This window comes from Microtus oregoni, unplaced genomic scaffold (genome assembly GCF_018167655.1).
Source record: "Microtus oregoni isolate MIOR12 unplaced genomic scaffold, Mior012 000050F_012, whole genome shotgun sequence".
NCBI classification, from domain to species: domain Eukaryota; kingdom Metazoa; phylum Chordata; class Mammalia; order Rodentia; family Cricetidae; genus Microtus; species Microtus oregoni.
In genome coordinates this window covers 50,866-174,217 of record NW_024543236.1, presented here as the reverse complement: position 1 = coordinate 174,217, position 123,352 = coordinate 50,866, and the positions used below count along the sequence as shown (strand labels likewise).

Below are 123,352 nucleotides of genomic sequence, written 5' to 3'. Positions count from 1 at the left end.
AGACCTGTTCTTGCCCTAATACCACACATAAAAAGAGGAAAACTTGTTAATTGTTAATAAAATATTCTTAGGGTCCTGAAATGGATATCTCCTGTGGCCTAACCGTGACACTTAGACCTCTGCTGTGAACCTATTCCTCATAGCTGACAGACCTTTCAGGCTTCTGTAGTTGGTTCTCTTATTGAGAGGGAAGAGCTGGACAAGGTCACAGTCAGATGACTTGTGTGGGACAGTGGGAGTCTGTGAGTCCTGTGTGTACACAGGAAGGGTCTCAGGCTGGCCTCGGACTACCACCCCAATACTGTGGACACCCAATGGATTGTATGAGAAAGTAACTTCTAGCCCACATGGCCTGGAGTGGGGGCGGGAGTAGTGGGAGGGGGTGTGGCTGAGGCGTTGGGGGAAGCCTGAGTGAGAATGTGAGCATGGGGGCTCACACAAGTGCCTCGGTTTAGTTAACTTTCATGATAGCAATGCTCTGTGTATTTTTATACTGCCCCTAAGTGATCACTTTTAGGATTTTGGAATATACAGTCTTTTCTAACTTATTTTCTATTATACTGTTTTACTTAAGAACTCCAAGTGAATGAATAAACAAATATCTTTATCAACATTCCTAGTGAGTGTATAATATTCTATAATATTATGAATGTTTTTGTATTTGATATAAGCATAAAAACAAAAATAAATTTGGGGAAATGTGCTAAAAATTAGCATAAAATCCTTTAAGGGATTTTTTGCTATAACATTAGCAAAATACAGTTGTGTGAATTGTAGCAATGATCTGGGAAAAGATTATTGTTTTTGCCTTTGAATTGAGCAAAGACAATTGTCCAGGAATCAGTCTTAAAATTATCAATGAATCTATTGTTTAGTATAAGAAACACTGATCATAGTCAATATTCTGTCAAACAATTTTTCAGCTTTTATCCTGTCCTTTTGTATCAGACAGGCTACTGTTTTAAATTAAGAGTTTAATATCTTAACTGGCAAAACTGGGAAGGTTTAGCCACAAACAGCATTTTTTTATAAAACTGTTGTAGAATAAGTTTGTACTTAATATACACACTTGCCATAGCTGAATTATAATTAATATACTGTATTTGTTGATTATTGCATACTTTACCTTTTGATTTATATTTTACCTGCTTGAGTATCTGTTAGGCAGCTTGCTTAAGCTTTCTATTGAAAACTGTTTTTTTTGTAAGAATTTTATCTATTGGCTCAAGGTCCCTCATAAGACTATTATAACTAGAGCTTTAACCATTGGACATCCAACCAAAAGTTTGCAAGCTATCCTCCTCTTAAGTTTTAAGTCTGCCTTACAGATAGGAAAATGGAAAAAGGAAGCATTTTAACTAATAATGCTGGCCTCATTAGACACCAACATGTAGAAGAATGAAAATAGATCCATATTCATCTCCATGTACAAAACTTAAGTTTAAATGAGCCAAAGGCCTCAGCATATAAAAATTATGTTGAACCTCACAGAGAAAAAATTTTTTGAAGTACACTTTGCCACATCTCAAACACAGCCTCAGTGGCACAAACATTGTGAGAAACCATAAACTAGATCTCTTGAATTGAGAAACTTTTGTATAACAAGGCTATAGAGTGGGAAAAGATCTTTACTTACCATAAATCCCTTTCAAAAATATATGAAGAACTCAGGAAATTAGTTATTAAAAATTAATCCAATAAGAATATTTGTTACAGACCTAATCTGAAAACTCTCAGACGAACTTAAAAATGAGAGACACCTAAAAAATGTTTAAGCAGAACATCCTTTAGCCCTCAGAGAAATGCAAACCAAAACTCTGAGATTTTATTTTTATCCTTGCAAAAATGACCAAGATTAAAAAATTACTGCTAACAATTTATGCTTAAGAAAATGTGGGTAGGGAAAAAAACTCCATTGCTGGAAGTGCAAACTGACAGTCACCTTTGGATCACACATAGTATTGAAAAACCTGGATAAACCAGACTCCCTCATCAGGAAGAGAAGGATCAAAAATCCAGGACTAGCCTGTTCAGCGACCCTGTACCAGGAACTGTCTGAAGACAAAGCCAGACCTTTACCTCGAAAAACGGGTTTTCCAGCTGCAATTATCACAGTACTGTTTTAGGAACTAGCGGATTATGACCCTGGGAGTGGTCCCAAGGCAGGCAGCTGTCCTCCTGCGACCACCACTGTATTTTTGGAATTTATGACCCTCCTGGACCACTGGGCTGTGGCCCCTTTTTAAAAATTTTCTCTTTAGGTCACTAGAGGCTGAACTCCTCCCCCCACCCCCCCCCAACTAAAGCCACGTGCACTACCTCAGCAAGGATGGCCTCCAGCGAGCCATGGGAGACCTGAGTGAGAGTCTCCCCAGCACTGGGGGACCCCCATTATGTCTATTTTTTTAAAATTAGGCAAATATTTACCTCAAAACTTAGCAATAACCCTTTTGGGCCTAAATACAAAGTTGTTTAAACCATAAGACCATGGGCTCAGACTTGCTTACAGCAGAGTTACTTATCATAGCCAGAATCTGAAAATAACCCAAATTGTACCTCTTTTACACCTAGGATAAATGAGACATCATCCTTTTAAGTATCCATGAATACCACAAAATATCTTGGAATAACTTTAAGCAAGCAGGACAGAAGTTTGAGTCCCGTAATCTCTGCGTGTGAAGGCAGAAATGTTTTTTATTTTTAACCATTATCACTTGGTAGAGTATAACTCCTGCCCTTGATAAATTTAGTGAGAGGCTGGAGTCTCAGCAGTTTAGCCTGAAGCAACACCTGTCAGCAGGAAAGAACCTCAAGCTGAAACAATACGACTCCCACCCAAGAGCGGGCCATACAAATGGAAAAACTTGTATGAGAATTTTAAATCTTGAGAGATCCCCTACTTTCTTGGGAAAGCAGAAGAAACACAGCAAAAATGACAATTTTACTGAAAGCAATCTACAGATTCAGTGTAAATGTCCATTAAAAATTATAGCAACGGGCTGGAGAGATGGCTCAGTGGTTAAGAGCACCGGCTGCTCTCCCAGAGGTCATGAGTTCAATTCCCAGCAACCACATGGTGGCTCACAACCAATCTGTAATGAGATCTGGTGCCCTCTTCTAGTGTGTGGGCATACATGGAGGCAGAATGTTGTATACACAATAAATAAATAAATTAAAAAAAATTATAGCAACATTTTTCACAGAACTCACATACAGATTTTAATGTAAATGTTCATTAAAATTATAGCAAAACTTTTCACGGAACTCGAAAGAACAAACCTCAACTTTATGAGAAAGAAATGAAAACTCAGGATAGCCTAAACAATTTTAAAAATTTTCTGAATGTATTACAATCTTTGATTTTAAAACTTTTTTACAGAAACACAGTACTGAAATTAATCTACCTTAGATATAAACTTAGACACCTACAAACTAAAGATTTTTGACCAAGAAACAAGATTTTTAAAAATGGAAAAGAAGCATATTTACTGTCCTAAATGAAGCTGCAGCTTTTTGAGTCTAGATTCCTTTATAGCAAACCTGCCTGTCAGCTTTTGCTCCATATGGCAGGGGGTTAAAGACATAGGCTCTCTAGCCCTAGCAGCCAGCCTGCTTGGCAGGCATAGCTGTGTGGATTGTACCCTAACTTCTCGCACCTCGAGGGACTCCCTTTTGAGTCCGCAAGCAAACACATAAAGCAAACACATAAATCTCTCTTTTTGACTCTTACTCCTCTCTCCCTGATTGATTGATTTTTTTTTTTTTTGAGACAGGGTTTCTCTGTGGCTTTGGAGCCTGTCCTGGAACTCGCTCTGTAGACCAGGCTGGTCTCGAACTCACAGAGATCCGCCTGCCTCTGCCTCCCGAGTGCTGGGATTAAAGGCGTGCGCCAATTCCTGTATGAATTTCTCTTCCTTTGAAAGTCCCATATCTTTTTGGACGACAGTGATCCTGCGCCTACCTCATTCTGCAGATGTGTCTGAGTTCTACAGCCACAGAATCTTCTTTTTTCTTCTTGTTGTTGTCCCGGGACAGCGCATCTTCATCCAATAGTTGGCCGTGCTCCGAGTCACTGGTTCGGGCGCCACTGTAAACCGCTTTGGGTGGGTTACTCAGTCTAGGGTCTGTAACCCACCTGGCAGTTCAGCTATTCCAGGGTCCCGGAGAGGCACTATCTGGAAGATATGGGGGGAAAGAGGAAGAAGGCTAGGTAGATTTGTCGAAGCCTGCGCTTATTAGAGACAGGTTTACAGTTTATATAGGGTAAGGAATTGGGGGGGGGGGGGCACAGGGGCCTGGACTCTTGTCGCATGGTTCACGTAGTTCACGTTGGTCACTAGGCCAGGAGGTTACATTCGGTCAGATCACATAGGCGGGGAACTCACAACTAGGAGTTGACACACCTAGTTCTCTAGATAGTTTGGAATGTGGGGCGGGTTCCACTAACAGATAGCTCTCCATTAACAGCCAATTTGGGTATGGGGTAGGCTCTGTCAATAGAACGATTCCTAACACAATTAGGGGTGTGGGGTTCTCTGCAGACTCCCCAGGGTGATGGTTCCTGTAATGACTTCAGGAGGAAACAGCTCCTGACACCCTATCTTCAGACTCTAGTTTATTTGTTGTTATTTTTAAACATTATTTGGGATGTCTTTAGGAATAGTTGCATCATATCTGCAGGTAATTTTGGCTCTATCAGTTGGCTTGAGGTTTCTTGAATGTCAGAAAAATGTAAAAATGATTACAGGGTGAGGGGCTGTGTGTTCCCTCTCATATCCCCTTCAATGCCCTGTCTTTCTGTCTTATTTTGGGACAAGCAGACCTCCCCATGCACAAATATAAATATAGACAAACGTATATCGCAGGATACAAAAGTCAATCGAGAATGAACAAATGATCTACACAGGACTAGAGAGACATCTCAGAAGTTAAGAGTGCCTTTTGCTATTGCAGAGGACCTGACTTCAGTTTCCAGCACCCATATGGTGGGTGACAGATGTCTGTAACTCCAGATCCAGGGGAACTGACAGTCTCTTCTGGTCTCAGTGGGCATCTGCACTCAAACGTGTATATGGCACACACAGACATACAGGCAGACCCTCAGTAAATAGGGAAAATAAACCTAAAAGAAGTCCAAATTACAACCTAAACATGAATCTTGTAGCAGAATACAATTGGATGTTCAGGTTCATGAATTACAAACAAACTTCTTAGATACGGCAAACCCCCTTTCATTAAATGAAGAACAGGAGTGTTAAGAATTCCATAAAGTGAGAAAATGTCTATTCTTCCAAATATATGATAGAAACATATTTTTCTTACCTGGGAAAATGAATGTGGGAAATTGTATATCAGATGACAGTCTTCTTGTATCCAGAATACAGAAAGCTTCTAAAGGAGACACTAAGAAAATAAACAATTCAGGAAATAAAACTTGACCAGAAGGGTGAGTAGATGCTCCACTAAGAGAAACATACAGCAGCAACATGCTTAACACTTAGGGAAGAGAGACAGGTGATTCTGATGGGACTCTCGACACCCATATAAAATACTCAGAAATAAAGACTTGTCATACAAAGACCTGGCAAGTTTGTGGAGGATGACTCTCAAATACCCACTGCTGGTGGCCATGGAAAACAGGATGATAACTTGGAAAAATCTTTTTCTGTTTCTTCATATGTTAATTGTCATCTGGCCATCACAACCCAAATATATAACCTGGAGAAAGAGGACATATTTTCTTTTAAAGACTTATTTATTTCAGTTCACAACAGCTTTATATACAAGACACTGAAATTGAAAACAACCTCAGCAACAGGCAACAGGCAAAGACTCATTTCCCAAAACCAGCACGGCAGTTTTCAACTGTTAACTCCAGTGCCAAGGGATTCAATGTCCACTCTTGGCTTCCATGAGCAACAGGCATGCATGAGCTCTTCATACCTATATGTAGGCAAGCATATATACACATGAAATAAACTAAATTATAAAACTTGCCGTGTAGCTATACATTGCTACACTATTTCATATTAAGAATGAACAATTATCATGGGCAACAAAAGAGATAAATTTAAACATATATTCAAGATGAATGAAGGCCAGATGTCTCTAAACTCTGGTTTTATCCTAATACATTCCAGCATATATAAATTTGTCTATAATATCAGATTGTTGTATTTTTCTGCAGACAGGGTTGGGCAGTGGTTGGGTATGAGAACCTAAGTAACATAAAGAAACTTTATGGATTGGTAAATAATAATGAAACTTATACCTACCTGAGTATAAGAAGATGTCTATTGTCATTATGGGGAAAAGTGGAAAAATACAAATTACGTTTTATATTTGGTGACTTGGACTTCAGAGATTGCCCCATGGTTAACAGGACTTGCTGCTCTTACAGAAGACCTGGGCTGGGTTCTCAGCACTCACTTGCTGGCCCACAATGGACTGCATATCTGTTTCTAGGGGAAACAACACCCCTTTCTGTCCAAAGCAGCACACCCTGATCCTGAAACCAGAGCAAAAGAAACATACACTGACCCTGAGACTAGAATCAATTCACTGGCCCTGAAACCAGAGCCCAACGTTTTAAAAAGGCCAGTGAAATAAACACACTTTGTCCCTGAAACCAAAGCCACAGAAACACACTCTTCCACTTACCAATTCAGCGAAACAAACTAACCAATCTCTCAGCATAAAAGGAACCAATCCCAGAGCAGGAAAACAAGCTAATCACTGAGCATGAAACCACCCTGTACCTGTTCAGTTGGGAGCTGCCTTTCCCACTCTTGCAGGGTCAGCCACCTCCTGGACTCTTCCCTCCCAGTGAATCTCTTAAATGAGGCTTGGGTGAGACCTTCTTTGCCTAAGAAGAACAGAGAAGCAATGACTTCAACTGGAGCCAAGCAGAGGTGAGGGGAGCAGAACTGGAAAAGTTTCTCCTAGCAGAGCAGAGTTGTTACTCTTCTGAGGATCTAAGGAGAGCTGTAACAACCTGGCTGGGGTAACCCTCCCCTACCAGAGCAGAGCTGTTAATTTGGGGCAAACTTTCCCTGAAGCAGGGCTGTGAGCTCCTAAGCTTAAGGTGAATTTGTGATATTCATTGATGCCATCTTAAAAGGATTCCTCTAGCCAATACTGGGACAAATGGAGCATGGAAATAGAGAACGGCAATAGAGAGGAAAACAGTTTAGGAAAATGGGTGTTGAGCCATACTGATAAAAGTCAGCACATGAGTAAAGAACTATGGAGATAAGTAAGCAGTGTACTACACACCAGGTCATCATTGAAGAGGACCAGGAGAATTATAACACATAACCTATCACAGCAGTAAGTGATTAACTAACTTTCACACATATATATCCAGGGACATATCTGCACAAGCATGAGCATATACACAACACACACTAACAATTGTCAATGTAAACACACAGCTCTCACCTCGAAGGAAGAAGAGAGTTCATTCTGGAGTCAAATATCTGTGAGTAAACATGAGTGAGACAGGTTTATGTTAGTACAAATTACATGTCACAATGTGGAAACAATTTCATGAAGTTTTTATAATAACAGAATGAAGAAACTGTAGACTCTCCTTCAGTGCATTGGAGATAATATTAAGTAGACTATTATGGTAAAGCAGAGAAACCTCAGCTACTAGCTGCTATGTGATGACACACAGTACTTTGACTCGCAGAAACTTAGAGCTTTGTTAAGGAGACATATTCTGATATTTTAAATGTCAGGTCCAACGTCATCTGTTAGTGACAAGGTGTTAGGTAAGTCCAACACAGGGGGCCCAAGGATTGGCTACTCATGGGCTCAAGAGAACACAAAGGAAATTGTAATTAGGCCCTGGGACTGCGACTTCCACCATCTCCATATCACTGCAGGTCTAAGAGTCAATCAATCAGGCTTTGCAGACCAGCCTCTGCCAAGGAATTCCTGTACAAACACACACACACACACACACACACACACACACACACACGACACACACACACACGACACCTCTCATTCTCACTCTCCTAGCTCCCTGGTGTTTACTGAGAGCTCAAGGGGTACAATCACGTTACAACAGATTCGTCTCTGACCACACACAGGATGGTGAGAGCTCCTAAATTATGTGGTCTGAATGAGATTCCTGTGACGATGGCCATGGACTTGTCTCTGGGACATTTCTCTCATTTGTTTCAGACTGTCAATAATAACCTGTAAATGCCGATAAGAAAATAGCGACAAACTGCATTACACATCAAATAACGTTTTCATCATGGGGTAATCCATGCTTTCAACAAAATATATCCTTTGTAAGTTTCATTGACACTTGTTTCCTGACAGTTTACAGAAGATTTAATAATTTGTTCACAGAAAAAACAATACGTATCTATTTGTTTAAAAAATAATAGCAGTTATAGATGAATCAAAAAGTACAAATATTTGTGCATTATCCCGACAGATAGATCCATAGTGCTGATAGGCCGAGAGATTTCCAAACATTGCTGAATTGGAGACAACCTGTCTTAATGAAGGACAACTATGTTCACGGCTCAAACAATTCATTATTAGTAAGATGTCTGTTGATTCAAAACTGAGCTACAGATTCGATGCACTAACAATAAAATAGCACTTACTCTTTTTAAAAATTCTCGAAAAACCAAAAAAAAAAAAATTGAGTGGAAGCCGGGCGGTGGTGGCACAAGCCTTTAATCCCAGCACTCGGGAGGCAGAGGCAGGCGGATCTCTGTGAGTTCGAGACCAGCCTGGTCTACAAGAGCTAGTTCAAGGACAGGCTCCAAAACCACAGAGAAACCCTGTCTCGAAAAACCAAAAAAATATAAATAAATAAATAAATAAATAAATATAAAAATTGAGTGGATAAATCTAAACATTGTAGACTAAATATATAGCTTGTGTAAACCTTAGAAACAGACAAATGTTAGAGAACAGCATTGCCTGATAGGAGACCTCTGTTTGAACCTACAGTAATTGGACCAGCATGCTTTTGAATCAAAGTTGGCAAGAAAAAGTCCAAAACCAACATTCCACGCTCACATCCACACATTTACAGACCACTGCCTATATCGAGTCAACATTTTTCCTGTGTCTGATGCTGGCATCAAGCTTGTGTGTAGTGCGTGTAGTGTGTGCTGAGAAGAACTGACCATACTCCTGCTGCAGCCTCCCAGGCACTGGGATTACTGGCATATGTACCATGATTGGATAATTGGAGAACTGATGTTTCACAAATAAACAAGGCAATTTGATGCATAAAGATGGCCTTTCAGGAAGCAATACTGAGGCAAGTGTATATCCAAACCCACAAATATAAACTAGGACCTACATCGTATCATATGTGAAGACCATTCAAAATAAATTACAGATGTAAAAATATAAAAATCAGCCTATAAATGTCAAACAGAACACAAGAAGAAAATCCCTGTCACTGAGTGCCAGGCAAAGATTTCGCAGACAAGACACCGAATAAAAACCGTAATTGAAGAACTAGAGAAGGTGGGATCTTACAATTTAAAATCTCCTGCTCTTCCAAAGACATGGATGAGAATTGAGATGATAAGTCTGAGGCTAGGAGAAAAGTTAGAAATACATATATCTGATAAAACATTTCTAACATTTCTATGAAACATACGGAAAACCTCAAATGTCAGCGAGCAATCTCACGCACAGAGTGGGAAGTCGGGATCACAGAGTGCTCATTTGGCCTCATTTCCCTCCTGCTCACTCTACGACAACTCCCCTCCTGGACAATGGCTCCAGCACAGCCCTGTACAGAACAGCACAGGAGGAGGCAGAATGGTCCCAAGTCTCTCTCCTTCCGGAGAAACACAGGCTGCAAGCACGAGGTAGGAGTGGTTCAACTTGGGTCTGGAATCCCTGCATCTGCCTCCCAACCCTCAGAAAGATTCTGGTGCTCACCTCCGGGAATCCATAAGCTCAACTCAGTCCAAACACCAGGAACTGAATGCTCCTTTCCAGGACATCGTCCGGTCGCCATTTGAAAAGAGTCGCCATAATGACCCCGGTTTCTATGAAAACCGCAATGCTGCCTCCCCCTTAGTAACCAGGAATGGCTCCGCCCAGCCCTCCCTTACTTCCTCTCAAAGGAAGAACTCTTCACCCTTGTTTTCACCCAAGAAAGCATACCCATTAGAGAAACTGTCCCCACTACGAATGCAGAGCTTTTCTTTTTTTTCCGCTCTGTGAACAAAGCATATCCCTAAAAGCCCGACCACATTGTACTCACCAGACCATGGTGGTATCTATGGAAATGTCGTCACAAAGATGAACATTGCTGTCACGGTGACAAATGAGCAATTTTATCCAATAATTAGCTATGCATATATAACCTCATCATGGGACTTTAAATTCTGGGACACCTTGTACAGAAACATCCTGAAAAAAGAAAATCAAAGGTTAAAAGTATTGTTTTGGAGATGCCGGGGCTCGAACCCGGGGCCTAATATAGGCAAAACATGGGCTCTACCTCTGAGCTACATCCCCACACCTGGTAACAGCTTCATCAAAGCCCTTGTGAAGTCAGAGGAACCGCGCCAAAGTACAGAGTCTCTGCAAGGGTCTGCATCAGGTCCTTTGAGCATACTGGATTCCAGGTTGAGTTTAGTGCTTTGATAGGATTCTTGGGACATTTGTTGCATGAGAAAACAATCTATTTTCAATCAAAGGAAAAATAATAACAATAAAAATAATAACAACAACAATTATAAGAACAAACCTTATATTCTTTGAAGCATGGTAAGCTAACAATGAATGATACTTTGAATTACTCAGTCCCATCAATTTTACTTCAACTTTACCTGCAGGTGGTTCAACATGCCAGTATCATGGGGAATTAATAATAATATGTTGCTGATATGCGGTCATGTTTGAGAGTATGAGTAGCTTCCTGAAACCCTCTCTAGCATACCTCCTTTCTCTTTTAAAAGACGCCTTAGTTTCCGGGCTTGAAAGGCAGTTTTTATAATCTTGGTCAGGCTGCTCATTTTGTTTCTTAACGTTGCCAATACTGTCCATCACTCCATTTACGGCAATAACTAAATGTGCGGTAGCTATTGGTTCACAAAACCCTAAGGTGCTGTCACTTTCTGCATGTTTATGTATCTCACCGCATGCTTTGTAAGTTTCAAAAATGAGAGGTTTTCTGAAATATGTCCTCTTTTCATACATCACCTAGTATATGTCTCAATATACAAAATCATTAAATAAATATTTCATGTATGTTCAGATGAGTTAGAAAAGTGAGTATTTTTAAAAAGAAAACAATCATTTTTTTTCATTTACATACCATCCAAGTTTCTATTCCCTCTCCTCAGCCCATTCCCTCTTCTTACCCGTCCCCCCAACCTTCATCTACTCCTCAGAGAAGGCAAGGCACATTGCCCAGAGGAATTAATACCTGGGGCTTTAATTTAATTCATTGGTCCATGTGTCTGCTTTTATGCCAATACCAAACTGTTTTTATCACTACAGCGCTATGGTGAAGTTTTAATTCAGGGATGGTGATGCCTCTGGAAGTTCCTTTATTGTACAGGATTGTTTTAACTATTGTAATTTTTTTTTCACATGAAGTTGAATATTGTTCTATTAGTCTGTGAGCAATTGTGTTTGGATTTTGATGGGCATTTCTTTGAATCTCTAGAATGTTTTTGGTAAGATTGCCATTTATATTATGTTGGTCCTACCTATGCAAGAGCATCCATGAGCGTGGGAGATCTTTCCATTTTCTGATATCTTCTTCAGTTTCTTTCTTTAGAGACTTAAAGTTCTTGTCATATAGGTGTTTCAGTTGTTTAGTTATAGCTACCCCAAGATAATTTATATTTGTGGCTCTTGCAAACAGGGATGTTTCTCTGAGTTCTTTCTCTTTATTTTATCATTTCTATATAGGAGGGCTACTGATTGTTTTGTGTTGATCTTGTATCCTGCCACATTACTGAAGGTGTTTATCTGCTGTAGGAGTTCTCTGGTAGAGTTTTTGTGGTCACTTATATGTACTATCATATCATCTGCAAATAATGAAAGTTTGACTTTTGTTCCTTTCCAATTTGTATCCCTTGATCTCCTTTTGTTGTCTTATTGCTCTAGCTAGGTCAACTAATACTATATTGAAAAGATACGGAGAGAGTGGACATCCTTGTATTCTTCCTAATTTTAGTGGAATCACTTTGAGTTTCTCTCCGTGTAATTTGATGCTGGTTGTTGGCTTGCTGTAAATTGTTTTTATTGTGTTTAGATAGGTTCCTTGTATCCTGATCTCTTCAATACTTGTACTCCAGATGGGACTCAAACTACCTCATATTCCACATATAGCACTTGGGGCATATACCCCAAGGACACTTCAACCTACCAGAAGGTCACTAGCTATTCCATGTTCATTTCCACTCTATTCCCAATAGCCCAAAATTAGAAACAACCTAGATGTCTCACAATATAATAATGGATAAAGAAAATGCTGTACACTTCTATAATAGAGTATTATTCTTATTTCAGAAAAAAGACATCATGATATTTGCAGGTTAAATGATGGAACTAGAAAAAAATTTCTGAGTGAGGTAACCCAGACTCAGAAAGACAAACATAGTATGTACTCACTTCTAAGTGTATATTAGATGTAAAGCAAAGGGTAACCAGGCTGCCATCCTGAGCTCCAGAGAAGCTAGGTAACAAGGAAGCCCCAAGGAGGGATGCATGGATCGCCCTGGGAAGGGGAATTAGATGAAATCCCCTGGGTAAACTGGGGGTGAGGCCGTGGTGAAGGAGAGGCAATGGTGAAGGAGAACATGAGGGAACAGGATGGTCATAGAGAATGGAGTGGGAAAGCAATGTAAGAGGGAACTTGATAGAGAGAGTCACTATGGTTTTAGGGAGAAACCTGGTGCTAGGGAAATTCCCAAGAATCCACAAGGATGATCCCGGCTAAGATTCCTAGCAGTAGTGGAAAGGGTTCCTGAACCAGCCTTCCCCTATTATCAGATTGGTGACTACCCCAACTATCATTATAGAGGCTTCTCCAGTAATTGATGGACTCAGATGGGCCTTCTGTATGTGGAGAGATAGTTGTGAAGTTTGGACTATCTGAGGGGGCCCCCAGCAGTGGGATCAGGATCTATCCTTGGTGCTCAGCCTTGTTTGTTGGTGCCCATTCTCTGTGTTGAGATGTGATGCTATCCTTAATGCAGGAAAGAGGGACTTGGTCCTGCCCCAAATTAATGTGCCCTTACCCCTCGGGAGGAGTAGAGAAGGTGTGGGCTGCTGTGGGGATGCATGGGGAGTGTGAGCAGAGGGAGAACTGTGGTTGGAATGTAAAATGAAATTTAAAAAACAAATTGATGAATTTAAAAAACAATAGAACCCACCCCCCAAATCCTCTTAGCCAAGACTGGTGGTTCATGCCTACAATCTCAGCACTTAGCACGTGGAGAAAATAGAATGCAAGATACAATAATAAACATTATTCTTTATTTTTGTTTTATTATATTTTATTTTGTTGTGGTTTGTTGTTATATCTTAGAAGCCTTTTTTTTTTTTAAATGAGAGACAGAAAGGAAGTGGACCTGGATGAAAGAGACTGGGTGGAGCTGGGAGGAGTAGAGAAAGGGAGTCAGGAGAAATTGTATTCAGATTATAGTGAAATTGAAAAGAATCTGTTTTCAATACAGGGGGTGGAGAAAAGTTTTAAAAAGAGAAGATCATTGTAGGACTTCAAATTAGAGGAAACTTATTTAAGTTTCTGTGCCAAATGATAAAGTGCATATAAATATATATCTATATCTCATGCAACATGTGGAATATATCATACCTGAAAATACGGTTGCTATTTATCTGACAGTGCTGGTGAACATGGTGCATCTCACTGTGCACTTCTAATTTCTAGGTTTCATGCTGAATGTGAAGAGACAAAGAGAAGACCGATATGTATAGCTGAGTCCCAAACTTTGCCTCATCCATACCCTCCTGAGCCCATACAAGCATGCACAGAGGCAGAACCTTTCCCTGCCCCTCTAACAACAGCTAAGGCAAAGAACAGAGGCTGCTTTGTAATAAGGCATTTACTTTTGATGCTTTCCTCCCTTTAGCAGGGCAGGGTTCTGGGAAGATAGCAAAGGAGGGAAAGAGGAGAAGGGGGAAGGGAGGGAGAAAGAGAGAGAAGGGGTGTGGAGAGGGAGACAGTGGGAAGAGTCAGGCTTCCAGCTAGAGTCAATTTACCACACCAAACAGCCTGGGAACCCTTTGGGACTAAGAGGTTATCTGGGTTGTTGGTGCATATTTTGAGTGTATTCACTCTTGATTTTAGCTCCATTGTAGCCAGGCCTACATTTTCCTCTAGCTTCATGCGCAGAGATTTCCAGGGCCAGTCCTTTTCCATTAGCTGAACTCAGTTTGCCCATCTGTATACTGGGACTCTGCCTTCTAATCTTAGCTCTCAGTGCCCTTTTCAGCAGGCTATGCTTTTGTTTATGAGTAGGTTATTCTTCTACCCCGATATGTCTGCTCATGCTAGATATGGGCCATGTTGTATCTGCTCCTGTACTCAGCCTCATGGTTCTTTTGTGAGGCCCTCCATTTGCGCTCCTTAGACTGGGGAGGGGAGTCCCTGCTAAGTCTTTATTCTTACTAAGTGCCTGTTGTATGCCAGGTGCTGTCTTCCATGTTACCAACTCCTCTTGGCCGCACTTGTTATAGATCTGCTTGGATTAAATGCCCCTTCTCCACCGAGTTTTCTGTGGCAGGAGTGGCACCTTTCTCTTGGTGTTCTTTCTCCTCTACCTAACCTCAACAGAGCAATGTGCTGCTAATCCCCTTCTCAATTGTCTGTAACTAGGTCTCTGACGTCAACATTCAAGTCTGCATCATTTCCAGAACATGGGAGACATACCTCCTCTTGGTACCATGCAGACTTAGGCCTGTAGTGAGGCTTTCCCTTCCAAACCTTTCCTGCCCTTTCTGGAGACTAGGACAATACTCCGTGCTTTCCACTGCCCTCCACTCTGCCTCAGCCAATGGATCCTGAATAAATAGCTGCGGTGGATTTAGGAGGTTGCCGGGGCAGTGGGCCTCTGCCTGTGTTTAACAGTACCTGAACACACTTTAAAAAAAAAAAAATGGAGAGCTCACCATCAGATTCAGACTCCTTCCCTTCTATTGGGAAATCCTTCTTTGAAAGGAGCTGAAGTCTATCTCTGAGACCTGGAGCCATATGTAGTCAGCTAAAGAAAGCTCCTGGACACCAGGCAAGGCACCCACCCCCTCAGCTATAGAAATTGTATCCAGAGTCAGAAGATCAGCTCCAAGCGATATAGAAATTAAATAGAGGGTTGGAGCCTCTGATTTGACTCAAGAGTCCTGGTCATTGCCTATGGACCTTCCCGACCTTAGACTCAGGAATGTGGTGGCTGAGGCCATGACCCAAGTCTTCCCTATGCTGACCACCTATCTGCAGACTGTTCATGGCTAGTTTCTGGAACAGAAATATCTGACCCTGAAACTTTGGTGTTTAGCTCCACTACCACTATGCCTTCATTCCACGTCCCCTCATTCCTCCCTGTTCTGATTGGTGTGAAAGGAAAGGCAGATGACATTAATGCCCACTATGTGACAGATACTTTCTTACATGCTAGCTACTATGTCTCATAATGCTGTGCAAGCATGTAGCATTGTTATTCACATATGATGAACACAGTAACTGAGACCTGAAGCAGTGGAGGTATAATTTTAGTTTTGCATTGCTCTGGTTATAGTAGCAAGTTTAAAAGGGCAGGTTTTAAAGCCAGATTTCATGAATTTGAATCTCAGCCCTTCCACTTCACAGCAGTGTGACTGTGAGCAAGTTACTCAACCTCTCTGAATCTCCGTGTTCTTACTTCTAAAATGGTAGTAATTATGCTAACAATTTAAGAAACATTGTGATGACTGACTATATATAACACCAAAGGCCCAAGTTGTTAACATTGAATATCATATCAAGGATTTCTTATAACTATTATTGTGTTAATTTTTCTTGCTAGAATTTATTGAACCCCCATTAAAGACTGGGTATGCTAGGCATTCTGCATTTAAGATGGTCCCTGACCTTAAACCAAGTGTGGTGGCTCATGTTTGTAATATCAGCCTATGGGAGGATGAGGCAGAAAGATTGCCACTGTCTCAGCGGAATCAGGTGTAGAGTGATAGATCAGAGCACCCAGCCTCCTTTTCCGGTCTCTGTGCAAGAAGGGTACACCACATGTATGCACACATGTATGCATAGAACACACACACGTGTATGCACAGAACACACACACTCATGTATGCACAGAACATACAAATACACGTGTATGCACAGAACACACATATACATGTGTATTCACAGAACACAAAATACACACACATGTATGCACAGAACACACAATACACACGTGTATTCACAGAACACACACATACACGTGTATGCTCAGAACACACACATACACACACATGTATGCACAGAACACACAATACACACGTGTATTCACAGAACACACACATACACGTGTATGCTCAGAACACACACATACACACACATGTATGCACAGAACACACACATATCCACGGTTTAATTTATTCAGTTGTATTATTTCTTAATATATAAGGAACAGTATTGGGTAGATTTTATTGATTTTTTTGGAGCATAGATTAGTGTTACAGTTTTACTCTAACCCGAATATTTCAGGCTTTGCAAACCTTGTTATAATAGCGACTTAAGAAACACAGGGTTTGGGGTGAAGAATTTGCTTAGTGGTTAAAAGCTCATCTTCTCTTGTAGAGGACACAAATTTGATTCTCACCAACCAAAACCCATAGCTTCCAACCACTTGTAACTCTAGCTGCAAGGATCTGATACCAATTTCTGGACTTTAGTAGGAGTTACACTCATACACACACACACACACACACACACACACACACACACACAGAGAGAGAGAGAGAGAGAGAGAGAGAGAGAGAGAGAGAGAGAGAGAGAGAGAGAGAGAGAATTACAAATAGAACAAAACCTTAAAAAATAAAATAACATGTTTTAATATTGAGTTGAGGAGAGGGTTCCTTGGCTAAAGGGCTTGTTGCCTAAGAATGAGGACCTAGATTTTATTACCCAGCACCCAATTAAAAGTCAGATCTGGTATATGTCGATAACCACAGTGTTGCAGGGGACAGAGGCAGGTGAATCCCAATGTATCACTTGTCAGAGAATATAATCAACAGTTCTCATCAACAATAGAAATTAGTATCAGCAGACCAAAGCAGTATAAATAAAATGAGGCAATTTTGTGGTAACATTCTTGAGTTATGGCATGAGGACACACAGAGTGAGGGCAGAGGATTGTAATTTTGAGACTAGTCTGAACTTCATGATACTGTCTTAAAAACGAAAACAATCAAACAAAACCCAGCCAGGCATGGTGGTTTATATTAATCCCAGGACTTAGGAAATAGGTAAGTGGATTTGTGGAAATTAGAGGCCAGCTTCTATGTGATGAGTTTCAGTACTGACAAAGTGACATAGTGAAATACTGGCTCAATTTTTTTTTTTTTAACTGGAGTGGTGGTGGCGGCACACGCATTTAATCCCAGCACTTGGGAGGCAGAGGTAGTCGGATCTCTGTGAGTTCGAGGCCAGCCTGGACCACAGAGCAGGTTTCAGGACAGGCTCCAAAGCTACACAGAGAAACCCTAAGGAAAAAAAAAAACTTTAAAAAGGCAAAATATTAGTGTCCAGGTAAAATCTCAGTTTCCCTCTCCCTCTTTATGTCTGTACACGAGGGTGTATATGTGTGTGTGTTCTGGGCATACACGTGTCTGTATGTGTGTGTTCTGTGCATACACGTGTGTATGTGTGTTCTGTGAAGACACGTGTGTGTATTGTGTGTTCTGTGCATACACGTGTGTATGTGTGCTCTGTGAATACACGTGTTTGTATGTGTGTTCTGGGCATACACGTGTCTGTATGTGTGTGTTCTGTGCATACACGTGTTTGTATGTGTGTTCTGGGCATACACGTGTCTGTATGTGTGTGTTCTGTGCATACACGTGTGTGTATGTGTATTCTGTGAATACACGTGTTTGTATGTGTGTTCTGTGAATACACGTGTGTGTTGTGTGTTCTGTGAATACACGTGTTTGTATGTGTGTTCTGTGAATACATGTGTGTGTGTTGTGTGCATACATGTGGTGTACCCTTCATGCACAGAGACCGGAAGAGGAGGCGGGGTGCTCTGATCTATCACTCTACACCTGATTCCGCTGAGACAGCATCTTTCACTGAACCTGGAGCTAGGCTGGCCATCTGCAGGCCCCAGAGATTTTGGGGTCTCCACTCTCTTCAGATTCAACAGTCCAGGGGTTACAGGAACCTGCATGGCCACAATCAACTTCTTACAAGGATTCCAGTGTCTTTTGTGTCTGAATGGCAAGGACACTTAACCAACGAGTACTCTCTCCAGCTCCCAATTAAGAAATTTCTTTTGTTATTTTTTTGTGTTTTTTTAATTTAAATTTCCATTCTAAAATTACACTTCTTCCGCACCTCCCATTCCCCTCCCGCCTCCCCCACACCTTCCTCCCTCCCCTCCCTCCTTAAGAGAGGGCAGGGTACCCTGACCTGTGGAAAGTCCAAGGCCCTCCCCTTTCCATCCTGGCCTAGGAAGGTGTGCATCCAAGTAGCCGAGAGTACCAAAAAGCTAGCACATGCAGTAGAAATAGGTCCCAGTGCTATTTCTCAGTCAGCCCCCATTGTCAGCCACATTCAGAGAGTCTGATTTGATCACAGGCTCATTCAGGTCTGGTCCATCTGGCTTTGGCGAGCTCCCAATAGATCAGGCACACTGTCTCAGTGGCTGGACCAACCCCTCACAGTCCTGACTTCCTTGCTCATCTTTTCCCTCCTTCTGTTCTTCAACTAGACCTTGGGAGCTCAGTCCGTTGCTCTGATGAGGGTCTCTGTCTCCATCTCCATCCTTCGTCTAATGAAGATTCTATGGTGATACTCGAGATAATCGTTAGTGTGATAGTGGGGCAAGGCCAGTTCAGGCACTCTCTCCTCTGCTGCCCAAGGACCTAGCTGGGGACATCTCGTGGACACCTTGGATCATCTCTAGAGGCAAGCCTCTTGCCAACCCTAAAATGGGCCCCTTAATGTAGATATCTTCTTCCCTGCTCCTATATCAGCCCTTCCTCCATCTTCACCTCCCCACTCTTCCAAACTCTCCCCAGTTTTACCTTCTCCCTTCTCTCTCTCCTTCTCCCCTTCCCCCATCCATCCCCCACCCCTACATTTACCCCCATGTTCCCAACATGGCAATCTTGTTTGCATTCAATTTCCAGGAGAATCTCTCTATATATATTTCTTTGGGTTCACCTTGTTATTTGGCTTCTCTAGGCTTGTGAACTCTAGACTCAATGTCTTTGGTTTATGGCTAAAGTCCACTACTGAGTGACTACATAGCATATTCATCTTTTTGAATCTGGGTTATCTCACTTAGATAATGTTTTCTATTTCCCTCCATTTGCATGCAAAATTCAAGATGTCTTTGTTTTTTACCGCTGAGTAGCACTCTAATGTGTATATATTCCATACTTTCTTCATCCATTCTTCCATTGAAGGGCATCAGGGTTGTTTCCAGGTTCTGGCTATTACAAATAATGCTGCTAAGAACATAGTTGAACAAATGCTTTTGTAGTATGATTGGGCATCTCTTGGGTATATTCCTAAGAGTGGTATTGCTGGATCCTGAGGTAGGGTGATTCCCAATATCCCGAGAAACTGCCACACTGATTTCCAAAGTGGTTACATAAGTTTGCATTCCCTCCAGAAATGGATCAGTGTTTGCCTTACTCCACATCCTCACCAGCATAGGCTATCATTGGTGTTTTTGATATTAGCCATTCTGACAGGTGTAACATGGTATCTCAAAGTTGTTTTGATTTGAATTTCCCTGATTGCTAAGGAAGTTGAACATGACCTTAAGTGTCTTTTGGCCATTTGAACTTCTTCTGTTGAGAATTCTCTGTTCAGTTCAGTACCCCATTTTTAATTGGATTAATTAGAATTTTAATGTCTAGTTTATTGAGTCCTTTATATATTTTGGAGATTAGACCGGCCAGTCGAGCGGGCACACACATACCCCTATGAATGGATCTCCTCCATACAGGAGCAGGGCATCATTATATTCAAAATATTATACAACTGTCAGAGTTATCAAAGTCCAGAACATTTCCCACATCTTAAAGAGAAAATGAAGAACAAACATAACTCCTTATCTTTCAGCAGTCACTCCTGTATTTCGATTTCTAGATGCTATAGTAACCACTAATCTGCTTCAGTGGGTCTGTCTTCTTATTCGAGACAGTCTCATGTATCCCAGGCTGTTCTTGAACTCACTATGTAGACTACAATGACCGTGTTAAGCTCCTGTCCCTCCTGTCTCTGCTTACCAAGCACTGCAATTCTATACATACATTTCAAAGGTGAGGTCTATCTGACTATTTATTCATTTTTTTTTTGAGACACAGTCTCACTTTGTAGTCCTGTTGGGCCTAGAACTCCCTATATAGACACGACTGACTTTGAACTCAGATCCACTTGTTTTTGCCTCCCAAGTGCTAGGCTTAAAAGCATGCAGCACTACACCCAACCTACATTTTCTTGATTGATGATTGATGTATGTGAAGGTCTGTCCTCACTGTGGATGGGACAATTACCCCAGCTTTGAGATCTGCAATGTTCACCTGGCAAAGGAGGCCTTAGGATACCCATGACTGAAAGGATTTGAGACATGGAAGCTGGGGCTGGGGTGGGGTAGAGGGCTCTGTAGTCTACCCTGGTCAGTAGATTGTGTCCTAGCCCTGTTAAGATAAAGCCAGGCCCTGGCTGAAGAGCTCTGCCTTCTTATTTTGGAACTAGGACTCAGCTGTATTTGGTATTCCTCATTCTACTAAAGCTTTTGAGTCTTGATCATAAATAGTGACTTTTCTTTTTTCTTTTATACACTCTCCAAGGTTACAAGAAGGTACTTTGAGACATGTAATTGGCAATGACTAGGTTAAACCCTTCCCTGTCTTATTGCAGTGTTCTAATACACTGACTTTGGACATTCAATAGAAATTAGTACAGTGTTGTGTGCCTCTCTTTTAGCGTGTGATGCTCACCATCATTCCCAAATCCCCTAAAAGTAGCTGACTGGAAAGTGAATATGCTCATAGTCTCATTTTACCTTTGCCGGGATTTTAAAAGTCAGGCTTTTATTTTCCCCTGGGTTTCTAGAGTATCTTAGTTTCTGGAGCATCTTCATCTGCTGTCATTTGCTGCCACCAGAAAAGGACTAAATCTTTGCAATCAGAGTACCCTACGAAAGCATGACTTTCTAAGACCGGCTGTTTCCTTGTTGAAAACCAACATACAATGTATTCATTGATATTTTGAATTTGTATGAAGTTTTGTTATTCCTAATCTGATCATAGTTCTATCAGGTAACATTTTTTGTTGTTCTTCTTTCACTCAAATGGCTGACAAAACTTGACATATCGGAAATTGAAAAGTTTGAGAGATCAAAACTGGAAAAAATTACTACCGCAGAACAAAATATGTTTCCATCGAAGGAAAGTAAGTCACGGAGGTTTCTAGTTGAGAGGAACAGTGGTGAAAGTTAGCATAGTCAGTTAATAAACCTAAGTATTAGTAAGAGAATTATGATAATTAATGCAGCAGTTAAAATATCAAATAGTTGTCTTTTATTTAGATAATGTACATGGTTTGTATGCTAGGTTGTAGTAATAATAGTATCTAGATTATTTTCTTCTTACAAAATTACTAAAATTACATTAAAGCTAATTCTAGAATATTGGATGTGGCACTATATCAATCTCGATTTTACCCAGGTTTTATGTTAATGTGAGTATTACACATTTTTCAGGATGCAACAGTTTGAGTCTATGCTTTCACACATAAAAACTGTGCAGCCTGTAGTTTAAGTCTTCTAGAAATAGCTATAAAATAAGGTGGAAGACTAAGTTTAGAGTTTGTGTGTATCCCGGCTTCCCAGCTTCAAAGGATCAGTTTGCTCTTCAGAATAACAACCTCCTGGAAAAACATAAACTGAACTTTTAAAAGCTGAGTGGTATTTTCATCTTGTCAGCTTTAATTGAAAACTCAAGAATTCAAAAAATCATCTGAAAACATGAAACTTCCTTGTTCTATAAGGATAAAACCGAATGCCATTCTTACTTACTCCTCATTCGTAGAACACTCTGTGGACACTAACAATATTTTAACAATATTTTAAATCTATTTCTTAAATATAAACTTTATATGTAAGAATATATGGATTATTGTAAAGTCTTCAGGTGTTCTAACACATACATATCTCCACTATGAGGATAAGTGATTAAGGCTTTTGCATGTTTAGCACCTTCTGTGACTTAGTAAATCTATCTTGTAGAAGAAACCTAACTTAATTTTAAGAAAATCAAAAAAAGAAAGAAAAAATAAAAGAAAGAGGAAAATCCCTTTTAAGGATTTTTTTTCTATTTTTCTTTCCCTAGCCACCCAACAAGAAAAGGAGTTGGAGAAAAAAAAAAACATAAAATTAGGAAAACCTTTGAAGAATAAACGTCGACATTGCCCAACGATCTTGGTTTTAGTGGGGGTTTTTTTTGTTTTTTGTTTTTTTTTTTGTACGCCTATGTGTTTCTAGAGATGTATGACAATTGCTGATGGGCTCTTGTCTGTACCTGATAGTTAAGTGTTAATAGGTACGGAGTTAATCAGTAATCAGGAACAGGCATTCCCTTTGTTTTTAAACTTCCTCATTGATGAACAAATTACAGATGGCTGTTGTGGGATATTTGGTCAAAAGTGAGACCCCAGGCCTCTAACACCCCTATATCCAATTATTCTGGGAAGATTGGAAGCATCATCCCAGTCCCTGGCATCCATCCTAAGCCCCTTTCCCCTGGAGTTGCCTTGGTTCAGACTCCACCTCAGGGAAGCCTGCCAAGTCCTGACCCCTCTCCAGGAAGGGTCAGAACCACTCTCACAAGCTAGTTAACATATGGTCACAGGTTTTGCATAGTCTCTCTCTGTCTCCCCACCCTCCTCCCAGGCAGAGACAGCTGCTGGTCTCAGAGCAGTGGTGGCGGGCCATGTGTCAGCAGGCAGTGGACCCCAGGCAGAGCAGGATGCTGGTACCTGAGCAATGGCTGGTCCCATTCAGGGAGACACATGGCGGGCAGGCAGAAGACAGAAACATGGATAGACACGACATGCAGAGTGAGGTTGAATGTTTATGTAGGGGGTTGTGTAGGGGAAAGGGTGAAGGGAGAGAGAGAGAGAGAGAGAGAGAGAGAGAGAGAGAGAGAGAGAGAGAGAGAGAGAGAGAGAAGGGGGAGCCGAGAAGTGGGGAGTGAGGCAGAAGCAAAGCTGTCTCTCTGAGAGAAAGATGGAAAAGAGAATGCACTCAAGCAGGAAGCTGAAGATCAGATTGCCTCCATGGATGGGGGAGGGAGTGGGCATGGCTTGACTCTTAAAGAGACAAAAAACCATTCCCAAGGTCTTTCTTATATTAAAAAGCAGCAGATTAGACACCACAGTTAGAAGGAATTGGGGTGGCGAATTCTCAAAACTGCTTCCTGCTGATTTGTGGGCATTATCCTTGGGGGGCAGGGAACCTGAGAAGGCTGTGTGCAGGAATCTGAGAAAGCTATGTGCTGGCCACATCCTGGCATAGTTGGTCTGTTTGCTTCTGGCCGGTGTCTATGGCATGGAAATATCTGGTATCTCTTATCCTGTTTAAGGTATTGTCAGAACAAAGAACAAAGTTAAATTAAGGAAAAAAAAATTAGGACGAGGGAATTGAGGGGGATGTACCTGACCTGTTTAAGTTGGATTCTTTAATTCGGCTCCCTGGAACTCTCAAGAACATTGCAGTCATTAAACGTGAGCATCTTGGGTTTGGTGTGATCTGGTCTAATTGGAGTTATTTTGCGTGGGTGGAGAGGATCGTTTTAAGATTTTTCTTAACAGATGGAAGTTTCCTATCAAAAGGTTCTGTTTTTCCAGCAGGCACAGGGCCCAGGCCCACGTGCTGGAAAACACCCTTCCTGTGCACCTTCTCTGCCAGACTGGATCAATGACTTCCTCTCGGTGAGTTCCCCTTTTTGCTTATGCTGGTAGGGTACCCAGGGTGACCCATTCACTTTTGGGGCTTTCCACTGAACTTGCACATCCATGTTCACCGTGACTATACTCACAAAAGTTAAATGGAATCAAACTAGATTAGATGTTCATCAATAGTTAGATGAATAATCAAACTGAGATATATATGTATGTGTGTGTATGTATGTATGTATACACATATACGGGGGGGGGGCAGGTTGAGAGAGAGATTTTATTCAGTTGTAAAGTAAGTATAAGATTTGCAGGACATGTTCAGTCACCCCAGTCAGGATATAGCTGAGGAACCCATCTTTTATATTTTCAAGTATGCACTTTTACAAAGAGCTTTGTAATTATCATCTTACATGTCACTTATTCTTCCTATATGCCAAGAACTGTGCTGAACACTTTACACAGATTATCTCATTAAAATTCTTAAATCAGCCCTGTGAGACATACAACAAATTGAGGCTAAGGGGAGGTTTCTCAAGGTCACACTGTTGGTAAGTGGAAAAGCTGAGATTAGAGACTAGGTAAAGCTCAGAATGTGAATGGTTCATTCATTCCTCTGACCACCCATTTATTATTTAATCCATTCAAGGATTCATTGAATCGATTTTATGGGACAGATACAGTCTAGGAATTAGTTTCAGCATGGCTGTTTCTGGTGGTGGCTCTATGACTTCTTTCTTAATCAGCCTTCTTTTCCCCAGCATTCAGTTTAGTTTTCCCTTCCTAACTCTGCTCAAGACGCAGCAATACCATTTTTGGGTATATATCCAAAGGATGCTCAATCGTGCCACGAGGACATGTGCTCAACTATGTTCATAGCAGTATTTTTTTGTCATAGCCAGATCCTGGGAACAGCCTAAATGCCCCTCAACCAAAGAATGGATAAGGAAAATGTGGTACATTTAAACAATGGAGTACTACACAGCAGAGAAAAATAATGACACCTTGAAATTTGTGGGCAAATGGATGGATCTAGAGACATCATATTGAGTGGGGCAACACAGATCCAGAAAGACAATTATCATATGTACTCACTTATAAGTGGTTTTTAAACATAAAGCAAAGAAAACCAACCTACAAACCACAATCCCAGAGAATTTAGACAACAATGAGGACCCAAAGAGAGACTTACATAGATCTAATCTACATGGGTAGTAGTAAAAGACAAGATTTCCTGAGTAAATTGGGAGCAGAATAGGGTTGAACGTGAGGAAAGAGAATGGGAGGGGAGTGGAAAAAATGTATAGCTCAATAAAATGGGTAAAAAAGGAAAAAAATTTGTTTGGGGCTACATTCTTAACCCAATTAAGATTGTTTACAAGATCACATATGGCAACAATACATTGTCCTTATTCTAAAATGGTTTGAGATATTGCCAAGTTTTTTAAAAGTAGTTATTGTTTTCACAGGATGTAAGCAATAATGTGAAAGATAAGAAGAGATTGTAAAATGACCATCTGTGACTCAGAAATTGGGGGTTGTTAAGACTAAAATCTAAAAGGTTTTCTACTCAGATGATGACATTTATATGATACTCTAGACTGGGATATACCTTTTTATTTGGTGACATTAAAGCCTTCTTGGTCTGAAATATTCATGAGTCAATGAATAATGAACTTTTGAGTAATTTTTCTGTATAGAAGATCATCCCAAGGTTCATCATTGTGATAGCCCCTGATGGGTTCAGAATATAAAACAACATATGCTTGTTGTTTGACTTTGGATACTTTCTTCTGTTTTGTGACAGGATCATTTGTCACCATATAATAGGCTGGCCCAGAACTCATGATCCTCTTGCCTCAGTTCCCTCACAGCTTTTGCTAGCATTATATATTATAGACACTTTTCAACACACCCAGAGGAAAATATAGGTCCTTAGTCAAATAATGATCTGAATTTTATTCCATCCTTAGATCTTACTTACTTCATACAGTATAGTAACCTATTTCTTTAAAATTTATTAATTCTGTAATTTAGTTTCTTCGTCTTTGTCCATATTCTGCTACCTTACTTCTACTTTTTACTTCTTAATATTGAGAATTGGACCCAGGACCTTGGACAGCATGAGCCCACAATCTTTCACTGAGACACAACCCTTTCCTTTCTTTCCAGTTTTTCATCTGACTCACTTGCTCCCAAGCATAGATATATGACTTTCAGAAAAATCAACTAGAAAAGTCAGTAATTTTTAGTTTACTGTCATTTATGATCTTCTAAAACTGTGCCCACTAATAAATAAATTCTAAAACTTATATTAGAATCCTATTTTAGTATGGTAAAGACAGTTTACATTATGATCAAGAATTATGTTTTTGGTTCCAAGTTTTATTTTTTGTTAAGAATCACAAAAAATAAAAGGAAGAAAGAAAAACATAAGTCAAAAATAACAAAAAAAGAAAGAAAATGTCTAAGAAAGAGAGTGGCCTGTGTTGTTAGATACCTTAGACATACAGGGCCCACCTCTACCCCCATTTCCTGACTACCTTGAGGTCCCGATGGCTGATGTAGTTAGTGCACTTGACTTTTCCTCTTCATGATAGATTGCTTTGGGTACTTTGTTGAATCTCAGAAGTCCATAGTTGGTAAAGTAATGACTTCTGGCTACATTCGAGCCTTACCCACACACCTTATCTCTTCTTCCAGGTTAGACGACTTTATAACACCCCAGGCTGACTTGAGATCATGTCTGGATTTCTTTATGTTCAGAGCTTCCTGAGACTTTAAATGTCTAACTCCTGATGTGGCTGTTATTTCTGCTACTAGCCTCTTCCCTCTCTTTTTATCCATAGCAGAGCCACTGACAGTTCTTCAGCATTTCCCAGAAATGTTCAACAACTTGCATCTGTCTTGGCCTCAGGGCAAATGAGGTGACAATTTTCTGGGCAAAGAGGTGAGTGATGAGGTGTTAGAATAACCCTCAGAGCTCATAACCCTTGAGGCTTCAAGGGCAAGGGGAACGGGGAGGTGGGCCACACGTCCTTCCTTACCTGACAACCACCAAGAAGAAAAGAGTATTCTCACAAGCATGAGCTCCAACCAGGTGCCATAACATGGGTTCCAATCCAGTTTCCACACCATCTAAGCCCACATACAGTTGGATCTACTCCCTGTGATACTTTCAGGTCCATCTTGCACAGCAGTGGGACTAGGCTAAGTACAAATCCCTGAGCACAGTGCTTTGCTGATGTCATGCTAAGTCTTTTATGCATTGCATCCATTTCTTTTTGTCACACAAGTATAGTAATACCTTCCTGCCATGTGAAGGTGAGGACAGCACATAGCTTGTCTGGTTGTGAGTGGTTCCTTGCCCCTTTTAGGTTAACTGTGGCCCAAATTCATAACTCTCTTCGTGACTCAGATAGCTGATATACTGCCCCTATCTCTTCTATTCCATCCTGTGGTACATTGCTTCAGATCAGATGTGATCTATAATCTCAAGAGCCCCCTGCCAGGGACCCACTGTCTCCTCCTAAGGAGTATTAACTCAAATTGTAATCATCTTACTACATGTTCTGGGAAGTTAGGTCCCCTAGAAGCTTTCCTGACCAATACCAGGAGAGGTTAACTCCTTTCCTAGGCCAGGAATAGGATTCTTACAGCAGCTACCCCCAACATAGGAGCTATGCCCAGAAGCTTGTACCTCTCAAGGATCCTTTGTCCTATGGCAAGCACTGAGCAACTCCCACTGTAGGGTCACCTGTACAGGAATGGAGGTTGAACCTAAGCCTCCTCTTTTCCTGGAGGTAAGGTATCCCTTGTCCTCCCACCAAGCTCATACTCTTGGGTTTACCCAGAGGTTCTAGACTCTACCAAGGAAATCCCATATTCCCCATCCTAAATCTTTCTTATAGGTTTAAATGGGAGCCTTTCTCACCTAGTTTTCTGGAATCTTTCATGTTCCAAGGTTTATTCTTGGAAAAGTTGGGAGAGTCTGGGAAGAGATCCCTGGTGGAGATCAACAGGAACTGGCACAAAGAGGGAGAAACCCAGGAGTCCTCCATCCTACTGCCTGTATATTGGGATGGGACCAAGCTCCAAGACAAGGGATTAGTCTCCTTGAAATTCAGAAAGTGGGGGTTGTGGCTTCAAGAGAAAGATACAAAGGAAGATTCTGTCAAGTCTCTCCACGGAATGGGACGTCCAGGTCTACAACAGGGCTACTTTCACAGTAACTCAGAAGAAGCTCAGGCTCCTTCCTCACATGAGAGCTCTTAACAAAGAGCTTGGACCACCTTCAGACTTAATGAAGCGAGGAACAGAAGTGGGTGTCACTTTCAGACATGGGTTCCCTGAGAACAGAATATCTCATGGCTTTTCATAGGCAGATCCTGCATCTTCCTTGCTCTCAGAACACGGATTCATACACTCCCATCACTATCCTCTCCAAATCCATACCCTTTTCTAATTCAAGGGACTGATAAATTCACTGGAAAGGAATAGAGACTGAAAGCTATGAACTGTTTTAAACTCTTCTTGGGCAGGACTGTAAGGATGTAGGCCTTACTCTTCTTAGAAATAAGTCTGGATGTTACACAGAGATACCCTGTCTCAAACAACAACAACTACAACAACAAACCCTCACACAAACAAATAAATAAAAACAAAAAGAGAAAGAAAGAAAAGAAAAGAAATAGAACTAGGTCTGGAGTCTCAAGAAAATAATCACAAAGCCATTTTAGCAAGGCAAGAAGTTTGACTTGCGCAGAATGGCACATAGCCGTGCCCAATCAAAGTCAAGAACACTGAGCAGAATCCCATTTGGTTTTTGGTTTGGTTTTTATCTCTACCACAAAAGGGAGCCTGTGCCTTAGCCTGAGGGGTCAGAGCTGGGCCTGACATGCTTATCCACTTGGGTAACTTAAATGGCTTAGCTGGTAAGTGAAGCACAAATTCTGAGAATACCATGCATCGTGGAACACACATTTTGATTTGAAGAAGTGCTGGCCCGGGGGAAATTTCAATTTTTTTCAAGTGGATTCTCTATTATTAAAAAAAAAAAAAGACTTTGTCTTATTTAACCCTTTAATAAAGACAATTTGCCTTATTCACATTTCCCACAATCCCACCAAGCTGTGGTTCCAGTTGCAGAAATGATTGTACTACTCACAGCTGGAAACCTCAGGCTAGGCAATTCTGAGACCTGAGTCCTGAGCTTCTCTTCAAGAAAAAGGAATCATTTGTGTAACTAACAAGATTTAAGATCCTTACGCATTATTTATTTATTTATTTATTTATTTATTTATTTATTTATTTATTTATTTTGGTTTTTTTGAGACAGGGTTTCTCTGTGGCTTTGGAGCCTGTTCCTGGAACTAGCTCTGTAGACCAGGCTGGTCTCGAACTCACAGAGATCCGCCTGCCTCTGCCTCCCGAGTGCTGGGATTAAAGGCATGCGCCACCATCGCCCGGCTCGCATTTTTTTATTTTGACGCAGGCTTTCACGCTGCAGCCCAGATATGCCTTGAACTCGTGCAATCTTTCTGCCTCATCCTCCCATAGTCTGATATTACAAACATGAGCCACCACACTTGGTTTAAGGTCAGGGACCATCTTAAATGCAGAATGCCTAGCATACCCAGTCTTTAATGGGGGGTTCAATAAATTCTAGCAAGAAAAATTAACAGAATAATAGTTATAAGAAATCCTTGATATGATATTCAATGTTAACAACTTGGGCCTTTGGTGTTATATATAGTCAGTCATCACAATGTTTCTTAAATTGTTAGCATAATTACTACCATTTTAGAAGTAAGAACACGGAGATTCAGAGAGGTTGAGTAACTTGCTCACAGTCACACTGCTGTGAAGTGGAAGGGCTGAGATTCAAATTCATGAAATCTGGCTTTAAAACCTGCCCTCTTAAGCTTGCTACCATAACCAGAGCAATGCAAAACTAAAATTATACCTCCACTGCTTTAGGTCTCAGTTACTATGTTCATCATATGTGAATAACAATGCTACATGCTTGCACAGCATTATGAGACATAGTAGCTAGCATGTAAGAAAGTATCTGTCACATAGTGGGCATTAATGTCATCTGCCTTTCCTTTCACACCAATCAGAACAGGGAGGAATGAGGGGACGTGGAATGAAGGCATAGTGGTAGAGGAGCTAAACACCAAAGTTTCAGGGTCAGATGCTTCTGTTCCAGAAACTAGCCACGAACAGCCTGCAGATAGGTGGTCAGCATTGGGAAGACTCGAGTCATGGCCTCAGCCACCATATTCCGTAGTCTAAGGTCGGGGAGGTCCATAGGTAATGACCAGGACTGTTGAGTCAAATCAGAGGATCCTACCCTTTATTCAATTTCTATATCGCTTGGAGCTGATCATCTGACTCTGGATACAATTCCTATAGCTGAGGGGGTGGGTGCCTTGCCTGGTGTCCATGAGCTTTCTTTAGCTGACTACATATGACTCCCGGTCTCAGAGATGGACTTCAGCTCCTTTCAAGGAAGGATTTCCCAATAGAAGGGAAGGAGTCTGAATCTGATGGTGAGCTCTCCATTTTTTTTTTTAAAAAAAGTGTGTTCAGGTACTGTTAAACACAGGCAGAGGCCCACTGCCCCGGCAACCTCCTAAATCCACCGCAGCTATTTATTCAGGATCCATTGGCTGAGGCAGAGTGGAGGGCAGTGGAAAGCACGGAGTATTGTCCTAGTCTCCAGAAAGGGCAGGAAAGGTTTGGAAGGGAAAGCCTCACTACAGGCCTAAGTCTGCATGGTACCAAGAGGAGGTATGTCTCCCATGTTCTGGAAATGATGCAGACTTGAATGTTGACGTCAGAGACCTAGTTACAGACAATTGAGAAGGGGATTAGCAGCACATTGCTCTGTTGAGGTTAGGTAGAGGAGAAAGAACACCAAGAGAAAGGTGCCACTCCTGCCACAGAAAACTCGGTGGAGAAGGGGCATTTAATCCAAGCAGATCTATAACAAGTGCGGCCAAGAGGAGTTGGTAGCATGGAAGACAGCACCTGGCATACAACAGGCACTTAGTAAGACTAAAGACTTAGCAGGGACTCCCCTCCCCAGTCTAAGGAGCGCAAATGGAGGGCCTCACAAAAGAACCATGGGGCAGAGTCCAGGAGCAGATACAACATGGCCCATATCTAGCGTGAGCAGACAGATCGGGGTAGAAGAATAACCTACTCATAAACAAAAGCATAGCCTGCTGAAAAGGGCACTGAGAGCCAAGATTAGAAGGCAGAGTCCCAGTATACAGATGGGCCAACTGAGTTCAGCTAATGGAAAAGTACTGGCCCTGGAAATCTCTGCGCATGAAGCTAGAGGAAAATGTAGGCCTGGCTACAATGGAGCTAAAATCAAGAGTGAATACACTCAAAATATGCACCAACAACCCAGATAACCTCTTAGTCCCAAAGGGTTCCCAGGCTGTTTGGTGTGGTAAATTGACTCTAGCTGGAAGCCTGACTCTTCCCATTGTCTCCCTCTCCACACCCCTTCTCTCTCTTTCTCCCTCCCTTCCCCCTTCTCCTCTTTCCCCTCCTTTGCTATCTTCCCAGAACCCTGCCCTGCTAAAGGGAGGAAAGCATCAAAAGTAAATGCCTTATTACAAAGCAGCCTCTGTTCATTGCCTTGGCTGTTGTTAGAGGGGCAGGGAAAGGTTCTGCCTCTGTGCATGCTTGTATGGGCTCAGGAGGGTATGGATGAGGCAAAGTTTGGGACTCAGCTATACATATCTGTCTTCTCTTTGTCTCTTCACATTCAGCATGAAACCTAGAAATTAGAAGTGCACAGTGAGATGCACCATGTTCACCAGCACTGTCAGATAAATAGCAACCATATTTTCAGGTAGGATATATTCCACATGTTGCATGAGATATAGATATATATTTATATGCACTTTATCATTTGGCACAGAAACTTAAATAAGTTTCCTCTAATTTGAAGTCCTACAATGATCTTCTCTTTTTAAAACTTTTCTCCACCCCCTGTATTGAAAACAGATTCTTTTCAATTTCACTATAATCTGAATACAATTTCTCCTGACTCCCTTTCTCTACTCCTCCCAGCTCCACCCAGTCTCTTTCATCCAGGTCCACTTCCTTTCTGTCTCTCATTTAAAAAAAAAAAAAGGCTTCTAAGATATAACAACAAACCACAACAAAATAAAATATAATAAAACAAAAATAAAGAATAATATTTATTATTGTATCTTGCATTCTATTTTCTCCACGTGCTAAGTGCTGAGATTGTAGGCATGAACCACCAGTCTTGGCTAAGAGGATTTGGGGGGTGGGTTCTATTGTTTTTTAAATTCATCAATTTGTTTTTTAAATTTCATTTTACATTCCAACCACAGTTCTCCCTCTGCTCACACTCCCCATGCATCCCCACAGCAGCCCACACCTTCTCTACTCCTCCCGAGGGGTAAGGGCACATTAATTTGGGGCAGGACCAAGTCCCTCTTTCCTGCATTAAGGATAGCATCACATCTCAACACAGAGAATGGGCACCAACAAACAAGGCTGAGCACCAAGGATAGATCCTGATCCCACTGCTGGGGGCCCCCTCAGATAGTCCAAACTTCACAACTATCTCTCCACATACAGAAGGCCCATCTGAGTCCATCAATTACTGGAGAAGCCTCTATAATGATAGTTGGGGTAGTCACCAATCTGATAATAGGGGAAGGCTGGTTCAGGAACCCTTTCCACTACTGCTAGGAATCTTAGCCGGGATCATCCTTGTGGATTCTTGGGAATTTCCCTAGCACCAGGTTTCTCCCTAAAACCATAGTGACTCTCTCTATCAAGTTCCCTCTTACATTGCTTTCCCACTCCATTCTCTATGACCATCCTGTTCCCTCATGTTCTCCTTCACCATTGCCTCTCCTTCACCACGGCCTCACCCCCAGTTTACCCAGGGGATTTCATCTAATTCCCCTTCCCAGGGCGATCCATGCATCCCTCCTTGGGGCTTCCTTGTTACCTAGCTTCTCTGGAGCTCAGGATGGCAGCCTGGTTACCCTTTGCTTTACATCTAATATACACTTAGAAGTGAGTACATACTATGTTTGTCTTTCTGAGTCTGGGTTACCTCACTCAGAAATTTTTTTCTAGTTCCATCATTTAACCTGCAAATATCATGATGTCTTTTTTCTGAAATAAGAATAATACTCTATTATAGAAGTGTACAGCATTTTCTTTATCCATTATTATATTGTGAGACATCTAGGTTGTTTCTAATTTTGGGCTATTGGGAATAGAGTGGAAATGAACATGGAATAGCTAGTGACCTTCTGGTAGGTTGAAGTGTCCTTGGGGTATATGCCCCAAGTGCTATATGTGGAATATGAGGTAGTTTGAGTCCCATCTGGAGTACAAGTATTGAAGAGATCAGGATACAAGGAACCTATCTAAACACAATAAAAACAATTTACAGCAAGCCAACAACCAGCATCAAATTACACGGAGAGAAACTCAAAGTGATTCCACTAAAATTAGGAAGAATACAAGGATGTCCACTCTCTCCGTATCTTTTCAATATAGTATTAGTTGACCTAGCTAGAGCAATAAGACAACAAAAGGAGATCAAGGGATACAAATTGGAAAGGAACAAAAGTCAAACTTTCATTATTTGCAGATGATATGATAGTACATATAAGTGACCACAAAAACTCTACCAGAGAACTCCTACAGCAGATAAACACCTTCAGTAATGTGGCAGGATACAAGATCAACACAAAACAATCAGTAGCCCTCCTATATAGAAATGATAAAATAAAGAGAAAGAACTCAGAGAAACATCCCTGTTTGCAAGAGCCACAAATATAAATTATCTTGGGGTAGCTATAACTAAACAACTGAAACACCTATATGACAAGAACTTTAAGTCTCTAAAGAAAGAAACTGAAGAAGATATCAGAAAATGGAAAGATCTCCCACGCTCATGGATGCTCTTGCATAGGTAGGACCAACATAATATAAATGGCAATCTTACCAAAAACATTCTAGAGATTCAAAGAAATGCCCATCAAAATCCAAACACAATTGCTCACAGACTAATAGAACAATATTCAACTTCATGTGAAAAAAAAATTACAATAGTTAAAACAATCCTGTACAATAAAGGAACTTCCAGAGGCATCACCATCCCTGAATTAAAACTTCACCATAGCGCTGTAGTGATAAAAACAGTTTGGTATTGGCATAAAAGCAGACACATGGACCAATGAATTAAATTAAAGCCCCAGGTATTAATTCCTCTGGGCAATGTGCCTTGCCTTCTCTGAGGAGTAGATGAAGGTTGGGGGGACGGGTAAGAAGAGGGAATGGGCTGAGGAGAGGGAATAGAAACTTGGATGGTATGTAAATGAAAAAAAATGATTGTTTTCTTTTTAAAAATACTCACTTTTCTAACTCATCTGAACATACATGAAATATTTATTTAATGATTTTGTATATTGAGACATATACTAGGTGATGTATGAAAAGAGGACATATTTCAGAAAACCTCTCATTTTTGAAACTTACAAAGCATGCGGTGAGATACATAAACATGCAGAAAGTGACAGCACCTTAGGGTTTTGTGAACCAATAGCTACCGCACATTTAGTTATTGCCGTAAATGGAGTGATGGACAGTATTGGCAACGTTAAGAAACAAAATGAGCAGCCTGACCAAGATTATAAAAACTGCCTTTCAAGCCCGGAAACTAAGGCGTCTTTTAAAAGAGAAAGGAGGTATGCTAGAGAGGGTTTCAGGAAGCTACTCATACTCTCAAACATGACCGCATATCAGCAACATATTATTATTAATTCCCCATGATACTGGCATGTTGAACCACCTGCAGGTAAAGTTGAAGTAAAATTGATGGGACTGAGTAATTCAAAGTATCATTCATTGTTAGCTTACCATGCTTCAAAGAATATAAGGTTTGTTCTTATAATTGTTGTTGTTATTATTTTTATTGTTATTATTTTTCCTTTGATTGAAAATAGATTGTTTTCTCATGCAACAAATGTCCCAAGAATCCTATCAAAGCACTAAACTCAACCTGGAATCCAGTATGCTCAAAGGACCTGATGCAGACCCTTGCAGAGACTCTGTACTTTGGCGCGGTTCCTCTGACTTCACAAGGGCTTTGATGAAGCTGTTACCAGGTGTGGGGATGTAGCTCAGAGGTAGAGCCCATGTTTTGCCTATATTAGGCCCCGGGTTCGAGCCCCGGCATCTCCAAAACAATACTTTTAACCTTTGATTTTCTTTTTTCAGGATGTTTCTGTACAAGGTGTCCCAGAATTTAAAGTCCCATGATGAGGTTATATATGCATAGCTAATTATTGGATAAAATTGCTCATTTGTCACCGTGACAGCAATGTTCATCTTTGTGACGACATTTCCATAGATACCACCATGGTCTGGTGAGTACAATGTGGTCGGGCTTTTAGGGATATGCTTTGTTCACAGAGCGGAAAAAAAAGAAAAGCTCTGCATTCGTAGTGGGGACAGTTTCTCTAATGGGTATGCTTTCTTGGGTGAAAACAAGGGTGAAGAGTTCTTCCTTTGAGAGGAAGTAAGGGAGGGCTGGGCGGAGCCATTCCTGGTTACTAAGGGGGAGGCAGCATTGCGGTTTTCATAGAAACCGGGGTCATTATGGCGACTCTTTTCAAATGGCGACCGGACGATGTCCTGGAAAGGAGCATTCAGTTCCTGGTGTTTGGACTGAGTTGAGCTTATGGATTCCCGGAGGTGAGCACCAGAATCTTTCTGAGGGTTGGGAGGCAGATGCAGGGATTCCAGACCCAAGTTGAACCACTCCTACCTCGTGCTTGCAGCCTGTGTTTCTCCGGAAGGAGAGAGACTTGGGACCATTCTGCCTCCTCCTGTGCTGTTCTGTACAGGGCTGTGCTGGAGCCATTGTCCAGGAGGGGAGTTGTCGTAGAGTGAGCAGGAGGGAAATGAGGCCAAATGAGCACTCTGTGATCCCGACTTCCCACTCTGTGCGTGAGATTGCTCGCTGACATTTGAGGTTTTCCGTATGTTTCATAGAAATGTTAGAAATGTTTTATCAGATATATGTATTTCTAACTTTTCTCCTAGCCTCAGACTTATCATCTCAATTCTCATCCATGTCTTTGGAAGAGCAGGAGATTTTAAATTGTAAGATCCCACCTTCTCTAGTTCTTCAATTACGGTTTTTATTCGGTGTCTTGTCTGCGAAATCTTTGCCTGGCACTCAGTGACAGGGATTTTCTTCTTGTGTTCTGTTTGACATTTATAGGCTGATTTTTATATTTTTACATCTGTAATTTATTTTGAATGGTCTTCACATATGATACGATGTAGGTCCTAGTTTATATTTGTGGGTTTGGATATACACTTGCCTCAGTATTGCTTCCTGAAAGGCCATCTTTATGCATCAAATTGCCTTGTTTATTTGTGAAACATCAGTTCTCCAATTATCCAATCATGGTACATATGCCAGTAATCCCAGTGCCTGGGAGGCTGCAGCAGGAGTATGGTCAGTTCTTCTCAGCACACACTACACGCACTACACACAAGCTTGATGCCAGCATCAGACACAGGAAAAATGTTGACTCGATATAGGCAGTGGTCTGTAAATGTGTGGATGTGAGCGTGGAATGTTGGTTTTGGACTTTTTCTTGCCAACTTTGATTCAAAAGCATGCTGGTCCAATTACTGTAGGTTCAAACAGAGGTCTCCTATCAGGCAATGCTGTTCTCTAACATTTGTCTGTTTCTAAGGTTTACACAAGCTATATATTTAGTCTACAATGTTTAGAATTATCCACTCAATTTTTATATTTATTTATTTATTTATTTATTTATATTTTTTTGGTTTTTCGAGACAGGGTTTCTCTGTGGTTTTGGAGCCTGTCCTTGAACTAGCTCTTGTAGACCAGGCTGGTCTCGAACTCACAGAGATCCGCCTGCCTCTGCCTCCCGAGTGCTGGGATTAAAGGCTTGTGCCACCACCGCCCGGCTTCCACTCAATTTTTTTTTTTTTTGGTTTTTCGAGAATTTTTAAAAAGAGTAAGTGCTATTTTATTGTTAGTGCATCGAATCTGTAGCTCAGTTTTGAATCAACAGACATCTTACTAATAATGAATTGTTTGAGCCGTGAACATAGTTGTCCTTCATTAAGACAGGTTGTCTCCAATTCAGCAATGTTTGGAAATCTCTCGGCCTATCAGCACTATGGATCTATCTGTCGGGATAATGCACAAATATTTGTACTTTTTGATTCATCTATAACTGCTATTATTTTTTAAACAAATTGATACGTATTGTTTTTTCTGTGAACAAATTATTAAATCTTCTGTAAACTGTCAGGAAACAAGTGTCAATGAAACTTACAAAGGATATATTTTGTTGAAAGCATGGATTACCCCATGATGAAAACGTTATTTGATGTGTAATGCAGTTTGTCGCTATTTTCTTATCGGCATTTACAGGTTATTATTGACAGTCTGAAACAAATGAGAGAAATGTCCCAGAGACAAGTCCATGGCCATCGTCACAGGAATCTCATTCAGACCACATAATTTAGGAGCTCTCACCATCCTGTGTGTGGTCAGAGACGAATCTGTTGTAACGTGATTGTACCCCTTGAGCTCTCAGTAAACACCAGGGAGCTAGGAGAGTGAGAATGAGAGGTGTCGTGTGTGTGTGTGTCGTGTGTGTGTGTGTGTGTGTGTGTGTGTGTGTGTGTGTGTGTGTGTGTGTGTTTGTACAGGAATTCCTTGGCAGAGGCTGGTCTGCAAAGCCTGATTGATTGACTCTTAGACCTGCAGTGATATGGAGATGGTGGAAGTCGCAGTCCCAGGGCCTAATTACAATTTCCTTTGTGTTCTCTTGAGCCCATGAGTAGCCAATCCTTGGGCCCCCTGTGTTGGACTTACCTAACACCTTGTCACTAACAGATGACGTTGGACCTGACATTTAAAATATCAGAATATGTCTCCTTAACAAAGCTCTAAGTTTCTGCGAGTCAAAGTACTGTGTGTCATCACATAGCAGCTAGTAGCTGAGGTTTCTCTGCTTTACCATAATAGTCTACTTAATATTATCTCCAATGCACTGAAGGAGAGTCTACAGTTTCTTCATTCTGTTATTATAAAAACTTCATGAAATTGTTTCCACATTGTGACATGTAATTTGTACTAACATAAACCTGTCTCACTCATGTTTACTCACAGATATTTGACTCCAGAATGAACTCTCTTCTTCCTTCGAGGTGAGAGCTGTGTGTTTACATTGACAATTGTTAGTGTGTGTTGTGTATATGCTCATGCTTGTGCAGATATGTCCCTGGATATATATGTGTGAAAGTTAGTTAATCACTTACTGCTGTGATAGGTTATGTGTTATAATTCTCCTGGTCCTCTTCAATGATGACCTGGTGTGTAGTACACTGCTTACTTATCTCCATAGTTCTTTACTCATGTGCTGACTTTTATCAGTATGGCTCAACACCCATTTTCCTAAACTGTTTTCCTCTCTATTGCCGTTCTCTATTTCCATGCTCCATTTGTCCCAGTATTGGCTAGAGGAATCCTTTTAAGATGGCATCAATGAATATCACAAATTCACCTTAAGCTTAGGAGCTCACAGCCCTGCTTCAGGGAAAGTTTGCCCCAAATTAACAGCTCTGCTCTGGTAGGGGAGGGTTACCCCAGCCAGGTTGTTACAGCTCTCCTTAGATCCTCAGAAGAGTAACAACTCTGCTCTGCTAGGAGAAACTTTTCCAGTTCTGCTCCCCTCACCTCTGCTTGGCTCCAGTTGAAGTCATTGCTTCTCTGTTCTTCTTAGGCAAAGAAGGTCTCACCCAAGCCTCATTTAAGAGATTCACTGGGAGGGAAGAGTCCAGGAGGTGGCTGACCCTGCAAGAGTGGGAAAGGCAGCTCCCAACTGAACAGGTACAGGGTGGTTTCATGCTCAGTGATTAGCTTGTTTTCCTGCTCTGGGATTGGTTCCTTTTATGCTGAGAGATTGGTTAGTTTGTTTCGCTGAATTGGTAAGTGGAAGAGTGTGTTTCTGTGGCTTTGGTTTCAGGGACAAAGTGTGTTTATTTCACTGGCCTTTTTAAAACGTTGGGCTCTGGTTTCAGGGCCAGTGAATTGATTCTAGTCTCAGGGTCAGTGTATGTTTCTTTTGCTCTGGTTTCAGGATCAGGGTGTGCTGCTTTGGACAGAAAGGGGTGTTGTTTCCCCTAGAAACAGATATGCAGTCCATTGTGGGCCAGCAAGTGAGTGCTGAGAACCCAGCCCAGGTCTTCTGTAAGAGCAGCAAGTCCTGTTAACCATGGGCAATCTCTGAAGTCCAAGTCACCAAATATAAAACGTAATTTGTATTTTTCCACTTTTCCCCATAATGACAATAGACATCTTCTTATACTCAGGTAGGTATAAGTTTCATTATTATTTACCAATCCATAAAGTTTCTTTATGTTACTTAGGTTCTCATACCCAACCACTGCCCAACCCTGTCTGCAGAAAAATACAACAATCTGATATTATAGACAAATTTATATATGCTGGAATGTATTAGGATAAAACCAGAGTTTAGAGACATCTGGCCTTCATTCATCTTGAATATATGTTTAAATTTATCTCTTTTGTTGCCCATGATAATTGTTCATTCTTAATATGAAATAGTGTAGCAATGTATAGCTACACGGCAAGTTTTATAATTTAGTTTATTTCATGTGTATATATGCTTGCCTACATATAGGTATGAAGAGCTCATGCATGCCTGTTGCTCATGGAAGCCAAGAGTGGACATTGAATCCCTTGGCACTGGAGTTAACAGTTGAAAACTGCCGTGCTGGTTTTGGGAAATGAGTCTTTGCCTGTTGCCTGTTGCTGAGGTTGTTTTCAATTTCAGTGTCTTGTATATAAAGCTGTTGTGAACTGAAATAAATAAGTCTTTAAAAGAAAATATGTCCTCTTTCTCCAGGTTATATATTTGGGTTGTGATGGCCAGATGACAATTAACATATGAAGAAACAGAAAAAGATTTTTCCAAGTTATCATCCTGTTTTCCATGGCCACCAGCAGTGGGTATTTGAGAGTCATCCTCCACAAACTTGCCAGGTCTTTGTATGACAAGTCTTTATTTCTGAGTATTTTATATGGGTGTCGAGAGTCCCATCAGAATCACCTGTCTCTCTTCCCTAAGTGTTAAGCATGTTGCTGCTGTATGTTTCTCTTAGTGGAGCATCTACTCACCCTTCTGGTCAAGTTTTATTTCCTGAATTGTTTATTTTCTTAGTGTCTCCTTTAGAAGCTTTCTGTATTCTGGATACAAGAAGACTGTCATCTGATATACAATTTCCCACATTCATTTTCCCAGGTAAGAAAAATATGTTTCTATCATATATTTGGAAGAATAGACATTTTCTCACTTTATGGAATTCTTAACACTCCTGTTCTTCATTTAATGAAAGGGGGTTTGCCGTATCTAAGAAGTTTGTTTGTAATTCATGAACCTGAACATCCAATTGTATTCTGCTACAAGATTCATGTTTAGGTTGTAATTTGGACTTCTTTTAGGTTTATTTTCCCTATTTACTGAGGGTCTGCCTGTATGTCTGTGTGTGCCATATACACGTTTGAGTGCAGATGCCCACTGAGACCAGAAGAGACTGTCAGTTCCCCTGGATCTGGAGTTACAGACATCTGTCACCCACCATATGGGTGCTGGAAACTGAAGTCAGGTCCTCTGCAATAGCAAAAGGCACTCTTAACTTCTGAGATGTCTCTCTAGTCCTGTGTAGATCATTTGTTCATTCTCGATTGACTTTTGTATCCTGCGATATACGTTTGTCTATATTTATATTTGTGCATGGGGAGGTCTGCTTGTCCCAAAATAAGACAGAAAGACAGGGCATTGAAGGGGATATGAGAGGGAACACACAGCCCCTCACCCTGTAATCATTTTTACATTTTTCTGACATTCAAGAAACCTCAAGCCAACTGATAGAGCCAAAATTACCTGCAGATATGATGCAACTATTCCTAAAGACATCCCAAATAATGTTTAAAAATAACAACAAATAAACTAGAGTCTGAAGATAGGGTGTCAGGAGCTGTTTCCTCCTGAAGTCATTACAGGAACCATCACCCTGGGGAGTCTGCAGAGAACCCCACACCCCTAATTGTGTTAGGAATCGTTCTATTGACAGAGCCTACCCCATACCCAAATTGGCTGTTAATGGAGAGCTATCTGTTAGTGGAACCCGCCCCACATTCCAAACTATCTAGAGAACTAGGTGTGTCAACTCCTAGTTGTGAGTTCCCCGCCTATGTGATCTGACCGAATGTAACCTCCTGGCCTAGTGACCAACGTGAACTACGTGAACCATGCGACAAGAGTCCAGGCCCCTGTGCCCCCCCCCCAATTCCTTACCCTATATAAACTGTAAACCTGTCTCTAATAAGCGCAGGCTTCGACAAATCTACCTAGCCTTCTTCCTCTTTCCCCCCATATCTTCCAGATAGTGCCTCTCCGGGACCCTGGAATAGCTGAACTGCCAGGTGGGTTACAGACCCTAGACTGAGTAACCCACCCAAAGCGGTTTACAGTGGCGCCCGAACCAGTGACTCGGAGCACGGCCAACTATTGGATGAAGATGCGCTGTCCCGGGACAACAACAAGAAGAAAAAAGAAGATTCTGTGGCTGTAGAACTCAGACACATCTGCAGAATGAGGTAGGCGCAGGATCACTGTCGTCCAAAAAGATATGGGACTTTCAAAGGAAGAGAAATTCATACAGGAATTGGCGCACGCCTTTAATCCCAGCACTCGGGAGGCAGAGGCAGGCGGATCTCTGTGAGTTCGAGACCAGCCTGGTCTACAGAGCGAGTTCCAGGACAGGCTCCAAAGCCACAGAGAAACCCTGTCTCAAAAAAAAAAAAAATCAATCAATCAGGGAGAGAGGAGTAAGAGTCAAAAAGAGAGATTTATGTGTTTGCTTTATGTGTTTGCTTGCGGACTCAAAAGGGAGTCCCTCGAGGTGCGAGAAGTTAGGGTACAATCCACACAGCTATGCCTGCCAAGCAGGCTGGCTGCTAGGGCTAGAGAGCCTATGTCTTTAACCCCCTGCCATATGGAGCAAAAGCTGACAGGCAGGTTTGCTATAAAGGAATCTAGACTCAAAAAGCTGCAGCTTCATTTAGGACAGTAAATATGCTTCTTTTCCATTTTTAAAAATCTTGTTTCTTGGTCAAAAATCTTTAGTTTGTAGGTGTCTAAGTTTATATCTAAGGTAGATTAATTTCAGTACTGTGTTTCTGTAAAAAAGTTTTAAAATCAAAGATTGTAATACATTCAGAAAATTTTTAAAATTGTTTAGGCTATCCTGAGTTTTCATTTCTTTCTCATAAAGTTGAGGTTTGTTCTTTCGAGTTCCGTGAAAAGTTTTGCTATAATTTTAATGAACATTTACATTAAAATCTGTATGTGAGTTCTGTGAAAAATGTTGCTATAATTTTTTTTAATTTATTTATTTATTGTGTATACAACATTCTGCCTCCATGTATGCCCACACACTAGAAGAGGGCACCAGATCTCATTACAGATGGTTGTGAGCCACCATGTGGTTGCTGGGAATTGAACTCATGACCTCTGGGAGAGCAGCCGGTGCTCTTAACCACTGAGCCATCTCTCCAGCCCGTTGCTATAATTTTTAATGGACATTTACACTGAATCTGTAGATTGCTTTCAGTAAAATTGTCATTTTTGCTGTGTTTCTTCTGCTTTCCCAAGAAAGTAGGGGATCTCTCAAGATTTAAAATTCTCATACAAGTTTTTCCATTTGTATGGCCCGCTCTTGGGTGGGAGTCGTATTGTTTCAGCTTGAGGTTCTTTCCTGCTGACAGGTGTTGCTTCAGGCTAAACTGCTGAGACTCCAGCCTCTCACTAAATTTATCAAGGGCAGGAGTTATACTCTACCAAGTGATAATGGTTAAAAATAAAAAACATTTCTGCCTTCACACGCAGAGATTACGGGACTCAAACTTCTGTCCTGCTTGCTTAAAGTTATTCCAAGATATTTTGTGGTATTCATGGATACTTAAAAGGATGATGTCTCATTTATCCTAGGTGTAAAAGAGGTACATTTGGGTTATTTTCAGATTCTGGCTATGATAAGTAACTCTGCTGTAAGCAAGTCTGAGCCCATGGTCTTATGGTTAAACAACTTTGTATTTAGGCCCAAAAGGGTTATTGCTAAGTTTTGAGGTAAATATTTGCCTAATTTTAAAAAAATAGACATAATGGGGGTCCCCCAGTGCTGGGGAGACTCTCACTCAGGTCTCCCCATGGCTCGCTGGAGGCCATCCTTGCTGAGGTAGTGCACGTGGCTTTAGTTGGGGGGGGGTGGGGGGAGGAGTTCAGCCTCTAGTGACCTAAAGAGAAAATTTTTAAAAAGGGGCCACAGCCCAGTGGTCCAGGAGGGTCATAAATTCCAAAAATACAGTGGTGGTCGCAGGAGGACAGCTGCCTGCCTTGGGACCACTCCCAGGGTCATAATCCGCTAGTTCCTAAAACAGTACTGTGATAATTGCAGCTGGAAAACCCGTTTTTCGAGGTAAAGGTCTGGCTTTGTCTTCAGACAGTTCCTGGTACAGGGTCGCTGAACAGGCTAGTCCTGGATTTTTGATCCTTCTCTTCCTGATGAGGGAGTCTGGTTTATCCAGGTTTTTCAATACTATGTGTGATCCAAAGGTGACTGTCAGTTTGCACTTCCAGCAATGGAGTTTTTTCCCTACCCACATTTTCTTAAGCATAAATTGTTAGCAGTAATTTTTAATCTTGGTCATTTTTGCAAGGATAAAATAAAATCTCAGAGTTTTGGTTTGCATTTCTCTGAGGGCTAAAGGATGTTCTGCTTAAACATTTTTTAGGTGTCTCTCATTTTTAAGTTCGTCTGAGAGTTTTCAGATTAGGTCTGTAACAAATATTCTTATTGGATTAATTTTTAATAACTAATTTCCTGAGTTCTTCATATATTTTTGAAAGGGATTTATGGTAAGTAAAGATCTTTTCCCACTCTATAGCCTTGTTATACAAAAGTTTCTCAATTCAAGAGATCTAGTTTATGGTTTCTCACAATGTTTGTGCCACTGAGGCTGTGTTTGAGATGTGGCAAAGTGTACTTCAAAAAATTTTTTCTCTGTGAGGTTCAACATAATTTTTATATGCTGAGGCCTTTGGCTCATTTAAACTTAAGTTTTGTACATGGAGATGAATATGGATCTATTTTCATTCTTCTACATGTTGGTGTCTAATGAGGCCAGCATTATTAGTTAAAATGCTTCCTTTTTCCATTTTCCTATCTGTAAGGCAGACTTAAAACTTAAGAGGAGGATAGCTTGCAAACTTTTGGTTGGATGTCCAATGGTTAAAGCTCTAGTTATAATAGTCTTATGAGGGACCTTGAGCCAATAGATAAAATTCTTACAAAAAAAACAGTTTTCAATAGAAAGCTTAAGCAAGCTGCCTAACAGATACTCAAGCAGGTAAAATATAAATCAAAAGGTAAAGTATGCAATAATCAACAAATACAGTATATTAATTATAATTCAGCTATGGCAAGTGTGTATATTAAGTACAAACTTATTCTACAACAGTTTTATAAAAAAATGCTGTTTGTGGCTAAACCTTCCCAGTTTTGCCAGTTAAGATATTAAACTCTTAATTTAAAACAGTAGCCTGTCTGATACAAAAGGACAGGATAAAAGCTGAAAAATTGTTTGACAGAATATTGACTATGATCAGTGTTTCTTATACTAAACAATAGATTCATTGATAATTTTAAGACTGATTCCTGGACAATTGTCTTTGCTCAATTCAAAGGCAAAAACAATAATCTTTTCCCAGATCATTGCTACAATTCACACAACTGTATTTTGCTAATGTTATAGCAAAAAATCCCTTAAAGGATTTTATGCTAATTTTTAGCACATTTCCCCAAATTTATTTTTGTTTTTATGCTTATATCAAATACAAAAACATTCATAATATTATAGAATATTATACACTCACTAGGAATGTTGATAAAGATATTTGTTTATTCATTCACTTGGAGTTCTTAAGTAAAACAGTATAATAGAAAATAAGTTAGAAAAGACTGTATATTCCAAAATCCTAAAAGTGATCACTTAGGGGCAGTATAAAAATACACAGAGCATTGCTATCATGAAAGTTAACTAAACCGAGGCACTTGTGTGAGCCCCCATGCTCACATTCTCACTCAGGCTTCCCCCAACGCCTCAGCCACACCCCCTCCCACTACTCCCGCCCCACTCCAGGCCATGTGGGCTAGAAGTTACTTTCTCATACAATCCATTGGGTGTCCACAGTATTGGGGTGGTAGTCCGAGGCCAGCCTGAGACCCTTCCTGTGTACACACAGGACTCACAGACTCCCACTGTCCCACACAGGTCATCTGACTGTGACCTTGTCCAGCTCTTCCCTCTCAATAAGAGAACCAACTACAGAAGCCTGAAAGGTCTGTCAGCTATGAGGAATAGGTTCACAGCAGAGGTCTAAGTGTCACGGTTAGGCCACAGGAGATATCCATTTCAGGACCCTAAGAATATTTTATTAACAATTAACAAGTTTTCCTCTTTTTATGTGTGGTATTAGGGCAAGAACAGGTCTACGGGACTTCCTTCTAAGGGGCAAAAAACCCCAGTCAAGAACAGCGAAGCTCACGGTCTCTGCCACCAGGTGGCGTCATAGAGCAGTCCACAAGAACCTGGATGGGTGGTGGCAGCCACTCTACCTATCTCCTCCCTCCTCCTGGCTCCACAGCTGTCAACAGCTGACCCAGAAGAGATGAGGTAGGGCAGGAGGGAGTTTTCTTAGCCCTGGCAAGACAGAATGAAGACCCAAACGCCTTTCTTCTCCTTCTCTTTTAATCTCTTTTAATACCTAGATATAAAGATCCCAGAACCGACCACAGTAACAACAGCTGCATGTTGGCAGGTCCCTTCCAGGGCTGTCCTGAGCACCTGCCACGTGCCCAGCTCGCAGGCCCCGTTCTAGGAGGAGCTGGGGCTAGGGACTGCCTTCAGCCCACAGCCTCTCAGACCTCTGTTGGAAATGTGTGGTCCCAGTGGAGGAGGTCTTCCCTTGAACCAAGATGAGGGTTATTACTTGTGGAGAAACTTCATTTTATTGCCCAGACCCTTTAGGAACTTATTGACTCCGCTGTGTTCTCCGCTGGGCAAGGTTTCGAGGTATTCCTGGGCTCGGACCTCAAACAGACCTTTGGCATCCTGCCTGCGTAGTTCCCGCTCCTGGATGAAGCCACGGAAAGTCTGGGTCTCCATGAAGACCTGCAGGAAGCGGCGCAGGCTCTTGGAGGAGACAGCTTTTCTGAAGGCCTCTCGCTGCAGGCTCCTCTCCTCGTCCGAGGTCAGGAACGAGGAATAGTGGCCCACAATCTCCACGAAGAATCGGACAAAGGCTTCAGACGCCACCGCATTCAAGGGGCTGAACTCAGGGCCATGCACGCAGTCCAGTGGGCCTCCATCCTAGTCACAGGCCAGGTCATTCCTCTGCTCCAGAATGTGTTCCAGGGCTACCTGAAGCTTCCGGGGCAGAATGGAATCCTCGTCCTCCATCTGTCTGAGGAACCGATCATTGATGAGATGCACCACAAGGACCTCTTCCAGTGGCAGCTCCCTGAGCAGCGGCAGTGAGCTGGAGAGCAGCCCGATGAGGAAGGGCGTGGGTGAGCACACTATGTCAATCGTGGCGGGTGGCAGCACTGGGATGTAGGTGTGCTGCCAGCTGAAGGGGTAGATGAGCGCCACCACGGCATGGCAGCACTTGGACAGCGTGCTGAGTTTGTCCGCAATGAAGATGACCCTCCTTTCCAGGAGCAGGGAGGCAAAATCACTGATGAGGTGCCAGACGCTGAGGGAGGAGAACAGAGACTCAAAATCCACGTGCTCCAGCCGGGAGTCCAGGGGCCAACACAGCTCAATCACAACAGTCCCCGAGCTTGGCAGGAAGTTCTTGACAACGATGATTTTGCCCAGGACTGGGAAAGGGGCTTCCATGATGCTCCTCATGAGGGGCTGCACCAGAGCAGGGGAAATGCCTCTTCTCTTTTCCACCTCATCCAAGAACTTTGAAAAGAGGCTGAAACATCCCAGATGGCTCACAATGCAATAAACTTCAGGAAGCCTCTTCCCTTTGCCTCCAGGCAGCAATCTTTGGCAATAACCGAACCTTCTGCTCCCGTCTTCTCCAGTTAAGACAAATGAGAATGTTTCACTGGTAAACTCCTGGATGGAAGCCCAGTCCTTGGCGTCAGGAAAGCCGAACTGGGGCATTGCCTTCAGCTGGTCCTCAGCCTCCCTTATGAACTTGAATGACTTTTCTAACTTCAGAGGAAACTGCTGGGTGAGTTCTGGCACATAGGCAGCCCCTGCCTGCTTCTTGTGCAAAGACACGACCACAAAGTACTCGAAGAGTTGCCTCTACTGGTACTCGCTGAGATCCCGGTCAAGCGTGGAGTAGCGAGGGGCCTGCTTCAGGCGGGACTTCACATTGACCAGGCGCTGGCTGTGGGCTTTCAGCTTCTCCTCGGTGTCGCTGTCAGACTCGCTGTTCTTGTCTGTCACTTTTCCTGAGTTGCTCTCCGTGGACTGGGATAGCCTCTTCACCCGTTTCTTTCCTCTCCGGGCCTCATAAAAGGCATTGATCCGCAATACCAGCCTGGGGATCTTTTTCTTCTTCCTGCCATTCTGTAGGTCTCCAAGGTTAAAGAAAGTGTCATCCGGGTTGCTAGCTGTTTAGGGGGGGGCTGGCTCTCACTGGGGACCCAGCTCCCTCCCGACTCAGCTTCTGGGTGTCCAGCAGTTTGAAGTTTCTTCTCTCTGAATTTTGCCTGAAAAATGCAGACTTGGACAAGGATTGCTTGGTGAAAGTGTCCGGGATGGAAGAGGTGGGAGATCCAGGGAAAGTCAAGACACACTTCTTGCCCAGGCAGCGGCCATGTAGCTCGATGTCCTCATACGGATTTTCCTTCATAGGTGGATCTAGAATGTCTTCGTAGACGTTCTCCGATAAAGTGCATGTGAGTCCCAGCTTGGTCTGTGCGTACCAGTCCACCCTGCTGCTCTCAGAGGAGGACTGCAGTAGGTCTTCAAACTCATAGGACTTCCTGTGGTCAGCACTGGGTCTCTGCTTCCCAGTCCACAGTCTTCTATTCACAGAAGTAGGAGGCGGGGAGGAGGGTAGCGGTGGGGGAGGGGGAGGTAAAGTGGGCAGGGGAGGCAGGTTTCTCTTCTCTTTCCTGAAGCCAATGCCTGAGCTCCCAGGACTGCTGTCCTTGTCCCCTTCTCCTGCATGTTTGAACGTTCTGCGGGGCTTGGGAAGGGGGTTGATGAAAGGCTTCGGGGGACACTGCCTGGAGCCCGGGTATACACTCTCCTGGCCTTTACACTTCTCTGAAGCCTCAGCCCCTGGCTCCTTGTCCTCCAAGGGGTGGGCCCTGCGGCCAGCTGCAAAAGCACCCCCACTTCCAGGACTCTCGGGAATGTGCTGGTCCTCTTCTGCTTTGTCAGGCAGACAGTGTGGGGAATAACAAGTCCCCAGCAACTGGGGGTTCAAACCAGCAGAGCCATCCTTCAAGGCCTTCTCCAGTCTCCTGACCTGTTTGAGCGCGGAGAGGTGGTCACTCTGAAAACGCAAGTCACTGGGCTTCAGCTCGACACCTCGGCGCTGGCTGGGCTCCGGCTGCCCATCACTCTGCCTCAGGCCTGGCCACCGGTCTGTGTCCTGACACGTGGTCTTTGCTGTCCTTCTGCTGTCATTTTCCAAGCTCTCTGTTTCAAGCCTCAACCCATTCTTTGTTCTGGTGACCTCGCTGCCTCTCCGCTCTACCCCGCAGGGTGGCAAGTAGTTCTCTTGGCCCTCCGTTGGCCTGGCAGGCTCAGGAGTAGGTGGCTCCTTCTTGCCTTCCCACTTGGATATCTTGTCCTTTATGCTGAGGGGCTCGGTCTCGGGTGGATGGCCCAGGCTTCTGGACACTGCCAGGCTGCTTCTTCGAGGGCCTGCTGGCCTCTTTAGCACCGAGGTCTGCAGCCGGGCCATTGATGATCATACTGGAGCCGAGCATGTCCACTCTTGCCTCCAGCATGAGGTTGTGGGGGTTCCTTGGGGAGCTCCTTCCCAAGGGCAGTGCTGGATTAGACTCTCGAGAAGGAACAGATCTCCCAAGTGGCCGCCTTCCAAGAACTTCCCCAGCCTTTGAACCCTCTGCCTTGATCCTCCCCGCAGGCGGGTTCCTGGGCGCATATTGCTGATGCCCATGGCGGCGGCAGGGGGGGGGGGGCCCTGGGGCGCCAAGGCCTGCTGCCCTCAGCGCCTTGGTCCACATGGCCTCCCCCGCTGCCACTAGCTCCTTGGGTCCCTTGCGGGCGTGCCTTTTATGCTAAATTTTACAAATGGCTCTTCCAATGGAAGAACTGCATATAGGGCTAATAAAAAAAATTGTGGAGCATAACAAGGGTCCTTCAAAGCAAATCATAAAAGTTGTAAGCAGATCCTGATGCAAACGGATCTGACATGATAAAACCAAGCTGACCTTTGCTAGGGCAAGGTGGAAAAAGCCCTTACAATGCATTATGAAAAAACCCGACCTATATATATTTGGGGTCGATGATATGTTTATGCTTTTTTCACAGAAAGAAAATAAAATCTGGACCTGGATGATGTTGAGGCTGCAGATGCCCCACAGAGGTCTTCCAGAGGCAACTGGGGAGAGGTCCTTGGTCTGGCCTTTCCTGCCCCCAAGGAGAGGAGTGCCTGATAACAGAACCTGCTGCTCCACTCTGCAGGGTGTCATACTGCCTCTAGAGAGTCAGGGAGACCCGGCTGAGATAAGTGCCAGGATGTGCTCCAGATAGCTGAATCCAGCTCACCTCACTCAGAAATCCCACCTGCCCTGGAGCACAAATGCTAAACAGCTTCTGCAGCTTGAATTCTGGTTTGCTTTGGAGCTAAGGTGCAGACTAAACAATTGTTTTAATCTTTGGGACACAAAACTCATTTTAATTTAAAATATTAACCCTTCTTCACTAAAGAAGGGTGAAGATTGGGGTTCCTGTCACTGTTGCTCAGAGACTGGAACTGGGTGCTGGAAACTGAAGTCAGGTCCTCTGCAATAGCAAAAGGCACTCTTAACTTCTGAGATGTCTCCCTAGTCCTGTGTAGATCATTTGTTCACTCTAGATTGACTTTTGTATCCTGCGATATACGTTTGTCTATATTCATATTTGTGCATGGGGAGGTCTGTTTGTCCCAAAATAAGACAGAAAGACAGGGCATTGAAGGGGATATGAGAGGGAACACACAGCCCCTCACCCTGTAATCATTTTTACATTTTTTTTTGACATTCAAGAAACCTCAACTCAACTGATAGAGCCAAAATTACCTGCAGATATGATGCAATCATTCATAAAGACATCCCAAATAATGTTTAAAAATAACAACAAATAAACTAGAGTCTGAAGATAGGGTTCATTCTTTTATATCACTAGATGTCTTCCAGAGGATTCAGGGTTGATACCCAACACCTACCCGATGGTTCACAACTGTCTGTAACTCCAGTTCCGAGAGATCTCATAAAGTCTGGTACCCTCTGTGGGCTTTAGGTACTCACGTGGTGCACAGACTTCTCTGTGGAAAAGCATTCAAAAGCAGAAAATAAAAAACGCAGTTATGCTTTCTTAGGGGCAGAATACTTGTAGCCTTGAGATGGATGATGATAGCACTCTATTCTATCGCCTAAGTCACATAATCACCTTACAATTTAATTTACTGAAAGAAACTTTAAAAGGAATAAGCACATTTAAAAGCATTGCTTTTTATTTTCATTTTTTACTTTTTAATTACCTATTGAATATTTTTTCCTAATGGAAAAATAGAACCCATTTAAAGAGTAAAAATATTCTTATAGTTAATTTAAAAACCTGAATATAGGCTTTAATGTAATTTAATCTTGAAATTTTCTGAATTACATTCTTTCAGCAATGTAACTTTAGAGCCATAAAAATCCTCCCATTTCTCCCTCTCCCACTGTACCTCCCTCCCTGCCCACCTCACATACCCTTTGCAATGACACCTAATCTCAAGTCTCTCTCCAGTCCACTCTCAGGCCATCATGCAGGAGCCATCCTAATTCTGTGTGAGCTTCTATCCACAGGATTAATAAGCTCACAACCTTTGCTTCATCCTGGCTGTTTCTGAAATTCTTTACTGCATCCTAGATTCATCTTTACCAGGGTCAAGGTCATCAAAGGGACAGGGTTATCCTCAGGCTGCTGGTCACTGTGCTGGGCTGTACCTCCCTACCACCACCAAGAGTCCCAGAAAACCTCGTGAAGAGCATATGTTTTGTTCACTGAAGTGTCTTTGTGTCTTTGCTAAAGGTGTCCCCTACACATGTGTGACTCTTCTGTCCCCTTCATATTCTTTTCTGTCTTATTGTCATTTCCAATCAGGCACACTGTCTACATTTCTCTATGTTTATAAGGAGTCTGGAAATCATGTGTTCATCCTCCAAGTTTGTTCCTTTATAAGGTTGTTTCAAGCTGGGGTTTTTCATATTCACTGTGAGTTTCAGATTAAGCCCATTAGTTTATGAAAAGTCTGTTAGAGTTCTGTTGGTATTGCACTGGATCTATAGGACTGTATGAGGAGAACAGACACCTGTATATTCCATCACATGAAGATGATTGTAGCGTGAGTTCTAATTGGTCTTAATAATAAAATCTGGAGTCAGATATTAAGTGGTTGGAGCTATAAGATCAGAACAGCAGAGCAGCCAGACACTAGTTCTTTCCTCAACAAAACCCTCAGACCAAATGGAGCATCCTGTCTCTACAAGACCTCAGACTGACTGCCTGGATCTCCTATCTCCTCCCACCTTATATTCCTCTCTTTTCCCAGCCACATTCCTTTCATTCTCCATCTCCCTCGTGCTGGGATTAAAGGTGTGTGACACCAAAGCACTTTGATGAAAGATGTGAGTCACCACTGCCTGACTCTGTTTCTCTTTTAGACTGGATCAATCTAATGTAGCCCAGGATGGCCTTGAACTCACAGAGTTCTGTTTCTTAAGTGTTGGGAAAGGTGAGTTCCAACACTGCCTGTCTTCTGTGGCTAACTAGTGGCTATCTGCACACACTGATTCTCAGGCAAGCTTTATTGTCATGGAAGAAACAAAATATCGCCACAGTCGATGAATCTATACATCTTTACTCTCAGCAATGAGTTGTCCCATTCAGTGTCTAGGCACTACAGAGAAGTGGGCAGAGTTTTCCTAATTATTTCATATTTCCTGATGCTATCTCCAGTGACAGGGATTTTAAATTACAGCTTCCACACATTCATTTCACTGTGGTCAGCTGTCTGTGTTAAATTTAGACAGAGTTATTGATGAATCTTTTAGGTTAAAATATTTAATTACATTCTCTATGATGAAAATGTCTTTGATGCTAACATATATTTGCTGTGTTTAAAATTCAGTACTTTGAAGTTGCAAGTGAATTATGAGAACAGAAACAAATGTCCAACACCCAGTTTGGGGGAAAATTTCTAAGGCAGCCACAGGTCAAAGGTTTGCCCCAATGGCATCTTTGGAATCATAGAGATAGTCCTTTACCTCCCAGCTAGCTCCATCAGGGAGGTGCTGAGATCACGGTGGAGAGAAAGAAGGGGATACATGTGAAGAGTTAGGTATGTATGTGTAACTCCAGAAAGGTTTGTATTATGAAGAATACTTAGGTAATTATTTTCAAAATATCTAATATTATTTTCCCCAACACAAAAAGGAAAAGGTTAGTACTCGTGTGTTTTCCCTCTTGTTTTCCCATCCAGTCATGCAGATTTTAGCAGTGTTGCTGTGGACTTGTACAGAGGGGGTGTTTTATGAATGGTTCTTTCCATGTTTATTATAACCATGACGCCTGCTAAGTGTTGCTCTGATACCTACTTCCCTGTGCAGTTACTAGTATACAAGCATTGCTTGTCTTTGAGTAAAGTTTCCCTTTTATCTTTTGTTTATTAATGGATTTACTCATGCGTTTGTGTCTACTAAGAAACACCCATTTCTTAAAGGAGTACTCCTTTGTCATCATTATATACTGTGATGCTTAAATTATCCCATAACATGCCCGTGGGAGTACATTCAAGTGGACCTGCTCTTCATTTGTTATCTGTCTAGAATTCTGGATTATCTGACCACCCCTGGGAAGAAAGCCAAAAGCAAATGCTTCTTGTCAGTGATACTTTGTGTCCTCTGTCTATCAATGTCAGGTCTCTTCTATGAGAAGAACAGCAGACCTGCAGAGAGAACACGCAGAATGTTGACAAGAAGCTGACATGAGCCCTTGTTTCCAGTATGTGAGTCATCATTGCCACCAATGTGAGTGTGTGTGTGTGTGTGTGTGTGTGTGTGTGTGATGTGTACATGGCTGTGTATAAAGGGTCTGTGAAATGAACAAAGAAAAGGAAGATGTCACTGCACATCTTTGACTTGACTGGATGCAGACAGACTACTCCATCCTTATATTCAGTACAGTAGAGTGACAAGATCATGTGGGACTCACCAGGTGAGTCATTTCCTTTTCTCTTCCCATCTGTGTGACCAGCAGCTGGTCTGTGATGCCTTGTAGGAACACATCCTGTTGAGCAGGTCGCAGCAAAGAGCAGCACACTGTGAAACACTGGCATTCATAGACTCCCCAGATGACTGAACCCTGTAGGGGTCCCTTTAAATGACCAGGACTGAAATGGAAGCAATCCCCATCAGACCATTTCCCCGAATGGGCCATGCATGACTGCATCACATTTGGAGGGATTGCTTATTAAGATGGTAGAAATCTGGATCCACAACAGACACTGAATCATGCTTATTAAAATGGTAGATATCTGGGTCCACAGCAGACACTGATTCAAACCCTAGGAAGTGAGTGTGGCATAGCCACTTCTTTCTGATGGCTGTCCATGTTAAAACGTATTGCTAGTGTGTTTGATATTCTGTCTTCCAGGATATGAAGTCACAGACTGCTTAAGTCCATGCCATGTTCTCTTGTTACTGCCTTAAATACCACTGTGTTGCATGGCATATCAAATAGACAAATCAATTCCTTCGTGTACGTTTATCCAGATATTCACATAGTGGCCTCTTTAGTGAACACCTTGTTCCTGCACTGTGTAGACTAGCACGGGTCCTTGTATATCGTGTTAGATAGGCAAACTGTCAGTAAGCAGAAGAAATCAGTAATCACAGCAATTCCGTGTATTATTGGCGCTTTAAAGATCATAAAGGGGACAGGAAATAGTTGTGATGGGGATTGTCGTATGTGATGTTACCCCCAAAGGTTTCAGAAGTTAGCATGTGATCTGAGTCCTGAATGGCAAATAGAAGCAAGACCGTGCACAAACCAAGTTGTGGGCGTGCTTGCTTCCATGGAGAACAGTGGATCTAAGAGCAGAGAACAAGGCTAGTTGCCAGAACCTTGAAGACAACGTGGACACTGTTTGGGGATAGGACAGAAAGTAAAATGTTGTCATTGTCAGCTGTGTATGACATTTGGATTATATGATCTGTGTGGAAGGTGAGTTATGGAATTGTCATGATATGTTTCCTTTTGGTAGAAGGTGACTTGGCACTGAACAGAGAAAGGCCTGGGGAGGGCGGGATGAGGTAGTGTGTGGAGACAGTGGAGATGGTTCCGAAGACAGGGGAGGGATGGAGGTATGAAAGAGGGATGAAGCCATGCTGCAGTGATCAGCAGGAGAGCTGCCCTGTGCAGCCTTGTCTGGGAGAGGGCAGATAGCACCTGGATGCGCTGTGCATTTTCCTTGTGGAGACATTGCTCTAACATCTCTGGATTTGTCTGACCACATGGAGACACGGTGCTTCCATTTACTGACATCAGTTATTCCACGTGTATTGACACAGGATAGTTTGAATACCCAATCTAGTCATTGTAAAACTTAACAATTTGATAACGAGTTGCTGATGAATAATTTTCAGATGTAAAGTTTTCTAAGTACAGCTAACTGTAGCATAATTTCCAACAGAATAAGAATCTAACATTTGTCTCATAAAAAGTGAACCCAAAATTCAGTGTATTTTTGAAAATGGCTGTTCTACAGCATGTACTGCTCTTGGTAGGTTTACAGATGAAGGAAGTGAGTAGGTTTTAGGCAGAGTTGAAGTGAAATCAGTCTCTAAATTCTGTAGCAACTGCTTGTCCCTATTCTTTCTCCAGAAGAAGACTGCCTTTAGAAATGCGTATTTTTGACATCTGGGCACGGAGCAAACATTCACAAGACAGAGGCAGTTGGATGTCTGAGTTCAAGGCCAGCCTGTAATTCCAATTGCATATATCAACATTAGTCTGTCACATATGCAGGAACTTGTGACTGGTATTTAAAGCAGGTATTATCACTAAAGACCCCCAAATTAGCACATGAGCAGTGTGATGCTCTCAATTCACAGAGTGGGAAGCACAGCTCAGAGCAGAGGGTCTCACTCTGTTTTCTCCTCACAGAAATTCCCAGCCTGTGTTTGGAAAATGGGTCCAGGACATCCTGGCTCAGGGAACCAAAGTTGCTGGGGCTAGGAAGGTCCCACATATCTCTGACTCTAGAAAAGTGGTTCAACCTGTGACTTGACCCCTTCAGCAAACGTCTATCTCCAAAACTATTTCCATTGTGATTCTTACCTGTAACAACTTTACAGCGATGATGAAGCAACAGAAATAATTTTCTGGTTGGGATCACCACGCATGAGGGACTGTATTAAGAGTCATGTCACAGGGGGCTGGAGAGATGGCTCAGTGGTTAAGAGCATTGCCTGCTCTTTCAAAGGTCCTGAGTTCAATTCCCAGCAACCACATGGTGGCTCACAACCATCTGTAAAGAGGTCTGGCGCCCTCTTCTGGCCTTCAGGCATACACACAGACAGAATATTGTATACATAATAAATAAATATTTAAAAAAAAAAGAGTCATGTCACAGCATAGGAAGGCTGAGAACCATTGCTGTACAGACATCCAAACACAGAATCCGGCTTCTCAGATATCTCTGGGATCCCTTCATCATTGTCCCCACACTCCTAGGGAGGCACAGCCCCACATCAGGACACATACACTCACATCTCCGTGCAAGGGAAATCCTGTTCTTCTTTCTCCGTCATTTCTATTTCCACACACTATGCTATATTTCCAAATTTTCTTTTTTTATGTCTTCAGCACTGAGCTTAAGGATGTGTCTGATTCTTTGACCAACCTTTTTCCTGTTTTGTGATTCTTCTGCAGGGTCTGGGTCGTTGGCTGTGCACACACATCCACAGACAGTACAACAACAGCCTCTAGTCCCTTGTTGCTGACCTTTGGGAAGCTGGGCATGTAAGGTAGGTTTGCTGGCAGGAGACTTGCTCTCGGGAACAGGATGTCCTTGCCAGAGGCTGGACTCGAGGATGCTACAGCACTTAGATCTGCCCAGCATCTGACGGCCCTGTCCCAAGCTCTTCACAAATGTGGTGGGAGCACATTTGGGGATTTTTAAAAGTGGTCCCTAGACACTGCTATTGCTCCCCTGGCTGTGCACACATTCCCAACTATATTCTTGATTTCTCTGGTAGCTGTTCAATGAGAATGCTATACCATGAAAAGAAATCACTGGTGAATTTAAAAAGCCACAGTATGGGGACTGGCGACATAGCTCTCGTGGCAGAATGATTGCCTAGAATGGAAATTGCTCTGTGTTCTTTGACCCTCTGGGCATGTTCACCCTCACCTGTAATACCAGCACTCAAGGCGTAGAGGGAGGAGGAAAGAGACAAGAGAGTCATTACTGTTTATGAGAGTATGGCTCCCTGCCCCCATGGCAGATAGCTCACAACTGCCTTTAACTCTAGCCCCATCAGGAGTCAATGCCTCTGCCAATCATGTGCATACCACAGACAGACAGACAGACATAATTAAAAGTATAACTAAAATCTAAACAAGAAAATAAAAGAAGCATCAGTGGAATTTAAAATATGAACATTATAAAGGCTAACGGAATCTAACAGTCTACAGTCTGGCAGGGGAGATGACTCAGTGGTTCAGAGTGCATTCTATTGTTGCTGAGGATCCAAGGTAGTTTCCAGCATCCATTTCCAACATCCTTGAAGGACCATACCTCAGCTCCAGGAAGGTATGACCTCTCCTGACCTTTGGAGGCACAGGAATTCATGTGTACATACACATAGGAATATACACAACGTAATTATTATTAAGTTATGTACATTTTAAAATTATGTACAAATTAAAATAATTGTTGTGAAACAATGAAGAAAAATGGTCAAATGCCAGGCAGTATTGAGAACAGTTTTCATCAGCGTTAGGTGGCAAATGCGTGCACTTCCAGCTATTTGAACACTGGGGTTACACGATCGATCATTAGTGCTAAAAAGTTTCAGAACAGCCTGAATAGCATAGAGAGGCCCTAACTAACAATGAAAACCAAGCAAAAACCTAAAATATCTCGTCAATGCTAAATTTCCTAAAATAGCAATCTTAGAATTCATGGTTTTTCAAGAGATGTGGATCATTATAAAATAAATTTTTGCAGGGAAATCAATGATAAAATTACTTATTTCTTGGGAATTCAACCATATACATGTAGAAATGGAATGAAAATGTTACTGGGCCGAGAAGAAAACAGTAGCATTAAGAATGTGTTTACATTAAAATGAATACTTGAGCTGTGGCAGTGTGCTAAGCTTGGAAGACCAGCAGCACTCTGAAGGCTGAGGGAGGAAGGGCAAGAGTCCCAGGCTGGGCTGGGCTTCTCTGAGACTCTGCACTAAACACACAAAGTAGTTAGCAGGACTATTATCATTCCATTCACTGTTGTAAAGTTTCAGCTTAGTTCTGGCATGGGAAGCCATCCTCTTTCCCCGGATATGAGGCACAGCAATGTACGCCCCTGGCCCAGACATTTTAAAGATTACCATCCCCTAAATGGGAAGGCAACTTCCTCACCACCACATACAGCAAGGCGTATAGAAAATGGTGGCTTGGACTGTACTCAGATTGCTCACTCTCAGGAGATTTCCCTGCAGACAGCCCTGTGCCTTAGGGGTAGGAATCAGCCCAGCGACAGACACAGATTTCCTTATGGTAGTACATGTGCTTTCCTGTGGTGTTTCAAATTTCGTATCCAGGAAGGAAAGTACTTTAAAGTGTAAACTGAGAAAAATGCTTGTGCTCGGGTGGTAAAAGTGGGGCTGGGGAGACAGCTAAATCAATAAATTGCTGGCCTTGTGGGCATGAGGCCCTGAGTGTCATTCACAGAGAGCATCATCAAGAAAATGAAGATAAACTACAGCAGGAAAAGTAGTAGGTGTGGTGGGACATGCTTGTGTGTGAAGGTGGAGGCAAGCTTTCCCTGGAGTGTGCTGCCCAGCCAACCCAGCCTGCCTTGCTTGTTCCAGGCCAGTTGGAAACCTTGTCTAAGAAAAACTTCAGGGGGATGGCACCTGAGGTACAACACCGGAGGCTGTCTTCTGTCCCCTGACCTCACGCGCGCGCACACACACAAACACACACACACACAATTGCTCACGCATTCACAGGCATGCACGAACCCACAATCGCACTTTGGATAAAGGATTATACACCTTCCATACTTCAGGAGAAGTAGTCATTTTGTTCAGTTTCTGGAGCAGTAAGGACGAATGTAATCTATTTTGATGCTGTGTGCATGCCTCTGTGTGTGTGTGTGGTGTGTGTGTGTGTGTGTGTGTGTGTGTGTGTGTGTGGTGTGCATATGTGTGTGTGTGTTTGCACACAGAGCTCCACCATCTCTATCTAATGAGGCTGCTTTATCTTAGCCTTAGACTGGGATTGGTCTCCAATCTCGGGTTTACATTTGATATACCTAAGATGTCAAGTATTATGTGACAGGAAATCATAATGAAGTGAAAAAACACTGCCTTATCTTATCTAAGGTCCCTTCAAGTCCAGGTCACAGCCAATGTTCCCTCCCATCCAAACATAGACTCCACTGGGCCCAAGACTCTCACTGATGTAGTTCCCATTATGGCCAGGAGGTGGCATTCAAACTACATGCCTACATTTATTTTCTTCAAAAGGGCTGATGTTTTATGGAATAGCAAGGCGTTTTTAGTGTGTTTGGAAAGCTGGCACACGTATAGAGCAGTTCCATTTATGGATTGCAGCAACTGTAGTGCTCCACAACTCACTTCATCCTCCCTGAGTGTAAAGTGGGCAGTGCACACGGGATACAGAGTGGTGCTCTGTAGAGAATATGAATGTGGTGGGCACCTTGAATCCCCTGACTCTGGGATGGATGGATTTCCTAGACTTTCCATCCCCTCTCCAGGAGGCTGTGGTACAGTCCCCAGATCGCTGCCTGCCAGGCAAGTTGTATCCTGGTCAGTCACTGCAATTGTGTTGCACCATGCCTGCTGGGGACTTCCAAGAGCAACCTGGTGTTTGTGGTGTGGTAGCCAAGTATGTTTCCACGGTGTTTGTGGTGTGGTTGCCATGTACTTTTCTATGAATATGCTCTGCATATGACTCAGATGTAATATGTATTCACCCTTACGATGTAGAACAAACTTGGGTTCCCTTCTCTATTGCAGGAAGATCTCCAAAGTATTTCCTTTACCTCACCATCATTTTGTAGCCACTAATTTGATATTGAAATAGAAATTATCCCCTGTGCCCTACAAGAAGAGATAACACAGAAGAAAAGAGGCAGGAACTGCAAGTCCCTTGACAGCCACAGGACATTGACTGAGCTACTGTTCTATTGCTGGGAAAAGGCGCTGTGCTGAAGGGAATTTACAGAACAAAGCATTAAATTGGGAGCTTGCTTTCAGTGTCAGAGGGTTAGTCCAGTACCATCACTGTGGGCAGCATGGCAGCAGGCAGCCTGGCAGGACACCGTAGCAGTAACTGAGAGTTTACATCCTGATCACAGGCAGGAGGCAGAGGTCTTTTTTTTATTTTATTTTATTTTTTTTATTGAGAAAAGAAAAAAAAAACAAATTTCCTCCTCCTCCCAGCCTCCCATTTCCCTCCCCCTCCTCCCACCCTTCTCCCTCTCCTCCCACCCTTCTCCCCCTCCTCCCACTCCTCTCCCCCTCCCTCTCCAGCCCAAAGAGCAGTCAGATTTCCCTGCCCTGCGGTAAGTCCTAGGTCCTCCCCCCTCCGTCCATTTCTAGGAAGGTGAACATCCAAACTGGCTAGGCTCCCACAAAGCCAGCACATTACGTAGGTTCAAAACCCCGTGCCATTGTCCTTGGGTTCTCATCAGCCCTCATTGTTCGCCATGCTCAGAGAGTCCAGTTTTATCCCATGCTTTTTCAGTCACAGTCCAGCTGGTCTAGGTGAGCTCCCAGTAGATCAGCTCCACTGTCTCAGTGGGTGGGTGCTCCCCTCGTGGTCCCGACTTCTTTGCTCATGTTCTCCCTCCTTCTGCTCCTCATCGGGACCTTGGGAGCTCAGTCCAGTGCTCCAGTGTGGGTCTCTATCTCTGTCTCCATCCATCACCAGATGAAGGTTCTATGATGATATGCAAGATATTCGTCAGTATTGCTATAGGATAGGGTCATTTCAGGTTCCTCATCCTCAGCTGCCCAAGGAACTAACTGGGGACCTCGGCTTGGGCATCTGGGAGCCACTCTAGGTTCAAGTCTCTTGCCAACCCTAAGGTGGCTCCCTTAACTAAGAACCGTGCTTCCGTGCTCCCCCATCCAACCTTCCTTCATCCCAATCCTCCCCCTTCCCCAAGCTCCCCCCATTCTCCCCCTATCCCCCTCTCTCCCCATCTCCCCTTACCCCCATCCCACCCCACCCCCAAGATCTCAATTGTCTCCCCGGCAATTTTGTCTACTTCCCATAGCCAAGAGGACATCTATATGCTTTTCCTTTGGTTCACCTTCTTACTTAGCTTCTTTGGTATCACCAATTGTAGACTCCGTGACCCTTGTTTATGGCTAGAAACCAATTATGAGTGAGTACATCCCATGTTCCTCTTTTTGGCTCTGGGTTACCTCACTCAGGATAGTGTTTTCTATTTCCATCCATTTGCATGCAAAATTTGAGAAGTCATTGTTTTTTTACCGCAGCATAGTACTCTAATGTGTAGATATTCCACACTTTCTTCATCCATTCTTCCATTGAAGGGCATCTAGGTTGTTTCCAGGTTCTGGCTATTACAAATAATACTGCTATAAACATAGTTGAACAAATGCTCTTGTCATATGATAGGGCATCTCTTGGGTATATTCCCAGGAGTGGTATTGCTGGGTCCAGGGGTAAGTTGATCCCGAATTTCCTGAGAAACCGAAACACCGATTTCCAAAGTGGTTGCACAAGATTGCATTCCCACCAGCAATGGATGAGGGTTCCCCTTGGAGGCAGAGTTCTTTTGAGTCATCAGAACTCACACCCAGTGACACGCCTTGTCCAAAAAGGACACACATCCTAATCTTTCTTAAATTATTCACCACTGAAACATTAACCATAGGAGCTTACGGGGACCATCCTCATTCAAACTACCACTGTCATGTAAGGGATTTCCTCTGCCCCATCAGCAGCTGCAAAGGGAGAATTGGGGCTGGTTGAATACTCATAAGTGCCTTGACTAGAATCTGTTCCAAGATGTCAGTCATTAATACAAGAGACTACTGTGGGACATTTGGGCAGAGCAGGAGGCCATTCCAGTTACTTGTCTAAAATAATGTGCTCTTCAGAAAACAGTAGTCCCCCTTTGGCCCTCTTCATGGACAAACCTGTGTATACTAAAACTGTAAAGACCTTGAGCACACAGGAATTTATGAAACACCATCTGTCTTGGTCACTGTTCTATTGCTGTGAAGAGACACCATGAGCAAGGCCACTCTTATCAAAGAAAGCATTCACGTCCCTTGCTTATAGTTTCTGAGGTTGGTCTGTTACCATCACGGCAGGGAGCATGGTGGCACACAGGCAGACATGGTGTTGGAGAAGTAGCTGAGAGTTCTATTACCTGATCCACAGGGAGAGAGAGGCTGACACTGGGCTTGGCATGGGATTTTGAAATTCAAAGCCCACCCCCAGTGGCACACTTCCTTCAATGATGCCACATCTACTCCAACAAGGACACCACATCATCTAAGCCTTCTCAAAGAGTGCCCCTCCCTGGAGACTAAGCATTCAGATACATGAGCCTATGGGGACCATTCTTATTCAAACCTCCACACCACCTCCAGACTCCAAGAGATTTGAGCTCTGTGTTTGCCAGGCGCATATCCCTGGGATGGTCTATGCTGTAAAGCTTCCCTTTTATCCCACATTGATGCTTCCCCAATTTTCTGCAAAGAGGATGTGGGAAATTTCTCTCTTTTTTAGCATAAGGTGACCTTCTCCCAACTTTGTGCTCTTATAGGGGTAGCATGAACACAACTTGGCCAGTAAGGTTTCCCTTCCAATTCTGCAGTTGCTTCTAAGATACAGTCTGAGTCATTATACCAGGATAACAGATGTGCACATAGCCAGAGTTTTGTGGAACTCATCAATTTCTCAGACATGCACAGACAGGTGTTCTCTTCGGGTGCTTAGCTGACTTGGGGCAAATGAAAACATCGTGCAACTAACTAAAACGGGAAACTCGGAGATTTGAATTGTCAAGATGCTTGAAGAATCAGGCCCACTGGTAAAAGGAAGTGTCCTTTAGTCATTTCTTGTGAGTGGGCACAAATATCCACAGGGGAATTTCCTTTTGTAAGAAGCAGCTATAGAATGAGATGGTGGCGCATGCAGACAGGCTACCACCATAATAAATTCCTAATGCACTGAAGTAAGTTAACTATGTACGCCACCGTTGGGGAGCTGGAGAGATAGATGGTCCATGGCGAGAAAAATAATCTGTTAAAATTGGAGGCAAGTGGCTGGGCAGTGGTGGCGCACACCTTTAATCCCAACACTCGGGAGGTAGAGGCAGGTGGATCTCTGTGAGCTCAAGGCCAGCCTGGTCTACAAGAGCTAGTTCCAGGAGGGCTCCAAAACTACAGAGACACCCCGTCTCAACCCCACCCTCCAGTGGAGGCAGGTAACATCTGATGATTCATGTCAGAATGGCAGGATCACAAGCCGTCTAGACAGTTGGTCTATAGCCATGAGAACTGGGGTGGCTGTCGGGGATTCAAGGATCCATGCATTCGGGGTAACAGAAAAATCAGTACGCTCTGGTTGGTGGCATCTTCTGGACATAATAGGAAAGCTTTTGAGAAATTACATTTCCAGTGATTATCTCTCAAATGAGCCGAGGGATTTTTACAGAATTGCAATCCTTCACATACTATATGGTACATAGAAGGACCTTACCCTAACCCTAACCTTAACCCTTGGGGAGCTGAGGCAGTAGATGGTTCATTGGTTAGGAGCGATACTTGCTTCCCCAGAGGACCTGAGTTCAAATCCCAGCACCGATGACAGGAAGCTCAAACCATGTGCAACTCCAGCCTCCGGGATCCAACACTGCTGGACACTGACATTCACATACATAGCCCTCCTCCCCAGGATTAAAGTAAATCTAAAGGCAAAGACAACCAATGAAAATTGGGAAAAGTTTTTCCCTGTCCTGTTATATTTTGAGGAAAAGTTTTGTTTCTGTTCATTAACAACAACAACAAAAAAAGCATTTAAAAAATTTTGAAAGATGCCATTTCATGGTGATAAAATAATCTGTTAAAAATGGAGTCAGGAGACATCTCCTGATCCATGTGGGAACAGCAGGACTGTTTCCTATCACATACCCCAATCCAGAGCCCCTGCACATACAAACTCACTGTCTCTATTACGCTCCCACACTACTGGTGGGGATTTTCCACTGTAAACATAGTGAGGCCTGCTACCACATAGCTCAGGGAAGTCCATGAATTCCAGAGCTTTCTGACATTTTTTAGAGGGCTGGACTCCAAGCCCGCCTGTCACCTGGTGTGGAAGGAATACTGAAGGTTCCTGCCACGTTTTCCCCCTGTTTTTTCTTAATCTCATCTGCTGCTTCCTCTTGTGGAGGTTGTGTGGCAAGAGAGGCTGCTCATCTCAGCAACTGGGAGGACCAGACTCTTCCCATTTCTGCGGCCACCTGGACACTTACCTCACCCTGCAAGAGCAGGGATGGAAGGAACATTGTGAAACACCGCCTCAGGGTCAGGGTTCCCGAAGGAAAGGCTCTAGGGAAACTGGGAACATGGTCACCTCTGCCCTGAGCAGTGTGGACAGCGGGAGAAGAGGGACTGCTTCCTTAAGCAGTAGAAAAATTCATAGCTTTAACAAGAATTTATTGTATATATTTATTGTGGTGGTATGTAGCGTGTTCAAGATCAGAGGACAATTTACAGGAGTTGGCTCTTTTCTTCCACCAAGTAGCTTCCAGGCCTCAAACTCGTTGGGCTGGGCTGTAAGCACCTTTGCCTGGTGAGCCAACAGATGGGCCAAGAATTCCACAGTCTTGGTTCTTCCGTGTGCATGTACCAACCCTGCCATAAAAGAATGCATGTATGTTTCCAATTGGCCAAAATATGCAAGTCACCCAATTTTAGTAGATGTTGTCTATATTCTTCTAGTGTTAGAAAGTAGAATTGCTTTTTATTTTCTCTAATTTCCATGTGTGTGCAATAGTTTACATTGATGCCCCAACATATGTCTTGGGGTAATTCTGGACTTCATACTCTAGAAGGGAAAGCTTAATGACTGAGATGTCTCTATGCTACACCCATTTAAATGGAAAATGTGACAGAAGAAAAGCCCATACATTGCTGGAGGAGAAATTCCATGTACTCCCTATGTAGAAAAACAAATGCTGCCTTGGAAACCAAGGAAAATTTGGCCCATCCTTCCCACAGTCTTCGCTATCAGGCCCCACTCTTCTCCTGGCTATATCTCCCTTACAGAGGGGAGGGAGAATAAACCTTGTGTGGTGTCTGTCTTGGAAGTTATCCTCGGTGCGGAGTAGATTTTTTTCTGATTCTGCTTCCATTTGATAGTGCAGTTAACATGTATGGATGATCTATAAGAAAGCAATTTGTTTAAGGAGGTCATTGAGGTTACACCAAGCACGTGACTTCCCTTTCCCACACTGTGGGCCTAGAACCAGAGCCACAGGACTCAGAGAGGAAGAGGAACCACATCTTCAAAGACAAAGACAGGCAGAGGGTCCAGTCTGAGCATGTCACTCTCCTGATTTCAGGAAATGCTCACCACAGGTTTCTCACATAGCAGTCACCTCCTCTCAGCTCTCCCCGTGGGTAGTCTGTGAGCAAAAAGACACTCTTCTCCATTGCTGGAGAGAATGCAACTGTTCTCCAAGCCTATGGATGGATCTTATGCTAGTGAAAACCACAAGCGTGCATTCTGGGACCAGGGGTCTTTCTTCTAAGGATCCATCCCAAAGAACACGGAAGGGGACACAAAGAATCTGACAGAGCAACAATGTAGAACTCCAAGAGCAGAACTATGAAAAACATCTGTGGGAAGGAAAGAGGGACAGCATGATCTCAGGTGTATCTACCACTCAAATGACTAGGTACGCATGTGCTTAGCCAGGTATGATGGTATGCATCTGTGATGCCAACAGGCTGATGGTAAAGACAAGAGAATAGTCGTTTTGAGGCTATCCTGAGCTACATAGTGAGCTCAAGTTTTACCTGACTTATATACTGAGATTCTATCTCAAAACAAACAAAATAATTTTTAAGAAGGCAACATGAAGTCCATGATTATAATTATAGAGTGATCTCCAGGATATATTGTGAATACACAACACAAGGTGAAGAAATGAGGCCAGGGTTATCTGCCTAATGTTTTCCTCAGTTACATGCGGCACATGGAGGTTTATAAATTATATAACCCTATTTAAAATAAATAAAGTCAGCTTTAACAAACAAAATTTAATCATAATTATAAGTGTCACCTTCAGCACTGCTCAGATTTCCAGTGGCCAACAGCCACAGACAGCTAGAGCTTCCTGGGCTGGGCAGTGCAGATGCAGAGCATTTTCATCAATTCAGAAAGGTGCATTGGGAACAGAGAGTGCACACCTTTATTGTGAGTGGGAGAATTGATAAAATATGTATGCTTGTGCTTTGAAACACTGGATAGTTGAGCGCCCCCCAAGAAAAGAAAATGATCTCCTATAGAGTGCCCTGGAAGAAACCAGGACAGAGGCTGACATTTATGCTCTCGAAGATGCAGAAGTACTCATTCCATGCACTGATTCCAATCAACTACTTATCACCAACAACTCCATTGCTCAGATTGAGTACACTAAAAAAACTGCCCCCTCAAAGATGCCTGGGGAAAATGGCTGATTCCAGATTTGGGGCCAGGAATGCAACAGAAAAGTGCACAGTGACCTATCGCATCAGGAAGAATTTGGAAAAGACTAAAAAGTCCGTGTTAAAATGGAGATCTTCACTTGAGTGCAGCAAGTCAGACTTATCAGGGAGATGTGGAATATTTTCTCTTACAGACCGAATTAAAGACCAGATGTGATAGTAGTAGCCAAACCTACTATTTTATAATATATATGAATTTAATTGGAGTTACCTGACGAAAGGGATGATGCTTCTCCCAGAAGCCATGGATTATTAAAAAGCCCAGTGCCAAGTGTGGAACACCCCCTCCAGCTGTTGGTCAGGGCTGTTCCAGTGATCCCCCAAAACAATGCAGGTATTGTTTTGATCTTGTTTCCTATTGTCATTGCTCTTGATTCCTATTGCTTAAGACACCACACACGTTGGCCACAGGGTATGGAGAAATCAAGTTGACACTGACCAGAAACCTTCCTTCCTATTACCTAGTTTTCCTATTACCAGAAGATACTACCAGGCTATTGAGTGGAGGAAAGTTGTCAATGTTCTTATTCCTCTGTGAACTACAATAATGGCCAACATGGCAAGATATACCCATGGGTCAACAGTGGCATGAATATCACAGAGGTAACCAAGTAACTTTATGTTTCAATTTAAGGCCCACTCCACAGGAGGAAACACTTGCCTAGTACTATAAATCTGATCATGATCCCATGGTTGGCGAGTTCAGAGGTCCCAGAGGTGAAACTACAACCACCACCACCACCACCACTACCACCACCACCACCACAACTAACACCATCACCACCACTAACACCACCACCACAATCACCACCACCACCATTACCACTAACACCACCACCATTACCAACACCACCATTAGCACCACCACCATCACCACCACCACCATTACCACCACCATCACTACCACCACAACCACCACCACCATCATCACCACCACCACCACTAATACCACCACCAAAATCATCACCACCACCATCATCACCACCACCACCACCACCACTAACACCACCACCAAAATTACCACCACCACCACCACTAACACCACCACCATTACCACCACCACCACCATTACCACCACCATCACCACCACCACCACCATCACCACCATCACCACCACCACCACCACCACCACCACCACCACCACCACCATCACCACCACCACCATCACCACCAGCACCACCACCACCACCACTAACACCACCACCATTACCACCACCATCACCACCACCACCACCACCACCACCACCACCACCACCACCACCACTAACACCATCACCACCACTAACACCACCACAACCACCACCATCACCACCACCACCAATACCACCACCACTATCACTACTACTACCTTTACCACTAGTGCCATTACTACTACTCCTCTGGGAGGTGAACATTGTATGACACTTCCAGGTGTCACTAAGGTGAGCAAGTATTGCTGGAGAGATGAGAGAAGCTTCTTCATCAACTGATGTGTGTCACTAAATCACCAAGTTTCACGATAAGGGTCATTGGGTTTCCAAACCATCCAGGGAATGTCTCAAAAATACAAGAAACAACTGTTATCAGAAAACAGCACCACTATGTGGACATGGAGCCAGAAAAGCCCAGGAATTTTTGCCCCGCCTCTTCCCCATAAGCCCCATGCACAGTCACTGCCCTGCCAACAGCAGCCATGGCCAAAGGTCCCACTCTCTACACACTGCAGCTGCATGGCTCCCGTTGATCATAATGGCTGTTCCAACCCACTCTCGCAACAGTTTCTACTCAGTTCATTCTACACACAATAACATAACAACAACAAGAGTGAAATTGTGACTCTCTCCAAATCTTCCTTTCATAGTCATAATACAACTGAAAGACTATGAGAGTCATCTACCCTTTCCACCTCACACCGACATGACTACACTGTCCGCCAGCCTCTAGGCTTGTCCTCTGCTCGTAGACCAAATGAGGTCCATGTGGACAAGCCCACCAACAAGGCTTGTATATCCCTTCTTCTTCTTGTCAATCAGGACTCGAGTCAAATGCTACCTGATGAAACCGACCTTTGGGGGGAACCCCACCTACAACAATCCCCATCACAGCCATTTTATGTCCACCTTGAGTTCTTTAAAGCACAAATAACATATGGAGTTGCTGCAATTACTGCTATCCTCTACTTACTGACAATTTAGCCATCTAACTCTGCTAGTCTTCTCAGTGCAGGAACCCGGTGCTCACAAAAGAGGCCACTATGTGAATATCTGGATAAACATACATGAAGGAATTGATTTATCTATTTGCTATGCCATGTAACACACTGGTATTTATGGGATTAACAAGAGGACATTGTATGGAATTAAGCAGTCTGTGATCCATATCCTGAAAGACAGAATGTAAAACCCACTAGCAATACTTTTTTTTAAATTTTTTAATTTATTTATTTATTAAAGATTTCTGTCTCTTCCCCGCCACCGCCTCCCATATCCCTCCCCCTCCCCCAATTAAGTCCCCCCCTCAGCCCGAAAAGCAATCAGGGTTCCCTGTCCTGTGGGAAGTCCAAGGAACCCCACCTCCATCCAGGTCTAGTAAGTTGAGCATCCAAACTGCCTAGGCTCCCACAAAGTCAGCGTGTGCAGTAGGATCAGAAACCCATTGCCATTGTTCTTGAGTTCTCAGTAGTCCTCATTGTCTGCTATGTTCAGAGAGTCCGGTTTTATCCCAGGCTTTTCCAGACCCAGGCCAGCTGGCCTTGGTGAGTTCTCAGTAGAACATCCCCTTTGTCTCAGTGTATGGGTGCACCCCTTGCGGTCCTGAGTTCCTTGCTCGTGCTCTCTCTCCTTCTGCTCCTGATTTGGACCTTGAGATTTATGTCCGGTGCTCCAATGTGGGTCTCTGTCTCTGTCTCCTTTCATCGCCTGCTGAAGGTTAATATTCAGGAGGATGCCTATATGTTTTTCTTTGGGTTCTCCTTATTTAGCTTCTCTAGTATCACTCATTATAGGCTCAATGTCCTTGGTTTAAGGCTAGAAACCAAATATGAGTGAGTACATCCCATGTTCCTCTTTTTGGGTCTGGCTTACCCCACTCAGGATAGTGTTTTCTATTTCCATCCATTTGTATGCAAAATTCAAGAAGTCCTTGGTTCTTACTGCTGAGTAGTACTCTAATATGTATATATTCCATACTTTCTTCATCCATTCTTCCATTGAAGGGCATCTAGGTTGTTTCCAGGTTCTGGCTATCACAAACAATGCTGCTATGAACATCGTAGAGCATATGCTTTTGTTGTATGATAAGGCCTCTCTTGGGTATATTCCCAAGAGTGGTATTGCTGGGTCCAGGGGTAAGTTGATCCCGAATTTCCTGAGAAACCACCATACTGCTTTCCAAAGTGGTTGCACAAGTTTGCATTCCCACCAGCAATGGATGAGTGTACCCCTTTCTCCACAACCTCTCCAACAAAGGCTATCATTGGTGTTTTTTATTTTACCCATTCTGACAGGTGTAAGATGGTATCTTAAAGTTGTCTTGATTTGCATTTCCCTGATCACTAAGGAAGTTGAGCATGACCTTAAGTGTCTTTTGGCCATTTGAAGTTCTTCTGTTGAGAATTCTCTGTTCAGCTCAATGCCCCATTTTATAATTGGGTTGGTTAGCCTTTTACGGTCTAGTTTCTTGAGATCTTTATATATTTTGGAGATCAGACCTTTGTCAGTTGCGGGGTTGGTGAAGATCTTCTCCCAGTTAGTGGGTTGCCTTTGTGTCTTAGCGACAGTGTCCTTTGCTTTACAGAAGCTTCTCAGTCTGGACAGCCATCAGAAAGAAGTGGCTATGCCACACCCCACTTCTCAGGTATTGATTCAGTGTCTGTTGTGGACCCAGATATCTAACATTTTAATAAGCATGATTTAGTGTCTGTCGTGGACACAGATATCTACCATTTTAATAAGCACTCCCTGCAAATGTGATGCAGTAATGCATGGCCCTTTCGGGGAAATGGTCTGATGGGGATGGCGTCCATTTCAGTCCGGGTCATTTAAAGGAACCCATGCAGACTTCTGTCATCTGGGGAGTCTATGAATGTCATTGTTCTACAGTGTGCTGCACTATGCTGCTACCTGCTCAACAGGATGTGTTCCTACAAGGCATCACAGACCAGCTACTGGTCACACGGATGGGAAGAGAAAAGGAAATGACTGACCTGGTGAGTCCCACATGATCTTGTCACTCTTGCTCAGGTAACAGGCTGACCAGACCACACCACACTTGGTTCTTCTCCAGGAGTTGGTTCTGCATGGAAAGTTCACTGTTTTCTCCCCTGCTCTACTAGAAGGCAGAGAAGGAGGAGAGAAATCTCATGGAGAGAGGAGGAAGGCAGATGAGAATGCTCATGCACTCTACTGTAGTGAATATAGGGATGGAGTAGTCTATCTGCATCCAGTCAAGTCAAAGATGTGCAGTGACATCTTCCTCTTCTTTGTTGATCTCACAGACCCTTCCTATACAGACACACACACACACACACACACACACACACACACACACACACACACACACAAACACACACACACTCACACACTGGTGGCACTGATGACTCACATACTGGAAACAAGGGCTCATGTCAGCTTCTTGTCAACCTTCTGTGTGTACTCTCTAAAGTCTTGTTGTTCTTCTCATAGAAGAGACCTGACATTGACAACCTTGAAAAGGAACAAACTTGGAGGATGAACACCTGACTCCCAAACTCCTTATAAACATAGAGAAATGAAGACAGTGTGCCTCATTGGTAATTACAATAAGACAGAAAAGAATATGAAGGGGACAGAAGAGTCACACACGTGTGAGGGGACACCTTTAGCAAAGACACAAAGACACTTCAGTGAAGCAGGCATATGCTGGTCACCGAGTTTTTCTGGGACTGTTGGTGGTTATAGGAGGTACAGCCCAGCATCGTGATCAGCTGCCTAAGGATAACCCTGTTCCTTTGATGACCATGACCTTGGTAAAGCTGGATCTATGATTAGGCTGCAGAAAAGAATTTCAGGAAAAGCCAGAATGAAGCAAACTTGTGAGCTTATTCATGCTATGGAAGAAGCTCACATAGTATAGGGATGGCTCAGGAATGAAGGCCTGAGTGAGGACTAGAGAGACTTGAGATTAGGGTGTGTGAGGAGGGCAGGAGAGTGAGAAATGTGAAGATTTTTATGGTTCTCAGAGTTACATTGTTACATTATTACATTGTTTGAAAATTACATGCTTTGAGTCTTTGAAATGGTTCTGTTTTTCCACTTGAAGAAAATATACAATAGGTTATTAAAAGTAAAAAATAATAATGCTTTTAAATGTTCTTATCCCTTTTTAAAAAAAATTAGTAAATTAAATTGTAAGGTGAATATGTGATTCTGCAAACATTCTGGTCCTAAGTAAGCATAATTAATTAATTTTTTTAATGTTTTTCACAAGGAAGTCTGTGCACCATCTGAGTGAATACCTATTGCTCACAGAGGACACCAGAGTTTGAGATCTCTCAGAACTGGAGTACAGACAGTTGTGAATCATCAGGTAGGTGCTGGGTATCAACCCTGGATCCTCTGGAAGACATCCAGTGATATTAAAGAATGAACCCTATCCTCGGACCCTAGTTTATTTGCTGTAATTTTTAAACACTATTTGGGATGTCTTTAGTACTACTTGCATTATATCTGTGGGTAATTTCGACTCTATCAGTTGGGTGGAGGCTTCTTGAATGTCAGTTAGAAAAATGTAAAAATGATCACAGGGCCGGGCAGTGTTGGCTCACGCCTTTAATCCCAACACTTGGGAGGCAGAGGCTGGCAGATCTCTGTGAGTTCGAAGCCAGCCTGGTCTACAAGAGCTAGTTCCAGAACAGGAACTAAAAAGCTATGAAGAAACCCTGTCTCGAAAATCCAAAAAAAAAAAAAAAATGATCACAGGGTGAGGGGCTGTGTATTCCCCTCTCATATCCCCTTCAATGCCCTGTTTTTCTGTCTTATTATGGGACACGTGGGCATCCTCATGGACAAATATAAATATAGACAAGTTGTTTATCACTGGATACAAAAGTCAACCAAAATTAACAAATGATCTACATAGGACTAGAGAGACATCTCCGAGGTTAAGAGTGCCTTTGGCTATTGCAGAGGACCTGACTTCAGCTTACAGTACCCATATGGTGGCCCAGAGATACCTATAACTCCAGATCCAGGGGAGCTGACAGTCTTTTCTGGTCTCAGCAAGCATCTGCATTCAAATGTGCATATGGCACACACAAACATATAGGCAGATACCCAGTAAATAGTGAAAGCAAATCTAAAAGGTAATTAATCCAAAATTCAACCTAAGCATGAATCTTGTAACAGAAAGCAATTGAAAGAATTATAGACAAAATTCATAGATATAACAAACCCCTTTTATGAAAAGAAGAACTGGACTGTTAGGACTTCCATAAAGTGAAAAATGTACACTGTGATATAAAAGATATTTTCCCTGCCTGGGAAAAAATGAATGTAGGAAATTGTGTATTAGATGACAGCCTTATTGTTTCCAGAATACAGAAAGCCTAAAAAAGAGTCACTAAGAAAATACACAATTCATGAAATAAAAGTTGTCCAGAAGGGTGAGTAGATGCTCCACTAAGCGGAACATACAGCATCAACATCCTTAACACTTAGGGAAGAGAGACAGGTGACTCTAGGGGACTCTTGACACCCCCACAAAATATTCAGAAATAATAATATGAAGACCTGGCAAGGTTGTGGGGGATGAAACTATCATACTGACTGCTGGTAGCCATGGGAAATAGGACAATAACTTGGAAAAATATTTCTCAGTTTCTTGATATGTTAATTGTCATTTGACCAAAGCTGTAACAACTTTCCTGATGGAGCAGAGCTGTTACTTTGAGGAAAGCTTTCCCTGAAGCAGATCTGTAAGCTGCTAAGCTTATACTGACTTTGTGGTATTCCTTGCATCTGGACGGCCAGGATCCCTTTACATTTGAGCTGAAATGTTTACACTACACATATATGTTTTTAATTGTACTCATTGTCTGGCAGAAAGACATCTCCACTCTGCCTTATGGCATCCAGGTCCAGAAGGTGCTAGCCAATCACAGACCAGCCAGAGTCCTCAAAGCCTGGTCTGGCTGGTAGACAACCAGAGGCCTGCCCAGAGCTACAAGGCTTCCATTACAATGAGCAAAATGTGTGGTGGAGAAACAGGAGAGAAAGAGTAGCGGGATGGTTCATGTGCTGTGAAAAGAGGGGGAATAGAAGGTGGTAAGGAACAGGCTGAGGGGGTGGTCTTCTTGTCATTCATGGTCATGGGGTCATCAGGACCGAGGTTGCTACCAAAGGTCATTTCTGGGTCTCTGGTCTTATTGCAGCTTGGGTCTATGTTAACATCCATGGTCCACGCTGCCACCAAAGGTCACACAGGAGCCTGGAGTCTGGGCTGTGTCCTCTGGCCTTGTTGGGATCTGAGCGCTGTGTTGCCATTGGAGTGACAATGATCTGAGAGACCCGAGCTGCCAACCTGGGCCATGGTGTTGTCCATGCCTGAGCTGCTGACCAGGGCCATATCTGTGACCCAGCAGTAGCCAGGGTCTTTGTCTTCCTGACTCCTGTTACCAATGAAGGCCATGCGGATGCCTGAGGTGTGGGCCACCACCTGAGGCCACGTTGGTGTCCAAAGGCTTTGCTGCAGCTGGTGCCATCCTGATCTGTGTGGTCTGTGAAACCACCCGGGAAATGGTGACATCAAGGACGAGTTGCTGCCAGGATCATGTTGGGTCTATGGTCCTACCAGAGCTAGGGTATGTGCTGATGTTTGTGGCCCATGTTACTACAGGGGGCCTTAAGAGCCATGAATGATGATATCCAAGGGCCAGAGTGAGCTGGTTCTGCGCTTTGGTGGACATTGTGTCAAGAGCTGGCCCTGACTTTCACAGGAGAGCTAGTCCCACACCTCACCATGGGCATTGGAAAACTGGGCCTGGTGCCATGGGCATAGGTGAGCTGGCTTCGGCCCTATCCTTAGGCAGGCAGCTGATCAGCTCAGCTACCACCCAGGTCCATATTGGGGTTCTTGGCTTGGCCCATCCTAACATCTACACCATCTAAGGCCTACTGGAATGCTGGAATTGACTGGTCCTGCGGAACAATACCTGCAGAATCTCTGTTACTTGGGGTGACTGCAGGATATCCTAGAGGAGTTTTGTTGAGGGTCCCATGATGATAGTGTACCAGAAACTAGAGGCCATGAACAAGTTCAATGACTCATTGCAATGAATGTTTACAAGTAAATATGTTGGACAAAAAGGTATACTGTATGACTCACCTTATATGTAGATCGTATTAAAGTGTAATAGAAGCCCGAGTACTGCTTCTGATGACTTCAGTTGGATCCCCAGGATCCACATTGTGGAAGCAGAGAAATGACTCCTGCAAGTTGTCCTCTGACCTCTACAAGTACACTGTAGATCATGTATGGCCTTGCCAGACACACAAAATAGGCAGACAAATAAATGTAAAAAATGTAAATGGACATAACTTACCAAACACAAAACAAAAGCCAAAAATAACCGATGTTCTTATTGCTGACTGAAATAGACTCTAAAATGATTGCTTTTTTCAAGACATATATCTGAAACAAAGGCATTAAAATGTTAACTTGAACACTTAAAAAGAAGTAAACACATACCATCCAGGAACGAATTATTAGAAATCTAGAGTTATAATCTTAACGTTTAAGAAAGAACTAAAACTAAAGTGGAATAAAACAATTTTAAAACATGCAGTAATGTTATGTGTAAAATTCATTAGGAGAATGCTAATCTTTCATACTTATATTTCAGTCACACAGCAAAATATGGATTGAAGGAGAATTACAAGAAAGTATAAAAGCCGGTTAATAATTGCAGATGAATGCAAAGTAGTTTTCTCAATGTGACCACAATCATAGGAAAATAATTTATTAAATGAGAGGCCCTGCATAACCTAACCTCAAAGGCATATGCCCTGGGAAGACATATGGAACTCTTAAGTCTGATATAATCTTTTTTGTTGAAAGCATGGATTATTCCGTGATGGGAACTTCATTTGATGTGTAATGCAGTTTCTCCCCCTTTCCTTATCAGCATTTACAGGTTATTATTGACAGTCAGAAACAAATGAGAGAAATGTCCCAGAGACAAGTCCATGGCCATCGTCACAGATATCACACGCAAAAGACATACATAATTTTGTAGCTCTCACTATCCTGTGTGTGGTCAGAGATGAATCTGTTTTAACGTGGTTGTACCCCTTGAGCTCTCAGTAAACACCAGGGAGCTAGGAGAGTGAGAATGAGAGGTGTCGTGTGTGTGTGTGTGTGTGTGTGTGTGTGTGTGTGTGTGTGTGTGTGTGTGTACAGGAATTCCTTGGCAGAGGCTGGTCTGCAAAGCCTGGTTGATTGACTCTTAGACCTGCAGTGATATGGAGATGGTGGAAGTCGCAGTCCCAGGGCCTAATTACAATTTCCTTTGTGTTCTCTTGAGCCCATGAGTAGCCACTCCTTGGGCCCCCTGTGCTGGACTTACTTAACAGCTTGTCACTAACAGATGACGTTGGACCTGACATTTAAAATATCAGAATATGTCTCCTTAACAAAGCTTTAATTTTCTACCAGTCAAAGGACTGCTTTTCATCACATAGCAGCTAGTGCCTGTAGCTGAGCTTTCTCTGCTTTACCATAACAGTCTACTTAATATTATCACCCATGTACTTAAGGAGAGTCTATAGTTTCTTCATTCTGTGATTATAAAAACTTCATGAAACTGTTTCCACATTGTAACATGCAATTTGTACTAACATAAACCTGTCTCACTCATGTTTACTCACATATATTTGACTCCAGAATGAACTCTCTTCTTCCTTCGAGGTGAGAGCTGTATGTTTACATTGACATTTGTTAGTGTGTGTTGTGTATATACTCATGCTTGTGCAAATATGTCCCTGGATATATATGTGTGAAAGTTAGTTAATCACTTACTGCTGTGATAGGCTATGTGTTATAATTCTCCTGGTCCTCTTCAATGATGACCTGGTGTGTAGTATACTGCTTACTTATCTCCATAGTTCTTTACTCATGTGCTGACCAATATCAGTATGGCTCAACACCCATTTTCCCAAACTGTTTTCCTCTATTGCTGTTCTCTATTTCCATGCTCCCTTTGTCCCAGTATGGCTAGAGGAATCCTTTTAAGATGGCATCTGTGTTCATCTGGTGCCTCTGGAGAATTTCCTGGGTCTACGCATTGTACTCTCTGAGCCCCTGTATGGAAAGGAAGTAATGATGCCTACCTCAAAGAATCATTTTCAGGGCCTGAATGGAGAGGAAACAAAACCTGTGTATTTTTGTGGTTGGCCGATTTCCCTTGCCCCCTTTGTGCTGCCCATGGAAGGCTGTGGCATGAAAGTAGGGGCCTGAGTGCACACAGAGAAGGGGAGTTCTTGCCATGGGAATGGGAAATGCACAAGCTCACATTCCCAGTATGTGTCTGCAGTCACAGTTATCACTGTATATGCCCAGGGTGGTGAGATGACCTGGGAGGAGGAAAAACATCATTGTGTACCTTCCATTGATGTCGTCTGCACAGACAAGGCACCATCATTCCATCCCCTGGGATTTATGTGCTTCCTCATCCTGGTTTCCTCTATTTCATGAGTTTTCTTTTCCCTTCTGCTACCTTCTAGTGTAAACATAAAGGGAAATATCTGCAACCCAGAAGCAGGAGTTTGTATGGAAGAACCCAGTGTGCTGTGATGTCTGCCAGACCGGACAGAACATTGGGACAAAAGGGTGAGTTAGATCCCTTCCCCCATCCTTATCCATTCAATATAATAACAATACCTCATCTTCTGTTCATTAGCAATCCTGAGGTTAAACATGATCCTGTGTGCATAAATGCCTTCTCATCTCAGCTGGATAGAAAGACCAAAGCACTTTGGAGTAAGTATGTTACAGCAGCTATCCAAGATCTCCCTGATAAGAGCTAGAGAGTGGAACTCAAACATTGTGATTGCCTGCGAGTCTAACCCTATTTGATATTATTGTAATTATAGCTCCTTCACAATCACCCCTTGTAAGAACAAAATCTACAATACATTTACTCTATGTCTATAGAGGACCACATCACATCACTATGCTTCCTGCTTAAAACATCACACAGAACTGAGAGATATTAAGAGGAAAATGAAATTTGTGTTTTGTTTAATCATTTTCTGCATTGATTTTATTTTTCCTTCTTCCAGATATTTCTATGTTTCCTCTATATGTAGGGATAGGTCCCGCCCCTTGGGGGGCGTGTTCGCCTCGGGCTAATGTCTGCCTATAAATTTGGTGAGCATGCTCCCAGCCATTGCTTCTGCTTTCCTGGTCTCCTCTGGAACGGTGGTTCTGTAAGTCTATTTCTACATTAAAGCTATAGATATATATTTTTTTACAATCTGTCTGCATTTGTTTACGCCGTTACAGATTGGCGCCCGATGTGATGGACTAAACCCACTTAAAAAACCTCAGAAGGCTTACAAATAAGGGAGAGAGAGTTTAACACAGATTTTTGCTGTTCGTTGGTGGCATGCTGTAGAGAGATTTCCTGATTCGGCAACAGTAGCAGAAAAAACGCTGTGTCATTTTAAAGTGCGACTTCCTGGGGCTGTGCCGCCATTGCGATCTCTTTCTGGCTCCTGAGGGAGACAGAGCTTTTGAATAGAGCATTTGGAGTAAAGTGCTACGATTTGTTTGATGGCAACTAGACTCGCTGTGTTCTCGGGTCTGCTCTGCTTGCTAGAGGCAAGCAAGCGCCTCATCTAAGAGAGGCTTCCTGACTCAGCTTCAGCTGCAAAACCCTGCAGCTCTTAAGAGGTCCTGCCACGAAACACTTAAATGGTGTTGACGAAAAGCTGAACGCATGCTTTTCAGTTTTCAGCCATAGCAGGAAAAAAGCTGCGCCATTTAAAAATGCGGGGAATGCAATCTTGTGCAACCACTATGGAAGTCAGTGTTTCGGTTTCTCAGGAAATTCGGGATCAACCTACCCCTGGACCCAGCAATACCACTCTTGGGAATATACCCAAGAGATGCCCTATCATATGACAAAAGCATTTGTTCAACTATGTTCATAGCAGTATTATTTGTAATAGCCAGAACCTGGAAACAACCTAGATGCCCTTCAATGGAAGAATGGATGAAGAAAGTATGGAATATCTACACATTAGAGTACTATGCTGCGGTAAAAAACAATGACTTCTCTAATTTTGCATGCAAATGGATGGAAATAGAAAACACTATCCTGAGTGAGGTATCCCAGACCCAAAAAGATGAACATGGGATATACTCACTCATAATTGGTTTCTAGCCATAAATAAGGGTCACGGAGTCTACAATAGGTGAATCTAAAGAAGCTAAGTAAGAAGGGGAACCCAAGGAAAAACATATAGTTATCCTCTTGGCTAAGGGAAGTAGACAAAATTGCCGGGGAAAAAATTGGGATCTTGGGGGTGGGGTGGGATGGGGGTAAGGGGAGATGGGGAGAGAAAAGTTAGAAGGGAAGGAGGTCAGGCCTTGGGAAAACAGGAGGATTGGGATAAAGGAAGGTTGGACAGGGGAGCACGGAACCACAATTCTTAGTTAAAGGAGCCACTTTAGGGTTGGCAAGAGACCTGACTCTAGAGGGGCTCCCAGGTGCCCAAGCCGAGGTCCCCAGTTAGTTCCTTGGGCAGTTGAGGATAGGGAACCTGAAATGACCCTATCCTAGAGCAATACTGACGAATATCTTGCATATCATCATAGAACCTTCATCTGGTGATGGATGGAGATAGAGACAGAGACCCACACTGGAGCACTGGACTGAGCTCCCAAGGTCCCAATGAGGAGCAGAAGGAGGGAGAACATGAGCAAAGAAGTCGGGACCACGAGGGATGCACCCACCCACTGAGACAGTGGAGCTGATCTATTGGGAGCTCACCTAGACCAGTTGGACTGTGACTGAAAAAGCATGGGATAAAACTGGACTCTCTGAACATGGCGAAAAATGAGGGCTGATGAGACGCAAAGGACAATGGCACGGGGTTTTGATCCTACGTAATGTGATGGCTTTGTGGGTGCCTAGCCAGTTTAAATGTTCACCTTCCTAGATATGGACAGAGGGGGGAGGTCCTAGGACTTTCCACTGGGCAGAAAACCCTGACTGCTCTTTGGACTGGAGAGGGAGGGGGAAAGGAGTGGGGGGAGGGGGAGAAGGGTGGGAGGAGGGGGCATAGGGTGGGAGGAGGGGGAGGGAAATGGGAGGCTGGGAGGAGGTGGAAACTTGTTTTTATTTTTTCCTTTTCTCAATAAAAAGAAAAAAAGAAAAAAAAATAAATAAAAATAAAAATAAAAATGCCGGCTTTCTGGGCTGTCCTGCCAGGGCAAACTCTGACTCTTTTACGCAGGCGGTTCGTGTGGTTTGCAAGCACAGGCTGCTGACGTTCGCTTGCTGGCAGGGACCTTGAAATGCCATAGAGTTGTGGCAGTAAACATGGCTACAGCCAGTACCTCAGCCAAGAGGCTGGAAAGCTAAGGAATGGGCTGGATCCAGTCGGCAAAGCCACACCTTTAATCCTACTGATATTGCTTGGTAAATTAAAGACTCATGTGGTCAGAAAAAGAGAGATATACAGTAAAGAGAGATTCAAAGACAAAGAAAATTTTTAAATGGTTTAAAGTGTGTTAAAAATATATGCAGACTAAAAGTTGAAGTTCTTAAAGTAAAAAACAAAAAAAGGAAGAGAGTTGTTGTGTGTGGTAGCACACGCCTTTAATCCCAGTGCCTAGAAGGCAGAGACAAACAGATCTCTGTGAGTTCAAGGTGTAGTAGTGTACACCTTTAATCCCAAATGCCTGGGAGGCAGAGACAGGTGGATCTCTGAGAGTTCAAAGACAGCCTGGTCTACAGAGTTACTACAGGTCAAAGATACAGAGAACCTGTCTCAAAAAGCAAAGAGTTAAAAGTAAAAATAAACAAAATAGAGGTTAAAACAAAGCTGCACAAAGATGGAAAATACACAGAGAATTTTGATACTGTATGCTATTATGCTCTCTTTGAATTATTTGAATGCTGAGGAAGGAGCAACAGCTGCTAAAAGATATTTATTTATAAATGCTGCTGAACTAATCCAACATAGATATTTAGAATTTGGATCTAAGGATATGATACTTTGGAAAAGAGATTCTTCTTTTGTTTTCACAGAGGATCAGACCTTGTGGATTGCATTTATCCCGATATGGTATGATGGACCACGCCCTCCTGAAGGGTTGTTGTGAACATCTTCAGAAAATTGCTTCGCTCAACTGCCAACTGAGATGAAACTAGCACACAGGTTATACCACGAAAGACCTAATTAATGACACCCCCATTCAGCAGGAAGCAGTTTGGAGAGAAAAAACTGCGCCCATGTCCCCAAATATTGTTTATAAATGTTCTTTTACATTTAAAGGGGCAAATGATATAGGTATGAATAATTTGCATTGGTATGGATTTTAAGGTCAATTTTGTTATATGTATATGTATTTCTTGATCTTGATTAAGGTATTGTGATTGTGTAGTTCATTTAAAAATATAATGTATAATTAGAAATATAGATTGTTAATAGATAATCATAATAGTCAAGTTTGTAGTCATGTTAGTTAAGATTTTCTAGATGTACATAGATATATTTTAGATAGGCATTCTTCATATCTTTCAAAGATTATAGAATATGGCATTTTAAATGTTTTAATAACTTTGGACTTTTCATGACAATGAGTCACTCTGCTCCTGGCAGCACCAATCTATTTCAAGAGGAAGATGGGCATCGAAGAGGCACCTTATGGAGTTTGATAGCCATTTGGGCAAGAAACTGCTCTTGCCTGGACTATTGCATAAACTGGACACAGAGAACCCACAGAGAGAGGACTACTGAACTTGCCTAAGGTGAGATGATCTTTTGGGGTTCCTGATTCATGAAAGAGTCTGCGAGACATTCTGCAGGACACAACAGATAGTGACTGAACTGACTTTGAATTTTCCTGCTTTATGGAAATGTCTGCTGAATACCATGGGCCTGAAGGCTGAAGATGGATGCCCCAACGGTACAGAGGAACCTTGGGTGACTATCCAGGCAGCAAGATGTCTCTGTCATTTCTAGAGTTTTAAAAGTTGCTTTTTTCTTGTTTGCTTAGGTAGTATTGTATCTTTCTGGAGTCTTTGATGGAGTTAAGAATAGTTAGTTATAGTTATAGTTTTCCTTAGTTATGATAAAGATTATTGTAACTTTTACTTGATAACTGTTTTGTTATATGTAATTTTGCTATGTTAAAGTTAAAGCCTTTTTTTTTGTTTAAACAGAAAAAGGGGAAATGATGGAGGAAGGTCATTGGCTAATAAAGGAACTGCCTTGGCCCATTTTATTGGTTAGAAGATAGATGGGAGGAGTAAACAGAACAGAACGCTGGGAGGAAGAGGAAGTGAGCTCAGACTCCACAGCTCTCCTCTCGGGAGCAGACGCCTGAGAGAGACACCATTCTCCTGGCTCCTGGGCAGACACACGCTATGAAGCTCAGGCCCAGGATGGACATAGGCTAGAATCTTCCTGGTAAGCGCACCTAGGGGCGCAACACAGATTATTAGAAATGGGCTAAATTAATATGTGAGAATTAGCCTAGAAGAGGTTAGATAGAAATGGGCCAAGCAGTGATTTAAATGAATACAGTTTGTGTGTTGTTATTTCGGGTAAAGCTAGCCGGTGGTGGGAGCTGGGTGGTGGAATGCAACCCGCAGCACCCCACAACATCTATAGATTTGCTTCTGTTTGTAAACTTCCTTTAGTCCTTTTTAGCAGTATGTCTCATATTGAGAAACACTTATGTTTACTTTTGATGATATCTTTTTATCTCCACTATAACCCTGGAGAATAATATATGTAGACCAAGAGATTCAGATTTGAAAATTGCTTCTATTTCAGCACTTTAACAAATATTGTGCTTTATCCCTTGGACTACATGCCTCATTGTAATTACGTGGTTTTCTTTTTGTCTTTTTTCTTCTACCAAAAACAGAATTCCTTCAACGTGATCTCAAGGTTTTTTTGCTTTTATTTTCTGAAGTTTGCCTATATCAATCATTTCATGTATTTCTTGGGTTCATACGCTACCTGGTTTAATCAACACTGTTTTAGGCATATCTCTTTGTGTTCCCATCCACAAGTAGTTTGCACCTTCTGTTTTCATGGCCCACATATTTCACTGCCCTCTCTTTTCCATCCTCTTTTAAGCCCGTGTTCTTCTCCTTGTAGTCTAATTCTAGTTTCATGACCTGCAAGCATGACCACACACAGCCAACTCATAAACGAATTCAAGTCTTGATTCAATATCTGAGAGAAAACTTGGGTCTTTTATCCTTACTGAGTCTGGTTTGTTTTACTGAGCTTCTGGAAAACGTGGGTCTTCTCCTACATTTATGGATGCAAAGAGTTCACCATTCTTGGAATATTTTTCTCTTTTTGGGTTAGCCAGGATTTCTACTGCTGTGAAAGATGCCATGACCAAATGCAAGGTGGATAGGAAAGGGTTGATTTGGCTTCACTTCCACAGCACTGCTCACCGTAAAGTTAGTCAGGACAAGAACTTCAGTAGGGCAGGCACCGTGAGGCAGGAACTGGTACAGAAGTCATGGAGGGGTGCTGCTTACTGGATTGGTCACAGGGCTTGTTCAGACTGGTTTCTTATTGAACCAGGACCACCCTCCATCAGTCACTCTTAAGAAAATGCTGTATGGATCTGCCTACAGCCTGATCTTATGAAGGCATTTTCTCAGTGAGGCTCGCTCCTGGCTGAGGACTCCAGATTGTTTCAAGTTGATGTAAAACTATCCAGCACACTTGGGTACGCTTTATCCCTTCATTTATGTATATATTCTTCTGTGGCTTGATTTTGTTTTGACATGTATTTCTAGCCGGCCTGGAACTCACTATGTAAAGCAGGCTGGACTGGGACTTTTCATCATCTTCCTTCCTTTTTCTCTTTAGTGCAGAGATTTTGGTCACTCTGTACCACACTTATCTTGCAGTTTATTTTTCTAACCCCTTCATTTCTAAACTGATGATTAAGTATTATTTTATTTTACATAGTGGACAATTTGGGTTTCTCTCTGAAGGTAAAGAATAATCTTATTTCTTTCCAAGAAAAATCACAAAATGTAGGCAAGCTGTAAGTTTCGGTGACTGTCAGGAGGAACAAAATGGACTAGAGGGGTAGAGAAGGTCATTGCCTTTGAGTTAAGGTTCCAGAATTTAGGAAGGTTCAATAAGCAGTTGCATTGGTGGTGGAGCACGTTTAGGACAATGGTTTTCCCAAAAAGAACGAGATGTCCACAGTGTCAGGACAGGCAGGCTTAGGATTTTTACTGGGGTCTGGAAAAAGTAAAAAGAAAAGTGACACCTTTGATTTATAATTCTGAAACGGTAAGGGGCTGGGTAAATTGTTCTGTTCTTGCTTCTTTGTTTGTTTGTTTTTTGACTTGCAGATGGTTCAGTAAGGAAAAGTGCTTACTTCGAGGGCAAGCCTGATGATCTGAGTTCAGATCACAGAGCCCATGTAAAAGCCAGATGTGGTGCTCACATCTGTAATCCCAGGATTCCTACAGCAAGATGGGAGGTATAAGCATGAGAACTGGCTGAAAGATTGTGGTCCAGGGACCCTGGAGTACACAGTGGATGCGGCAGAAACTAGAGAACTCTGCCTCAAAAGGTTGAAGACAAGAACTGGCTCCAAAATAATTTGTTCTCTTACCTCCTCTCTTGTACGATGACATTTCCATACCTGTGATCACACAAATGTGTGCTCACACGCACACAAACACACACACACACACACACACACACACACACACACACACACGTTGGTGTACTTAGTACTATAGATCTCTAAGCAGCTGTCATGGTGACCAATTATTTGGGGTTAAAAAGTGTGTGTGTGTGTGTGTGTGTGTGTGTGTGTGTGTGTGTGTGTACCTTTCAGGGAACCAGTTCCAAGGTGCATGTGTGCCGATCAAAGACAGTTTGTGATGATTGGTTCCCTCCTTTCACCTCATGGGTCTGGGTATTGAACTCAGTAGGCAGGCAGGATTACATGTGCCTGTCTTTTTCCATTGAGTCACCTGCAAATTGAAATATTTCAATACATATGTGCATTTGTATACAAATTTAACAGCTTCATGTGGAGTTGGTTTTGGTGAATCTTCCATATTTATCTGGAGAGTGAGTAGGTTGTCTTCTATCAGGTTTCAGAAATTCATTGAGCTACATATAGGATCTACAGGGAAATTAGCTTTCATAAATCTTTTCAATGTATTATTTCCCATATGATTATTGTTGCATCGAAAGCAGTGTGTTCCAATCTACTATTGTTCCTGAGCTTTTCCTTATCCGTTGCATTAGTCAGATCTCACTAAAGCAGTGGTTCTCAATCTTCCCAAAGTTGTGACCCTTTCTTTAATACGGTTCATCATATTGTGCTGACCTACAACTACAAAGTTATTTAATTGCTTCTCATAACTGTAATTTTGCTATTTTTATGGACAACAATGTAAATATCTTTGTTTATCTATGGTCTTATCTGATCCCTGTGAAAGGGGTCAAACTCAAAGGTTGAGAATCACTGCTCTAAAGAAACATAACTGATAGAATGTGGTCAAGCTAGTCCATTAAGGGCTATTGTCCCTGCACAGAAAAGCCATAAATGGTAGTTGTTCAGTCAACAAGACTGGATGTCTCAGAGGTTGTCAATTGGCATGGGAGTTCTAGAGGATTCTTAGGGACCTGCTATTAGTCTTTGTTCAGTATTGGACTCCGCAAAACATAGGTTCACCTCCAGCCAAGGCCTCAGAAGCAGGGTAGATGAACTTGTTGGTAAGAATGAGGGCACACAAAAGCAAAAGCTTTCCTCTTCCATGTTATTTGATGTGGTCTTCCAACAGAGATGTTGCCCAGATTAGGGTGGGTCTTCTCACCTCAAATAATTCAGTGAAGAAAATCTCCAACGGGAGTGTTCAGATGCTTGAGTTTTAGTTGATTTCAGATATAGTCAAGTTGAAAACCAAGATTAGCCATCACATTCCTCAAAAAAAACTGCCCATGATTGCTATATCCCTTGAAAAATTAACATTTTGCCACTAAAGTTGAGCCCATAGAATTATTGTGGGTTTCAAAGATATCTCTTAATTGCATATTCTTTTAAGCATTTCTCAAATATCAGAATTTTTATCTCAGGTTTCCTTTTATTTGTAATTGGCTACTATGTTTTTGTTCATTTCTAAGTGTTCAGTGTAACATTTAAGGGGTATGTGCTTTAAAAGTCAGTAGTTATCTTAACAGGCAACCTGAAGAGTATTTTCTTTGCTTGATAAATTCATATACATTTACATTTCTTATGATATCAGTACGATTGGTCATTTAGAATCATCTGTTGTATTATATAAGTAGCACTTACCTTAATGATGTCTGTGAGATGCTCTGTATCCTAGATACAAGAATTCCTTGATCTTGTGCATGGTTTTCAAACTTGTATTTCCCCATCAGGGCATTGTCTTCATTTATCAACCATTACTTGGAAGAGTGTACATCTGACACTTGATGGACGTCCTAACAACACGCTTCTCAACTTATGAAAAGAGGTTTGTTATATCTAAGAAGTTTGGTTTTTATTGTTTTTATTGAGCTATACATTTCGCTCCGCTATCCTACCTTCCTATACTCTCCCCTTCCTCCTCTCCTTTGACCCCCCCCCCACGGCCAGTTTTCTCAGGAATTCTTATCTTTTTCTCCTTCCCATGTAGACCGGCAATGTCTCTCTTCCTTCTCTAGGTTGTCTGGGGTTGTGGAAAGTAAGCTGGTTTTTCTTTGCTTTATGTCTAAAAGTCACTCATGAGAGAGTACATATTACATTTGTCTTTCTGGGTCTGGTAAGAAGTTTGTTTTTAATCCATGTTCCTGAGCTTGAAGGTATTTAGGTTGTCTACTTATTATATTGTCTATTTAGATTGATTATTCAGTTTTAACTTATTTTTATTTTTCGTCATGAGATTGGAGTGTATTTGTGTGTGAAATATGTACACATGAATTCACATGCCCATGGTGGCCAGGAGAGGACACTGGTTCCCCTGGATCTAGAGTCACAGAAAATTGTAAGCCACTCAGGTCCTCTGCAGTGGCACAGTGCACTTTAACCCCTGAGACATCCTTGCAACCTTACTTAGACCTGCTTTCTCTCAGGGTGCATTCTCACAGAGCCCAAAGGTCTTCAAAGGCATTTTGCTCTCAGAAAAAGTCTAGGGCACAAGGGAGGATGGGCAGGGCATCTCTATATGCAGCTTGTGCCAGATTGTGGTCATAGAAACCAAGATGACATTTATGGAACACAAGAATACATGACAAGGACAGCAGACGTTCCCCGCCCCCAATAATGGGACTGAGCTGAGAGTGTGAGTGCCCTATGGTGGGGGCTGACCCCTATGGACACAGGAAGATAAAACTCTTAGATGCAAGCCAGAAAATGCTGCTTCACTTCCTGAGGGAGAAAGACATGGAGGCTTCTGGATATACAAGCATGTACCCGTCCTGATTCAGAATGACCATAAACCATTTTCTGGGAAAAGGTGGGGTGTTTGTGGAAAATAAAATAGGCATCAGTGCCTGCACTCGCCCAACTCCCGGCTCTGTGAAAAGGGATGTGAATGGCTCATCCACAAATCTCTTGAACCTGTAGTGATAATGCCTGCTTAAACCATCACCAGTGATAAGCGTGAATGTCTCAGATGGATGTGAAAAGACTCCTTTGACAGACTTGCTAAGAATGTGATTTGAACATAAAAACTTTTATTGATTTTATAGAGCTATACATTTTTCTCTGCTCCCCTCCCTTCTTCTCCCCTCCCCTTTTATCCACTCCCATGGTCTCCATGCTCCAAATATACTCAGGAGATCTTGTCTTCTTCTACTTCTCATGTAGTTTAGATCCGTGTATGTCTCTCTTAAGGTCTTCATTGTTTTCTAGGTTCTTTGGGATTGTAGCACAAACTTTTCTAGATTTTAACAGAGACTTTTCTCTGGGCACCAGGCTGGTGCCAAATACTTAGAAATGTACTTTAACAAATTCTGTTGATTACAATTTCAACATAATTTCTTTATAGATCCTCTGGGAATTTCACATCATGAACCCAAATCTGTTTGTTTTGAGGTACCTGCATATATGCCCCTCACCCAACAAGAGAATAAGCCACTAAAACAAAGGTAAAACAAACGAAAATCTGAACCCAAGCCAACGACCAACCTCTTTGCCCCTCGATCTTTCCCCCCCATACAACACATCTGGTCATTCATCTTAGTGGCATTGGGATCCTTGGTGATCACATACCACACCATTTTGTCCAATCAGCTCTTGTTGCAAACATTTATTGCAATAAGTCTTTTGTCTCATTTGTGGCCTCTGGTTTCTGGTACCCATCGTCAGTGTACCCTCACCAAAACTCACCTCAGACATTCCGGGTCCACCATGAGTAATGGAGATCATACAGGTATCATTCCAGAAGACCTGTCCCTTTACGAGTTCCAGCCAGTTAATGATGGGGGAGATGTTAGGATGGGCCAACCCAAGGCCCTGAATATGGGCCTAGGATGTAGTTGAGCTTGTTAGTCCAGCCCACTCGAGATACCCCCCTCAGGCTAGGGGCAGAGCAGCTGTCCTATGGCCATGCCATCAGCACCCGTTCTTGTGAACATACTTCACTGTGGTTTCCCAGCCACCCAGACCCAAGTAATCACACAGAAACTATATTAACAAAACAGCAGCAATGCAGGCCCCACAGATCGGCATGGCCCCAGTGTCATCATGACACTCAGACACCAGCATGGCCCCAGGTGGTAGTCCAGATCTCTAACAACCACATGGCCTTCAATGCTGACAAGAGCCATGGACATGAACTCAGACCCTGGCCTCTGTAGGGCCACAGAGCCAGACAAGACCCTTGGCAGCAGCTCAGGAATGGACAACACCAAGGCCCCGGTTGGCAGCATGCGTCTCTCAGATCAGGGACACTCCAGTGAGAGCACAGCCCTAGGACACCAACAAGGCCAGTGGACACAGCCCAGACTCCAGGCTTCTGTGTACCCTTTAGTGGCAGCATGGACCATGGACATTAACACATACCCAGACATATCAATTAAAAACAGCTTGAGTCCTGATGGTTGGCGTGGTAAGAAGACCACCCACCTCAGCTTGTTCCTCACCACCTTCACGTCCTCCATTGTCCCTCTTTTCATAGCTCATGAACCATTCGGCTGCTCTTTCTCTCCCATTTCTCCACCACACATTTTGCTCACCATAATGGCTTCCTGGAAGTACCGGGTCGACCTGTGAATGTCTTCCCGCCAGCCCAGGCTTTGACAATGCAGGCTTGCCTGTGGGTGTGTGGCACCTGCCTGAACAGAACGGTGTCAGGCAGCCTGGGGATATCTTCCCGGCACCCAATGACTGCAATGTTTTAAAAATTGTGTGTATATGTTGTAAACATTGCTGCTCAGATGGAAAGGGATCCTGGCAGTCGGGAGGCAAGGAATACCACAATTCACCATAAGCTTAGGAGCTCACAGCCCTGCTTCAGGGAAAGTTTTCCCCAAATGAACAGCTCTGCACTGGTAGGGGAGGGTTTCCCCAGCCAAGTTGTTGCAGCTTTGTTGTTACAGTCTCTGAGAGATTGGTTAGTTTTTTGCCGAATTGGTCAGTGGAAGAGTGTGTTTCTATGGCTTTGGTTTCAGGGGCAAAGTGTGTTTCTTTCACTGGCCTGTTTAAACTTTTGTCTGTGGTTTCAGGGCCAGTGAATTGATTCTAATCTCAGGGTCAGTGTATGTTTCTTTTGCTCTGGTTTCAGGATCAGGGTGTGCTGCTTTGGACAGAAATGGGTGTTGTTTCCCCTAGAAACAGATATGCAGTCCATTGTGGTCCACCAAGTGAGTGCTGAGAACCCAGCCCAGGTCTTCTATAAGAGCAGCAAGTCCTCTTAACCATGGAGCCATCTCTGAAGTCCAAGTCATCGAACATTAAACGTAATTACTAGTTTTCTACTTTTCCCCATAATGACAATAGACATCTTCTTATACTCAGGTAGGTATAAGTTTCATTATTATTTACCAATCCATAAAGTTTCATTTCTATGTTCCTTAGGTTCTCAATCCCAACCACTGCCCTATCCTGTCTGCAGGAAAATACAACAATCTGATATTATAGATAAATTTATATATGCTGGAATGTATTAGGATAGAACCAGAGTTCAGAGACATCTGGCCTTCATTCATCTTGAATATATGTTTAAATTTATCTATTTTGTTGCCCATGATAATTGTTCATTCTTACTATTAAATGGTGTCGCAATGTATAGCTACGCTGAAAGTTTTATAATTTAGTTTTATTTCATGTGTGTATATGCTCGCCTACATATAGGTATGAAGAGCAAATGTATTTCTGGTGCCTGTGGAGGCCAAGAGAGGGCATTGGATCCCTTGGCACCATAGTTACAGACAGTAGGGAGCGCCATGCCAGTTTTGGGAAATGAGTCTTTTACCTGTTGGCTATTGTTTAGGTTGTTTTCAATTTCAGTGTCTTGTATATAAAGCTGGTGTGAACTGAAATAAATAAATCATTAAAAGAAAATATGTCCTCTTTCTCCAGGTTATATATTTGGGAATGTGATGGCCAGATGACAATTAACATATGAAGACATTGGGAAATACTTTTCCAAGTCTCTGTCCTGTTTTCCATGGCCACCAGCAGTGGGTATGAGAGTTTCATCCTCCACAACCTGCCAGGTCTTTGTATGACAAGTCTTTATTTCTGAGAATTTTATGGGGGTGTCGACAGTCCCCTCAGAGTCATCTGTCTCTCTTCCTTAAGTGTTAAGGATGTTGCTGCTGTATGTTTCTCTTAGTGGAGCATCTACTCACCCTTCTGGCCAACTTTTATTTCCTGAATTGTCTATTTTCTCAGTGACTCTTTTTGAGGTTTTATGCATTCTGGAAACAAGAAGACTGTCATCTGATACACAAGTTCCAACATTCATTTTCCCAGGTAAGAAAAATATGTTTCTAACATATATTTGGTAGAGTGGACATATTCTCACTTTATGGAGTTCTTAACAATTCAGTTGTTCATTTAATGAAAGGGGGTTTGTCATATCTAAGAAGTTTATCTATAATTCATTCAATTGTTTTCTGCTACATGATTCATATTTAGGTTGTATTTTGGATCAATTACCTTTTAGATTATTTTCACTATTTACTGAGTGTCTGCCTGTATGTCTGTGTGTGCCATATGTACGTTTGAGTTCAGTTGCCCACCGAGACCAGAAAAGACTGTCAGTTCCTCTGGATCTGGACTTATAGGCAACTTTGGGCCCCCATATAGGTGCCTGAAACTAAAGTCAGGTCATCTGCAATAGCCAAAGGCACTCCTAACCTCGAAGATGTCTCTCTAGTCCTGTGTAGATCATTTGTTCATTTTGGGTTGACTTTTGTATCCTGTGACTAACAACTTGTCTATATTTATAGTTGTGCATGGGGATGTCTGCTTGTCCCAAATAAGACAGAAAGACAGGGCATTGAAGGGGATATGAGAGGAGAAAGAGTCTCTCACCCTGTGATCTAATTTATATTTTTATAACTGACACTCAAGAAACCTCAACCCAACTGATAGAGCCGAAATTATCTACAGATATAATGCAGCTTTTTCTAAGACATCTCAAAGAAAGTTTTAAAATAACAAAATATAAACTAGAGTCTGAAGATAGGGTTCATTCTTTAATTTCTCTGGATGTCTTCCAGAGGATCTAGGGTTGATATGCAGCACCTACCGGATGGTTCACAAGTGTCTGTAACTCCAGTTCCGAGACATCTCAAACTCTGGTGCCCTCTGTGGGCAGTAGGTACTCACTCATGTGGTGCATATATTCCCTGTGGAAAAACATTAAACAAATAAAAATAAATTAATGAATTGTGCTTACTTAGGACAAGAATACTTGTAAATTCACCTAATAACCTTACAATTTAATTTACTTAAAGAAATTTTAAAAGGGATAAGAACATTTCAAAAGATTATTTTTTCATTTTTGACTTTTGAATAACCAATTGTATATTTTTTCCTAATGGGAAAACAGAACCCATTTAAAGACTCAAAGTATTCTTACATGTAATTTTAAACAATGTAACTTTGAGAGCCATAAAAATCTTCACATTTCTCACTCTCCTGCCCTCCTCACACACCATTGGCAATGACACCCAATCTCATGTCTCTCTCTAGTCCTCACTCAGGCCTTCATGCATGAGCCATCCATATTCTATGTGAGCTTCTGTCCAAAACATTAATAATCCCACAACCTTTGCTGTATTCTGGCTTTTCCTGAAATTCTTTTATGCAGCTTAGTCATAGATCCACCTTCACCAGGGTCAAGGTTATTAATGGGACAGGGTGATCCTCAGGCTGCTGGTCACTGTACTGGGCTGTTCCTCCCAAACACCACAGGGAGTCCCAGAAACACTCGGTGAAGAGCATATGCCTGCTTCACTGAAGTGTCTTTGTGTCTTTGCTAAAGGTGTCCCCTCACACATGTGTGACTCTTCTGTCCCCTTCATATTCTTTTCTGTCTTATTGTCATTTCCAATCAGGCACGCTGTCTTCATTTCTCTATGTTTATAAGGAGTTTAGGAAGTCAGGTGTTCATCCTCCAAGGTTGTCCCTTTTCAAGGTTGTTTTCAAGCTGGGGTTCTTCATATTCCTATGAGTTCCAGGATAAGCCCATTAGTTTATGAAAAGTCTGTTGAGAGTTCTCTTGGTATTGCACTGGATCTACAGATCTGTTTAAGGAGAACAGACACATGCATATTCCATCGCATGAAGGTGATTGTAGCGTGAGTTCTAATTGGTCTTAATAATAAAATCGGGAGTCAGATATTAAGTATTTGGAGCTATAAGATCAGAACAGCAGAGCAGCCAGACACTAGTTCTTTCCTCGACAAAAACCTCAGACCAAATGGAGCATCCTGTCTCTACAAGACCTCAGACTGACTGCCTGAATCTCTTATCTCCTCCCACCTTATAGTCCTCTCTTTGCCCAGCCATATCCCTTTCAGTCTCCATCGCCCTAATGCTGGGATTAAAGGTGTGTGACACCAAAGAACTTTGCTGAAAGATGTGAGTCACCACTACCTGACTTTGTTTATTTTTTAAACTGGATCAATCTTATGTAGCCCAGGATGGCCTTGAACTCACAGAGTTCTGTTTCTTTTTTTTTTTTATTGAGAAAAAGAGAAAAAAAAACAAGTTTCCACCTCCTCCCAGCCTCCCATTTCCCTCCCCCTCCTCCCCCCTTACTCCCCCTCCTCCCCCCCTTCTCCCCCTCTCCCCACTCCTTTCCCCCTCCCTCTCCAGTCCAAAGAGCAGTCAGGGTTTTCTGCCCTGTGGTAAGACCTAGGACCTCCCACCTCCGTCCATATCTAGGAAGGTGAACATCCAAACTGGCTGGGCTCCCACAAAGCCATCACATTACGTAGGATCAAACCCCCGTGCCATTGTCCTTTGCGTCTCATCAGCCCTCATAGTTCGCCATGTTCAGAGAGTCCAGTTTTATCCCATGCTTTTTCAGTCACAGTCCAGCTGGTCTTGGTGAGCTCTCAATAGATCATCATTATATATTGTGATGCTTAAATTATCCCATAATGTGCCCATGGGAGGACACACATTCAGGTGGACCTGCTCTTCACTTGTTATCTGCCTAGAACTCTGGATTATCTGACCATCCCTGGAAGACTGTCACCAGCAAATGCTAATTGTCAGTGACACTTTGTGTCCTCTGTCTATCAATGTCTGGTTTCTTCTATGAGAAGAACAGCAGGACTGCAGAGAGAACACGCAGAATGTTGACAAGAAGCTGACATGAGCCCTTGTTTCCAGTATGTGAGTCATCAGTGCCACCAGTGTGTGTGTGTGTGTGTGTGTGTGTGTGTGTGTTTGTGTGTGTGTGTGATGTATACATGGGTGTGTATAGGAAGGGTCTGTGAGATGAACAAAGAAGAGGAAGATGTCACTGCACATCTTTGACTTGACTGGATGCAGACAGACTACTCCATCCCTATATTCAGTACAGTAGAGTGCATGAGCGTTCTCATCGCCTTCTTCCCCTCCCCATGAGATTTCTCTCCTCCTTCTCTGGCTTCTAGTAGAACAGGGGAGAAAACAGTGAACTCTCCATGCAGAACCAACTCCTGGAGAAGAACCAAGTGTGGTGTGGTCTTGTCAGCCTGTTACCTGAGCAAGAGTGACAAGATCATGTGGGACTCACCAGGTCAGTCATTTCCTTTTCTCTTCCCATTCGTGTGACCAGCAGCGGATCTGTGATGCCTTGTAGGAACACATCTTGTTGAGCAGGTAGCAGCAAAGAGCAGCACTCTTTGGAACAATGGCATTCATAGACTCCCCAGATGACTGAACCCTGTAGGGGTCCCTTTAAATGACCAGGACTGAAATGGAAGCCATCCCCATCAGACCATTTCCCTGAATGGGCCATGCATAACTGCATCACATTTGCAGGGAGTACTTATTAAAATGGTAGATATCTGGGTCCACAACAGACACTGAATCAAACCCTGGGAAGTGGGCTGTGGCATAGCCACTTCTTTCTGATGGCTGTCCATGTTAAAACGTGTTGCTAGTGGGTTTGATATTCTGTCTTCCAGGATATGGAGTCACAGACTGTTTAATTCCATACCATGTCCTCTTGTTACTGCCTTAAATATCGGTGTCTTATATGGCATATCAAATAGGCAAATCAATTCTTTAGATATGTTTATCCAGCTATTCACATACTGGCCTCTTTTGTGGGCACCGTGTTTCTGCACTGAGATTACCACGGATCTTGGAGTATTGTGTTATATGGGTAAACTGTCAGGAAGCAGAGGAAAGCAGTCCTAGATACACCTGAGATCATGCTGTCCCTCTTTCCTTCCCACAGACGATTTTCATAGTTCTCCTCTTGGAGTTCTACAGTGTTGCTCTGACAGTCTTTGTGTCCCCTTCTGTGTTCTTTGGGATGGATCCTTAGAAGAAAGATCCCTGGTCCCCAGAATGCACGCTTGAGGTTTTCACTAGCATAAGATCCATCCATAGGCTTGGAGAACAGTTGCATTCTCTCCAGCAATGGAGAAGAGTGTCTTTTTGCTCTCAGACTACCCACGGGGAGAGCTGAGAGGAGGTGACTGCTATGTGAGAAACCTGTGGTGAGCATTTCCTGAAATCAGGAGAGTTACATGCTCAGACTAGACCCTCTGCCTGTCTTTGTCTTTGAAGACGTGGTTCCTCTTCCTCTCTGTGTCCTGTAGCTCTGGTTCTAGTTCCACAGTGTGGGAAAGGGAAGTCACGTGCTTGGTGTAACCTCAATGTCCTCCTTAAACAAATTGCTTTCTTATAGATCATCCATACTTGGTTAAGTATGGAGACATGTTAACTGCACTATCACATGGAAAGCAGAATCAGAAAAAAATCTATTCCGCACCCAGGATAACTTCCAAGACAGACACCACACAAGGTTTATCCTCCCTCCCCTCTGTAAGGGAGATATAGCCAGGAGCAGGGTGGGGCCTTATAGCTATCACTATTTGAAGGATGGGCCAAATTTTCCTTGGTTTCCCAGGGCAGCATTTGTTTTTCTTTGTGGACCAGACAGTTTAAGGCAGTCTCTTTGAATGGTTTCCATGGGAATCCACTTGAGCAGATCAAAGAAGGGAAAAAGGAATTGTGTGAGACATGTAGATGTGGGGTTAGAATGATGATGCCTGGCCCACCATAAACTACTAATTCACAGAAATAAATTGATGACATGGCTGAAGAAAGTGTGTGTGTGTGTATGTATGTTTGTGTGTGTGTGTGTGTGTGTGTGTGTGTACGTTCACTAAATCTTGTATAATTCCTGTGTGCTCAAGGCCTTTACAGTTTCAGTATACAGTTTCAGTATCCATGAAGAGAACCAAAAGGGGACTACTGTATTCTGAAGAGCACATTATTTCCGACAAGTAACTTGAATGGCCTCCTGCTCTCCCCAAATGTCACACAGTAGTCTCTTCTATTAATGACTGACATCTTGGAACCGATTCTAGTCTATGCACTTATGCGTACTCAGCCAACCACAATTCTCCCTCTGCAGCTTGATGGGGCAGAGGAAATCCCTTATAGGTCGGTGGTAGTTTGAATGAGGATGATCTCCATACGCCTCTTTTGGTGAATGTTTCAATCCCAATGGTGGATGGTTTAAGAAAGATTAGGATGTGTGGCCCTATTGGACGAGGTTTGTCACTGGGTGTGAGTTCTGATGACTCAAAAGCCCTCTGCCTCCTGCCTGTGATCAGGATGTAAACTCTCAGTTTCTGCTACAGTGCCCTGCCAGGCTGCCTGCTGCCATGCTGCCCACAGTGATGGTACTGGACTAACCCTCTGACACTGAAAGCAAGCTCCCAATTTAATGCTTTGTTCTGTAAATTCTCTTCAGCACAGCGCCTCTTCCCAGCAATAGAACAGTAGCTCAGTCAATGTCCTGTGGCTGTCAAGGGACTTGGGGTTCCTGCTTCTTTTCTTCTGTGTTATCTCTTCTTGTAGGGCTCAGGGGATAATTTCTCTTTCAGTATCTAGTTAGTGGCTCCAAAATGAGGGTGAGGTAAAGGAAATACTTTGGAAACATTCGTGCAACAGAGAAGGGACCCCAAGCTTGGTCTAAATCGTAAGGGTGAATACATATTACATCTAAACCATATGCAGACCATATTCATGGAAAAGTACATGGCAACCACACCACAAACACCAGGTTGCTCTTGGAAGTCCCCAGCAGGCATGGTGCAACACAATGGCAGTGACTGACCAGGATACAACTTGCCTGGGAGGCAGCGATCTGGGGACTGTACCACAGCCTCCTGGAGAGGAGATGGAAAGTCTAGGAAATCCATCCATTCCAGTGTCAGGGGATTCAAGGTGACCACCACATTCATATTCTCTACAGAGCACCACTCTGTATCCCGTGTGCACTGCCCACTTTACACTCAGGGAGGATGAAGTGAGTTGTGGAGCACTTCAGTTGCTGCAATCCATAAATGGAACTGCTCTAGTATTGTATCAAGTTTCCAAACACACTGAAAACGCATTGCTATTCCATAAAACATCAGCCCCTTTAAAGAAAATAAATGTAGGCATGTAGTTTGAATGCCACCTCCTGGCCATAATGGGGACTACATCAGTGAGAGTCTTGGGCCCAGTGGCGTCTATGTTTGGGTGGGAGGGAACATTGGCTGTGACCTGGACTTGAAGGGACCTTACCTCTGGAGATAAAGCAGTGTTTTTTCACTTCAGTATATTTTCCTGGTACATAAACCTTGACATCTTAGGTATATCAAATGTAAACCCGAGATTGGAGACCAATCCCAGTCTAAGGCTAACATAAAGCAGCCTCATTAGATAGAGATGGTGGAGCTCTGTGTGCAAACACACACACACATATGCACACAGGCATGCACAGAGCATGAGAGTAGATTCCATTTGTCCTTCTACTTCATTGCCCAGAAACGGAACACAATGACTACTTCTAAAGTACAGAAGGTATAAACATCGTTTATCCAGTGTGTGGTTGTGTGCCCGTGTGCATATGTGTGTGCTTCTGCAATTGTATGCATACATGCATGTGGTCAGGGGATAGAAGGCAGCCTCCGGTGTTGTACCTCAGGCGCCATCCCCCTGAAGTTTTTCTTAGACAAGGTTTCTCACTGGCCTGGAACACGCAAGGCAGGCTGGGTTGGCTGGGCAGCACACTCCAGGGATAGGCTTGCCTCCACCTTCACACACAAGCATGTCCCACCACACCTACTACTTTTCCTGCTGTAGTTTAACTTCATTTTCTTGATGATGCTCTCTGTGAATGACACTCAGGGCCTCATGCCCACAAGGCCAGCAATTTATTGATTTAGCTGTCTCCCCAGCCCCACTTTTACCACCCGAGCACAAGCATTTTTCTCAGTTTACACTTTAAAGTACTTTCCTTCCTGGATACGAAATTTCAAACACCACAGGAAAGCACATGTACTACCATAAGGAAATCTGTGTCTGTTGCTGGGCTTATTCCTACCCCTAAGGCACAGGGCTGTCTGCAGGGAAATCTCCAGAGAGTGAGCTATCTGAGTAGAGTCCCAGCCGCCATTTTCTGTGCACCTTGCTGTATGTGGTGGTGAGGAAGTCACTTCCCCATTTAGGGGATGGTAATCTTTAATGTGTCTGCCAGGGACACACAGGGCTCTGCCTAACATCCAGTGAAAAGAGGATGGTTTCCCATGACAGAACTAAGCTGAAACTTTCCCACAGTGAATGGAATGATAATAGTCCTGCTAACTATTTTGTGTGTTTAGTGCAGAGTCTCAGAGCAGCCCAGCCCAGCCTGGGACTCTTCCCCTTCCTCCCTCAGCCTTCAGAGTGCTGCTGGTCCTCCCAGCTTACCACACTGCCCCAGCTCAAGTATTCATTTTAATGTAAACACATTCTTAATGCTACTGTTTTCTTCTCGGCCCAGTAACATTTTCATTCCATTTCTACATGTATATTGTTGAATTCCCACGAAATAAGTAATTTTATCATTGATTTCCCTGCAAAAATTTATTTTATAATGATCCACATCTCTTGAAAAACCATGTACTCTAAGATTGTTTTTCTAAGAAATTTCACATTTTCTGAGATATTTCTGGTTTTTGTTTGGTTTTCATTTTGAGGCAGGGCCTCTCTGTGCTATTAAGGCTGTTCTGAAACTTCTTAGCAGTAATGATCGTGTAACCCCAGTGTTCAAATAGCTGGAAGTGCACGCATTTGCCACCTAACGCTGATGAAAACTGTTCTCATTACTGCCTGGCATTTGACCATTTTTCTTCATTGTTTCACAACAATTATTTTAATTTGTACATAATTTTAAAATGTACATAACTTAATAATAATTACGTTGTGTATATTCCTATGTGTATGTACACATGAATTCCTGTGCCTCCAAAGGTCAGGAGAGGTCATACCTTCCTGGAGCTGAGGTATGGTCCTTCAAGGATGTTGGAAATGGATGCTGGAAACTACCTTGGATCCTCAGCAACAATAGAATGCACTCTGAACCACTGAGTCATCTCCCCTGCCAGACTGTAGACTGTTAGATTCCGTTAGCCTTTATAATGTTCATATTTTAAATTCCACTGTGTTTTCCCCTTGGTCAATGACCTGGAGTTGATGCTTCTTTTTTTTTCTTGTTTAGATTTTAGTTATACTTTTAATTATGTCTGTCTGTCTGTCTGTGGTATGCACATGATTGGCAGAGGCATTGACTCCTGATGGGGCTAGAGTTAAAGGCAGTTGTGAGCTATCTGCCATGGGGGCTGGGAGCCATACTCTCATAAACAGTAATGACTCTCTTGTCTCTTTCCTCCTCCCTCTACGCCTTGAGTGCTGGTATTACAGGTGAGGGTGAACATGCCCAGAGGGTCAAAGAACACAGAGCAATTTCCATTCTAGGCAATCATTCTGCCACGAGAGCTATGTCGCCAGTTCCCATACTGTGGCTTTTTAAATTCACCAGTGATTTCTTTTCATGGTATAGCATTCTCATTGAACAGCTACCAGAGAAATCAAGAATATAGCTGGGAATGTGTGCACAGCCAGGGGAGCAATAGCAGTGTCTAGGGACCACTTTTAAAAATCCCCAAATGTGCTCCCACCACATTTGTGAAGAGCTTGGGACAGGGCCGTCAGATGCTGGGCAGATCTAAGTGCTGTAGCATCCTCGAGTCCAGCCTCTGGCAAGGACATCCTGTTCCTGAGAGCATGTCTCCTGCCAGCAAACCTACCTTACATGCCCAGCTTCCCAAAGGTCAGCAACAAGGGACTAGAGGCTGTTGTTGTACTGTCTGTGGATGTGTGTGCACAGCCAATGACCCAGACCCTGCAGAAGAATCACAAAACAGGAAAAAGGTTGGTCAAAGAATCAGACACATCCTTAAGCTCAGTACTGAAGACATAAAAAAAGAAAATTTGGAAATATAGCATAGTGTGTGGAAATAGAAATGACGGAGAAAGAAGAACAGGATTTCCCTTGCACGGAGATGTGAGTGTATGTGTCCTGATGTGGGGCTGTGCCTCCCTAGGAGTATGGGGACAATGATGAAGGGATCCCAGAGATATCTGAGAAGCCGGATTCTGCGTTTGGATGTCTGTACAGCAATGGTTCTCAGCCTTCCTATGCTGTGACGTGACTCTTAATACAGTCCCTCATGCGTGGTGATCCCAACCAGAAAATTATTTCTGTTGCTTCATCATCGCTGTAAAGTTGTTACAGGTAAGAATCACAATGGAAATAGTTTTGGAGATAGACGTTTGCTGAAGGGGTCAAGTCACAGGTTGAACCACTTTTCTAGAGTCAGAGAGATGTGGGACCTTCCTAGCCCCAGCAACTTTGGTTCCCTGAGCCAGGATGTCCTGGACCCATTCTCCAAACACAGGCTGGGAATTTCTGTGAGGAGAAAACAGAGTGAGACCCTCTGCTCTGAGCTGTGCTTCCCACTCTGTGAATTGAGAGCATCACACTGCTCATGTGCTAATTTGGGGGTCTTTAGTGATAATACCTGCTTTAAATACCAGTCACAAGTTCCTGCATATGTGACAGACTAATGTTGATATATGCAATTGGAATTACAGGCTGGCCTTGAACTCAGACATCCAACTGCCTCTGTCTTGTGAATGTTTGCTCCATGCCCAGCTGTCAAAAATAAGCATTTCTAAAGGCAGTCTTCTTCTGGAGAAATAGGGACAAACAGTTGCTGCAGAATTTAGAGACTGATTTCACTTCAACTTTGCCTAAAACCTACTCACTTCCTTCATCTGTAAACCTGCCAAGAGCAGTACATGCTGTAGAACAGCCATTTTCAAAAATACACTGAATTTTGGGTTCACTTTTTAAGAGACAAATGTTAGATTCTTATTCTGTTGGAAATTATGCTACGGTTAGCTGTACTTAGAAAACTTTACATCTGAAAATTATTCATCAGCAACTCGTTATCAAATTGTTAAGTTTTACAATGACTAGTTTGGGTATTCAAACTATCCTGTGTCAATACACGTGGAATAACTGATGTCAGTAAATGGAAGCACTGTGTCTCCATGTGGTCAGACAAATCCAGAGATGTTAGAGCAATGTCTCCACAAGGAAAATGCACAGCGCATCCAGGTGCTATCTGCCCTCTCCCAGACAAGGCTGCACAGGGCAGCTCTCCTGCTGATCACTGCAGCATGGCTTCATCCCTCTTTCATACCTCCATCCCTCCCCTGTCTTCGGAACCATCTCCACTGTCTCCACACACTACCTCATCCCGCCCTCCCCAGGCCTTTCTCTGTTCAGTGCCAAGTCACCTTGTACCAAAAGGAAACATATCATGACAATTCCATAACTCACCTTCCACACAGATCATATAATCCAAATGTCATACACAGCTGACAATGACAACATTTTCCTTTCTGTCCTATCCCCAAGCAGTGTCCACGTTGTCTTCAAGGTTCTGGCAACTAGCCTTGTTCTCTGCTCTTAGATCCACTGTTCTCCATGGAAGCAAGCACGCCCACAACTTGGTTTGTGCACGGTCTTGCTTCTATTTGCCATTCAGGACTCAGATCACATGCTAACTTCTGAAACCTTTGGGGGTAACATCACATACGACAATCCCCATCACAACTATTTCCTGTCCCCTTTATGATCTTTAAAGCGCCAATAATACACGGAATTGCTGTGATTACTGATTTCTTCTGCTTACTGACAGTTTGCCTATCTAACACGATATACAAGGACCCGTGCTAGTCTTCACAGTGCAGGAACAAGGTGTTCACTAAAGAGGCCACTATGTGAATATCTGGATAAACGTACACGAAGGAATTGATTTGTCTATTTGATATGCCATGCAACACACTGGTATTTAAGGCAGTAACAAGAGAACATGGTATGGACTTAAGCAGTCTGTGACTTCATATCCTGGAAGACAGAATATCAAACACACTAGCAATACGTTTTAACATGGACAGCCATCAGAAAGAAGTGGCTATGCCACACCCCACTTCCCAGGGTTTGAATCAGTGTCTGCTGTGGACCCAGATATCTACCATTTTAATAAGCATGATTCAGTGTCTGTTGTGGATCCAGATTTCTACCATCTTAATAAGCAATCCCTCCAAATGTGATGCAGTCATGCATGGCCCATTCGGGGAAATGGTCTGATGGGGATTGCTTCCATTTCAGTCCTGGTCATTTAAAGGGACCCCTACAGGGTTCAGTCATCTGGGGAGTCTATGAATGCCATTGTTTCACAGTGTGCTGCTCTTTGCTGCGACCTGCTCAACAGGATGTGTTCCTATAAGGCATCACAGACCAGCTGCTGGTCACACAGATGGGAAGAGAAAAGGAAATGACTCACCTGGTGAGTCCCACATGATCTTGTCACTCTACTGTACTGAATATAAGGATGGAGTAGTCTGTCTGCATCCAGTCAAGTCAAAGATGTGCAGTGACATCTTCCTCTTCTTTGTTCATTTCACAGACCCTTTATACACAGCCATGTACACATCACACACACACACACACACACACACACACACACACACACACACACACACTCACATTGGTGGCAATGATGACTCACATACTAGAAACAAGGGCTCATGTCAGCTTCTTGTCAACATTCTGCGTCTTCTCTCTGCAGTCCTGCTGTTCTTCTCATAGAAGAGACCTGACATTGATAGGCAGAGGACACAAAGTATCACTGACAAGAAGCATTTGCTTTTGGCTTTCTTCCCAGGGGTGGTCAGATAATCCAGAATTCTAGACAGATAACAAATGAAGAGCAGGTCCTCTTGAATGTACTCCCACGGGCATGTTATGGGATAATTTAAGCATCACAGTATATAATGATGACAAAGGAGTACTCCTTTAAGAAATGGGTGTTTCTGAGTAGACACAAACGCATGAGTAAATCCATTAATAAACAAAAGATAAAAGGGAAACTTTACTCAAAGACAAGCAATGCTTGTATACTAGTAACTGCACAGGGAAGTAGGTATCAGAGCAACACTTAGCAGGCGTCATGGTTATAATAAACATGGAAAGAACCATACATAAAACACCCCCTCTGTACAAGTCCACAGCAACACTGCTAAAATCTGCATGACTGGATGGGAAAACAAGAGGGAAAACACACGAGTACTAACCTCTTCCTTTTTGTGTTGGGGAAAATAATATTAGATATTTTGAAAATAATTACCTAAGTATTCTTCATAATACAAACCTTTCTGGAGTTACACATACATACCTAACTCTTCACATGTATCCCCTTCTTTCTCTCCACCGTGATCTCAGCACCTCCCTGATGGAGCTAGCTGGGAGGTAAAGGACTATCTCTATGATTCCAAAGATGCCATTGGGGCAAACCTTTGACCTGTGGCTGCCTTAGAAATTTTCCCCCAAACTGGGTGTTGGACATTTGTTTCTGTTCTCATAATTCACTTGCAACTTCAAAGTACTGAATTTTAAACACAGCAAATATATGTTTGCATCAAAGACATTTTCATCATAGAGAATGTAATTAAATATTTTAACCTAAAAGATTCATCAATAACTCTGTCTAAATTTAACACAGACAGCTGACCACAGTGAAATGAATGTGTGGAGGCTGTAATTTAAAATCCCTGTCACTGGAGATAGCATCAGGAAATATGAAATAATTAGGAAAACCCTGCCCACTTCTCTGTAGTGCCTAGACACTGAATGGGACAACTCATTGCTGAGAGTAAAGATGTATAGATTCATCGACTGTGGCGATATTTTGTTTCTTCCATGACAATAAAGCTTGCCTGAGAATCAGTGTGTACAGATAGCCACTAGTTAGCCACAGAAGACAGGCAGTGTTGGAACTCACCTTTCCCAACACTTAAGAAACAGAACTCTGTGAGTTCAAGGCCATCCTGGTCTACATTAGATTGATCCAGTCTAAAAAAGAAACAGATTCAGGCAGTGGTGACTCACATCTTTCATCAAAGTGCTTTGGTGTCACACACCTTTAATCCCAGCACGAGGGAGATGGAGAATGAAAGGAATGTGGCTGGGAAAAGAGAGGAATATAAGGTGGGAGGAGATAGGAGATCCAGGCAGTCAGTCTGAGGTCTTGTAGAGACAGGATGCTCCATTTGGTCTGAGGATTTTGTCGAGGAAAGATCTAGTGTCTGGCTGCTCTGCTGTTCTGATCTTATAGCTCCAACCACTTAATATCTGACTCCAGATTTTATTATTAAGACCAATTAGAACTCACGCTACAATCATCTTCATGCAATGGAAGATACAGGTGTCTGTTCTCCTCATACAGTCCTATAGATCCAGTGCAATACCAACAGAACTCTAACAGACTTTTCATAAACTAATGGGCTTATCCTGAAACTCACAGTGAATATGAAGAACCCCAGCTTGAAACAACCTTATAAAGGAACAAACTTGGAGGATGAACACCTGACTTCCAAACTCCTTATAAACCTAGAGAAATGTAGACAGCGTGCCTGATTGGAAATGACAATAAGACAGAAAAGAATATGAAGGGGACAGAAGTGTCACACATGTGTGAGGGGACACCTTTAGCAAAGACTCAAAGACACTTCAGTGAAGCAGGCATATGCTCTTCACCGAGGATTTCTGGGACTCTTGGTGGTGGTAGGGAGGTACAGCCCAGCACAGTGACCAGCAGCCTGAGGATAACCCTGTCGCTTTGATGACCTTGACCCTGGTAAAGATGAATCTAGGAAGCAGTAAAGAATTTCAGAAACAGCCAGGATGAAGCAAAGGTTGTGAGCTTATTAATCCTGTGGATAGAAGCTCACACAGAATAAGGATGGCTCCTGCATGATGGCCTGAGAGTGGACTGGAGAGAGACTTGAGATTAGGTGTCATTGCAAAGGGTATGTGAGGTGGGCAGGGAGGGAGGTACAGTGGGAGAGGGAGAAATGGGAGGATTTTTATGGCTCTAAAGTTACATTGCTGAAAGAATGTAATTCAGAAAATTTCAAGATTAAATTACATTAAAGCCTATATTCAGGTTTTTAAATTAACTATAAGAATATTTTTACTCTTTAAATGGGTTCTATTTTTCCATTAGGAAAAAAATATTCAATAGGTTATTAAAAAGTAAAAAATGAAACTAAAAAGCAATGCTTTTAAATGTGCTTATTCCTTTTAAAGTTTCTTTCAGTAAATTAAATTGTAAGGTGATTATGTGACTTAGGCGATAGAATAGAGTGCTATCATCATCCATCTCAAGGCTACAAGTATTCTGCCCCTAAGAAAGCATAACTGCGTTTTTTATTTTCTGCTTTTGAATGCTTTTCCACAGGGAAGTCTGTGCACCACGTGAGTACCTAATGCCCACAGACAGTACCAGACTTTATGAGATCTCTCGGAACTGGAGTTACAGACAGTTGTGAACCATCGGGTAGGGTTGGGTATCAACCCTGGATCCTCTGGAAGACATCCAGTGATATTAAAGAATGAACCCTATCTTCAGACTCTAGTTTATTTGTTGTTATTTTTAAACATTATTTGGGATGTCTTTAGGAATAGTTGCATCATATCTGCAGGTAATTTTGGCTCTATCAGTTGGCTTGAGGTCTCTTGAATGTCAGGAAAATGTAAAAATGATTACAGGGTGAGGGGCTGTGTGTTCCCTCTCATATCCCCTTCAATGCCCTGTCTTTCTGTCTTATTTTGGGACAAGCAGACCTCCCCATGCACAAATATAAATATAGACTATCGTATATCGCAGGATACAAAAGTCAATCGAGAATGAACAAATGATCTACACAGGACTAGAGAGACATCTCAAAAGTTAAGAGTGCCTTTTGCTATTGCAGAGGACCTGACTTCAGTTTCCAGCACCCATATGGTGGGTGACAGATGTCTGTAACTCCAGATCCAGGGGAACTGACAGTCTCTTCTGGTCTCAGTGGGCATCTGCACTCAAACGTGTATTTGGCACACACAGACATACAGGCAGACCCTCAGTAAATAGGGAAAATAAACCTAAAAGAAGTCCAAATTACAACCTAAACATGAATCTTGTAGCAGAATACAATTGGATGTTCAGGTTCATGAATTACAAACAAACTTCTTAGATATGGCAAACCCCCTTTCATTAAATGAAGAACTGGAGTGTTATGAATTCCATAAAGTGAGAAAATATCTATTCTTCCAAATATATGATAGAAACATATTTTTCTTACCTGGGAAAATGAATGTGGGAAATTGTATATCAGATGACAGTCTTCTTTTATCCAGAATACAGAAAGCTTCTAAAGGAGACACTAAGAAAATAGACAATTCAGGAAATAAAACTTGACCAGAAGGGTGAGTAGATGCTCCACTCAGAGAAACATACAGCAGCAACATCCTTAACACTTAGGGAAGAGAGACAGGTTGTAGTAATAAGGGCGGCGGGGCTGCGTCCCCGGCACCCGGCCGCCCCCACGGCTAGCTTTACCCAAAATAATTACACGGAAACTGTATTCATTTAAACACTGCTTGGCCCTTTAGTCCTAGCCCTTACTGGCTAATTCTGTTATCCCGATCAACCCATCTCTAATAATCTGTGAGCACCGGTCTTACCGGGAAGATTCTAGGTCGGAGCTTCATCTCGTGTGTCTGCCCAGGAGCGGGGCATGGCGTCTCTCTGAGGCTTCTGCCCCCGAGAGGAGAGCTGTGGAGTCTGAGCTCACTTCCTCTTCCTCCCAGCGTTCTGTTCTGTTTACTCCTCCCACCTATCTTCTAACCAATAAAATGGGCCAAGGCAGTTCCTTTATTAGCCAATGACCTTCCTCCATCAACAGGTGACTCTGAGGGGACTCTAGACAACCCCATAAAATACTCAGAAATAAAGACTTGTCATACAAAGACCTGGCAAGTTTGTGGAGGATGACTCTCCCATACCCACTGCTGGTGGCCATGGAAAACAGGATGATAACTTGGAAAAATCTTTTTCTGTTTCTTCATATGTTAATTGTCATCTGGCCATCACAACCCAAATATATAACCTGGAGAAAGAGGACATATTTTCTTTTAAAGACTTATTTATTTCAGTTCACAACAGCTTTATATACAAGACACTGAAATTGAAAACAACCTCAGCAACAGGCAACAGGCAAAGACACATTTCCCAAAACCAGCATGGCAGTTTTCAACTGTTAACTCCAGTGCCAAGGGATTCAATATCCTCTCTTGGCTTCCATGGGCAACAGGCATGCATGCGCTCTTCATACCTATATGTAGGCAAGCATATATACACATGAAATAAACTAAATTATAAAACTTGCCGTGTAGCTATACAATGCTACACTATTTAATATTAAGAATGAACAATTATCATGGGCAACAAAAGAGATAAATTTAAACATATATTCAAGATGAATGAAGGCCAGATGTCTCTAAACTCTGGTTCTATCCTAATACATTCCAGCATATATAAATTTGTCTATAATATCAGATTGTTGTATTTTTCTGCAGACAGGGTTGGGCAGTGGTTGGGTATGAGAACCTAAGTATCATAAAGAAACTTTATGGATTGGTAAATAATAATGAAACTTATACCTACCTGAGTATAAGAAGATGTCTATTGTCATTATGGGGAAAAGTGGAAAAATACAAATTACGTTTTATATTTGGTGACTTGGACTTCAGAGATTGCCCCATGGTTAACAGGACTTGCTGTTCTTACAGAAGACCTGGGCTGGGTTCTCAGCACTCACTTGCTGGCCCACAATGGACTGCATATCTGTTTCTAGGGGAAACAACACCCCTTTCTGTCCAAAGCAGCACACCCTGATCCTGAAACCAGAGCAAAAGAAACATACACTGACCCTGAGACTAGAATCAATTCACTGGCCCTGAAACCAGAGCCCAACGTTTTAAAAAGGCCAGTGAAATAAACACACTTTGCCCCTGAAACCAAAGCCACAGAAACACACTCTTCCACTTACCAATTCAGCGAAACAAACTAACCAATCTCTCAGCATAAAAGGAACCAATCCCAGAGCAGGAAAACAAGCTAATCACTGAGCATGAAACCACCCTGTACCTGTTCAGTTGGTAGCTGCCTTTCACACTCTTGCAGGGTCAGCCACCTCCTGGACTCTTCCCTCCCAGTGAATCTCTTGAATGAGGCTTGGGTAAGACCTTCTTTGCCTAAGAAGAACAGAGAAGCAATGACTTCAACTGGAGCCAAGCGGAGGAGAGGGGAGCAGAACTGGAAAAGTTTCTCTTAGCAGAGCAGAGTTGTTACTCTTCTGAGGATCTAAGCAGAGCTGTAACAACCTGGCTGGGGTAACCCTCCCCTACCAGAGCAGAGCTGTTAATTTGGGGCAAACTTTCCCTGAAGCAGGGCTGTGAGCTCCTAAGCTTAAGGTGAATTTGCGGTATTCATTGATGCCATCTTAAATGGATTCCTCTAGCCAATACTGGGACAAATGGAGCATGGAAATAGAGAACGGCAATAGATGAAAACAGTTTAGGAAAATGGGTGTTGAGCCATACTGATAAAAGTCAGCACATGAGTAAAGAACTATGGAGATAAGTAAGCAGTGTACTACACACCAGGTCATCATTGAAGAGGACCAGGAGAATTATAACACATAACCTATCACAGCAGTAAGTGATTAACTAACTTTCACACATATATATCCAGGGACATATCTGCACAAGCATGAGTATATACACAACACACACTAACAATTGTCAATGTAAACACACAGCTCTCACCTCGAAGGAAGAAGTGAGTTCATTCTGGAATCAAATATCTGTGAATAAACATGATTGAGACAGGTTTATGTTAGTACAAATTGCATGTTACAATGTGGAAACAGTTTCATGAAGTTTTTATAATAACAGAATGAAGAAACTATAGACTCTCCTTCAGTGCATTGGAGATAACATTAAGTAGACTATTATGGTAAAGCAGAGAAACCTCAGCTACTAGCTGCTATGTGATGACACACAGTACTTTGACTCGCAGAAGCTTAGAGCTTTGTTAAGGAGACATATTCTGATATTTTAAATGTCAGGTCCAACGTCATCTGTTAGTGACAAGGTGTTAGGTAAGTCCAACACAGGGGGCCCAAGGCGTGGCTACTCATGGGCTCAAGAGAACACAAAGGAAACTGTAATTAGGCATTGGGACTGCGACTTCCACCATCTCCATATCACTGCAGGTCTAAGAGTCAATCAACCAGGCTTGGCAGACCAGCCTCTGCCAAGGAATTCCTGTACACACACACACAGACACCTCTCATTCTCACTCTCCTAGCTTCCTGGTATTTACTGAGAGCTCAAGGGGTACAATCACGTTACAACAGACTCATCTCTGACCACACACAGGATGGTGAGAGCTACTAAATTATGTGGTCTGAATGAGATTCCTGTGACGATGGCCATGGATTTGTCTCTGGGACATTTCTCTCATTTGTTTCAGACTGTCAATAATAACCTGTAAATGCCGATAAGAATTTAACGACAAACTGCATTACACATCAAATAACGTTTTCATCATGGGATAATCCATGCTTTCAACAAAAAATATCCTTTGTAAGTTTCATTGACACTTGTTTCCTGACAGTTTACAGAAGATTTAATAATTTGTTCACAGAAAAAACAATATGTATAAATTTGTTTAAAAAATAATAGCAGTTATAGATGAATCAAAAAGTACAAATATTTGTGCATTATCCCGACAGATAGATCCATAGTGCTGATAGGCCGAGAGATTTCCAAACATTGCTGAATTGGAGACAACCTGTCTTAATGAAGGACAACTATGTTCGCGGCTCAAACAATTCATTATTAGTAAGATTTCTGTTGATTCAAAACTGAGCTACAGATTGGATGCACTAACAACAAAATAGCACTTATTCTTTTTAAAAATTGAGTGGATAACTCTAAACATTGTAGACTAAATATATAGCTTGTGTAAACCTTAGAAACAGACAAATGTTAGAGAACAGCATTGCCTGATAGGAGACCTCTGTTTGAACCTACAGTAATTGGACCAGCATGCTATTGAATCAAAGTTGGCAAGAAAAAGTCCAAAACCAACATTCCACGCTCACATCCACACATTTGCAGACCACTGCCTATATCGAGTCAACATTTTTCCTGTACCTGATGCTGGCATCAAGCTTGTGTGTAGTGCGTGTAGTGTGTGCTGAGAAGAACTGACCATACTCCTGCTGCAGCCTCCCAGGCACTGGGATTACTGGCATATGTACCATGATTGGATAATTGGAGAACTGATGTTTCACAAATAAACAAGGCAATTTGATGCATAAAGATGGCCTTTCAGGAAGCAATACTGAGGCAAGTGTATATCCATACCCACAAATATAAACAAGGACCTACATCGTATCATATGTGAAGACCATTCAAAATAAATTACGGATGTAAAAATATAAAAATCAGCCTATAAATGTCAAAGAGAACACAAGAAGAAAATCCCTGTCACTGAGTGCCAGGCAAAGATTTCGCAGACAAGACACCGAATAAAAACCGTAATTGAAGAACTAGAGAAGGTGGGATCTTACAATTGAAAATCTCCCGCTCTTCCAAAGACATGGATGAGAATTGAGATGATAAGTCTGAGGCTAGGAGAAAAGTTAGAAATACACATATCTGATAAAACATTTCTAACATTTCTATGAAACATACGGAAAACCTCAAATGTCAGCGAGCAATCTCACGCACAGAGTGGGAAGTCGGGATCACAGAGTGCTCATTTGGCCTCATTTCCCTCCTGCTCACTCTCCGACAACTCCCCTCCTGGACAATGGCTCCAGCACAGCCCTGTACAGAACAGCACAGGAGGAGGCAGAATGGTCCCAAGTCTCTCTCCTTCCGGAGAAACACAGGCTGCAAACCCCGAGGTAGGAGTGGTCCTACTTGGGTCTGGAATCCCTGCATCTGCCTCCCAACCCTCAGAAAGATTCTGGTGCTCACCTCCGGGAATCCATAAGCTCAACTCAGTCCAAACACCAGGAACTGAATGCTCCTTTCCAGGACATCGTCAGGTCGCCATTTGAAAAGAGTCGCCATAATGACCCCGGTTTCTATGACAACCGCAATGCTGCCTCCCCCTTTAGTAACCAGGAATGGCTCCGCCCAGCCCTCCCTTACTTCCTCTCAAAGGAAGAACTCTTCACCCTTGTTTTCACCCAAGAAAGCATACCCATTAGAGAAACTGTCCCCACTACGAATGCAGAGCTTTTCTTTTTTTTTCCGCTCTGTGAACAAAGCATATCCCTAAAAGCCCGACCACATTGTACTCACCAGACCATGGTGGTATCTATGGAAATGTCGTCACAAAGATGAACATTGCTGTCACGGTGACAAATGAGCAATTTTATCCAATAATTAGCTATGCATATATAACCTCATCACGGGACTTTAAATTCTGGGACACCTTGTACAGAAACATCCTGAAAAAAGGAAATCAAAGGTTAAAAGTATTGTTTTGGAGATGCCGGGGCTCAAACCCGGGGCCCCATATATGCGAAACATGTGCTCTACCTCTGAGCTACATCCCCACACCTGGTAACAGCTTCATCAAAGCCCTTGTGAAGTCAGAGGAACCGCGCCAACGTTCAGAGTCTCTGCAAAGGGTCTGCATCAGGTCCTTTGAGCATACTGGATTCCAGGTTGAGTTTAGTGCTTTGATAGGATTCTTGGGACATTTGTTGCATGAGAAAACAATCTATTTTCAATCAAAGGAAAACTAATAACAATAAAAATAATAACAACAACAATTATAAGAACAAACCTTATATTCTTTGAAGCATGGTAAGCTAACAATGAAGGATACTTTGAATTACTCAGTCCCATCAATTTTACTTCAACTTTACCTGCAGGTGGTTCAACATGCCAGTATCATGGGGAATTAATAATAATATGTTGCTGATATGCGGTCATATTTGAGAGTATGGGTAGCTTCCTGAAACCCTCTCTAGCATACCTCCTTTCTCTTTTAAAAGACGCCTTAGTTTCCGGGCTTGAAAGGCAGTTTTTATAATCTTGGTCAGGCTGCTCATTTTGTTTCTTAACGTTGCCAATACTGTCCATCACTCCATTTACGGCAATAACTAAATGTGCGGTAGCTATTGGTTCACAAAACCCTAAGGTGCTGTCACTTTCTGCATGTTTATGTATCTCACTGCATGCTTTGTAAGTTTCAAAAATGAGAGGTTTTCTGAAATATGTCCTCTTTTCATACATCACCTAGTATATGTCTCAATATACAAAATCATTAAATAAATATTTCATGTATGTTCAGATGAGTTAGAAAAGTGAGTATTTTTAAAAAGAAAACAATCTATTTTTTTCATTTACATACCATCCAAGTTTCTATTCCCTCTCCTCAGCCCATTCCCTCTTCTTACCCGTCCCCCCAACCTTCATCTACTCCTCAGAGAAGGCAAGGCACATTGCCCAGAGGAATTAATACCTGGGGCTTTAATTTAATTCATTGGTCCATGTGTCTGCTTTTATGCCAATACCAAACTGTTTTTATCACTACAGTGCTATGGTGAAGTTTTAATTCAGGGATGGTGATGCCTCTGGAAGTTCCTTTATTGTACAGGATTGTTTTAACTATTGTAATTTTTTTTTCACATGAAGTTGAATATTGTTCTATTAGTCTGTGAGCAATTGTGTTTGGATTTTGATGGGCATTTCTTTGAATCTCTAGAATGTTTTTGGTAAGATTGCCATTTATATTATGTTGGTCCTACCTATGCAAGAGCATCCATGAGCGTGGGAGATCTTTCCATTTTCTGATATCTTCTTCAGTTTCTTTCTTTAGAGACTTAAAGTTCTTGTCATATAGGTGTTTCAGTTGCTTAGTTATAGCTACCCCAAGATAATTTATATTTGTGGCTCTTGCAAAAAGGGATGTTTCTGTGAGTTCTTTCTCTTTATTTTATCATTTCTATATAGGAGGGCTACTGATTGTTTTGTGTTGATCTTGTATCCTGCCACATTACTGAAGGTGTTTATCTGCTGTAGGAGTTCTCTGGTAGAGTTTTTGTGGTCACTTATATGTACTATCATATCATCTGCAAATAATGAAAGTTTGACTTTTCTTCCTTTCCAATTTGTATCCCTTGATCTCCTTTTGTTGTCTTATTGCTCTAGCTAGGTCAACTAATACTATATTGAAAAGATACGGAGGGAGTGGACATCCTTGTATTCTTCCTAATTTTAGTGGAATCACTTTGAGTTTCTCTCCGTGTAATTTGATGCTGGCTGTTGGCTTGCTGTAAATTGTTTTTATTGTGTTTAGATAGGTTCCTTGTATCCTGATCTCTTCAATACTTGTACTCCAGATGGGACTCAAACTACCTCATATTCCACATATAGCACTTGGGGCATATACCCCAAGGACACTTCAACCTCCCAGAAGGTCACTAGCTATTCCATGTTCATTTCCACTCTATTCCCAATAGCCCAAAATTAGAAACAACCTAGATGTCTCACAATATAATAATGGATAAAGAAAATGCTGTCCACTTATATAATAGAGTATTATTGTTATTTCAGAAAAAAAGACATCATGATATTTGCAGGTTAAATGATGGAACTAGAAAAAAAATTCTGAGTGAGGTAACCCAGACTCAGAAAGACAAACATAGTATGCACTCACTTCTAAGTGTATATTAGATGTAAAGCAAAGGGTAACCAGGCTGCCATCCAGAGCTCCAGAGAAGCTAGGTAACAAGGAAGCCCCAAGGAGGGATGCATGGATCGCCCTGGGAAGGGGAATTAGATGAAATCCCCTGGGTAAACTGGGGGTGAGGAGGTGGTGAAGGAGAGGCAATGGGGAAGGAGAACATGAGGGAACAGGATGGTCATAGAGAATGAAGTGGGAAAGCAATGTAAGAGGGAACTTGATAGAGAGAGTCACTATGGTTTTAGGGAGAAACCTGGTGCTAGGGAAATTCCCAAGAATCCACAAGGATGATCCCAGCTAAGATTCCTAGCAGTAGTGGAAAGGGTTCCTGAACCGGCCTTCCCCTATTATCAGATTGGTGACTACCCCAACTATCATTATAGAGGCTTCTCCAGTAATTGATGGACTCAGATGGGCCTTCTGTATGTGGAGAGATAGTTGTGAAGTTTGGACTATCTGAGGGGGCCCCCATCAGTGGGATCAGGTTCTATCCTTGGTGCTCAGCCTTGTTTGTTGGTGCCCATTCTCTGTGTTGAGATGTGATGCTATCCTTAATGCAGGAAAGAGGGACTTGGTACTGCCCCAAATTAATGTGCCCTTACCCCTCGGGAGGAGTAGAGAAGGTGTGGGCTGCTGTGGGGAGGCATGGGGAGTGTGAGCAGAGGTGGGAGGCAGAACTGTGGTTGGAATGTAAAATGAAATTTAAAAAACAAATTGATCAATTTAAAAAACAATAGAACCCACCCCCCCAAATCCTCTTAGCCAAGACTGGTGGTTCATGCCTACAATCTCAGCACTTAGCACGTGGAGAAAATAGAATGCAAGATACAATAATAAACATTATTCTTTATTTTTGTTTTATTATATTTTATTTTGTTGTGGTTTGTTGTTATATCTTAGAAGCCTGTTTTTTAAAATGAGAGACAGAAAGGAAGTGGACCTGGATGAAAGAGACTGGGTGGAGCTGGGAGGAGTAGAGAAAGGGAGTCAGGAGAAATTGTATTCAGATTATAGTGAACTTGAAAAGAATCTGTTTTCAATAAGTGGGGTGGAGAAAAGTTTTAAAAAGAGAAGATCATTGTAGGACTTCAAATTAGAGGAAACTTATTTAAGTATCTGTGCTAAATGATAAAGTGCATATAAATATATATCTATATCTCATGCAACATGTGGAATATATCATACCTGAAAATACGGTTGCTATTTATCTGACAGTGCTGGTGAACATGGTGCATCTCACTGTGCACTTCTAATTTCTAGGTTTCATGCTGAATGTGAAGAGACAAAGAGAAGACAGATATATGTAGCTGAGTCCCAAACTTTGCCTCATCGGTACCCTCCTGAGCCCACGTAAGCATGCACAGAGGCAGAACCTTTCCCTGCCCCTCTAACAACAGCCAAGGCAATGAACAGAGGCTGCTTTGTAATAAGGCATTTTCTTTTGATGCTTTCCCCCTTTAGCAGGGCAGGGTTCTGGGAAGATAGCAAAGGAGGGAAAGAGGAGAAGGGGGAAGGGAGGGAGAAAGAGAGAGAAGGGGGTGTGGAGAGGGAGACAGTGGGAAGAGTCAGGCTTCCAGCTAGAGTCAATTTACCACACCAAACAGCCTGGGAACCCTTTGGGACTAAGAGGTTATCTGGGTTGTTGGTGCATATTTTGAGTGTATTCACTCTTGATTTTAGCTCCATTGTAGCCAGGCCTACATTTTCCTCTAGCTTCATGCGCAGAGATTTCCAGGGCCAGTCCTTTTCCATTAGCTGAATTCAGTTTGCCCATCTGTATACTGGGACTCTGCCTTCTAATCTTGGCTCTCAGTGCCCTTTTCAGCAGGCTATGCTTTTGTTTATGAGTAGGTTATTCTTCTACCCCGATCTGTCTGCTCACGCTAGATATGGGCCATGTTGTATCTGCTCCTGTACTCAGCCTCATGGTTCTTTTGTGAGGCCCTCCATTTGCGCTCCATAGACTGGGGAGGGGAGTCCCTGCTAAGTCTTTATTCTTACTAAGTGCCTGTTGTATGCTAGGTGCTGTCTTACATGTTACCAACTCCTCTTGGCCACACTTGTTATAGATCTGCTTGGATTAAATGCCCCTTCTCCACCGAGTTTTCTGTGGCAGGAGTGGCACCTTTCTCTTGGTGTTCTTTCTCCTCTACCTAACCTCAACAGAGCAATGTGCTGCTAATCCCCTTCTCAATTGTCTGTAACTAGGTCTCTGACGTCAACATTCAAGTCTGCATCATTTCCAGAACATGGGAGACATACCTCCTCTTGGTACCATGCAGACTTAGGCCTGTAGTGAGGCTTTCCCTTCCAAACCTTTCCTGCCCTTTCTGGAGACTAGGACAATACTCCGTGCTTTCCACTGCCCTCCACTCTGCCTCAGCCAATGGATCCTGAATAAATAGCTGCGGTGGATTTAGGAGGTTGCCGGGGCAGTGGGCCTCTGCCTGTGTTTAACAGTACCTGAACACACTTTAAAAAAAAATGGAGAGCTCCCCATCAGATTCAGACTCCTTCCCTTCTATTGGGAAATCCTTCCTTGAAAGGAGCTGAAGTCTATCTCTGAGACCGGGAGCCATATGTAGTCAGTTAAAGAAAGCTCCTGGACACCAGGCAAGGCACCCACCCCCTCAGCTATAGAAATTGTATCCAGAGTCAGACGATCAGCTCCAAGCGATATAGAAATTGAATAGAGGGTTGGAACCTCTGATTTGACTCAAGAGTCCTGGTCATTGCCTATGGACCTTCCCGACCTTAGACTCAGGAATGTGGTGGCTGAGGCCATGACTCAAGTCTTCCCGATGCTGACCACCTATCTGCAGACTGTTCATGGCTAGTTTCTGGAACAGAAGTATCTGACCCTGAAACTTTGGTGTTTAGCTCCACTACCACTATGCCCTCATTCCACGTCCCCTCATTCCTCCCTGTTCTGATTGGTGTGAAAGGAAAGGCAGATGACATTAATGCCCACTATGTGACAGATACTTTCTTACATGCTAGCTACTATGTCTCATAATGCTGTGCAAGCATGTAGCATTGTTATTCACATATGATGAACACAGTAACTGAGACCTGAAGCAGTGGAGGCATAATTTTAGTTTTGCATTGCTCTGGTTATAGTAGCAAGTTTAAAAGGGCAGGTTTTAAAGCCAGATTTCATGAATTTGAATCTCAGCCCTTCCACTTCACAGCAGTGTGACTGTGAGCAAGTTACTCAACCTCTCTGAATCTCCGTGTTCTTACTTCTAAAATGGTAGTAATTATGCTAACAATTTAAGAAACATTGTGATGACTGACTATATATAACACCAAAGGCCCAAGTTGTTAACATTGAATATCATATCAAGGATTTCTTATAACCATTATTGTGTTATTTTTTCTTGCTAGAATTTATTGAACCACCATTAAAGACTGGGTATGCTAGGCATTCTGCATTTAAGATGGTCCCTGACCTTAAACCAAGTGTGGTGGCTCATGTTTGTAATATCAGCCTATGGGAGGATGAGGCAGAAAGATTGCCACTGTCTCAGCGGAATCAGGTGTAGAGTGATAGATCAGAGCACCCAGCCTCCTTTTCCGGTCTCTGTGCATGAAGGGTGCACCACATGTATGCACACATGTATGCATAGAACACACACACGTGTATGCACAGAACACACACACTCATGTATGCACAGAACATACAAATACACGTGTATGCACAGAACACACATATACATGTGTATTCACAGAACACATAATACACACACATGTATGCACAGAACACACAATACACACGTGTATTCACAGAACACACACATACACGTGTATGCTCAGAACACACACATACACACACATGTATGCACAGAACACACACATATCCACGGTTTAATTTATTCAGTTGTATTATTTCTTAATATATAAGGAACAGTATTGGGTATATTTTATTGATTTTTTTGGAGCATAGATTAGTGTTACAGTTTTACTCTAACCCGAATATTTCAGGCTTTGCAAACCTTGTTATAATAGCGACTTAAGAAACACAGGGTTTGGGGTGAAGAATTTGCTTAGTGGTTAAAAGCTCATCTTCTCTTGTAGAGGACACAAATTTGATTCTCAACAACCAAAACCCATAGCTTCCAACCACTTGTAACTCTAGCTGCAAGGATCTGATGCCAATTTCTGGACTTTAGTAGGAGTTACACTCATACACCACACACACACACACACACACACACAGAGAGAGAGAGAGAGAGAGAGAGAGAGAGAGAGAGAGAGAGAGAGAATTACACATAGAACAAAACCTTAAAAAATAAAATAACATGTTTTAATATTGAGTTGAGGAGAGGGTTCCTTGGCTAAAGGGCTTGTTGCCTAAGAATGAGGACCTAGATTTTATTACCCAGCACCCAATTAAAAGTCAGATCTGGTGTATGTCGATAACCACAGTGTTGCAGGGGACAGAGGCAGGTGAATCCCAATGTATCACTTGTCAGAGAATATAATCAACAGTTCTCATCAACAATAGAAATTAGTATCAGCAGACCAAAGCAGTATAAATAAAATGAGGCAATTTTGTGGTAACATTCTTGAGTTATGGCATGAGGACACACAGAGTGAGGGCAGAGGATTGTAATTTTGAGACTAGTCTGAACTTCATGATACTGTCTTAAAAACGAAAACAATCAAACAAAACCCAGCCAGGCATGGTGGTTTATATTAATCCCAGGACTTAGGAAATAGGTAAGTGGATTTGGGGAAATTAGAGGCCAGCTTCTATGTGATGACTTTCAGTACTGACAAAGTGACATAGTGAAATACTGGCTCAATTTTTTTTTTTAATTGGAGTGGTGGTGGCGGCACACGCATTTAATCCCAGCACTTGGGAGGCAGAGGTAGTCGGATCTCTGTGAGTTCGAGGCCAGCCTGGACCACAGAGCAGGTTTCAGTACAGGCTCCAAAGCTACACAGAGAAACCCTAAGGAAAAAAAAAAAAAAACTTTAAAAAGGCAAAATATTAGTGTCCAGGTAAAATCTCGGTTTCCCTCTCCCTCTTTATGTCTGTACACGAGGGTGTATATGTGTGTGTGTTCTGGGCATACACGTGTCTGTATGTGTGTGTTCTGGGCATACACGTGTGTATGTGTGTTCTGTGAATACACGTGTGTGTATTGTGTGTTCTGTGCATACACGTGTGTATGTATGCTCTGTGAATACACGTGTGTGTGTTGTGTGTTCTGTGAATACACGTGTTTGTATGTGTGTTCTGGGCATACACGTGTCTGTATGTGTGTGTTCTGTGCATACACGTGTGTGTATGTGTATTCTGTGAATACACGTGTTTGTATGTGTGTTCTGTGAATACACGTGTGTGTTGTGTGTTCTGTGAATACACGTGTTTGTATGTGTGTTCTGTGAATACATGTGTGTGTGTTGTGTGCATACATGTGGTGTACCCTTCATGCACAGAGACCGGAAGAGGAGGCGGGATGCTCTGATCTATCACTCTACACCTGATTCCGCTGAGACAGCATCTTTCACTGAACCTGGAGCTAGGCTGGCCATCTGCAGGCCCCAGAGATTTTGGGGTCTCCACTCTCTTCAGATTCAACAGTCCAGGGGTTACAGGAACCTGCATGGCCACAATCAACTTCTTACAAGGATTCCAGTATCTTTTGTGTCTGAATGGCAAGGACACTTAACCAACGAGTACTCTCTCCAGCTCCCAATTAAGAAATTTCTTTTGTTATTTTTTTGTGTTTTTTTTATTTAAATTTCCATTCTAAAATTACACTTCTTCAGCACCTCCCATTCCCCTCCCGCCTCCCCCACACCTTCCTCCCTCCCCTCCCTCCTTAAGAGAGGGCAGGGTACCCTGACCTGTGGAAAGTCCAAGGCCCTCCCCTTTCCATCCTGGCCTAGGAAGGTGTGCATCCAATTAGCCGAGAGTACCAAAAAGCCAGCACATGCAGTAGAAATAGGTCCCAGTGCTATTTCTCAGTCAGCCCCCATTGTCAGCCACATTCAGAGAGTCTGATTTAATCACAGGCTCATTCAGGTCTGGTCCATCTGGCTTTGGTGAGCTCCCAATAGATCAGGCACACTGTCTCAGTGGCTGGACTAACCCCTCACAGTCCTGACTTCCTTGCTCATCTTTTCCCTCCTTCTGTTCTTCAACTAGACCTTGGGAGCTCAGTCCGTTGCTCTGATGAGGGTCTCTGTCTCCATCTCCATCCTTCGTCTAATGAAGATTCTATGGTGATACTCGAGATAATCGTTAGTGTGATAGTGGGGCAAGGCCAGTTCAGGCACTCTCTCCTCTGCTGCCCAAGGACCTATCTGGGGACATCTCGTGGACACCTTGGATCATCTCTAGAGGCAAGCCTCTTGCCAACCCTAAAATGGGCCCCTTAATGTAGATATCTTCTTCCCTGCTCCTATATCAGCCCTTCCTCCATCTTCACCTCCCCACTCTTCCAAACTCTCCCCAGTTTTACCTTCTCCCTTCTCTCTCTCCTTCTCCCCTTCCCCCATCCATCCCCCACCCCTACATTTACCCCCATGTTCCCAACATGGCAATCTTGTTTGCATTCAATTTCCAGGAGAATCTCTCTATATATATTTCTTTGGGTTCACCTTGTTATTTGGCTTCTCTAGGCTTGTGAACTCTAGACTCAATGTCTTTGGTTTATGGCTAAAGTCCACTACTGGTTGACTACATAGCATATTCATCTTTTTGAATCTGGGTTATCTCACTTAGATAATGTTTTCTATTTCCCTCCATTTGCATGCAAAATTCAAGATGTCTTTGTTTTTTACCGCTGAGTAGCACTCTAATGTGTATATATTCCATACTTTCTTCATCCATTCTTCCATTGAAGGGCATCAGGGTTGTTTCCAGGTTCTGGCTATTACAAATAATGCTGCTAAGAACATAGTTGAACAAATGCTTTTGTAGTATGATTGGGCATCTCTTGGGTATATTCCTAAGAGTGGTATTGCTGGATCCTGAGGTAGGGTGATTCCCAATATCCCGAAAAACTGCCACACTGATTTCCAAAGTGGTTACATAAGTTTGCATTCCCTCCAGAAATGGATCAGTGTTTGCCTTACTCCACATCCTCACCAGCATAGGCTATCATTGGTGTTTTTGATATTAGCCATTCTGACAGGTGTAACATGGTATCTCAAAGTTGTTTTGATTTGAATTTCCCTGATTGCTAAGGAAGTTGAACATGACCTTAAGTGTCTTTTGGCCATTTGAACTTCTTCTGTTGAGAATTCTCTGTTCAGTTCAGTACCCCATTTTTAATTGGATTAATTAGAATTTTAATGTCTAGTTTATTGAGTCCTTTATATATTTTGGAGATTAGACCGGCCAGTCGAGCGGGCACACACATACCCCTATGAATGGATCTCCTCCATACAGGAGCAGGGCATCATTATATTCAAAATATTATACAATTGTCAGAGTTATCAAAGTCCAGAACATTTCCCACATCTTAAAGAGAAAATGAAGAACAAACATAACTCCTTATCTTTCAGCAGTCACTCCTGTATTTCGATTTCTAGATGCTATAGTAACCACTAATCTGCTTCAGTGGGTCTGTCTTCTTATTCGAGACAGTCTCACGTATCCCAGGCTGTTCTTGAACTCACTATGTAGACTACAATGACCGTGTTAAGCTCCTGTCCCTCCTGTCTCTGCTTACCAAGCACTGCAATTCTATACATACATTTCAAAGGTGAGGTCTATCTGACTATTTATTCATTTTTTTTTTTTGAGACACAGTCTCACTTTGTAGTCCTGTTGGGCCTATAACTCCCTATATAGACACGACTGACTTTGAACTCAGATCCACTTGTTTTTGCCTCCCAAGTGCTAGGCTTAAAAGCATGCAGCACTACACCCAACCTACATTTTCTTGATTGATGATTGATGTATGTGAAGGTCTGTCCTCACTGTGGATGGGACAATTACCCCAGGTTTGAGATCTGCGATGTTCACCTGGCAAAGGAGGCCTTAGGATACCCATGACTGAAAGGATTTGAGACATGGAAGCTGGGGCTGGGGTGGGGTAGAGGGCTCTGTAGTCTACCCTGGTCAGTAGATTGTGTCCTAACCCTGTTAAGATAAAGCCAGGCCCTGGCTGAAGAGCTCTGCCTTCTTATTTTGGAACTAGGACTCAGCTGTATTTGGTATTCCTCATTCTACTAAAGCTTTTGAGTCTTGATCATAAATAGTGACTTTTCTTTTTTCTTTTATACACTCTCTAAGGTTACAAGAAGGTACTTTGAGACATGTAATTGGCAATGACTAGGTTAAACCCTTCCCTGTCTTATTGCAGTGTTCTAATACACTGACTTTGGACATTCAATAGAAATTAGTACAGTGTTGTGTGCCTCTCTTTTAGCGTGTGATGCTCACCATCATTCCCAAATCCCCTAAAAGTAGCTCACTGGAAAGTGAAGATGCTCATAGTCTCATTTTACCTTTGCTGGGATTTTAAAAGTCAGGCTTTTATTTTCCCCTGGGTTTCTAGAGTATCTTAGTTTCTGGAGCATCTTCATCTGCTGTCATTTGCTGCCACCAGAAAAGGACTAAATCTTTGCAATCAGAGTACCCTACGAAAACATGACTTTCTAAGACCGGCTGTTTCCTTGTAGAAAACCAACATACAATGAATTCATTGATATTTTGAATTTGTATGAAGTTTTAATTGTTTTTCCTAATGATCATAGTTCTCACAGGTAACGTTTTGCTGTTCTTCTTTTTTCAGTCCTGATGGCTGACAAACTTGACATGTCAGAAATTGAAAAATGTGACAGATCAAAACTGAAAAAAATTACTACTGCAGAAAAACATACGTTTCCATCGAAGGAAAGTAAGTCACGGAGGTTTCTAGTTGAGAGGAACAGTGGTGAAAGTTAGCATAGTCAGTTAATAAACCTAAGTAGTAGTAAGAGAATTATGATAATTAATGCAGCAGTTAAAATATCAAATAGTTGTCTTTTAGTTAGATAATGTACATGGTATGTATGCTAGGTTATAGTAATAATAGTATCTAGATTCATTTCTTCTCACAAAATTACTAAAATTACATTAAAGCTAATTCTAGAATATTGGATGTGGCACTATATCAATCTCGATTTTGCCAAGGTTTTATGTTAATGTGAGTATTACACATTTTTCAGGATGCAATAGTTTGAATCTATGCTTTCACACATAAAAACTGTGCAACCTGTAGTTTAAGTCTTCTAGAAATAGTTATAAAATAAGGTGGAAGACTAGGTTTAGAGTTTGTGTGTATCCCGGCTTCCCAGCTTCAAAGAATCAGTTTGCTCTTCAGAATAACAACCTCCTGGAAAAACATAAACTGAACTTTTAAAAGCTGAGTGGTATTTTCATCTTGTCAGCTTTAATTGAAAACTCAAGAATTCAAAAAATCATCTGAAAACATGAAACTTCCTCGTTCTATAAGGATAAAACCGAATGCCATTCTTACTTACTCCTCATTCGTAGAACACTCTGTGGACACTAACAATATTTTAACAATATTTTAAATCTATTTCTTAAATATAAACTTTATATGTAAGAATATATAGATTATTGTAAAGTCTTCAGGTGTTCTAACACATACATATCTCCACTATGAGGATAAGTGATTAAGGCTTTTGCATGTTTAGCACCTTCTGTGACTTAGTAAATCTATCTTGTAGAAGAAACCTAACTTAATTTTAAGAAAATCAAAAAAAGAAAGAAAAAATAAAAGAAATAGGAAAATCCCTTTTAAGGATTTTT

The 123,352-nt window shown here is 42.5% G+C and overlaps 1 protein-coding gene, 2 long non-coding RNA genes and 1 other non-coding gene across 4 annotated transcripts; all 4 read right to left on the bottom strand.

The window, feature by feature from the left end:
* Positions 1 to 45,247: 45,247 nt before the first annotated feature.
* On the bottom strand, positions 45,248 to 49,531 carry LOC121436959 (DENN domain-containing protein 2A-like). The gene is given in 3 exon segments (XM_041636875.1): positions 45,248 to 48,011; positions 48,013 to 49,216; positions 49,218 to 49,531. Coding segments are annotated over 3 exon segments (3,000 nt in total). The 5' UTR covers positions 49,361 to 49,531; the 3' UTR covers positions 45,248 to 46,358.
* A 25,298-nt stretch (positions 49,532 to 74,829) lies between these two features.
* On the bottom strand, positions 74,830 to 102,474 carry LOC121436964. The gene is made up of 3 exons (XR_005972885.1): positions 102,456 to 102,474; positions 99,643 to 99,737; positions 74,830 to 75,131 (listed from the first exon to the last, which is right to left on the bottom strand). It is a non-coding gene; the product is annotated as an uncharacterized LOC121436964 (long non-coding RNA).
* Positions 102,475 to 107,623: 5,149 nt separating this feature from the next.
* On the bottom strand, positions 107,624 to 110,904 carry LOC121436963. The gene is made up of 4 exons (XR_005972884.1): positions 110,847 to 110,904; positions 108,621 to 108,658; positions 107,941 to 108,047; positions 107,624 to 107,690 (listed from the first exon to the last, which is right to left on the bottom strand). It is a non-coding gene; the product is annotated as an uncharacterized LOC121436963 (long non-coding RNA).
* A 457-nt stretch (positions 110,905 to 111,361) lies between these two features.
* Positions 111,362 to 111,433, bottom strand: Trnaa-cgc. Its single transcript has one exon. It is a non-coding gene; the product is annotated as a tRNA-Ala (tRNA).
* Positions 111,434 to 123,352: the final 11,919 nt, after the last annotated feature.